Source organism: Dendrobates tinctorius, unplaced genomic scaffold (genome assembly GCF_039654945.1).
Source record: "Dendrobates tinctorius isolate UK_male_01 unplaced genomic scaffold, ASM3965494v1 ptg000418l, whole genome shotgun sequence".
In the NCBI taxonomy this organism is placed as follows: Eukaryota; Metazoa; Chordata; class Amphibia; order Anura; family Dendrobatidae; genus Dendrobates; species Dendrobates tinctorius.
Genome location: NW_027362082.1, coordinates 38,452 through 182,630, shown reverse-complemented (window position 1 = coordinate 182,630; position 144,179 = coordinate 38,452). Strand labels below are relative to the sequence as shown.

The 144,179-nt window shown below is 45.2% G+C and overlaps 1 protein-coding gene and 3 pseudogenes across 1 annotated transcript; 2 read left to right on the top strand and 2 right to left on the bottom strand.

The window, feature by feature from the left end:
* Positions 1 to 29,386: 29,386 nt before the first annotated feature.
* Positions 29,387 to 135,441, bottom strand: LOC141076498 (uncharacterized; annotated as a pseudogene).
* Positions 82,406 to 110,182, top strand: LOC141076497 (uncharacterized; annotated as a pseudogene).
* Positions 89,564 to 89,658, top strand: LOC141076501 (small nucleolar RNA U3; annotated as a pseudogene).
* A 5,356-nt stretch (positions 135,442 to 140,797) lies between the features above and the next one.
* Positions 140,798 to 141,295, bottom strand: LOC141076487 (oocyte zinc finger protein XlCOF29-like). The gene is made up of 2 exons (XM_073563971.1): positions 141,152 to 141,295; positions 140,798 to 141,022 (listed from the first exon to the last, which is right to left on the bottom strand). Exons 1-2 carry the CDS (start codon positions 141,227 to 141,229, stop codon positions 140,798 to 140,800), a joined length of 303 nt encoding a protein of 100 aa, XP_073420072.1. The 5' UTR covers positions 141,230 to 141,295.
* Positions 141,296 to 144,179: the final 2,884 nt, after the last annotated feature.

Genomic DNA, 144,179 nt, shown 5'->3' with positions numbered 1-144,179 from the left:
CTCTTGCATGCCCTTCTGAAAGATGGTGGTGACCCCTGCCTATGTCATCACGTTGCCCACAGTGTCCGTGGATCCTGATTGGCTGTAAAAGAGCGCAAAACAAACTTTTGAAACGCGACTTTGGCGCGTAAGTCGCCGACCTCGTGGCCGACCTCATCCTAGGGTTGGGTTTCGTTTCATGAAACCCGACTTTGCCAAAAGTCGGCGACTTTTGAAATTTTTCGACCTGTTTCGCTCAACTCTAGTCCTCATCATGAAGGAGTTATTTCTCATGTCGCGTGTAATGAATCTCTCCTGCAGTATTGCTAATGCCGATTCCAGTGTCGGTAATGAGACGAGAATTAGCGTTATGGAAGATGAGTCTATGAGGAACGTGTTCAGCTGCCGACTCCGAGGAGGAAACTGCTTGTTGTCTGTGGCCTAAATATATAGGTTTTATTAGTAGATGTCAGGGAAGAAAACTAAACCCTGTAAGATAATAAATCTCATATGTTTCCCTTATTATCTCGAGTAATTGTATTATTACACAGGATTCTTATGATGTTACATCGGATCATCTTCTTCTCATTCAGGTCTCTACAATATCGGATCCTCTCAGTGAAGATCTTCTACAGAAGACAATTTTCCTGATTTACCCATCAAGGATGGATATGGACAGAGACAAGATGGCGGAGAGGATGTTACACCTCACCCTAGAGATCCTCTTCCGTCCACATCACATTTGAAGCCACTTTGAGGGGTCTATATGATGGAAAATACCCAAAAGTGACACCATTCTAAAAACTGCACCCCTCAAGGTGCTCAAAACCACATTCAAGAAGTTTATTAACCCTTCAGGTGTTTCACAGGAATTTATTGAATATTTTTTAAAAAAAAAAGAACATTTAACTTTTTTTCACAAAAAAATTACTTCAGGTCCATTTTTTTTATTTTACCAAGGGTAACAGGAGAAATTGGACTGCAAAAGTTATTGTGCAATTTGTCCTGAGTACGCTGATACCTGATATGTGGGGGGTACCACTGTTTCGGCGCATGGCAGAACTCAGAAGGGAAGGAGCGCTGTTTGACTTTTTCAATGCAAAATTGGCTGGAATTCAGATCGGACGCCATGTCACGTTTGGAGAGCCCCTGATGTACCTAAACAGTGGAAACCCCACTATTCTAACTTCATCCCTAACCCCAACACACCCCTAACCATAACCCTAGCCCTAATGGGAAAATGGAAATATTTTTTTTTTATTTTATTATTTTTCCCTAAGTAAGGGGGTGATAACGGGGGGTTTGATTTACTATTTATGGCGGTTTTTATGTTTGGCGGCTGTCAGACGCTAAAAGACCCTTTTTATTGTAAAAATAGTTTTTGCATCACCACATATTGAGAGCTATAATTTTTCCATATTTTGACCCACTGAGTCATGTGAGGTCTTATGTTTTGCGGGACGAGTTGACGTTTTTATTGGTACCATTTTCGGTCACGTGACTTTTTTGATCGCTTTTTATTCCGATTATTGGGACGCAGAATGAACAAAAACCAGCGTTTCCTGAATTTCTTTTGGGGGTGCGTTTGCACCGTTCCGCATGCGGTAAAATTGATGAAGCAGTTTTATTCTTCGGGTCAGTACAGTTACAGCGATACCTCATTTATCTCTTTTTTTATGTTTTGGCGCTTTTATGCACTGAAAACAATTTTATATAAAAAATAATTATTCTGTGAGCTATAACTTTTATAACTTTTATATTTTTTTGCTGATGATGCTGTATGGCGGCTCGTTTTTTGCGGGACAAGATGACGTTTTCAGCGGTACCATGGTTATTTATATCCGTCTTTTTGATCGCGCGTTATTGCACTTTTTGTTCGGCGGTATGATGATAAAGCATTATTTTTTGCTTCGTTTTTTATTTTTATTTTTTAAGAGGTTCAACAAAGGGGTTAATTAGTGGGACAGTTTTATAGGGCGGGTAGTTACGGATGCAGAGATACCAAATATGTGTACTTTTATTTATTTTTTTTTCAAAAAATGAATTTATTAGGGAATATATATATATATATTTTTTTTTTTTAAATTTATTTAGTGATTTTTTTATAAATTATTTTTAAACTTTTTTTTTTTTTTTTTTTTTAACTTTATTACATTGTCCCAGGGGGGACATAAATGTCATGTGACAGATCGCTGATCTGTCACATCACAGATCGTTGTGAGAGATCAGCGATCTGTCACAGACAGTGCTGCAGTCTTCCTCATGCTGGCGCTTTGCAGGCATGAGGAAGCCGCCTCCCTGCAGGCCCCGAAGGTCCCCGCCGCCATTTTGGATTCGGGGACCTTCAGGGAAGGAGGCCCCCGCAGCAGGCAGTGATGCACATCGCGCTGCTGTGGGGGTCTCAGGGAAGCACGGAGGGAGCCCCCTCCTTGCCGATGCATCCCTAAACCCCAGATACACTGCGAACGTGTTTGATCGCAGTGTGCCAGGAGTTAACGTGTCGGGGCAGTTCGTGACCGCCCCTGACACATACTGTCGGGTGTCAGCTGTGATAATCAGCTGACACCCGGCCGTGATCAGCTGCGTTCCCCCCCGTGAGTGCAGCTGATCGCGCTAGACGTACTATCCCGTCCTTGGGACTTAGGTCCCAGGTCACATGGACGGAATAGTAAGTCTAATGTAGGAAAGGTGTTAATATCGGCTTTTTCTGGAGTTTTTCTTGTAATATAGGAAAGCCTAAGGCCAGAAATAAACCCCATAAATCACTGTACATGGAGACTTTGGGATCAGATCATTTCTGTCCGTTGTGTTTGTGGAAACAAAAAATCTTTTCTAAAAGCCTCAAACTTCTGTGTGTGACTCAGAGCTGAGATCTAACGGGATAGAAGATTCCAGTGCGGGGAAGACGGGAAACCTTCATATAGACGGCCGGTGGGGATGGAGGCAGTGACCGACTCTGGCCACATCTGTCTCTAGAGCCGCAGTAGAAGATGAAGATGTCGTCCTCATCATGAAGGAGTTATTTCTCATGTCGCGTGTAATGAATATCTCCTGCAGTATTGCTAATGCCGATTCCAGTGTCGGTAATGAGACGAGAATTAGCGTTATGGAAGATGAGTCTATGAGGAACATGTTCAGCTGCCGACTCCGAGGAGGAAACTGCTTGTTGTCTGTGGCCTAAATATATAGGTTTTATTAGTAGATGTCAGGGAAGAAAACTAAACCCTGTAAGATAATAAATCTCCTCATATGTTTCCCTTATTATCTCCAGTAATTGTATTATTACACAGGATTCTTATGATGTTACATCGGATCATCTTCTCATTCAGGTCTCTACAATATCGGATCCTCTCAGTGAAGATCTTCTACAGAAGAGAATTTTCCTGATTTCCCCATCAAGGATTGATATGGACAGAGACAAGATGGCGGAGAGGATGTTACACCTCACCCTAGAGATCCTCTTCCGTCTCACTGGAGAGGTGAGAGATTCTGATGACGTCACATTACATCATTCTTATCTATGGGAATAACAGATGGACAGAACTGGAGAGGTGAGGACTCTGGAAATGTCTGTAGTGAGATTTATTAATGTGTCTCTCCATAACCAGGATTACACAGTGGTGAAGAAGACCTCTAGTGATCGCTGTCAGGACCCTGTGTCTGAGGGATGGGGAAGACCCCTGAGCCCAATCACGGGTCTCCACCTCACCCCCTGATCCATGAGGACATCAATGACCAGAAGATCCTAGAACTCATCTACAAGATGATTGAGCTGCTGACTGGAGAGGAGACACTGCTGGGAATGCTGGGACATTATACACTAACACTATAAAGGGATCGGGGGGATGACTGTATCATTGTATGTGTCAGGTTCCTATAAGGTGTCAGGATGTCGCTGTCTATTTCTCCATGGAGGAGTGGGAGTATTTAGAAGGACACAGAGATCTGTACAATGACGTCATAATGGAGGTTCCCCAGCCCCTCACATCACCAGGTAACAGACACGACTAAATACACACGGCCTATAATTATCTGTATGTAGAGAATTAATTTAGTCCCTGTATGCGTTTCCTCCAGATCTATCCAGTAAGAGGACAACACCAGAGAGATGTCCCCGTCCTCTTCTTCCACAGGACTGTAACCAAGAAGATCCCAGTGCTCCTCAGGATCATCAGGTAGATGGAGAGAAGGTGTCAGGAGATCTCCCCTATGATGTGTAGACGGCTGTGAAGGTCTTGTGCTCAGTCTTGTTTTATCCACCAGTATTATATGTTTTATACTTGTGTAATGAGAACGGTGGAGATGGCAGGATTAGAGCTGATCATAGATGGGACTTCTCCATCTGTCGGTGACTTTTACAATATTTGTTTCAGGGTGAAGATCTGACCCATATTAATACTACAGAGACATATGTGAGAGATGATGAGTGGTGTAAAGAGGAGATTCCCACATATGACTACCCAGGTGAGTAGTAACCACTGAATGCAGAGAAGTCACAGATTCCTCTCAGTCACCGGCTGTGGCTGCTTTATCGGTGGTGTAGTCCTGCCGTATTACCATGATCACCATTTTGCCTCTAGACCACAACATTCTCCTCCACCCAAAACTGTTCAAATGACTTTGGGCATTGAAAGCCCTTTTCTATAGAACTTATAACCAATTACATTGTTTTTGGTCCTAAGGAATTCAGATTACTGCACAATCTCTCCTGAAATGGGGAGCAATATTATTTTCTCTAATCTTCTGCTCAGGATCCATAGTAGCTCCAATGGTCCACCATAAATGAGGGCAACTCTGGTTTACTGTTGTGTAATCTGTATTTGTAGTTTTCCTGTTAATGAGATTCTCATTCTCTGGGGCGGGGCTATGGGTGGGGCTGTGGGCGGGGCTTTATGTGGTGCTCTGATTACATATTCATCTGTATTGGCTTATGACAGGTCGCTGACCCCTCACTGACCTGCCCCCATTATTACATAATGCATATAATAGCATTGATATTATTGGTGATAATGCCTATAATATTGTGGCTATTGTGAGGCTTAGAAAAAAATTACATCCAGCAAAATGTCACCGGCGATGGCGGCGCCTGCGCAGTAGCATCTATATCAACTATATCAATTTTTTTTGTTAGGAAGTTATAAGGGTTAAAAGTTAAACAGCGATTTCTCATTTTTACAACAAAATTTACAAAACCATTTTTTAGGGACCACCTCACATTTGATGTGAGTTTGGGGGGTCAATATGACAGAAAATACCTAAAAGTGGCACCATTCTAAAGAGTGCACCCCTCAAGGGGCTCAAAACCACATTCAAGAAGTTTATTAACCCTTCAGGTGCTTCACAGGAATGAATGGAATGTGGAAGGAAAAAATAAACATTTACTTTTCTTTCACACAAATTTTCCTTTACACCTAATTTTTTTTACTTTCACAAGGGTAACAGGAGAAAATGGACTATACATTTTGTTTTGCAATTTCTCCTGAGCATGCCGATACCCCATATGTGGGGGAAATCTACTGTTTGGGTGCACGGCAGGGCTCAGAATGGAAGGAGCGCCATTTCACTTTTTGAATGTAAAATATGCTGGAATAATTAGCGGTTGCCATGTCGCTTTTGGAGAGCCCCTGATGTGCCTAAACAGTGGAAACTCCCAAAAAGGGACCCCATTTTTTAAACTAGACCCCTTAGGGAACTTATCCAGTTGTGTATTGAGCACCTTGAACCCACAGGTGCTTCACAGACGTTTATAACATGGCGCCATGCAAATAAAAAAAAAAAAAAGAAGATTTTTCACAAATCTTTTTGGCTCCATATTTTGCATTTTCATAAGGGTAACACGAGAAATTGCTCCATACAGTTTGTTGTGCAATTTCTCCTGAGCACGCCGATACCCCATATGTGGGGGTAAACCACTGCTTGGGCGCATGGCAGAGCTTGGAAGGGAAGGAGCGCCATATTGGAGAGCAGATTTTGCTGGAATTGTTTGTGGGTGACATGTCACATTGTCAGAGCCCCTGAGGTGCCAGAACAGCATAAGCCCTAAAAGTGACTGCATTTTACCAAATACTTCCCTGAATGAATTCTTCTCGTGGTGCAGTGAGCATACTGACACCACAGCTGTTCCATAGAAAATTATACCATTGGGCAGTGAAGAAGAAATAATTACATTTTTACCACTAAAATGTTGTTTTAACCCCAGATTTTACATTGGAAAATAGGTAGATAGGTAAAGGGTCACTATATCCATAGATGAATTCCCCCCTGAAGTGACCCCATTTTGGAAATGACACCCCTCTGGGAATTCATCTATGGATATAGTGACCATTTTCACTACATGGATGATTTCCAGAAACTCGTAGAAGTTTCAGAGCAAAAATTGCCAAAATGTCATTGTAGTGCCCAATATATTGTGCCCAGCTTGTGTCTCTGGAGACCTCCCCCCACCTACCCCCGGAAATTGTTACGTCAGCTCTACTCAAATGTGTCTGTCACTAAATAAACCAAATGCTTGAATGTCAAAACAGTTCAAAAACGTGGTTCTGTGTGGAAGATTGTAAAGCCGTCATGGAGGCATAAGGCTGGCAGTGATGGGCATTGTGGGTAATAATAGCGGGGATCATGCCTCATTCCTCTCTAGGAACATACACGACATCTTCTCTGGGGGTTCTTTCTTGTTTCAGTTACTGGGATGAGTGCAATAAAATGTCGCTCAGTGAGTCTTCTGACATCTTCACATTCTAAAGGATTGGCGGGGACAAAATTTTCAAAAACAAGATTTTCAGTGACCTTTTCCTGATAATCAAGGAAAGTATCTGCATTTCCGGCTTTTTTGTATAACACAAAAGAATTATATGTGGCCACCTGAAACAAATACATGACTAACTTTTTATACCAGATCTATGATTTTCATGATACCTGGTATGGCTGTAGAACCTGATCTGCAAGGTCCACACCCCATATATTTGTTGTAGTCAATGACAGACACAGGTTTTGGAGTAGTGGATCCCTGTTGGTCTGCAGTGGCCCTTGTGGCATCTGTGTGGATCGAGCTCAGGATAAAAATATCTTTATCCTTATACTTAAGGACAAGCAGCTCTCCATTGTGTAAAGCCCCTGACTGCCCCTTTCAGAACTTTTTGCTGACCAATGATTGTGGAAACTCCTGAAGGTTTTTGCGAATGGTCCCACAAGCCCCTATGTTATGTTCAACCAGACTTTTAAATAGGGGTATGCTGGTGTAGTAGTTGTCAATATACAGATTGTAGCCTTTTTGTAAAAATGGAGTTATCAGCTCCCAAACCATTTTTCCCGATGTCCCCAGATAAGTAGGGCGTCCTGGTGGGTTTAGTTCGCTGTCTTTCCCCTCATAAATGTGAAAAGCTGATGTGTATCTGGTTTATCTCTCGCACATTTTATAGAGCTTTATTCCGAACCTTGCCCTCTTAGAAGGAATAAATTGCTTGAGGTGCAGTCTTCCTTTGAATTTTACAAGTGACTCATCAATGGAAATGTTTTCTGTTGGGGTGTAGAGCCTTAAGAACTTTTCTGTCAAGTCTTCGATGATAGGTCTGATTTTGAATAGTCTGTCATGTTCTGGGACATCTCTGGGCAGGCATTGACTATTGTCGTTAAAATGCCAAAATCTCATGAGCATTTCATAATGGGTCCTAGGAAGAACGGCAGGAAACATAGGGGTGGCTTGAACAGGGCGGTTGGACCAATAGGACCGAATGCTCGTTTTTTTAACAAGCCTCATAATGAATGTAAGTCCTAAAAATTTTTTCATTTCTAGGACATTAGTTTGTCCATAAATTTGACCTAGCATAATAGGATCGTGGATTCTGGCTGATGAATTGGGACACATATAAATTTGTAAGACAATATGCTCTAGCAAGCTATCTGTCAGAAACAAATTTAAAAAAATAATTGGTCCAAAATTTTCCACCTCCACATTTATACCAGGAATGGCATTAAAATTAGGGATGAATGGAGTAGCCGAATCCGAAGCCTCCCATCTGGGAAATGCTACATCAAGAGGCAAAGCCCCTTGGACATTGGTGTGCGCCAATTCACGAGCACTAGGGACAGCGCTAGTACTGGGCATTGTTCCCTGAGTTGGAGACATTTCTCCAGAAGCGCTATTTGTCCTTCTTGTTGTACTGGTCCTTGTGTGTGAGGATGGACCAGAATCACTGCTCATTTCTGAGCTATCACTGTCGCTGCTACTAAAGCCCTCGATATCCACATCCCCATCTGACACTGCACTTTCTTCACTGTCAGAACATAAAAGTGCATAAGCCTCCTCTGCACTATAATACTGACCGGCCATTTTATTCGTTTTTATTTTATTTTTTCCGGAAATAGAAAACTCTGACGTAACCAAATTATTGGGGAGACAATTGAGAAAAGCCTAATTCTTTACCCTACCCATAACTTTAGAATAAACCTTATCTTTAGCCTAACAGTAACCCTAACTATAGCATTAACTCTAATCTGCCTTATCTGTTTTTCCATTGACAGATGATGGACCTGAGTGGGGTCTTGTTTTTTGTGAGATGAGAATTGGTATTATTTTTGCTTACATAAGGCTGGTTTCACATTAGCTTATTTTCCATGCAGCACTCGGTGCCGCTAAGCCCCGCCCGCTGCCGGCTCCCTGCCCGCCCCATCCGGTCATCGCCACCTACTATCACACACGGCTGCATGCGATCTGCGCACCCTATCTTTAGCATAGGGTGCGCAGGCCGTGCGCTAGTAGAATTTTAACGTGCACTGCGCACTTTTGAAGGTGCGCCGAGCGCAGCAAAATGCAACATGGTGCATTCGGCGCACACCGGCACATCTTCAAAAGTGCGGAGCGCACGCTAAAATCCTACTAGCGCACGGCCAGCACACGGTCTGCGCACCCTATGCTAAAGATAGGGTGCGCAGATCGCATGCAGCCGTGTGCGATAGTAGGCGGCGATGACCGGATGGGGCGGGCAGGGAGCCGGCAGGGGGTGGGGCTTAGCGTCACCGAGCGCTGCGTGGAAAATAAGCTAGTGTGAAACTAGCCTAACATTGATTGGTTTCTTTTTATTGGATATTTGGGAGGCAGAATGAACAAACAGTTGAACACCGCACACTACTGGTTCATCCAACAAGGTTTTCTATTAGATGGTGAACTGTCATTGTCTTGGTAAATAATTAAAGTTTTTTTACATAGCTTGCTATTTTTATGGACAGTTTAAGTAGAAATGTTGAAAAATATAAAACTCAAGAATATTTTATTAACCCCTTAACGACCACCGATACGCCTTTTAACGGCTTTAATTAAGGGTACTCATACCTCCCAACTTTTGAAGAAGGCAAAGAGGAATAAAGGTGGCGGCGCTAAATTTTAGGCCACGCCCCTAGCCACACCCATTTTAAGCCACACCCATTTACACACACCTTTTCCTCACTCCTCTGTCCACCCCAGACTCTTGTGTCCCCTCTGTACTCCTCTGTCCACCCCAAACTCCTCTGTTCTCCTCTGTCCACCCGACTCCTGTGTCCCCTCTGTACTCCTCTGTCCACCCCAAACTCCTGTGTCTACCCCAGACTCCTCTGTTTTCCTCTGTCCACCCCAGACTTCTGTGTCCCCTCTGTACTCCTCTGTCCACCCCAGACTCCTGTGTCCCCTCTGTACTCTTCTGTCCACCCCAAACGCCTCTGTTCTCCTCAGTCCACCCCAGACTCCTGTGTCTACCCCAGACTCCTCTGTCCACCCCAGACTCCTGTGCCTCCTCTGTCCACCCCAGCCGCCTCTCCCTTCTGTCCACCCCAGACTCCTCTGTCCCCTCTAGTCTCCTTTCTCTCCCTCAGACTCCTCAGTCCCCTCTGGACTCATCTGACCCCTCTAGTCCTCTGTCCCTTCTGTTCCCTCTGGACTTCTCTCTCTCCCCCAGACTCCACTGTCCCCTCCGGACTCCTATCTCCCTCAGACTCCACTGTCCCCTCCAGACTTCTCTGTCCCCTCCGGACTCCTCTCTGTCCCCTCCAGACCTCTCTGTCCCCGAGACTCCACTGTCCCCCCCAGACTCAGCGTGTTCCGTGTACCTGAGCGCCTGACCGCGTCCTCACAGCACCACACGCTCTCTGGGCACTTGCTGCAGGATGGGGCGCCTCTCCTTGGTGATATATGGTAGCTCTAGTTCCGGGTTCTTGCTTCCTGGGGCTGGAGGTGAGCTCTGTGCACCCTGTGGATGTGACGCGGCGAGCCCCGCACTGTGTGCGGCCTCTGCTGTATTTTGCGGTCATACACCGTGATCGCAGGATAGAAAGCTTCCCGGCTGAGACGGCGGGATAAGGACCAGAAATCGGGTCTGTCCCGCGGGAATCGGGAGGGTTGGGACCTATGGGTACTGAAACCACAGCACCGTGAATTCACGGCGCTGTGGAGTAAGTAAATAGCACCCCCAGTGTCGTATTTTCTCCGAGGTCTTGGCTGCAGGGGGTAGCCGAGACCCCAGAGAACATGAATCGGGTTGGTTTTTGCCAACCCCGCTTTTGCAATCGCCGTTATTAACCCTATAACGGCGACCGCAAAAAAAAAGCCGCGATTTTGCATTTAATTTCTCTTTCCTCTGATGTGATCGCATATCAGAGGCGAGAGAAATAGGGTCCCCTATCCCCCCCAGTACCTCTCCGTGGTCTAGGGTCCCCTTCCGGTGGTTTTGCGTCCCGCCGGCCGGCGTCCTCCAGTGGGAGCCGCCATCTTGGATCCTGAGAAAATGGCGGGAGCAGGCACAGTGTGCCCGCCGTAAATCTGCAGGCTCCGGCTGGCAGATTCCATTCATTCATTTTGATCACTATGATAAACTATCATAGTGATCAAAATAAAAAAAAATAGTAAATAACCCCCTTAGTTAGGCAAACATAATGAAATAAAGAAAATATTTTTTTTTTTTCATTTTTCCGCTAGGTCTAGGGTTAGAGTTAGGGTTAGGGCGAATTATAATTAGGGTTAGGGTTGGGATTAGGGTTAGGGGGTGTTGGGGTTAGGGTTGGAGCAAGAATTGAGGGGTTTCCACTATTTACTATTTTGGGGGTCTAAAAATTGGGGGCTAAAAAAAAAATCACTTTTGTGGAAATAAAAAAACTTTTTATTTTCACCGCTCTGCGTTATAAACTTCTGTGAAGCACTTGGGGGTTCAATGTGCTCAACACACATCTAGATAAGCTCCTTGTGGGGTCTAGTTTCCAAGATGGGGTCACTTGTGGGGGGTTTCCACTGTTTAGGTACATCAGGGGCTCTGCAAATGCAACATGACGCCCGCAGACCATTCCATCAAAGTCTGCATTCCAAAATGGCACTCCTTCCCTTCCAAGCTCTCCCACATATGGGGTATCAGCGTACTCAGGACAAATTGCACAAAAACTTTTCTGTTCCAATTTCTCCTGTTACCCTTAGGAAAATAAAACATAGAAGGCGAAAAAATCATTTTTGAGGAAAAAAAAATGATTTTTAATTTTCTCGGCTCTACGTTATAAACTTCTGTGAAGCACTTGAAGATTCAAAGTCTAGATAAGTTCCTTAAGGGGTCTAGTTTCCAAAATGGGGTCACTTGTGGGGGTTTCCACTGTTTAGGCACACAGGGGCTCTCCAAATGCAACATGGCATCCGATCTCAATTCCAGCCAATTCTGCGTTGAAAAAGTCAAGCAGTGCTCCTTCCCTTGCGAGTTCTGCCGTGCGCTGAAAAAGTGGTTTACCCCCACATATGGGGTATCGGCGTATTCAGGAGAAATTGCACAACAAATTTTGTGGTTCATTTTCTCTTTTAACACTTGTGAAAATAAAAATAATTGGTTCTGAAATAAATTTTTTGCAAAAAAAGTTAAATGTTAATTTTTTTCCTTCCATATTGCTTTAGTTCCTGTGAAGCACGTAAAGGGTTAATAAACTTCTTGAATGTGGTTTTGAGCAGCGCCTTGAGGGGTCTAGTTTTTAGAACGGTGTCACTTTTGGGTATTTTCTGTCATGTACACCCTTCAAAATGACTTTAAATATGATGTGGTCCCTAAAAAAATGGTTTTGTAAATTTTGTTGTAAAAATGAGAAATCGCTGGTCAACTTTTAACCCTTATAAGTTCCTAACAAACAAAAATTTTGCTTCCAAAATTGTGCTGATGTAAAGTAGACATGTGGGAAATGTTATTTATTAAGATATTTGTCTGACACATCTCTCTTATTTAAGGGCATAAAAATTTAAAGTTTTAAAATTGCAAAATTTTTTGCCATATTTCTGTTATTTTCATAAATAAACACAAGACATATTGAAGAAATGTTACCACTAACATGAAGTACAATATGTCATGAAAAAACATTCTCAGGATCAGTGGGATCCATTAAAGCGTTCCAGAGTTATAACCTCATAAAATGACAGTGGTCAGAATTGTAAAAATTGGCCTGGTCATTAAGCTGCAAACTAGCTCTGTCACTAAGGGGTTAAAAAAATTGTTTTTTATCTTAGTAGATGACTGTACCAGGATATCTGAGAGACAGCTGACATCTTCAATTTTTAAATCTGATGATCTTGAGATCCTACAAGATACAACTGAAGTGAATGCTATTACTCCAGATATACCATCATCCATTCACAGCAAAGATCTGTCATCTGATCCTATGAAACAGGTCCCATCTTCTGATTCATTACCGATTACTAAGGAAAATCAAAGTCACAAAAGAGGCAATAAAAAACAAACTGCTCCTAAAGCAAAGAAGTCATTTTCATGTTCAGAATGTGGGAAATGTTCTAAAAAGAAATCTCATTTTGTTACACACCAGAGAACTCACACAGGGGAGAAGCCTTTTTCATGTTCAGAATGTGGGAAATGTTTTAACCTGAAAGGAAATCTTGTTAAGCACCAAAGAACTCACACAGGAGAGAAGCCTTTTTCATGTTCAGAATGTGGGAAATGTTTTGCAAATAAATCACTGCTTGTTGCTCACTATAGAACTCACACAGGAGAGAAGCCTTTTTCATGTTCAGAATGTGGGAAATGTTTTAACCAGAAAGGGAATCTTGTTAAGCACCAAATAACTCACACAGGAGAGAAACCTTTTTCATGTTCACAATGTGGCAAATGTTTTGCACATAAATTACAAATTGTTAACCACCAGAGAGCTCACACAGGAGAGAAGCCTTTTTCATGTTCAGAATGTGGGAAATGTTTTACACGTAAATCACTGCTTGTTACTCACCATAGAACTCACACAGGGGAGAAGCCTTTTTCATGTTCAGAATGTGGGAAATGCTTTGCACTTAAATCACAATTTGTTAACCACCAGAGAACTCACAAAGGAGAGAAGCCTTTTTCATGTTCAGAATGTGGGAAATATTTTACCAAGAAACAGAATCTTGATGAACACCAAAGAACTCACTCAGGAGAGAAGCCTTTTTGATGTTCAGAATGTGGGAAATGTTTTACTCAGAATTCAAATCTTGTTACATATGAGAGAATTCACACAGCAGAGAAGCCATATTCATGTTCAGAATGTGGGAAATGTTTTAAATGGGAAAATAAACCTTGATTGCCATCAAAGAACCCACACAGAGGAGAAGCCTTTTTCCTGTTCATAATGTGGGAAATATTTTAACCGGAAAGCGCTTCTTATTAGACATCAGAGCAGTCACACAGAGGAGAAGATTTTTTCATTTTCTTAATGTGGGAAATATTTTACTTGGAAATCAGATGTTAATAAACATCAGAGATGTCACATAGGGGAGAAGCCTTTTTTATGTCCATAGTGTTGGAATAGTTTTAACCAAAATTGAATTCTCTTAAATGGGTTGTATCTTGTCATTCCTCATGTTTGCTGACAAAAGGATAAAATTAAACCTTATTCATTCCAAATGTAAAACTATACCCATAATTCACCCCCTGAAGGTTAGTCAGTAGGTGACTAATAGAAAAACATGTGCCCCACATCTCAGTATATAGGTAGAGGTGACGTATACACACTCACTCTCCAAGCCTCTCATTTCTCCGGGCTTCATCATCCTCACCAAAGGCGACTCATCAGGAGACTATTTAATATTGAACTATATTCAAGTGAGGCTAGACAAAAAAAAACTAAAATCATATTATCCGAAACAGTCAGAAAACTAGCCACATATTGGCAGATCCCAGACCTCAGACTATATACTGTGTAAGTTTATAAGCCCCTCCAGTGTCAGGAATAGATAGTATGTGACAATACAGTATAATTCTTGTGTTTTTCCCCTATAGGGACTGCCCTAGTTTGGTAATGTAACTGCTGTTAATTAGAAGTGCAGACAAATTGTCCTAGACTAAACTCAGTCTTCAGACGGCCCAATATGTACCACTCAGGGAAAACTTACCTGCTCCAAAGATCATTAGCAGCTTCTAACTAATGGCCATGCTGCGGTCTGTCAGGGAATGAGTGCAATATCGGTATAGAGACTAGGGATATGTGCAATCATAATGTCTGGGAGATCTGTGCCATTATTTAGTATGAATATGGAAATTATCTCTGAAAGGTAAGTGTTCCCTGAGCGGTATATTCGGTATTTTCACATACTATCTATTCCTGACACTGGAGGGGCTTATAAACTTACACAGTATATAGTTTAGATATATATATTGGGGGCGCTAGTACTACAAGAGGAATATCCGCTGCACGACAAACAACACACCACCAAGTTGTTGATTAAAGTGCAAATAAAATTAAAAATGTCTGCGCTGAATAATCCTCACAAATCCAGAAAATACCCTAATTTTAGGGCTATAGAACGACAAAATATAAGAATAGCTTGCAAATAAGTGAGAAAATAATCAATAAATGAGATAAGAAACACAAAAAAAAACAAAAAACCCCTTTTTTGTGTTTCTTATCTCATTTATTGATTATTTTCTCACTTATTTGCAAGCTATTCTTATATTTTGTCGTTCTATAGCCCTAAAATAAGGCCAGGGTCACACTACCCGACGCTAAATACGGTCCGTAGTTTACAGGCATAATACGGATGAATGACCCCTAAATAGTGCTCCGTATGTCATCCGTAAGCAAGGTGTGGTCGCGTATTTTGAGCATGTCAGAATCCGTATGGAATCTGTATGCTGAGATTTTCTCGCAGCCTTGCAAAATGGACATTTAACGGTTTTGAGGCCTGCTAACTATTTAAATCATTAGCCTGCACTCTATTTATTGGCTCAGGAACAGGTGGCAGCCTTCATTCTGTCCATTTGTCACCTTGCCTTCACTAGGTGTGTTGGTGTTGTATGTGCAACATGGCAGACAGTCTGACTTTCTACACAACTGAGCAGGTTCTCTTCAATTGGCTTTTGTCACGCTGCTTTGGTCAACCATACTCTGTGATAGTGGATCCGCGGAGGAGGAGACGCATGTGGGTACATCCCCTTTTGAGGCAACGACTCACAAGAGGTCATTTTCACCGCCTCTATTCTTCTCTGCGGGAGCATCCTATCAAATTCTACCAATACTGTCGCATGAGCCTTGCAACATTTGATCGACTCTTGGAGACAGTGCGCCCTGGGATAACCTTTCAGGACACAAGGATGCGCAAAGCTATATCTGCAGAGGAGCGACTTCTACTCACATTACGGTATGTACTACACAACCATATTCTCTAGGTTCATAATGTGTTGGGCAAAGTTTGAATTTTTGCCTTCTTGTAGTAAGTTTTAGGCCCTCATCTTAGTCCACATATGTTTCAACTTACAGACCTGAATGTTATGTGGAATATGTACTGAATATCACTTACTCATTGTGCAAAGCAAGATGTGTGTTATTTGCTCTGAAATCTTAACAAGTTTGGTATGTATGGACCTGTTTGTTTTGTAAATATGTGCATTCGACAATCATCCTTTTCTGTTGTTCTTCAGCTTCCTAGCCACTGGCCTATCTTATGCTGTCCTCCACCATGAGTTTATGATTGGAAGATCAACCATATCTGGCATAGTCAGGTCAACATGTAGTGAAATATGGACAAGACTATATCAAGTCGTCATGCCCAAGGCCAGGATGGAAGACTGGTTGAGGATATCAAGGGACTTTGAGGAGGAATGCCAGTTTCCAAATTGTATTGGGGCCCTTGATGGCAAACATATCCGGGTGCGTAAGCCGCCGAACTCTGGCTCCCAATTCTTCAATTCTAAACAATACTTTTCTGTTGTATTGTTGGCTGTGGCTGACCCTCAATACAAGTTTATAATTGTTGACATTGGGGCCTATGGAAGGACGGGAGACTCTAGAGTCTTCAATACTTCCATTATGGCTCGGCGGCTACGCAACAACCAGTTGGATCTGCCAGCTACCAGGCTCCACTCAAGAATGTGTCCCTTATGTCCTTGTGGCAGATGAGGCATTTCAGTTAACACGCAATGTCATGAGGCCATATCCTCGGCGCAACCTTCACCACAGGCGCAGGATATTTAACTTGCGCCTATCACGTGCTCGGCAACTGGTGGAGTGTTCCTTTGGCATTCTTTGTGCCAAATGGCGGGTACTCCAGTCTGCCATTCAGCTGAGAGAACAAAATGTTAATGAAGTAGTGAAAGCCTGTGTGGTTCTTCATAACTTCACCAGGATACATGATTGTTCCTCCTCTGCTGGTGTGCGTAGGCCGGACAATGTGTGTAGGGTGAGACCACCTATCAACCATCAACGTAGACCGATCTCTGGCCTCAAAGTGCGTGATATTTTCACTAATTACTTTATGGCACTTCAGGGGGAACCTTCTTGGCAAGAGCATGCTGTATCTATGTTGGCAATGTTGGTTTGATGTGTGTCAAAATATATATATTTCTACCCCTTCTGAATCTATGACTGTTGAATTGATTTGGTAAGAGTATTTTGATAGGGGTTTGGACAATTAAGACAGAGACGTAAAGTGTAGTTGCAAAATTTTTACTTTTGCCTTTTTTTTGTTTTTTTAGTTTGTAAGGCAAACATATTCTTGCCCTATGAAAAACTTGGGCAATGGCCCAAATTGGGCTTTTGGCATAATTCAACATTGTTGTTAAAACAAAATTACAAACATATCCAACAACATACATAGTGCAATAACAACATTGCAACATTACACATTTGTAATCCAAAGTAAAAAAGAGGAGTTATCCATCATCAAAATGAGCTACAAAAGATACTAACATTTATTATGAAGGTTTTCAAATTATATTAATAAGCCACCATGACAGGCAAGGCTACCTTACGCGTATCTGACACATATTACATGTCTGTAATAAACACAATATTTCACCGCACTATACTGGGAAAGTCAAAGGATCAAATTAGAAGACTGACTTGATAATACATAGATCGTGATGTTCTTGAGGCTGTTTGCCTTGATTTTGGAATATAGTTAGCTGGCCTAAATTTTACTAAGTGAATATGGACAGCACGCCTTTTCTAGGCATTATCAAGTGAGTAGTCTATTTTGATCCTTTGACTTTGCCAGTATAGCGCTGTGAAATATTGTCTTTTTTACAGACATGTAATATGTCTTAGAAACGCATAAGGTAGCCTTGCCTGTCATGGTGTCTTAATCATATGATTTGAAAACCGTCATAAGAAATGTTAGTATTATCTGTTTTAGCTCATTTTGATGATGTAGAGCACCTCTTTTTTACTTTGGATTGGGATTTTGAGCACCAGTTCAAACACACTGGACATCTCCTCCCATCAGACCGCTTAAGAACACTCATGTACTGTATGGGTTTACAATTTCCATGTTTTTAGCCACTTATATATTGTGGAATGTTGGGGAAGGAGAAGGCGGAGACGCAGCCTGTGGTTGCTGCTGACTACTTTGAGCAACATCGCCCTGTATGCGTGCATACGGTTGCCCATGGTGTTGGTACTGACCTTCCTCCTGTGCTTGTTGGGGGTAGTGGCCATAGTAATACTGCTGAGGGGCATCTTGTTGGGGCGGGTAGGCCCATGTCTCATACCCACCAATATAGCCATGTCATTCCCAACCAGGTTGGGACCAGCCTCCAACACTGGGTGGGAAAAAGTGGCCATATTGGTGGGGTTGGCTAGAGCCAGAAATCTGTTGCTGCTGTTGGGAAGGTTGGGTAGGGGGAGGAAGGGGGTGAGGTGTAGGCCCACGTATTTGAGGATGTTCAGACCCTGCTTGACCAAGCATCTGTGTGGGTGGTCTCATGCGCATTAGATTTCTGGGGGAAAGCTGCCACCTCTCCAGATATTCAAAAAGCTCATATGGGGTATTGGGGGGGGTGCTTGCATCAAGCAGGATCTGAAAACATCCCCGAATACGGAGCCTGACCTCACGGGAAAGGGCACGGAGATAAAGGGCCAGGCTACATGAGTAGGTCTCCTCCCCATCATCTGTAGTGACTCGAGATAAATAATTTAGGACCCCTGTGTCCACATTGGTCCTGCTCTCTTGAACAGCGACCTGGCGCCTTCTTCGGCCTCGCCGGGATGTAACAGCAGCCTGTGGGGAGCCCCGGATCAGGCCATTCTGGCTGCTGCTCAAGTTGCCCTGCTCCTCCAGGATGGGTGATGGGGCAGCAGCAGACGGTCCTGGTGGTGTGGTTTGTTGGGCAGCCAATGGGTTCTCCTGTGATGACTCATCTTCACCCATGCTTCTTGTAGGGGGAGAAGATGGGCCAGCCACCTCATCCCCTACAGGATCAATTATGGGCTATGTCTCTGAGCCCGTTCCTCAATCCGTAAGGTTGGATTGAGTTCTGTTAGGCTCCTTTCACACATCAGGTTTTCGGCGTCAGGCGCGTTCCGGCGTCGTGCCGGAGCGCCGGATCTGGCAAATGTTTAGTAAAACCGGATGTGACGGATCTGGTTTTCTGCCGGATCCGTGTTGCTCTTGACAGCCAAAACCGGATCCGTCTCATCCGGTTCATCCGGTTTTCGATCCGTTTTTCGACGGATTACGCCGAATCCGGTTTTTAATATCGCCCCTTGTGGCCTTCCGAAAGGGATTGGCTACTGAAAAACTATAAATAGCGTGTTCCTACAGCCCTTCTTTGACAGGTTGTAAAGGAGAAAGTGCAGGTTGGAGAGAAGAGCAAGTTACTGGCGAAGATGGATGTTGTGATTGGAAATATTTTGAAGAATTTGGCGGATTTTACAGCGGAGGCGAATCGTTTGAGGGTGATTGTTCTGGAGAAGGAGAGAGCGAGACAGCAGCGCATCAGGCATCGTAGACGACGTTTGTGGATCCACCCCATCACAGCCAAGAGAATGACGCGTGGGGTCTATTCTACACTCTGCATGGACCTTAGATGAAACCCGGATAAATTTTTTGGATATGTTCGGATGAAAATGGAGAATTTTGATAACTTGGTGGAGCGCATTGCACACCTCATAAGAAAATCGGACACCTATTGCCGCTTCTCTGTTTCACCCGCAGAGCGTCTGATGGTGACTTTAAGGTAAGCCACATTTATTGTATATGCCTCGCATCAGAGCACACTTTCACTGCAATCTTGTTGGTGGTAGTTTGTATCTCCAAATGTTATAGCTGACTTTTGGTATGTAATGCTGTGATTTTAAACTAATTGATTGTTTTTTAATTCCCCACAGATTTCTTGCAACTGGAGAATCCCTTTCGTCACTGCATTTCCAGTACAGACTCAGGATTTCCACCATATCTGGAATAGTGAAGTACACATGCCGTGCACTGTGGGACTCCTTAGCTGAAGAGTTTTTACCAGAGCCCACAACAGAGAGGTGGATAGAAATTTCAGAAAAGTTTCAACAGATATGTCAGTTTCCGAACTGCTTGGGCGCTGTGGACGGGAAACATATCCGCATTGTAAAGCCAGCCGGATCGGGATCGGAATATTTCAATTACAAGAAATATTTTTCAATTGTCCTCATGGCCATCGCTGACGCGGAATACAAATTTATTGCTTTTGATATTGGGGCCTATGGCCGCTCCAATGACTCTCAAGTTTTCAAACTGTCTGCCATGGGGCGTAAACTGTATGGAAACACCTTCCAGTTCCCACCACCTAGACCGCTGCCGCAAACATCTGGTCCACCTATGCCATTTGTCTGTGTAGGGGATGAAGCCTTCCAGCTGTCAGAACACCTTTTGAAACCATACGGTAGCAGAGGATTGTCAAGAACAAAATGCATTTTTAATTACCGCCTCACAAGAGCAAGAAGAATGGTTGAATGTACCTTTGGTATTCTGACAGCCAAATGGTGGGTCCTATTGACTGCGATCAACCTCAAGACAGAAACTGTGGACGAGGTGATCAAAGCTTGCGTGGTACTCCACAATTTTGTTATCTGCAAGGAACCCATTTCCATTGAGGACACCTCTGAAGAAACCACCTTGCAAGATTACCATGACATTACCACTAGAAGTTCTGTGATGGTTTCAGTAATGAGGGACAATTTTGCACTATACTTTATGTCACCTCAAGGCAGAGTACACTGGCAGGATGACAGAGTGTGAAAGATTTGTGCCCTTAACCAAACTTGTGTACCTTCTGTACCAACAGTATATACCTTTGCCAACCAAAGTTGGCTATCTTGTCCTGGTCTTACTATTTTTACCTTTAGGCCACAGGTGTGTACCTGGTTGTGTTTTATGCAAAGTATTTCACCTTTTAACAAAAGTTGTGTACATTGTTAGGAAATCACCAACAATAAACACAACTTTTTAGGTGAAATACTTTGCTTCAAACACAACCAGGAACACAACTGTGGCAAAAAGCTAAAATTTACCCACAGTTATATACCTGGTTTTGAATACCTTTTTACCTTTTAAATACCCTGTATTTAACCTTTTTTTAAACATATTTCACCGCCGAAAGAAATGACAGACAACCATTGTGAAACGATAATTTAACTTTTATTTAAAATATTTTTTTTTTGTAAAATGTTTTTAAAGTGCAAAAAACTTTTTTAATAAAGGTTTTAAACCAAATGACCATTTTTATTAAAAAACACATTATAAATCTGTGTAGTGTGGGATGGAAATACTGCTGGAGGGGCTGCGGGACACTTCGACACTGGGAGTGTGGAGAGAGGACTGGGATCGTGGTGGGGAAGGAACAGTTAGAGGTGAAGGTGTGGAAAAAGCTACAGAATGGGTGGACATGTGGGAGGCAGAAGAGGTGGTGGGCGGTGGAGTGGAGGGTTGGGCAGGGACTGTAGGAGCAGATGATGTTGATGGAAAGTTGTATGGGGAAGGAGTTTGGTACGGGGAAGGAGTTTGGTACGGGGCAGGTTGCTGGAAGTGGGGAGATGTCTGGTACTGGGGAGGTTGCTGGTACTGGGGAGGTTGCTGGTACTGGGGAGGTTGCTAGTACTGGGGAGGTGGCTGGTATGTAATAGGAGGGGGAGGATGGAAAGTGGCTGGAGGGGGTGCAGGTGGAGGAACTACTGGGGTGGGAGGAGGAGGTTGGGAGGTAACGTGCTGGAGAGCACCGTGGCATGAATGCATTACATGCATCTGCTGGGTAGGAGAGAGCGTTTCCATGCGCTCCACAACAGACCTGAAAAAGGTGTGGTTTGACGAAGATCTTGCTTCTGAATGCATGGTTTGCAGAAGTGTCTTCACCTCCAGAATGCTGGAGTTGATCTGCTGAAAGCCTGCGGAGATTTGCTCTGACAAGACTTTTAGACAGTTCTGGAAAGATGCATTCAGATGCAAGAACTCTGGCGCATAAGTCTTTTCCTGACCCCTCTGCCGCTGCCGCCCAGTACCCGCAGGTGTACTAGAGGTGGCAGGGGCAGAAGGGTGGGGTAAAGGGAAAGCGATCTCCTCACCAGCAGCTTCATGTAATGTAGGCGGCCACGATGCTCCTGTGCTGGTGGATGGGACAGATGGGTCGAATGTGTGGGAAGGCTGGGAAGGTGCAGATGTACCGGGGCGGTCGAAGTGTCCCTCGGTGCCGGTCTCCTCAGGGATTGCCTCAGAAGGGTCCAATCGTGCAGGCTCCCGAGTGCTGCTCACCGTGCTGTGGAATAAAGAGAAAAAAAAACAATTAATATAGTGACATGGTATGGCCCTGGCTGAAAAAAAATTGTTACATCTAAACATTTTTTTTTCACATGTGGTGTGTAATATTTACCTTCTGGTGACCATTGTATCCCGGAGGAACGACAGGGCTTGTGCGTACTTGTACTTGCTCCTGCGTCCTCCAGATCCACTCGGGGCCCGCATCTCTTTATTGAACTCCTTCTTGAAACGATCCCTCACAGACCGCCACCGCTTCACAATTCTGTCCCCTGAAACGAGAAAGGACAAAGTGGTTAGTATACAACATCAGTGTTTCCCAAACTCCAGTCCTCATGGTCCCCAGGGGTCATGTTTTCAGGATTTCCATAGTAAATAGAAATCCTGAACACATGATCCGTGGGGACCACGAGGACTGGAGTTCGGGAAACACTGGTTTACATCAAGCAACCGGTACTGTATATACTTCCGCTCTTTAATCTGGACCCGAGCATCGAGGTCCTCCCAGCGGGCCACAAGGAGCGAACAGATTTCCTCCCAGAGTCGTCGGGTAACGATCAGGTCAGCATGGCGGCGGTCAGCCATATTCCATAGCGGCTCCCTTTCTCTGACGAGATCGATGAGGTTGTCAACATCAATTCCTCCATCCTCACCGTCTGAGTCGGGAGCACGCTGTGAAGGCTGTTAAAGTAAAAGAGAAAAATAGCAAAATTAGTCACGACACTTAAGACATGAAATAAAAAGTGTACCAAAATTTCACTTAAATATTATACTTACACGCTGATGACCGCCGCGTTGCTGTCGCCGACGACCCTGGGAGGCACTGTGAGGACCTCTTGGCCGAGCACCAGATTGGGAAGACTAGAGAAGAAAAGAAAAAAATTTATGTGTTTGGATGTTGGCATTTGTTTGCTGTGTGTGGTCTGCAGAACATTGTTTTCTATGTGTTGTGTGTAGTGTGATGTTGTGTTTCTGCGTTTGATGCAAAAAACTTACCAATTGTGAGCCCACTACAGGTGTCTGTCCACCCCTTCCTTCTTCTTCTGAGAGCTCCTCTTCAGCTTGTGATTCCTGTTTTGAAATAAAAGGCAATGAATAGACATATATTACAGAGATGATTGATTTTGGAAATAAAAACTTACCGTCAAACGCTGACGATGCGAGGGAGGGCTCCCAGAAGAAGATGTGCTGTCCTCTTGTTGGCCAGACTCCATGGCTGTGGGTGGTGCTGTTGCTGCTGCCAGTGCTGCCACTGCTGCTGCTGCATCTCTTGGGCGGCTGTTGAATAAAGAAAAACAAAGGGCCAATGAATATCTTGATATTCCATGGCCCTAGTTTTGAGGAATGGGGAATTTGATAATTACCGTCTCTCATCTGCTGCTGGACTCCCCTCCCGCTGTTCAGCATGTTCCCTTTGCTGCTCCATTTGGGGTGGTGGTGGTGCTGATGGTGCTGCAGTGGTCTCCTGCCATCTCCTGCGCCTGGTTGCTGTCTTGGGTGGCATGTTGGGTGTGGCTGAGGGTCCCACTGTCATGCTTTTATATATGTGTCTTGTGGGCAGAGCTACTGAGCATGCTCAGACCCAAAAAACCGGATCCGGCGCATTGCGGCGCTCATAGGCTTTCATTGTGTGAAAAAGACAAGAAACGTTACAGTAGCCGTTTTTTACAGACGCCGGATTGCGACACATTGCCGGATCCAGCGAAAACCGGATGAAACGCATGGCCATCCGGCCCGATCCGGCGCTAATGCAAGTCAATGGGGGGGAAAACCGGACCCGGCATTGCAGTCAGAAGTAAAATTCCACAGTGCACTTATAATATCTGAGTGCTTACTTTATGATTCATAGCTGTTCATCTGTTCCCCCAACAAATGATTTCAGTGATAAAAACTGACATCCTGCCAAGTTTGAACAAGGTCTACTACTTCCCGGATGCCTCTTCTGCACAGTACAAACATAAGAAAACTTTATAAATGCCTGCCATCACAAGAAAGATTTTGGAGTGGAAGCTGAATTGCCCTTTTTTGCCACAGGTCATGACAAATGTGTATGTGATGATTCAGGATGCCCCGTGAAACGTTTTGTAGCTCGGGCTAGCCACCAGAGGTCATATTCAGACCAAATCTTATCTCCCTTGCAGCTTATCAACTGGAGGGAGAAAATTATTCCTAACATCCAGATCATGTAGTGTACAAACCAGGACTATGAAGAAGAGGAGAGTTTGTTAAAAGATTGATTTCTGTAAGCAGAGCCCATCAGAGAGACCCAGCAATACTGGACTGTCATCCCAGGTAAGTGAAAAAGAAAAAATAACAATGAATTTATCATTCAACAGTGACGTCCATGAAGGGATTGAAGGTGGCTGTCACGGCCCCGGGTTCCACTTACCTTGTTGCACGCGCTTCCTGACATGTCCCCACGCCCGGCCTCCGGCTCCCTCGGCGTCGGGCGCCTGCGCACTGCCTCCCTCCTGGTGCGCAGCCCCCTGGGTAGTATGACACGCTGGCCCCGCCTCCAACATGGCGGCACCCAGTGCTACTTATGGCCGGCGTCTGGACAGGTAAGACGCCTGTTCTACTAATGCGGTGACGCTGTCTCATAGCAGCGTTCTCTGTGTTACAGGCCCCTTCTACCCTGCCTCTGTCTGTGCAGTGTCCCTGGTCTTAAGTACCTCTATTCTTGCCTCTGCCTTCGCTGTGTGCTGTATCTTCAGTTCCCTCTCCCTTTGCCTCCACCTGCGCTGCCTCCGACAGCTCTCCCTCTGCACTCTTGCTATACGGTACCCTCTGTTGGTCCTTACTCCTTCCCTGTCCTGCTCCTTCCATCCTCCCGTTTTGTGTTTTATCAGTACTTCTGCTTTTGCAGCCTCCAGCTATTGCCACCCGCTGCGCTCCGGTCCTGCGCTCTGCCTGTTCTCCACGGCCTCTGTGTTCCCCTGGGCTCCCTGTACGGATTTGCCTGTGCCTCCTCTCCTGTCTAAGCCCAGTCGTCCCTTTGGTTCCGGCTGTCGCGGTTCTATCCCCTGGGGGTCTACCCCTAACACTCCCTGTATAGGGGGTGGTTCTCACCTGGACGCTCGCCCTTAGGGGCTCTGTAGCCGTGACCCAGAGGGTCCACTTCCGGGTTGTCTCTGCATTCCTCTTGCTACAGCAACCGTAACAGGTTGCTGATCCCGCTGGAGCCACGGCTGCCCAAAAAGATTTGGTTTTCCTTCAGGAAAACCAGATGCGTTGATGTCCTTTATGAAAACTATGGACTCGCGTCTTTCCGCTCTCCAATCCTCTGACCATGGTAACGCTGCCCAGTTGGCTGGCTTACAGCAAGAATTGGCGCAGCAGCGTGATACCCAGTCACATATCCTCAGCTATATGGCTTCAGTAGATGGTCGGTTGCTTGCCTTGCAGTCGGCCGCCTCTGCTCCTCCTGCTGCGGGTTCCCATCCTCCTCCGCAGTTGGCCAAACCACCCCGGTATAGCGGTGACGCCAAATTATGCCGGGGTTTTCTAAATCAGTGCAGTCTTCATTTTGAATTACTGCCCCAGCAGTACCCCACAGACCGAGCCAAAGTGGCCTTCATCATCTCTCACCTAGAGGGGGACGCTCTGGCTTGGGTCAATCCCCTCTGGGAGCGTGATGACCCTGTGGTTTCCCAGTTATCTGTATTTATGGACACTTTCCGTCGGGTTTTTGACGAACTGGGTCGATTAGCCTCCACCACTGAGGCTTTGTTTAGCCTCTGCCAAGGTTCCCTAACCGTGGGCCAGTACGCCATACAGTTCAGGACCCTGTCCGCCGACTTAGGTTGGAATAGCGAGGCGTTGGTGGACGCTTTCTGGCGAGGTCTCTCGAGTCATATTAAAGATGAGCTCGCTGGTCGTGATACCCCTACAGCTCTGGAGGATTTGATTTCCCTGGCCACACGGATAGATCTCCAGTTTCAGGAACGGGCCAGGGAGAGAAGGGTTTCTTGTCCTTTATCTTCTCTTTGCAGACCACCCAGTTCCCGACCCAGGATCCTCTTCTCTGCCTCTGCTCCCTAACCTATGCAGGTGGACTGCCTGAAGCTCTCTGACCAGCGTTGTAGGGAGAGAACCCTCCAGGGTCTTTGTTTCTACTGCGGTAGCGGTTCCCATTTGCTCCAAACTTGTCCTGACCGTCCAGAAAACTCCTCCGCCTAGGCCAGGTGAGAGAGGCCTTCCTGGGTGTTTGTGATACCTCTCTACCCCTCACTTTGTCTGTCCTCTTGCATGTTGATGGGAAGCGGGCTTCTCTGGTGGCCTATGTGGACTCGGGTGCCGCCGGAAATTTTATTAGGCTTGAGGAGGTCAACAAATTTTCTGTTCCTGTGAGGCCCTTAAAGAACCCTCAAAGTCTCACTTCCGTAGATGGTCGACCCCTGCTAGAGACAGTTACCCATGTCACTCATGAGGTAGAGTTGCAGGTAGGAGCCCTGCACAAGGAGAAAATTATGTTTTATGTCTTGGCAGGTCTTTCCCATCCAATCCTACTCGGTCTCCCTTGGCTGGGCTCCACGAGCCCACCTTAGATTGGCATAGCGGCAACGTCTTGCGCTGGGGGGGTCTTTTCAGGCTCGGTGCCTGCTGCCGCTGCATCCCGTGGGTACCCCTCTTCCTTCTCCTGTTCTCTTCGGATTACCGTCGGCTTATAGTGCCTTTGTGGATGTTTTTGATAAGAAACATCTAGTCAGTATAGTCTAGATTATAGTCTAGAGATTATACAGTCTAGTGTGCATGGGGAGTGTGTCATCACAGACACTTGGATGAGTAAGCATGGCCAAGGGGGTTACATCTCGCTGACTGGGCACTGGGTGACTCTACTGGCTGTGGGGACAGGTACTGCTCCACAAGTCTTGGAATCCCCAAGGCTTGCAGGACAAACCTCTACATTTAACACTTCCTCCACTGCTTTTGCCTCCTCTATCACTTTTAGGGCCTCCACCTGTGCCCTCAACCTCTGCCTTAATGAGACACGCGTTCCAAGTGCGGAGCAGATCCCCACCACCTCCGTACTGCACAGCCAGGGCTCTCTGCAATCAGGCAGTCTTAAAATTGATATGTCTTGGAGATTGCAGTCATACAGCTGAAGAGTTGTGGACAGTTCTCCAGGCTCAGTTTGATCAATGGCTGTCTCCGCTGAACCTGCATGCAGGGAAGGTGATAAGGGTGCAAACTTGGTGGCGGCCCTACGGCAAGGCAAGCCCACACACGTGCCTTGCATGGCTCATGTCCTCAACTTGGTGGTATAGCGTATTCTCCACCACTATTCTGGCCTGGGTGAACTGCTCAAGAAGGCACATAAGCTGTGTTCTCATTTCTGCCATTCACACCCCTCTCCTCATCGACTTGCAGTGGAATTCCACTCTGCACGATGGAGCGACTGTGGCAGCAGCAACAAGTCCTGACGCAGTATGTCATGTCATATAGCCTGGGCCAACGCCGTATGGACCTGGCGCATGTCACATTTACAGAGTGCGCACAGATTAAGTACTTCTGCACCCTTCTGCACAGTTTAAAAATGGCTACTGAGATAGTTATCACTGATGCCTCCATCATCAGCATCACTATTCTGGTCATCTATATGCTGGAGAAGACATTGAATAGCCTGCGGGAAGAGATGGTGGTCCCAGAAGAAGAGGAGGAAGCAGAGGAGGATGCAGAAGGGATAATACTGTCTCTAAGTTCAAGACTGTCGCAACACAAGTGGGTGCCAAGGGAGGGTGGATTACTGTGATCGAGGGGGGGGTGATAACAGACAAGCTGTTATGGAAGGTGCAAGATCCGAGGAACAAATGGAGGAGAAAGAGGTGATGGGCGAGTAACTGTCAGATGAAGAGGATAATACTCCCCTCTCTGTTATTCGTGGTTGGTGGGATGGGACGGAGGAAACGAGCCTCATTGTTACCCAGTCACCAACACAGCATGGGCTTGGACCTCATGGTAGAGCCCTACATATGAGAGCCTTCTTGCTGCACTATATGCAACATGATGCCTGTATAGTTATGATTAGGAATAATGCTGACTACTGGGTTGCCACTTTATTAGATCCACGTTATAAAACCAAATTTTGCCACATGATCCCTGCCCTAGAAAGGGAACAGCGAATGCTGGAGTATTGAAACACGCTTTTACACAACCTTAAGAGAGCTTTTCCCTAAGACAGCAGTGAAGCACACAGTTCGAATCGCGGTTGTTGACTTCCAACCTCCGGACCATCAATTCTTCAACGCCAAAATATTAGCAGCAGCAGCAGTGGTGGAAGTAGAAGAAGCAATTTTTGTGAGTCCTTTGACACTTTTTTAGGCCAACGCATGACGTGGGTTACTTGCTTACATATTTTGGCCAAAATATTAACTAATACCTCTCATATTTTTTATATGTGTTTTTTGCACTTTATTTTTCAGGGTGCAGTTGGGCCCATTCAGTCTTGTAAACTGTGGTGTCTGTTCACATGGGATGCATTTGGATGGCGCTAGGCAGCCCGCCTGATCTAATAGTATGGGCGTAACTAATAGGCTGTTAACCTGGATGCTGTGCATTCCCATTGTGTGAACAGCGGAGCATACAAGTCTTCATTGTGCATTAATATACCAAGCAACCGCCCCTCCATACATTGGTAGGTTGTGAGCGGTTGTCTCATCGGTATTCTTGCACCTGTGTTGCCGCCATCTTAACTATATGGGCCCACTCACCCTGATAGTGCATTTGTTTGGAGGTCTGGGCAGGTCGGCATCTCTGCTTTTTGCTGTTTTTGAACATTTGACATTTGCCTGAATTTTTATATCTACACATGATTTACACAAATTATATTTTCTTGTGGTAACTCTATACTATTTAACATTAGAATCTGTGTATTTCTGTAATTATTTGTATGTATACATGATTGATTACCACTTCTGTCTCTGTAAAAACAATCCCCTTTAACCCCTTTCTGACATCGGGTGTAACTGTATGCTGATGTCGGACTCCCTCCTTTTGATGCGGGATCTGGCGCTGAGCCCACATCTTTTCTCGCACATGATGGGCCAGAAATCCCGCACATCGGTGACCCTGTCACGTGATCACGAGTCACCGATAGGTTGGCATGACAACCAGAGGTCTCCAGCAGACCTCTATGGTTGTCACTGCCGGATCCTATGAGCTCTGCCCAGTGGTTGGCGCTCATAGCAAGTGAGCAACTCTGCTACATGCAGGTGATCTGATCATTGCCTGCATGTAGCAGAGCTGATCGGGTTATAGCAGCTTCTAGCCTCCCATTGAGACTATTGAAGCATGCCTGTGGAGACATGGGGTGGTCAGCGCGCACCCCGGTCCGCTGGCCGAAACAACATGGATCAGGGATCATCCCACCGAACGCAGGCTCTCCCTTTAACATGGGCATAACGCTACTCAGACAACACACACACAGTGAGGGTAATGCAGTGTGGCAATGCTTTATTGTACCACAAAACAGGCAGATAACACATAGAACAGTCCCAGCAAAATACCCAACAGAGTGCACATTGCAGAGTCTCATCCTTCCGCTGATTTGCTCCAGGGGTTGCTACCCCACCTGTGGCACGCACAAAGAGGAGGTAACAACAAGTGTAGGAAGATGACAATCCATTCAGTCCATACAAGCTAAAAAAAAGGCCAGTTGATCCGAGGATCACAACCTGGCTTCTCCAAACGTATCCATGGTTCAGCGATGGTCAGTGGAGCAGCTCTGTATTCTTCCAACCAAGGCTGAAAACCCCTAGGTTGTTTCCTGTAGAATGATAGATCCATGTCCCTCGTGATGTAAAAACTATACGAAGTATAAAGTTTGAAGTCTGGGATCTGCCGATATGTGGCTAGTTTTCTGTTTCAGATAACATGATTTTAATTTTTTTTTGTCCAGTCGCGCTTGAATATAGATCAATATTAAATAGTCACCTGATGACGCCTTTGGTGAGGACAATGAAACCCATAGAAATAAGAGGCTTGGAGAGTGAGTGTGTATACATCACCTCACCCTATATACTGAGATGTTGGGTATATGTTTTTTTCTATTAGTCACCTTCTGACTAACCTGCAGGGGGTGAATTATGGGTATAGTTTTACATTTGGAATTAATAAAGTTTAGTTTTATCCTATTTTCAGCATACAGGAGGAATGACAAGAGACAACCCATTTAAGAAAGTTCAATTTTGGTTAAAACTATTCCAACATTATGAACATAAAAAAGGCTTCTCCCCTATGTGACATCTCTGATGTTTATTAACAGCTGATTTCCAAGTAAAATATTGACTATATTAAGAAAATCAAAAAGGCTTCTCCCCTGTGTAACTGCTCTGATGTCTAACAAGAAGCGCTTTCCGGTTAAAATATTTCTCACATTCTGAACAGGATAAAGGCTTCTCCCCTGTGTAAGTTCTCTGTTGAGGTGGCTCAGTCGCTAGCACTGCAGCCTTGTAGTGCTGTAGTCCTGGGTTCAACTCCCATCTAGGACAACATCTGCAAGGAGTTTGTATGTTCTCCCCGTGTTTGCGTGGGTTTCCTCCCACATTCAAAAGACATACTGATAGGGAATTTACATTGTGAGCCCCATTGGGGCCAGTGATGATAATGTGTGCAAACTGTAAAAGGCTGCGGAATAGGTTAGTGCTATATAAAAAGAAAGATTATTATTAGTAGTAAGATTCCATTTCTGTTAAAACATTTCCCACATTATGAACAGGAAAAATGGCTTCTCTGATGTGATCAAGATTTATTTTCAATTAAACAAGAAAGAAGTTTCTCCCCTGTGTGAGTTATTTGGTGTGGAACAAGACTCCCTTTCTGGTTAAAAATTATTCCACATCCTGAACATGAAAAAGGCTTCTCCCCTGGTGAGTTCTCTGGTGCCTAACACAATCTGATTTATTGCAAAAACATTTCCCACATTCTGAACATGAAAAAGGCTTCTCCCCTGTGTGAGTTCTCTGGTGGGTAACAAAATTTGATTTGTACGGAAAATATTTCCCGCATTCTGAACATGAAAAAGGTTTCTCCCCTGTGTGTGTTCTCTGGTGATTAACAAAATGTGATTTATGTGCAAAATATTTCCCACATTCTGAACAGGAAAAAGGCTTCTCCCCTGTGTGAGTTTTATGGTGATTAACCAAATCTGATTTCTGGTTAAAACATTTCCCACATTCTGAACAGGAAAAAGGCTTCTCCCCTGTGTGAGTTCTCTGGTGAGTAACAAAATGTGACTTATGTGCAAAACATTTCCCACATTCTGAACAGGAAAAAGACTTCTCCCCTGTGTGAGTTTTATGGTGATTAACCAATTCTGATTTATGGTTAAAACATTTCCCACATTCTGAACAGGAAAAAGGATTCTCCCCTGTGTGAGTTCTATGGTGATAAACCAATTGTGATTTCCAGTTAAAACATTTCCCACATTCTGAACAGGAAAAAGGCTTCTCCCCTGTGTGAGTTCTTTGGTGTCTAACAAATTGTGATTTAAGTGCAAAACATTTCCCACATTCTGAACAGGAAAAAGGCTTTTCCCCTGTGTGAGTTCTATGGTGATTAACCAAATCTGATTTCTGGTTAAAACATTTCCCACATTCTGAACAGGAAAAAGGCTTCTCCCCTGTGTGAGCTCTACGGTGATTAACCAAATCTGATTTCTGGTTAAAACATTTCCCACATTCAGAACAGGAAAAAGGCTTCTCCTCTGTGTGAGTTCTATGGTGATTAACCAAATTTGATTTCCGGTTAAAACATTTCCCACATTCAGAACAGGAAAAAGGCTTCTCCCCTGTGTGAGTTCTCTGGTGAGTAACAAAATGTGATTTCTGTATAAAACATTTCCCACATTCTGAACAGGAAAAAGGCTTCTCCCCTGTGTGAGTTCTATGGTGATTAACAAAATTTGATTTCCGGTTAAAACATTTCCCACATTCTGAACAGGAAAAAGGCTTCTCTCCTGTGTGAGTTCTCTGGTGAGTAACAAAATGTGATCTCTGTATAAAACATTTCCCACATTCTGAACAGGAAAAAGGCTTCTCCCCTGTGTGAGTTCTATGGTGATTAACCAAATCTGATTTCTGTATAAAACATTTCCCACATTCTGAACAGGAAAAAGGCTTCTCCCCTGTGTGAGTTCTATGGTGATAAACCAAATCTGATTTCCATGTAAAACACTTCCCACATTCTGAACATGAGAATGACTTCTCTGCTTTAGTAGCAGTTTGTTTTTTATTGCCTTTTTTGTGACATTGCTTTCCCTTATTACTCAGTAATGAATCAGAAGATGGGACCTGTTTCATAAGATCAGATGACAAATCTTTGCTATGAATGGATGATGATATATCTGGAGTAATAGCAATCACTTCAGTTGTATCTTGTAGGATCTCAAGATCATCAGATTTAAAAATTGAAGATGTCAACTGTCCCTCTGATCTCCTGGTACAGTCATCTGCTAAGATAAAAAAACAATCATTATTTATTACTAAAATATCCTTTAGTTTTATATTTTTGAACATTTCTACTTAAATTGTCCATAAAAATGGCAAGCTATGTAAAAGCTTTAATTATTTACCAAGACAATGACAGTTCACAGTGTAATAGAAAACCTTGTTGGATGAGCCAGTAGTGTGCGGTGTTCAACTGTTTGTTCATTCTGCCTCCCAAATATCGAATACAAAGAAACCAATCAATGTTATGTAGGCGAAAATAATACCAATTCTCATCTCACAAAAAACAAGTCCCCACTCAGGTCCATCATCTGTCATTGGAAAAACAGAGGTTCCCACACTAATAGTGGCTCAAAGGCTGTTGAAAAGCAACAGAGTTTCTATAAACCAATCCAGCAAAATCCGCTCTCACTTCGGAGTCTTGCAGTGTGCGCAAACAACGTTTAGGATCCCTGTACTTAGCAATATTATAGTGAGAAGAATCCACTTAATTTGCGGTGTCTCCTGGAGCACAATCTGGGCACTATGTGCTGGGTAATAAAATGGCAAATGTGTAATTTTCACTCCAACATCCACTGGATGTTAATTTCCGGAAAGTTGCTGTGGAGTCAAATTATTCACTCCTCCTACACACATGGTCAAAATTGTTGGTACCCGTTGTTTAATGAAACCCACAATGGTCACAGAAATAACTTTAATCTTACAAAAGTAATAATAATTAAAAAATCTATGAAAATGAACAACTGAAAGTCAGACATTGCTTTTCAGCCATGCTTCCACAAAATTAAAAAAAAAATAAAACTCATGAAATAGGCCTGGACAGAAATGATTGTACCCTTAACTAAAATATTTTATTGCACAACCTTTGGAGGCAATTGTTGAAATAAAATGATTCCTGTAGCTGTCAATGAGACTTCTGCTCCTCTCGACAGGTATTTTGGCCCACTCTTCAAGAGCAACTACTTCAGTTGTCTCATGTTTGAAGGTTGCCTTTTCCAGACGGCATGTTTCAGCTCTTTCCAAAGATGCTCATTAGGATTTAGGTCAGGGCTCATAGAAGGCCACTTCAGAATAGTCCAATATTTTCCTCTCAGCCATTCTTGCCTGTTTTTAGCTGTGTATTGTGTGTCATTATCCTGTTGCAAGACCCATGACCTGCGACTGAGACCAAGCTTTCTGACATTGGGCAGCACATTTCTCTCTAGAATCCCTTGATAGTCTTGAGATTTCATTGTACGATGGAGATTCTAGACACCCTGTGCCAGATGCAGCAAAGCAGCCCCAGAACGTAACAGAGTCTTCTCCATGTTTCACAGTAGGGACAGTGTTCTTTTTGTGATATGCCTCATTTTTCCATCTGAGAACATAGAGCTGACGTGCCTTGCCAGAAAGTTCCATTTTTGTCTCATCTGTCCATAGGACATTCTCCCAGAGGCTTTGCAGCTTGTCAACATGTAGTTTAGCAAATTCCAGTCTGATTTTTTTTCAACAATGGTGTCCTCCTTGGTCGTCTCCCATGAAGTCCACTTTGGCTCATAGAACGACGGATGGTGTGATCTGACACTGATGTTCCTTGAGCTTCAAGTTCACCTTTAATCTGCTTACAAGTTTTTCTGGGCTCTTTTGTTACTATTCATATTATCCGTCTCTTTGATTTGTCATCAATTTTCCTCCTGCGGCCACGTCCAGGGAGGTTGGGTACAGTCCTATGGATATTAAATTTCTGAATAATATGTGCAACTTTAGTCACAAGAACATGAAGCTGCTTGGAGATGGTCTTATAACTTTTACCTGTAACATGTTTGTCTATAATTTTCTTTCTAATCTCCTGAGACAACTCTTTCCTTCGCTTCCTCTGGTCCATGTTGAGTGTGATACACACCATGTCACCACACAGCACAGTGAGTATCTGTAGCCTCTATACAGGCCACTCACTGATTCCAGGATTGTAGACACCTGTGATGCTAATTAGTGGACACACCGCGATTTACACATTCTGTGGAAGCCTGGTTGAAAAGCAATGTCTGACTTTCATTTGTTCATTTTCATAGATTTTTTATTTATTATTACTTTTGTGAGATTCAAGTTATTTCTGTGACCATTGTGGATTTTTCTGTCATTAAACGAGGGGTACCAACAATTTTGACCCCGTGTGTATAGATTACAACCCTCAGGGAATTAATTTATAAAATGGAATCACTTTATGGGGATTTCGACTATTCTGGTTTTCTGTCATTTAGTTATATTAGGGCTTCTGCATATGGTGTGTCCAATCTCATCTGGGATCTGTTCCTGCTGTCCAGCTGGAGTAATCTGCTTCCTACTTCAGCCAATTGGATAGTACCACACCCTACTAAAGCGCAAAGCACATGGCCGGAATCTGCCAGATACAGCGCTGTTCTCCTCTGGTTCAGTCCTCTGTGCTCAGCTTGCGGATTGTGTATTTATCCCCTGTTGTGACCGTGGCCCGTTTACTGACTACTCTTGTGTCTTCTGGTTCTGTATTCTGTCCTTCTGGTTCTGACCCAGCTACCTGACTATTCTTCTTGCCATCTAACACTACAGAATAGCAAGTCCAAGCCTAGGGGTCCCAGTGTAAGTCCAGATCCATGTAAGGGTGTTAAAGGGCGATGAGCAAGGCAATCCCTGGGATATGGAAAGCAGAGAAGATAGAGCCAAGAAAGCTCAAAAGATGTCCACCATGAACAGCCAGGTGACCATGAACAGTGCTCCCAATACATTGTGTCTGCAAACTATTCCAGCTAGATCTGCATTCAAATAGCTAAATGGCGCTCCTTCCCTTCTGAACATTGCCATGTGCCCAGACAGTAGAGTATAATCGTATATAGAGTATAGTGCGAAGCTGGAAAATAATTTGTAAGATCCATCTGTTTTCTATTATCCTTTGTGAAGAATTCCAAACTTACCACCACATAAAGTGACACACGTCAGATATTAATAATGGGGCCTGATTAAGAACACAAAACTGGCTGCGGGAAGAGGTTAAATCAGAGGATTTTGGACACTACTGTAATCAAACACTGTGACTATAGACAATAACATCTACTGAAATGATCAAACTCCTCAGTCTCCATCAGTAATAAATGAGTAGCTAGTGGTGAAACCTCTCTGGGGTAATTAGAGTATGGGGCTCGGTGACGTCACAATCTAAACCATTGTAAGCTCCAATATTTTCTGTCAGATGAGTTTCATGAAGAAATATTACACATTTAAAGAGAACTGTGTATAATAGTACAGAGCTGAGATGTCTTAAAGGGAACCTGTCAGCAGGATTGTGCTCAGTAACCTACAGACACTGTCAGGTCAGCGCCGTTATACTGATTACAATGATACCTGGTGATGAAATCCGTCTTGTGGTTGTTGTGTAATCTGTATTTGTAGTTTTCAGTTAATGATATTCTCGTGCTCGGGGGCGGGGCTGTGGGCGGGGCTTTGTTGTGCTCTGATTACATATTCATCTGTATTAGCTTATGACAGGTCGCTGACCCCTCACTGTGAAAATGAGGGGCAATACCCCGAAACAGCTGTCTGTGGATGGATACCATGTTTTGGCATAGGTGGTTTCCTTCATTGGAGACTGCCCTTCCCGTGGTTGTTCCTTCCGGGGAAAGACCTGGCTGGTCATTGCTGACCCCTCACTGACCTGCCCCGCATTATTACATAATGCATATAATAGCATTGATATTATTGTTGATAATGCCTATAATATTGTGGCTATTGTGAGGCTTAGAAAAATTACATCCAGCAAAATGACACCAGTGGCGCCTGCGCAGTAGCCTCTATCTCTTACGTATAGATACTACTGCGCAGGCGCCGACATCGCCAGTGACATTTTGCTAGATGTAATACAGATGAATATGTAATTAGAGCACCACATAAAGCACATATTTTTCTACAAGTGATTTTCTATCTTGTCAGCACATTCTATGTATGCTGTCAGTTGGCTTTATAGTTACAGATCTGGGCAGGTAACGGTTAGCGTCTCCTAATGTGAAGGAGAGAATGGCTACTGAAATCAATTATTAAACCTTATATAAGTCAGTTCGGATATGGTGTACCAAGATGGCGTCTGTGTCTTTCAGACAACACCCTGGAAGGAATCCTTGGAATGCAGAAGCTGAGATACTGGATACCATATATGGAAGTGAAGCTGAAATGGACCTATCATAGACTGACACTGGCTACTCAGAAGATTGTGTGACACCCATCGCCTGTCTCTTTGTCTTGAGAATAAACTTCAGTTGTGTGCAAGCCTTTGCTGAGAAAGGAGTAGACATCTAACTCTGCGTTCGGTATGACTCTTTAAGCGTGCACTCGGCCTATGTTGGGTCAGTACAAGCAATCATATTGATCATGCCTTAAGGGATCACCCTCACACTAATCCCAGGGGGGGTGGATCCTCCAGGTCGTAAGTTCTATAGAAAAGGGCTTTCAATGCCCAAAGTCATTTGAACAGTTTTGGGTGGATGATAATGTTGTGGTCTAGACGCAAAATGGTGATCATGGTAATACGGCCGGACTACACCACCGATAAAGCAGCCACAGCCGGTGACTGAGAGGAATCTGTGACTTCTCTGCATTCGGTGGTTACTACTCACCTGGGTAGTCATATGTGGGAATCTCCTCTTTACACCACTCATCATCTCTCACATATGTCTCTGTAGTATTAATATGGGTCAGATCTTCACCCTGAAACAAATATTGTAAAAGTCACCGACAGATGGAGAAGTCCCATCTATGACCAGCTCTAATCCTGCCATCTCCACCGCTCTCATTACACAAGTATTAAACATATAATACTGGTGGATAAAACAAGACTGAGCACAAGACCTTCACAGCCGTCTACACATCATAGGGGAGATCTCCTGACACCTTCTCTCCATCTACCTGATGATCCTGAGGAGCACTGGGATCTTCTTGGTTATAGTCCTGTGGAAGAAGAGGACGGGGACATCTCTCTGGTGTTGTCCTCTTACTGGATAGATCTGGAGGAAACACCTACAGGGACTGAATTCATTCTCTACATAGATAATTATAGGCCGTGTGTATTTAGTCCTGTCTATTACCTGGAGATGTGAGGTGCTGGGGAACCTCCATTATGACGTCCTTGTACAGATCTCTGTGTCCTTCTAAATACTCCCACTCTTCCATGGAGAAATAGACAGCGACATCCTGACACCTTATAGGAACCTGACACATACAATGATACCGTCATCCCCCCGATCCCTTCATAGCGTTATTGTATAATGTCCCAGCATTCCCAGCAGTGTCACCTCTCCAGCCAGCAGCTCAATCATCTTGTAGATGAGTTCTAGGATCTTCTGGTCATTGATGTCCTCATGGATCAGGGGGTGAGGTGGAGACCCCGTGATTGGGCTCAGGGGTCTTCCACATCCCTCAGACACAGGGTCCTGACAGCGATCACTAGAGGTCTTCTTCACCACTGTATAATCCTGGTAATGGAGAGACACATTAATAAATCTCACTACAGACATTTTCAGAGTCCTCACCTCTCCAGTTCTGTCCATCTGTTATTCCCATAGATAAGAATGATGTAATGTGACGTCATCAGACTCTCTCACCTCTCCAGTGAGATGGAAGAGGATCTCTAGGGTGAGGTGTAACATCCTCCCCGCCATCTTTTCTCTGTCCATATCCATCCTTGATGGGTAAATCAGGAAAATTCTCTTCTGTAGAAGATCTTCACTGAGAGGATCCGATATTGTAGAGACCTGAATGAGAAGAAGATGATCCGATGTAACATCATAAGAATCCTGTGTAATAATACACTTACTGGAGATAATAAGGGAAACATATGAGGAGATTTATTATCTTACAGGGTTTAGTTTTCTTCCCTGACATCTACTAATAAAACCTATATATTTAGGCCACAGACAACAAGCAGTTTCCTCCTCGGAGTCGGCAGCTGAACACGTTCCTCATAGACTCATCTTCCATAACGCTAATTCTCGTCTCATTACCGACACTGGAATCGGCATTAGCAATACTGCAGGAGATATTCATTACACGTGACATGAGAAATAACTCCTTCATGATGAGGACGACATCTTCATCTTCTACTGCGGCTCTAGAGACAGATGTGGCCAGAGTCGGTCACTGCCTCCATCCCCGCCGGCCGTCTATATGAATGTTTCCCGTCTTCCCCGCACTGGAATCTTCTCGTTAGATCTCAGCTCTGAGTCACACACAGAAGTTTGAGGCTTTTAGAAAAGATTTTTTGTTTCCAAAATCACAACGGACAGAAATGATCTGATCCCAAAGTCTCCATGTACAGTGATTTATGGGGATTATTTCTGGCCTTAGGCTTTCCTATATTACAAGAAAAACTCCAGAAAAAGCCGACATTAAAATGTTTCTAAAGAAAAAGTGGCTCCAACAATTCTTGTAAGAAGAAAAAAATATGCAAAAAGCAGAAGACACATTTTATAATTTTTAACATGTTAAACATTTATTAAAAAGAAATGAATCTTTTTGGTCCCCAGAACATAGATGTACACCGCAGGGACGGCACAGAGGAGGCTGCAACAAATCCCTGACAGTTTAACCACTTGCTGCTGTGAAAAGCAAACATGGCATCTAAGAAGGTGTGACAGAGTTTGGCTGAATGCCCCCCGCCCCCAAGTACTCGATAGTATGGGGCGGCCTAGTTACTGCGATACTTACATGCCTAATAATGGGGTCTGGGCTGCAATGTATGAAGGTCTATTAGGCCGGGCCAGAGGCAGCGTCCAATAAGTTACCTTATAACGCCCCCATACACATTACACTAAAGTTCCATGAAAGCACTGATTTCGGGGGGTTTGGCCGACCATATAATGTATTTGGGGGCCTCCCGACAGATGATGTCAGGGCAGAGAAGGATCTGGCATCCTGAATTTCAGAGGATAATCCGTTTGTTCTTCCTGTAGATAATCCTCCGCTAGAGGAGTCTGGAGGCGACTCTCTCATACAGACCACAGGAAAGCTGGAATATTTGTGTATATGGGGGAGTCGGGAGAGATCGCCGTCTGCCAAATGACCGTTCAGCCAACTCTGATCTCATGTGTATGGGGCCGTTAGTATTAAACTGATGGGCAGTGATGATACACGGCACTACAGTAGTACAGGGCATCACCGGAGCCATCAGAGGCTTGTATGTTGTGTGATCGCACTGATCAGAGGTGTTTAAAAAAGGTTTAAAGTAGAAAAAAATATCACAGTTTCAGCAACAAGAAATATCCATCACTATATGGAAAGCAGAGTCACTGCACAATGTTAGTTACGTCACGTCCATAACTACTTTATTACACTCTATTATCCTGTACACAGTGGAGTAGATAGAAATCACAGATCACACAGCAATAGCTGGAATTGGACCATCCAACGTAAAGAAAAAAAAATCTATCTATATACACGGTTCAAAAAAATAAAGGGAACACTTAAACAACAGAATATAACTCCAAGTAAATCAAACTTCTGTGAAATCAAACTGTCCACTTAGGAAGCAACACTGACTGACAATCAATTTCACATGCTGTTGTGCAAATGCAATAGACAACAGATGGAAATTATTGGCAATTATCAAGACACCCTCAATAAAGGAGTGGTTCTGCAGGTGTGGACCACAGACCACATCTCAGTACCAATGCTTTCTGGCTGATGTTTTGGTCACTTTTGAATGTTGGTTGTGCTTTCACACTTGTAGTAACATGAGACGGACTCTACAACTGACACAAGTGGCTCAGGTAGTGCAGCTCATCCAGGATGGCACATCGATGCGAGCTGTGGCAAGAAGGTTTGCTGTGTCAGTCAGCGTAGTGTCCAGAGGCTGGAGGTGCTACCAGGAGACAGGCCAGTACACTAGGAGATGTGGAGGGGGCCGTATGAGGGCAACAACCCAGCAGCAGGACCGCTACCTCCACCTTTATGCAAGGAGGAACAGGAGGAGCACTGCCAGAGCCCTGCAAAATGATCTTCAGCAGGCCACAAATGTTCATGTGTCTGCACAAACGGTTACAAAACAACTCCATGAGGATGGTCTGAGGGCCCGACGTCCACAGATGGGGGTTGTGCTCACAGCCCAATACCGTACAGGATGCTTGGCATTTCCCACAGAACACCAGGATAGGCAAATTCGCCACTGGCGCCCTGTGTTCTTCACAGATGGAAGCAGGTTCACACTGAGCACATGTGACAGCCGTGACAGAGTCTGGAGACGCCGTGGAGAGCGATCTGCTGCCTGCAACATCCTTCAGCATGACCGGTTTGGCAGAGGTCAGTAATGGTGCGGGGTGGCATTTCTTTGGAGGCCACACGATGTTGGGCTGTGAGCACAACCCCCATGGAGACACAATTGTGCCTTTACCTGGAGATAAATTCCCAGTGGGGGCAATTTCCAAAATGCAATAACTTAAGTGGGGAATTCAGCTCTTTTCACACTTAAGGGATCTGTATATGGAGTCTACAAACTACAGTGGGGGAATAAGGATTTGTTACGCTGCCAATTTTGGGGCTAAAGTCACATTTTTGTGAGGAAAAAAAGTACAATTGTCATTTTTTCCTTCCACATTGCTTAAATGCCTGTCACACTGTCCGAATTCAGATATTGTCCTGTCAGAAAGGAGAATACAGGGAGCGAAAGGGTTAATAGGACTCACAGGAGGAACCTGCCCAGAAAGCAGAAGATCCAGGAGTGTCTGCCACATATATGACTGCTCTGTGCTCACAGGACCTGTGATGAGGTCACAGGAGGGGAGGAGTCAGGGGTCACATGATCAGGGGCCTCAGTGTGTGCAGGACTCAGTGTGCTGGAGCGCTCCCGATAATCAGCTGTGTGTGTCACGCTGTGTGATAGTCACAGCACCTGCATGGAGAGCGACACATGCAGCTGATTATCGGGAGCGCTCCAGGGATCCGGGCCTTCACTAGACCCCTGTACAGCTGTATAATGAGGCCCAGGCTTTATAGTGAAGGGATAGGAGTGAGGGCCTGTTCCCAGGAGCTACAGTCTGAGGAAAGGGCTAAAAAGCCTTCACTAGACCCCTGTACAGCTGTATAATGAGGCCCAGGCTTTATAGTGAAGGGAAAGGAGTGAGGATCTGTTCCCAGGAGCTACAGACTGAGGAAAGAGCTAAAAAACCTTCACTAGACCCCTGTACAGCTGTATAGTGAGGCCCAGGCTTTATAGTGAAGGGACAGGAGTGAGGGCCCGTTCCCAGGAGCTACAGACTGAGGAAAGAGCTAAAAAGCCTTCACTAGACCCCTGTACAGCTGTATAATGAGGCCCAGGCTTTATAGTGAAGGGACAGGAGTGAGGGCCTGTTCCCAGGAGCTACGGACTGAGGAAAGGGCTAAAAAGCCTTCACTAGACCCCTGTACAGCTGTATAATGAGGACCAGGCTTTATAGTGAAGGGACAGGAGTGAGGGCCTGTTCCCAGGAGCTACAGTCTGAGGAAAGGGCTAAAAAGCCTTCACTAGACCCCTGTACAGCTGTATAATCAGGACCAGGCTTTATAGTGAAGGGACAGGAGTGAGGGCCTGTGCCCAGAAGCTACAGTCTGAGGAAAGGGCTAAAAAGCCTTCACTAGACCCCTGTACAGCTGTATAATGAGGCCCAGGCTTTATAGTGAAGGGAAGGAGTGAGGACCTGTTCCCAGGAGCTACAGACTGAGGAAAGAGCTAAAAAAACCTTCACTAGACCTCTGTACAGCTGTATAGTGAGGCCCAGGCTTTATAGTGAAGGGACAGGAGTGAGGGCCTGATCCCAGGAGCTACAGATTGAGGAAAGAGCTAAAAAACCTTCACTAGACCCCTGTACAGCTGTATAATGAGGCCCAGGCTTTATAGTGAAGGGACAGGAGTGAGGACCTGTTCCCAGGAGCTACAGACTGAGGAAAGGGCTAAAAAGCCTTCACTAGACCCCTGTACAGCTGTATAACGAGGCCCAGGCTTTATAGTGAAGGGACAGGAGTGAGGACCTGTTCCCAGGAGCTACAGTCTGAGGAAAGGGCTAAAAAGCCTTCACTAGACCACTGTACAGCTGTATAATGAGGCCCAGGATTTATAGTGAAGGGACAGGAGTGAGGGCCTGTGCCCAGGAGCTACAGTCTGAGGAAAGAGCTAAAAAGCCTTCACTAGACCCCTGTACAGCTGTATAATGAGGCAAAGGTTTTATAGTGAAGGGACAGGAGTGAGGGCCTGTGCCCAGGAGCTACAGTCTGAGGAAAGGGCTAAAAAGCCTTCACTAGACCCCTGTACAGCTGTATAATGAGGCAAAGGCTTTATAGTGAAGGGACAGGAGTGAGGGCCTGTTCCCAGGAGCTACTGTCTGAGGAAAGGGCTAAAAAGCCTTCACTAGACTCCTGTACAGCTGCATAATGAGGCCCAGGCTTTATAGTGAAGGGACAGGAGTGAGGGCCTGTGCCCAGGAGCTACAGACCGAGGAAAGGGCTAAAAAGCCTTCACTAGACCCCTGTACAGCTGTAAAATGAGGCCCAGGCTTTATAGTGAAGGGACAGGAGTGAGGGCCTGTGCCCAGGAGCTACAGTCTGAGGAAAGGGCTAAAAAGCCTTCACTAGACCCCTGTACAACTGTATAATGAGGCCCAGGCTTTATAGTGAAGGGACAGGAGTGAGGGCCTGTGCCCAGGAGCTACAGTCTGAGGAAAGAGCTAAAAAGCCTTCACTAGACCCCTGTACAGCTGTATAATGAGGCCCATGCCTTATAGTGAAGGGACAGGAGTGAGGGCCTGTTCCCAGGAGCTACGGACTGAGGAAAGGGCTAAAAAGCCTTCACTAGACCCCTGTACAGCTGTATAATGAGGACCAGGCTTTATAGTGAAGGGACAGGAGTGAGGATCTGTTCCCAGGAGCTACAGTCTGAGGAAAGGGCTAAAAAGCCTTCACTAGACCCCTGTACAGCTGTATAATGAGGACCAGGCTTTATAGTGAAGGGACAGGAGTGAGGGCCTGTGCCCAGGAGCTACAGTCTGAGGAAAGGGCTAAAAAGCCTTCACTAGACCCCTGTACAGCTGTATAATGAGGCCCAGGCTTTATAGTGAAGGGACAGGAGTGAGGACCTGTTCCCAGGAGCTACAGTCTGAGGAATGGGCTAAAAAGCCTTCACTAGACCCCTGTACAGCTGTATAACGAGGCCCAGGCTTTATAGTGAAGGGACAGGAGTGAGGGCCTGTTCCCAGGAGCTACAGACTGAGGAAAGAGCTAAAAAACCTTCACTAGACCCCTGTACAGCTGTATAATGAGGCTCAGGCTTTATAGTGAAGGGACAGGAGTGAGGACCTGTTCCCAGGAGCTACAGTCTGAGGAATGGGCTAAAAAGCCTTCACTAGACCCCTGTACAGCTGTATAACGAGGCCCAGGCTTTATAGTGAAGGGACAGGAGTGAAGACCTGTTCCCAGGAGCTACAGTCTGAGGAAAGGGCTAAAAAGCCTTCACTAGACCCCTGTACAGCTGTATAATGAGGCCCAGGATTTATAGTGAAGGGACAGGAGTGAGGGCCTGTGCCCAGGAGCTACAGTCTGAGGAAAGAGCTAAAAAGCCTTCACTAGACCCCTGTACAGCTGTATAATGGGGCAAAGGCTTTATAGTGAAGGGACAGGAGTGAGGGCCTGTGCCCAGGAGCTACAGTCTGAGGAAAGGGCTAAAATGCCTTCACTAGACCCCTGTACAGCTGTATAATGAGGCAAAGGCTTTATAGTAAAGGGACAGGAGTGAGGGCCTGTTCCCAGGAGCTACTGTCTGAGGAAAGGGCTAAAAAGCCTTCACTAGACCCCTGTACAGCTGTATAATGAGGCCCAGGCTTTATAGTGAAGGGACAGGAGTGAGGGCCTGTGCCCAGGAGCTACAGTCTGAGGAAAGGGCTAAAAAGCCTTAACTAGACCCCAGTACAGCTGTATAATGAGGCCCAGGCTCTATAGTGAGGGGACAGGAGTGAGGGCCTGTTCCCAGGAGCTACAGTCTGAGGAAAGGGCTAAAAAGCCTTCACTAGACCCCTGTACAGCTGTATAATGAGGCCCAAGCTTTATAGTGAAGGGACAAGAGTGAGGGCCTGTTCCCAGGAGCTACAGTCTGAGGAAAGGGCTAAAAAGCCTTCACTAGACCCCTGTACAGCTGTATAATGAGGCCCAGGCTTTATAGTGAAGGGACAGGAGTGAGGGCCTGTGCCCAGGAGCTCCAGTCTGAGGAAAGGGCTAAAAAGCCTTCAGTAGACCCCTGTACAGCTGTATAATGAGGCCCAAGCTTTATAGTGAAGGGACAGGAGTGAGGGCCTGTGCCCAGGAGCTACAGTCTGAGGAAAGGGCTAAAAAGCCTTCACTAGACCCCTGTACAGCTGTATAATGAGGCCCAGGCTTTATAGTGAAGGGATAGGAGTGAGGGCCTGATCCCAGAAGCTACAGTCTGAGGAAAGGGCTAAAAAGCTTTCACTAGACCCCTGTACAGCTGTATAATGAGGCCCAGGCTTTATAGTTAAGGGACAGGAGTGAGGGCCTGTGCCCAGGAGCTACAGTCTGAGGAAAGGGCTAAAAAGCCTTCACTAGACCCCTGTACAGCTGTATAACGAGGCCCAGGCTTTATAGTGAAGGGACAGGAGTGAGGACCTGTTCCCAGGAGCTACAGTCTGAGGAAAGGGCTAAAAAGCCTTCACTAGACCCCTGTACAGTTGTATAATGAGGCCCAGGATTTATAGTGAAGGGACAGGAGTGAGGGCCTGTGCCCAGGAGCTACAGTCTGAGGAAAGAGCTAAAAAGCCTTCACTAGACCCCTGCACAGCTGTATAATGAGGCAAAGGCTTTATAGTGAAGGGACAGGAGTGAGGGCCTGTTCCCAGGAGCTACAGTCTGAGGAAAGGGCTAAAAAGCCTTCACTAGACCCCTGTACAGCTGTATAATGAGGCAAAGGCTTTATAGTGAAGGGACAGGAGTGAGGGCCTGTTCCCAGGAGCTACTGTCTGAGGAAAGGGCTAAAAAGCCTTCACTAGACTCCTGTACAGCTGCATAATGAGGCCCAGGCTTTATAGTGAAGGGACAGGAGTGAGGGCCTGTGCCCAGGAGCTACAGACCGAGGAAAGAGCTAAAAAGCCTTCACTAGACCCCTGTACAGCTGTATAATGAGGCAAAGGCTTTATAGTGAAGGGACAGGAGTGAGGGCCTGTTCCCAGGAGCTACAGTCTGAGGAAAGGGCTAAAAAGCCTTCACTAGACCCCTGTACAGCTGTATAATGAGGCAAAGGCTTTATAGTGAAGGGACAGGAGTGAGGGCCTGTTCCCAGGAGCTACAGTCTGAGGAAAGGGCTAAAAAGCCTTCACTAGACTCCTGTACAGCTGCATAATGAGGCCCAGGCTTTATAGTGAAAGGACAGGAGTGAGGGCCTGTGCCCAGGAGCTACAGTCTGAGGAAAGGGCTAAAAAGCCTTCACTAGACCCCTGTACAGCTGTATAATGAGGCCCAGGCTTTATAGTGAAGGGACAGGAGTGAGGGCCTGTGCCCAGGAGCTACAGTCTGAGGAAAGGGCTAAAAAGCCTTCACTAGACCCCTGTACAGCTGTATAATGAGGCCCAGGCTTTATAGTGAAGGGACAGGAGGGAGGGCCTGTTCTCAGGAGCTACAGTCTGAGGAAAGGGCTAAAAAGCCTTCACTAGACCCCTGTACAGCTGTATAATGAGGCCCAGGCTCTATAGTGAGGGGACAGGAGTGAGGGCCTGTTCCCAGGAGCTACAGACTGAGGAAAGGGCTAAAAAGCCTTCACTAGACCCCTGTACAGCTGTATAATGAGGCCCAAGCTTTATAGTGAAGGGACAAGAGTGAGGGCCTGTTCCCAGGAGCTACAGTCTGAGGAAAGGGCTAAAAAGCCTTCACTACACCCCTGTACAGCTGTATAATGAGGCCCAAGCTTTATAGTGAAGGGACAAGAGTGAGGGCCTGTTCCCAGGAGCTACAGTCTGAGGAAAGGGCTAAAAAGTAGAGTTGAGCGAAACGGGTCGAAAAAATTCAAAAGTCGCCTACTTTTGGCAAAGTCGGGTTTCATGAAACGAAACCCGACCCTAGGATGAGGTCGGCCACGAGGTCTGCGACTTACGCGCCAAAGTCGCGTTTCAAAAGTTTGTTTTGCGCTCTTTTTCAGCCAATCAGGATCCACGGACACTGTGGGCAACGTGATGACATAGGCACGGGTCACCACCATCTTTCAGAAGGGCATGCAAGTGATTGGCTTGCTTTGGTGGGCGTCACAGGGGGTATAAAAGGGCGTGCACGCCGACCGCCATCTTACTTCTGCCGATCTCAGTATAGGGAGAGGTTGCTGCTGATTCTGTAGGGAGAGCGTTAGGCAGGTAAGAAGACCAAAAAGCTGCTTCTGCTGCTAGCGATTTGGCCTGCACAACACACCAGTCACTGTGTGTGCAGTGCAAGGGGAGGCTATATAGTGGTGTATCAGTGGTGTTGGTTGTTGGGCTGCCTTCTAAGGCTTCCTGACAGGCTGGCATTGCTGTTTACCCACTGCTCCGCAAACTGCTTTTTTAAAAGCAATCCAATCTCCCTTATCCTCTAGTCACTTTGGTCACAGCTGTGCCATCGAGCCTGTCACATAGCGCTCAGATATTCATTGGGCCTCAAACTGCTTTTTTAAAAGCAATCCCAATTTTTTTTTTTTGTCCTGCCGAGAAGAAAAAAAAAACTGCTTCTGCTGCTGATAGCTATTTGGCCTGCACAACACACCAGTCACTGTGTGCAGTGCAAGGGGAGGCTATATAGTGGTGTATCAGTGGTGTTGGTTGTTGGGCTGCCTTTTAAGGCTTCCTGACAGGCTGGCATTGCTGTTTACCCACTGCTCCGCAAACTGCTTTTTTAAAAGCAATCCAATCTCCCTTATCCTCTAGTCACTTAGGTCACAGCTGTGCCATCGAGCTTGTCACATAGCGCTCAGATATTCATTGGGCCTCACACAATCCAAAAGTGTCCAGTGTCCAAAAGTGTGTGCAGAGATTCAAACTCTCACTTATCCTCTAGTCACTTAGGTCACAGCTGTGCCATCGAGCTTGTCACATAGCGCTCAGATATTCATTGGGCCTCACACAATCCAAAAGTGTCCAGTGTCCAAAAGTGTGTGCAGAGATTCAAAATCTCACTTATTCTCTAGTCACTTAGGTCACAGCTGTGCCATCGAGCTTGTCACATAGCGCTCAGATATTCATTGGGCCTCACACAATCCAAAAGTGTCCAGTGTCCAAAAGTGTGTGCAGAGATTCAAACTCTCACTTATCCTCTAGTCACTTAGGTCACAGCTGTGCCATCGAGCTTGTCACATAGCGCTCAGATATTCATTGGGCCTCACACAATCCAAAAGTGTCCAGTGTCCAAAAGTGTGTGCAGAGATTCAAACTCTCACTTATCCTCTAGTCACTTAGGTCACAGCTGTGCCATCGAGCTTGTCACATAGCGCTCAGATATTCATTGGGCCTCACACAATCCAAAAGTGTCCAGTGTCCAAAAGTGTGTGCAGAGATTCAAACTCTCACTTATCCTCTAGTCACTTAGGTCACAGCTGTGCCATCGAGCTTGTCACATAGCGCTCAGATATTCATTGGGCCTCACACAATCCAAAAGTGTCCAGTGTCCAAAAGTGTGTGCAGAGATTCAAACTCTCACTTATCCTCTAGTCACTTAGGTCACAGCTGTGCCATCGAGCTTGTCACATAGCGCTCAGATATTCATTGGGCCTCACACAATCCAAAAGTGTCCAGTGTCCAAAAGTGTGTGCAGAGATTCAAACTCTCACTTATCCTCTAGTCACTTAGGTCACAGCTGTGCCATCGAGCTTGTCACATAGCGCTCAGATATTCATTGGGCCTCACACAATCCAAAAGTGTCCAGTGTCCAAAAGTGTGTGCAGAGATTCAAACTCTCACTTATCCTCTAGTCACTTAGGTCACAGCTGTGCCATCGAGCTTGTCACATAGCGCTCAGATATTCATTGGGCCTCACACAATCCAAAAGTGTCCAGTGTCCAAAAGTGTGTGCAGAGATTCAAAATGTCACTTATTCTCTAGTCACTTAGGTCACAGCTGTGCCATCGAGCCTGTCACATAGCACTCAGATATCAGTGGGCCTCACACAATCCAAAAGTGTCCAGTGTCCAAAAGTGTGTGCAGAGATTCAAAATCTCACTTATTCTCTAGTCACTTAGGTCACAGCTGTGCCATCGAGCCTGTCACATAGCGCTCAGATATCAATGGGCCTCACACAATCCAAAAGTGTCCAGTGTCCAAAAGTGTGTGCAGAAATTCAAAATCTCCCCTGTCCTATAGACACCTTGTTTTACATACTATATAGTTTGCTGGATTTTGTCTACATTTCTACCAAAAATGAGGAAGGCTGGTGGAAGAGGCCGTGGAATTGGGCGGGGGTTGGCAGCTGGTAATGATGGTGTTGGTGGTGGATCTGATGGTAGTGGCAAGAGCAAAATAGGACCGAATGCAGGAGGTGTTGAGCCTGCGTCATCGTCTGGCTACATAAGGCCTCGAACGCTTAGTTTTCTAGGAGTTGGCAAACCGCTTTTAAAGCCAGAGCATCAGGAAAAAGTTTTGTCTTACATTGCTGACTCAGCCTCCAGCTCTATCGCCTCCTCTTCTTCAGTTGTAAAAAGTAAAAGCACTGAGTCGTCATTGGAGGCTCATGTTCATGAACCACACCTTTCCTTGTGTCCTTCACCCCAACCAAGATTGAAGGATGACTCAGGCCATACTACTGATTACTCCATGGAGCTGTTTTCACATACCATGCCTGGATTATCAAGTGAAATGGTGAATTACCCAGGCCAAGATGAATCTGACATGGAGTGCACTGATGCACAGCCGCTGATGGATGATTCTGCTGGTACATTCACTCAGAGCACTACATTGTCCTCGCAGTGTACAGAGCCAGATTCTGACCCTGATGAGACTCAGGTGTCCCTTCCCGCACACTATACCACCATACACGGTGACACAGAGGAAGGTGCACATGACATAGAAGAGGAGGTGATGGATGACCCAGTTGTTGACCCAGATTGGCATCCATTGGGGGAAGAGGGTGCTGCTTCCAATAGCTCAGATGAGGAGCATCCACAGCAGACATCGACATCGCAACAGCTGTTATCTGGCAGGCCCGGAGCACTCCAAAGACAGGTTCCAAATATCAAAAGAGTTGCTGGACAGCTTGTCCAGAGGGTCAAAAGATCACAGCGTGCTAGGCCGCAAAATGTCTGCCAAAGTAGGAAGAGTGCAGTGTGGCACTTTTTTGAACAAAATCCTCATGATCAGGCCAAGGTTATCTGTAAGAAGTGCGCAAAGACCTTTAGCCGAGGGAAAAATCTGAAAAATTTGAATACCAGTTGCATGCTTAGACATTTAACCAGCATGCACTTGCAAGCGTGGACACAACACCAAACCTCAAGTGCCACATGTGCAACTGATCACAACGAAGGTAGTCAGCAACGCTACATTGTTTCCCCCACTGTAAGCCCACCGGTTAGCACAGCAGCAAATGTTGAGGTGTCGTTGCAAGGCCACAGCAGTCAGGGAATCCCACTGTTATATCAACAAAAGACTGATTCTAGGCCATCAGAAAGAACACCAACTCCATCACCATCATCAACCCTCTCTCAGTCCGCCCTGTCCACCGCTACTTCCACCATATGCAGCTCTCAAGTCCAGCTCACCCTCCCAGACACTATGAGTAGGTCAAGAAAGTACTCAGTCTCTCATCCGCGTACACTGGGTTTGAACGCCCACATTGCCAAACTAATCTCGTTTGAGATGATGCCCTTTCGGTTGGTGGAAAGCACAGCTTTCCGCGAACTCATGGCCTATGCAGTACCACGCTATGACCTACCCAGTCGCCACTTCTTCTCTCGCAAAGCCATCCCAGCCCTCCACCATCATGTGAAAGACCGCATTGTCCATGCACTCAAGCAGTCAGTGAGCGGAAAGGTGCACCTCACAACTGATGCATGGTCCAGCCGGCATGGCCAGGGCCGTTACATGTCCATCACTGCGCACTGGGTTAATGTGGTGGATGCAGGGTCCACAGGGGACAGCGGTGGTGGGACAGTGCTGCCTAGCCCACGGTATAGGAAACAGTTGGCTGTAGGCGATCGACCCTCCTCCTCCTCCACCTCCTCCAGAAGCGAAAGCTCGTCCACAGAGCGCAGTCGTACGAGCACTCCATCTGCAGCTGCCACTGTTGCACACGATGTGTCCCCCTATCGAGCAGCTAGTGGAAAGCGTCAGCAGGCTGTGTTGCAGATGATGTGTTTGGGCGACAGACACACCGCCGAGGTGCTGGCCGAGTACTTGAAGCGACAAACTGAGTCATGGCTGGGCAGTGTACATCTTGAGGCAGGCAAGGTAGTTAGTGATAACGGCCGTAATTTTGTGGCAGCCATAGCCCTTTCAAAACTCAGCCACATACCTTGCTTGGCTCACACCTTGAACCTGGTGGTGCAGTGCTTCCTCAAAAATTATCCGGAGTTAACAGCCCTGCTCCAGAAGGTGCGAAGACTGTGCGCGCACATCCGCCGGTCGCCTGTACACTCCGTTCGTATGCAGAAGCTGCAGCGATTGCTCCACCTTCCCAACCACCGCCTCATTATCGACATTGCAACAAGGTGGAACTCCACCCTGCACATGGTGGAGCGGCTGTGCGAGCAGAGGCAGGCCATAATGCATTTGTGGGAGGATACACGGCCAGGCACTTTGAGAGCAGACATGGAGTTGACAGGTGTGCAGTGGTCGAAGCTGAAAGACCTTTGTAAAGTCCTTCAGTGTTTTGAGGAATGCACACGGCTGGTAAGCGCAGACGACGCCATCCTAAGCATGAGCATCCCACTTATGCGTCTGCTCATGCAAACTTTGACGCACCTTAAAGAGCAGGCGTCTGCAGCCAATGTTGATGAGGAGGAAGAGGAGGAGGGAATCCTTGATGACATTCAGCCATTGTCTGCTCAGGGACCTCTCCTGGATGAGGTGGAGGAAGAAGAGGAGGAGGATGATGGGGATGATTACTTAGGGGAGGAGGATGCATCTCGTGGGGCAAGTGAAAATGTTGGCGTGGCAAGGTCTGGTACAGGGTTTGTGCGTGACTGGAGGGATGTGGATTTGCCAGAAAGTGCTCCTCCACCCAGCACTCGCAGTGCATCATTGACACCGGGAAAATTGGCCCACATGTCAGATTATGCCTTGCAGATCCTAAAAAGGGACCCCCGCATTGCCAAAATGATGAATGATGACGACTACTGGTTGGCCAGCATCCTGGATCCACGCTATAAAGGCAAATTACAAAACATCATGCCACAGGAGAACCTTGACCTAATATTGGCTAATAAACAAGCAACTCTGGTAAATCGGTTGCTTGAGGCATTCCCAGCACACAGCAGCGGTGATGGTTCTCACATGAGCCGTACGGGCCGGGGGCAGCTTGGCAGAGGTGTTCGTGGTGCACACAGCAGAAGTGGCGTTGGAGACAGGGGTTTCATGACAATGTTGTGGACTGATTTTTCAAATACTGCTCACACAACTGGTAATATTGCATCGATGGAAAGTGACAGGAGACAGCAGTTGTCAACTATGGTAACAAACTACTTTTCCTCCCATATCGATGTTCTCCCACACAGGTCATTCCCCTTTGACTATTGGGCCGCTAAACTGGACACCTGGCCTGAATTGGCCCAATATGCCTTACAGGAGCTCGCTTGCCCAGCTGCAAGTGTGCTATCGGAAAGAGTCTTCAGTGCAGCTGGATCAATCCTGACAGAAAAAAGGACCCGTCTGTCAACCCAAAATGTGGATGATCTAACCTTCATTAAAATGAACCACGCATGGGTTTCCAAGGATTTTGTCCCACCTTCCCCTGATGACACATAGGGTGACAGAAAAATGGCTTGCTTTGGTCCACCTCTTCCTGGTACTTCACCTATTTCGCCTTTTGCATCAGCTGAATGTCCAACATCAACATATGCCACTTTTTTGAATGTGTACGCTATCCATACATGTTATCCAGGGATACGGTACCCTTTCTAACCTTTGTGCAATCACGTGCAATCCATACTGGGCCTAACACCGTCTGAGCCTGCCTCCTGAGACATATATTTTGAATGTGTACGCTATCCATACATGTTATCCAGGGATACGGTACCCTTTCTAACCTTTGTGCAATCACGTGCTATCCATACTGGGCCTAACACCGTCTGAGCCTGCCTCCTGAGACATATATTTTGAATGTGTACGCTATCCATACATGTTATCCAGGGATACGGTACCCTTTCTAACCTTTGTGCAATCACGTGCAATCCATACTGGGCCTAACACCGTCTGAGCCTGCCTCATGCTGTATAGACATATATTTTGAATGTGTACGCTATCCATACATGTTATCCAGGGATACGGTACCCTTTCTAACCTTTGTGCAATCACGTGCAATCCATACTGGGCCTAACACCGTCTGAGCCTGCCTACTGAGACATATATTTTGAATGTGTACGCTATCCATACATGTTATCCAGGGATACGGTACCCTTTCTAACCTTTGTGCAATCACGTGCAATCCATACTGGGCCTAACACCGTCTGAGCCTGCCTCCTGAGACATATATTTTGAATGTGTACGCTATCCATACATGTTATCCAGGGATACGGTACCCTTTCTAACCTTTGTGCAATCACGTGCAATCCATACTGGGCCTAACACCGTCTGAGCCTGCCTCATGCTGTATAGACATATATTTTGAATGTGTACGCTATCCATACATGTTATCCAGGGATACGGTACCCTTTCTAACCTTTGTGCAATCACGTGCAATCCATACTGGGCCTAACACCGTCTGAGCCTGCCTACTGAGACATATATTTTGAATGTGTACGCTATCCATACATGTTATCCAGGGATACGGTACCCTTTCTAACCTTTGTGCAATCACGTGCAATCCATACTGGGCCTAACACCGTCTGAGCCTGCCTCCTGAGACATATATTTTGAATGTGTACGCTATCCATACATGTTATCCAGGGATACGGTACCCTTTCTAACCTTTGTGCAATCACGTGCAATCCATACTGGGCCTAACACCGTCTGAGCCTGCCTCATGCTGTATAGACATATATTTTGAATGTGTACGCTATCCATACATGTTATCCAGGGATACGGTACCCTTTCTAACCTTTGTGCAATCACGTGCAATCCATACTGGGTCTAACACCGTCTGAGCCTGCCTTCTGAGACATATATTTTGAATGTGTACGCTATCCATACATGTTATCCAGGGATACGGTACCCTTTCTAACCTTTGTGCAATCACGTGCAATCCATACTGGGCCTAACACCATCTGAGCCTGCCTCCTGAGACATATATTTTGAATGTGTACGCTATCCATACTTGTTATCCAGGGATACGGTACCCTTTCTAACCTTTGTGCAATCACGTGCGATCCATACTGGGCCTAACACCGTCTGAGCCTGCCTCCTGAGACATATATTTTGAATGTGTACGCTATCCATACATGTTATCCAGGGATACGGTACCCTTTCTAACCTTTGTGCAATCACGTGCAATCCATACTGGGCCTAACACCGTCTGAGCCTGCCTCATGCTGTATAGACATATATTTTGAATGTGTACGCTATCCATACATGTTATTCAGGGATACGGTACCCTTTCTAACCTTTGTGCAATCACGTGCAATCCATACTGGGCCTAACACCGTCTGAGCCTGCCTCATGCTGTATAGACATATATTTTGAATGTGTACGCTATCCATACATGTTATCCGGGGATACGGTACCCTTTCTAACTTTTGTGCAATCACGTGCAATCCATACTGGGCCTAACACCGTCTGAGCCTGCCTCCTGAGACATATATTTTGAATGTGTACGCTATCCATACATGTTATCCAGGGATACGGTACCCTTTCTAACCTTTGTGCAATCACGTGCAATCCATACTGGGCCTAACACCGTCTGAGCCTGCCTCATGCTGTATAGACATATATTTTGAATGTGTACGCTATCCATACATGTTATCCGGGGATACGGTACCCTTTCTAACCTTTGTGCAATCACGTGCAATCCATACTGGGCCTAACACCGTCTGAGCCTGCCTCCTGAGACATATATTTTGAATGTGTACGCTATCCATACATGTTATCCAGTGATACGGTACCCTTTCTAACCTTTGTGCAATCACGTGCAATCCATACTGGGCCTAACACCGTCTGAGCCTGCCTCATGCTGTATAGACATATATTTTGAATGTGTACGCTATCCATACATGTTATCCGGGGATACGGTACCCTTTCTAACCTTTGTGCAATCACGTGCAATCCATACTGGGCCTAACACCGTCTGAGCCTGCCTCATGCTGTATAGACATATATTTTGAATGTGTACGCTATCCATACATGTTATCCGGGGATACGGTACCCTTTCTAACCTTTGTGCAATCACGTGCAATCCATACTGGGCCTAACACCGTCTGAGCCTGCCTCATGCTGTATAGACATATATTTTGAATGTGTACGCTATCCATACATGTTATCCGGGGATACGGTACCCTTTCTAACCTTTGTGCAATCACGTGCAATCCATACTGGGCCTAACACCGTCTGAGCCTGCCTCCTGAGACATATATTTTGAATGTGTACGCTATCCATACATGTTATCCAGTGATACGGTACCCTTTCTAACCTTTGTGCAATCACGTGCAATCCATACTGGGCCTAACACTGTCTGAGCCTGCCTCATGCTGTATAGACATATATTTTGAATGTGTACGCTATCCATACATGTTATCCAGGGATACGGTACCCTTTCTAACCTTTGTGCAATCACGTGCAATCCATACTGGGCCTAACACCGTCTGAGCCTGCCTCATGCTGTATAGACATATATTTTGAATGTGTACGCTATCCATACATGTTATCCGGGGATACGGTACCCTTTCTAACCTTTGTGCAATCACGTGCAATCCATACTGGGCCTAACACCGTCTGAGCCTGCCTCCTGAGACATATATTTTGAATGTGTACGCTATCCATACATGTTATCTGGGGATATGGTACCCTTTCTCACCTTTGTGCAATCACGTGTAATCCATACTGGGCGTGAGAACGGCTGGTGAGCTGTTAAGCAAGCTACAGCACCTGTCCAGACAAGTACAGGGATTCCCTAGCGAGGAGACTTATTTGATTGTTTTCAATGTTGGGACAGCAATTTTTGGGGAGCACTATACTCTGGAGAATGATAGATGGGGCCCACCATACACTGGAACATTCCAAAGGTGGACATCAGACACTGGAGCAGCATTTACAGGGCCCATTATACACTAGAGCATTAGAAATGGGGCCCATTATGTTTGGAGCATTATTTGGGCCCATAAGACAGTGGAGCTTCATCCATGGGGACCAACATATACTGTAGCATTATGTGGAGCTCATCATATACTGTTTCAAACATTATATGGGACCAATGATTCTGTATGGAGAAATAGATGGGCCTCGTCATGAGATGTAAAAAGTGAGGTATTTTTCATTGTACTATACCGCTATTTCTCTGCCGTATCGGAGCATGATGAGATGTGGTATGTGTTAAAGGGGCGCTCTTTCGCCCAGGGCACATGAAAACCTGGAGCCAGCCCTACCCCCCACAACTTTAGCCAAATAACCCCCATTTTTCAGTGCATAACTTGTATTATGAAGTTAATTAAGGTTGACAAGCTTAAGTAAGAAGAATTGATGCTTTTGGCATTCAAATGGGCACTGTAGGTGTGTTTCCTGTCCTCCTCTCACTGCCGACTTTTATTACCCATTGACTTACATTGGGTTTCGTGTTTCGGGACGACCCCGACTTTTCCCTATAATCGGACGATCTTGCTCGACCCGACTTTTGGAAAAGTCGGGTTTCACGAAACGAAACGCGACCCTAAAAAACCAAAAGTCGCTCAACTCTACTAAAAAGCCTTCACTAGACCCCTGTACAGCTGTATAATGAGGCCCAGGCTTTATAGTGAAGGGACAGGAGGGAGAAAAGTGGGGAAAGGAGCCGGACTGCCCATCACTAACCTGCAGAGCCGCACTCCACATATATGGCTGCTCAGTGCACAGGACCTGTGATGAGGTCACAGGAGGGGAGGAGTCAGGGGTCACATGATCAGGGGCCTCATAGTGTGTCGGATGAGGGGAAGTTTATGTGTGGGGTCAGGAGGGGTTTACAGGGTGGATGTAGCAGAGCCCTGTGTGTACGAGGTGTACGGAGCGGAGCCGTGTGTACGAGGTAAATGGAGCGGAGCCATGTGTGTACGAGGTGTACGGAGCGGAGCCGTGTGTGCGAGGTGTATGGAGCGGAGACGTGTGTGTACGAGGTGTACGGAGCGGAGCCGTGTGTACGAGGTGTACGGAGGGGAGCCGCGTGTGTACGAGGTGTACGGAGCGGAGCCATGTGTGTGTACGAGGTGTACGGAGCGGAGCCGTGTGTGTACGAGGTGTACGGAGCGGAGCCGCGTGTGTACGAGGTGTACGGAGCGGAGCCGTGTGTGTACGAGGTGTATGGAGCGGAGCCGTGTGTGTACGATGTGTACGGAGCGGAGCCCTGTGTGTACGAGCTGTACGGAGCGGAGCCGCGTGTGTACGAGGTGTACAGAGCGGAGCCATGTGTACGAGGTGTACAGAGCAGAGCCGTGTGTGTACGAGGTGTACGGAGCGGAGCCGTGTGTGTACGAGGTGTACGGAGCGGAGCCGTGTGTGTACGAGGTGTACGGAGCGGAGACGTGTGTGTATGAGGTGTACGGAGCGGAGCCGTGTGTGTACGAGGTGTACGGAGCGGAGCCGTGTGTGTACGAGGTGTACGGAGGGGAGCCGTGTGTGTACGAGGTGTACGGAGCGGAGCCGTGTGTGTACGAGGTGTACGGAGCGGAGCCGTGTGTGTACGAGGTGTACGGAGCGGAGCCGCGTGTGTACGAGGTGTACGGAGCGGAGCCCTGTGTGTACGAGGTGTACGGAGCGGAGCCGTGTGTGTACGAGGTGTACGGAGCGGAGCCGCGTGTGTACGAGGTGTACGGAGCGGAGCCGCGTGTGTACGAGGTGTACGGAGCGGAGCCGCGTGTGTACGAGGTGTACGGAGCGGAGCCGTGTGTGTACGAGGTGTACGGAGCGGAGCCCTGTGTGTACGAGGTGTACGGAGCGGAGCCGTGTGTGTACGAGGTGTACGGAGCGGAGCCGCGTGTGTACGAGGTGTACGGAGCGGAGCCGCGTGTGTACGAGGTGTACGGAGCGGAGCCGCGTGTGTACGAGGTGTACGGAGCGGAGCCGCGTGTGTACGAGGTGTACGGAGCGGAGCCGCGTGTGTACGAGGTGTACGGAGCGGAGCCGTGTGTGTACGAGGTGTACGGAGCGGAGCCCTGTGTGTACGAGGTGTACGGAGCGGAGCCGTGTGTGTACGAGGTGTACGGAGCGGAGCCGCGTGTGTACGAGGTGTACGGAGCGGAGCCGTGTGTGTACGAGGTGTACGGAGCGGAGCCGTGTGTGTACGAGGTGAAATGTTTTAGACTCAAATTTTTCTATTTCACAGAGAGTAAAATGGAGCCACAATTTACACAGAAATTTCTCCCAAACCTGAGGTCAGGAATGACTGCACACGGCCGGGCTCCAATGGGGAGAGTCACTGTTTTGCTTTTTGGAGCACTAATTTGGCAGTCCTCGCTTGTGGGGGCCAGTTGTAAAGCCCCCGATGTTCGTGGACAACGTACGACCCCCTAAAGTTACCCCATTTCAGACTCTGTACCCATCAGGGAAGTCATCTATGGGTGTAATGGGCATTTTTATCTTACAGGTGTCACTGATTTCTTTACTACTTGCTGTGAAGATAATATTACATGTGTTCCGAGGTGCAGCAAGTGGTTCAGCTCAAGGACATCTGAGTGGGCTCCTAACCAGATGTTATGATGGTGCCTCACATGCCTTGTCAGTGCCTCTCTTCTCACTATGGTCACTGCAGCTTCTCAGTGGGTCGACCTCCCAGGGCTGTGGGGTACTTGGTACCGGGCCCTATGAGCTTCAATGGGAGATGTCACGGCAGCTGAGACCCTTCCCGTGGCCGTGGGTGCCCATTGTAAAAGGAGTTGTTGCAGTGTGCTTAGAGTGATGAAAGTTTATGAGTGATTCGTGACGCCACCTGTGGTGTTCGGCAATAGAGATGTAAGCCGACGCTGCAGACAGATCCTCTGGGACAGATGGTGTGGTGCAGCAGTGATGTTATAGCCCTCCACAGGCAGGGCTGTAGTCCCAGGGCAGTGTAGAGACGCGTTGCAGGAATGGTGCAGTGTAGGCACAGGGATGCAGCGGTGCCAGGTGTGTGTGACGCGGGAATGAGTGGAGGACACCAGGGCATGTAGTTCCAAAGCTTTACTCACAGTCTGTTGTACAAACAGGTGCCTGCCTCCATGCCGTGTCCTCCGGGTCAGGGACTCAGTCAACCTCCAGGCCAGATGGAATACTCCTTTCCAACACTCCGCCCACCTGTACCTTTCTGAACGTCTCCTCTTATAGCGCCTTTAAATGAAGTACTCCTAGTACTGAGTTACACTGGAGTTCCTCCTGTCCGATGTTCTTATGAACTCTACTTGTACGGCAGACAGCTGTAGCCTGCTTCGGGGACTCCTTGCTACTAAGTCCTGGCTCACTATCCAGTTGCTGTTGTGCCCCCAAGTCTTGTGTGGGAATAAAGCAGTCACTCCTTCTATTCCTCCGGTGTCTGCTGCAGGACCATTAGTGTTGTGAGTTCATTCTCCCCTTCACCTTTGATGTCTGATGAACTCCCTCTGCTGGTGAAGAGAGGTAATGAAATTGATTGGGATGGGAAGAACCTGTCATCTGAACAGGCGGAGTGTGATTGGATATCTGGAATTTCTGAGTGGATATAAGGCAGCCGACGCCCTGCAGGGTTGCTGGTGATCCTTTCTGCTCTGAGCTCTTGCATCCAGTTTTAGTTCCTGTCTACTAAAAGCTAAGTTTTTGCCCTGCTTTTATTCCATGAGATTTTGTCTGGTTTCCTTAGTGTTTATATTCAGCCAGTCCTGGTTGGGACTGGCTGAATTATATTTTTGTCTCTGAACAGTTTATCTCTTTGATCTGTTTTCAGAATATACCTGAGTGCTGATATAGTGGTTTTGAAGTCTAGCGACTTCAGGGCCTTTTTCCCTGTCAGACGGTTGGGACATTTTTGGTAGGGTTTTTTGCGGATTGCAGCCAGCATCTTTTCTGTCCTGTCCTATCTAGTTAGTTGGGCCCCATCATTTGCTCAGCCTGTCTTTCTGTCTGTGTTTGTGTTTTCATCTGTATTTCACCGACAATACATGTTGGGGCCTGTCTATTGCTTTGGGGTCTGCTCTGGGGCAGTTTAGATTTCCCCTTTCCTTCTTTAGGCTTATGTAGTTCTCCGGCTGTGACGAGGGGTCTAGGGCACCGTAGGAACCCCCCACGGCTACTGTTAGTTGTGGTGTATAGGATCGGGGTCTGCAATCCGATAGCTATCAACCTCCCCGGTTTTCTGGACTTAGCTTGTATTTTTGTTTTCTCCTCCTCCGGTGACTCATTCATAATAGAATCACCAGCCATACCGCAGATTCTAGGGTACTCAATAGCAGGAAAGAATTGTAAAAAAAAAAAAAAAGTGTCAGAATTTTTTTTGTGTATATTTTTTCCTCTATTTCTCTGAGGCCGTAGGGGGAATTTTTTCTCAATGGAGATTAAGCAATTGTCTGATCGTGTGGAGCAGCTTACTGCTGAAGTGCGGGGAATTTCCACCTATCTTGCTCATTCACATGCTGCTGAACCAAAGATCCCTACTCCTGATGTGTTTTTTGGGGATCGGTCTAAATTTCTGAATTGTAAGAATAATTGTAAATTATTTTTTGCCTTGAAGCCTAACTCATCGGGGAACTCCGCGCAGCAGGTTAAAATTGTCATCTCTTTGCTGCGCGGCGATCCCCAGGATTGGGCGTTTTCTTTGAAACCTGATCATCCTATTCTGACTGATGTGAACACATTTTTTCAGGCCTTGGGGTTGTTGTATGATGAACCTAATGCTATTGATCAGGCTGAAAAGGCCCTGTTGGCATTAAGCCAGGGTCAGGATTCTGCAGAGTTGTACTGTCAAAAATTCCGAAAGTGGGCGGTCCTCACTACCTGGAATGATGGTGCCTTGGCAGCTCTCTTTCGAAAGGGTTTGTCAGAAACCGTAAAAGATACTATGGTGGGATTTCCTGTTCCTTCTGGTCTTGACGATTCTATGTCATTAGCCATTCAGGTTGATCGGCGTTTGCGTGAACGCAAAACTGCACAAGAGGTGTTGCCACCTGTTGAACAAATGTCTGAACCTATGCAATGTGATAGAGTTTTGTCTAGGGCGCAATGTCAGGAGTTCAGAAGGCGTAATAAGCTGTGTTTTTTCTGTGGAGATGCCTCTCATATTATTTCTGTCTGCCCTAAATGAGAGAAACGTTTTGCACACACATTTGCTGTGGGTGGTGTTCAACCTAAGTTTCTTCTGGCAATTACTCTGATTTGCTCCCTGTCCACATTTTCCGCTAAGGCTTTTGTGGATTCGGGAGCAGCTCTGAACCTGATGGACTTGGATTTTGCTAAACATTGTGGGTTTCCTATGACACCTCTGTGGACGCCTATCCCTTTGAGGGGGATTGATGCTACTCCTTTGGCGAAGAATAAACCTCAGTTTTGGTCCCAGGTCGTAATGCGGGTCGCCCCAGACCATCAAGAAAATTGCAGATTTTTGGTGTTGCATAATTTGCATGATACCCTCATTCTGGGGTTTCCCTGGTTGCAAATCCATAATCCAGTTTTGGATTGGAAATCTTTATCTCTGGTGAGTTGGGGTTGTAGGTGTGCCCTTAGTGACACTCCTGTTTTCTCCACCTCTCCCCAGCCGCATAATGTTCCTGACTATTTGGCTGATTTTTATGATGTATTTAGTGAGAATGAGTCTGCGTCTTTGCCTCCTCATAGGAGTTATGACTGTGCAATTGAGCTGAGCCCTGGGTGTAAATTTCCCAAGGGTCGACTTTTCAATTTATCAGTACCCGAGCACGAGGCTATGCGATCCTATATTAAGGAGTCGTTGGAGAAGGGTCATATTAGACCATCCTCTTCACCCTTAGGTGCTGGGTTTTTTTTTGTGGCCAAGAAAGATGGTTCATTAAGGCCTTGTATTGACTATCGTTCCCTCAACAAAATTACTGTTAAATATCAGTATCCGTTACCCCTGATTTCTGATCTATTCGCCAGAGTTAAAGGTGCTTGCTGGTTTACCAAGCTTGACCTCAGGGGGGCGTATAATCTTATTCGCATTAAGCAGGGGGATGAATGGAAGATGGCATTTAATACTCCGGAGGGACATTTTGAGTACCTGGTGATGCCTTTTGGGCTCACTAATGCCCCTTCTGTCTTCCAGTGCTTCATGAATGATATTTTCCGAGACTTTGTGGATAAATTTTTGATCATCTATCTGGATGATATTTTGATCTTTTCCAAGGATTGGGACTCTCATGTGGAACATGTTCGGACTGTGTTCCGGATTTTGAGGGAGAATTCCCTTTATGTCAAGGGATCGAAATGCCTTTTTGGTGTACAGAGGATTTCATTTTTGGGATTTATTTTGTCTCCGTCAACTATTGAAATGGACCCGGCCAAGGTACAGGCCATTTATGATTGGGTTCAGCCCACTTCTTTGAAGGCCCTCCAGAAGTTTTTGGGTTTTGCTAATTTTTATCGTAAATTTATAGCTAATTTTTCTGGTATTGCCAAACCATTGACTGATTTGACTAAGAAGGGGGCTGATGTGCTGAATTGGTCTCCGGAGGCTGTTTCTTCTTTTCAGGAGCTGAAGCGAAGGTTCACTTCTGCTCCGGTTTTGCGGCAACCTGATGTCTCACTCCCGTTTCAGGTAGAGGTGGACGCTTCTGAGATTGGTGCAGGAGCTGTTTTGTCCCAAAAAGATCCTGTAACATCTAAAATGAATCCCTGTGCTTTCTTTTCCCAAAAGTTCTCCCCATCCGAACGTAACTATGATGTGGGGAATCGGGAACTGTTAGCCATGAAATGGGCATTTGGGGAGTGGAGACATTGGTTGGAGGGAGCTAAACATCAAGTCGTGGTCCTTACTGACCACAAGAATTTGATTTACCTGGAGTCGGCCAAACGCTTGAATCCTAGACAGGCTAGGTGGGCCTTGTTTTTCACACGTTTTGATTTTGTGGTCTCTTTTCTTCCGGGCACTAAGAATGTCAAGGCAGACGCTCTCTCTAGGAGTTTCTTTGCTGATTCTCCTATTGTGACCAAGCCTGCTACCATCTTAGGTGAGGGGGTAGTTCTTTCTGCCATCTCGCCCGATTTGAGACGTGTTCTGGAAGAGTTTCAGGAGGACAAACCTGAGCGTTGTCCCATTGGAAAATTGTATGTTTCTGACCAGTGGAGAAAGAGAGTGATGTCTGAGGTTCATTGCTCCGCATTGGCTGGTCATTCAGGTATTTTTGGTACTAGAAATTTGGTGAGTCGGTCTTTTTGGTGGCCCGCCTTGTCTCGTGATGTCAGGAATTTTGTGTAGTCCTGTGGGACTTGCTCCCGGTCTAAACCTTGTTCTCGCTCTAGTGGGTTGTTGATGCCTTTGCCGGTGCCCCGGAGGCCATGGACCCATATTTCAATGGATTTTATCTCTGATATGCCTGTTTCTCAGAGAATGACTGTTATTTGGGTGATTTGTGATAGATTCTCTAAGATGGTCCATCTTGTACCACTCCTTAAGTTGCCATCTTCTTCAGAGTTGGTGCCCTTGTTTTTGCAACAGGTGGTTCGCTTGCACGGGATTCCTGAGAACATTGTATCTGACAGAGGAGTTCAGTTTGTTTCTAGATTTTGGAGGACTTTCTGTTCCAAGCTGGGAATTCAGTTGTCCTTCTCCTCTGTGTTTCACCCTCAGACCAATGGGCAGACAGAGAGAACAAACCAGACTTTGGAGTCGTATTTGAGATGTTTTATTTCTGCTGATCAGGATGATTGGGTTTCATTTTTGACCTTGGCCGAATTTGCTTTAAATAATAGAGCTAGTTCTGCCACTTTGATGTCACCTTTTTTTTGTAACTTTGGGTTTCATCCTCGATTCTCTTCAGGGTAGGTGGAGTCTTCTGCCTACCCAGGTGTTGACACTGTGGTGGAGAGAATGCACCAGATCTGGGACCAAGTGGTGGATAAGTTGTCTCTCTCCCAGAAAAAGGCCCAGCGGTTTTCCAACCGGCATAGGACCATTGGTCCCCGGTTTAAGGTGGGTGATATGGTTTGGTTGTCATCAAAGAATATCTCTATGAAGGTGGCTTCTCCAAAATTTAAACCTAGATTTATTGGACCTTACAAGATTTTGGAGATTCTTAATCCGGTCTCTTTTCGATTGGCTCTTCCTGTTACATTTAAGATCCATAACGTGATTCATAAGTCTCTGTTAAAGAGGTTTGTTGAGCCAGTAGTTCCTGTGGTGGCACCTCCTGACCCTGTATTGGTTGAAGGTAATGTGGAATATGAGGCTGAGAAGATACTGGATTCTCGTCTGGCTAGACGGACACTCCAGTATTTGGTTAAATGGAAGGGTTATGGCCAGGAGGATAATTCTTGGGTCCCTGCATCTGATATTCATCCTGGTTGGGACTGGCTGAATTCCATTTTTGTCTCTGATCAGTTTATCTCTTTGCTCTGTTTTCAGAATATACCTGAGTGCTGATATAGTGATTTTGAAGTCTAGCGACTTCAGGGCCTTTTTCCCTATCAGACGGTTGGGACATTTTTGGTAGGGTTTTTTGCGGATTGCAGCCAGCATCTTTTCTGTCCTGTCCTATCTAGTTAGTTGGGCCCCATCGTTTGCTCAGCCTGTCTTTCTGTCTGTGTTTGTGTTTTCATCTGTATTTCACCGACAATACATGTTGGGGGCTGTCTATTGCTTTGGGGTCTGCTCTGGGGCAGTTTAGATTTCCCCTTTAATTCTTTAGGCTTATGTAGTTCTCCGGCTGTGACGAGGGGTCTAGGGCACCGTAGGAACCCCCCACGGCTACTGTTAGTTGTGTGGATAGGATTAAGGGTCTGCAATCCGATAGCTACCAACCTCTCCGGTTTTCTGGACTTAGCTTGTATTTTTGTTTTCTCCTCCGGTGACTCATTCATAACACATTAGTATCCATACAACCTCGGGGATCGGGCTCCAGCCTTGCGCTTAGAACTTCTAGGAAGGGTTCTCTTCTAATCCACGTCCTCTGTTCTCGTTTACTGCTCACGTTCCGTACTCATCTTTCTTTCTATGGAAAATCAGGCTTTCAGTCTATGTTGCTCTCTCTCTCTTCCTTTCCTGTGCCAGCAGACCCAGGTCACTGGGATCTGCCGCAGCACTTCCATCCATCTATCCCTCTCTCCGGGGATCTTCTTCTCTCTCCTTACTCAACAACTGACTCCTCTCCCAAACTCTCCGCGCTCTCTTTAATGTAAACTAAACTCCACCCACCACCCAGCACATTTCGTGTTCCAAGCAGGGAGCCACCAATGGGTGCTTTGCTACACTCCAAGCAGGGAGCCGCCGAAGGTGCTTTTCTACACTACATTGTGGTGTGGGGTGCAGGTGTTGGAGTGTGGTCAGGAGCCTCCAAGTTACCTGAATGGTGGGGTACACACCTCAGTAGGAGGTGCAGTACCTCTGTGGCAGCTGAGCCTCAGGGGTGCCACATACCCCCCCGTTAAACACAGCACGTCCGCGGGCTGCAAAGGAAACAAAGTTGACAATACAGGAACATACAAATTTTTATATTGCATAATGAACATGTCTTATACTAAACTTCCCAATGTGGGAGGCACTGTTTCTTGAACGTTACAGTTTAACTGTCTATCAATATTTAAAGTTATGCTACCTAATTTAAGGTGCCATGGAAGCAAATAGTAACACATTTTCTAGCAATACATTGCCTTTCTGTCATTCTTCACATTTTCTACTTTTCTTCTTCTTACCCTTAATTGACAACTGCTGGTGTCTGGTTCATCATCTGCATATTTTTGTTCAATTCTCCCACCATCTACTAACCTCCCTAAATCGGACATTTCCCTTTCCGTGGGTGGTACCACAATAACACCCCAGCAGCAGGCACGCTGTCTAGGCATTATGTTTGACACCAATCTCTCCTTCACATCCCATATACAATCTCTTGCCCACTCTTGCCGCTTACACCTAAAGAACATCTCTAGAATCCACCCTTTTCTCACCATGGAAACAACAATAACCCTCACTGTAGCATTGTTCCACTCCCGCTTGGATTACTGCAACGCTCAATTAATTGGCCTCCCTGTCACTCGACCATCCCCTCTCCAGTCCATACTTAATGCAGCAGCCAGGGTTGTCCATCTGGCTAATCGGTACTCGGACGTGTCCTCTCTTCATCAGTCATTACACTGGCTGCCCATTCATTATAGGATCCAATTCAAAGTACTTGTTCTCACCCACAAAGCTCTCCACGGTGCGTGCCCCCCCTACATCTTTTCCTTCATTTCTGTCTATCGGCCTAGCCAATCGCTGCGCTCTGCAAATGACTTTCGACTAACCTCTGCACTAATCCGTACCTCCCACTCCCGACTCCAAGACTTCTCCCGTGCTGCTCCTATCCTCTGGAATGCTCTACCCCAATAAATTAGGACTAACCTCAATTTGCATAGTTTTAGGCGCTCCCTCAAAACACATTTGTTCAGAGTGGCTTATCACGTTCACTAATCAAAGTCATTCTATGTGTAAGTGTGCGTGTGTAGCCCATTCACTATCTCCATCCATCCTTCACTCCCTCAAGATGGCTGGACCTTCATTGTAAATATACAATTGTAAATACACACCTGTACTTTGTATCTCCCTCACCTCATTGTAGATTGTAAGCTCTCACGAGCAGGGTCGTCTTATTTCGTCTTATTTTGCTTTAATTATTGCATTGTTAACGTTGTTACTTATGGCTTGTGCTTTGAAACTGTTAAACTGTAAAGCGCTGCGGAATATGTTGGCACTATATAAATAAAGATTATTATTATTATTATTAATAATTCTCACATCTTTATTCAAACATTGTAAAACATTCACTATATTTCTTTCTCAATTAAACCCTATGAAATATGTCATTAATACTTTCACTACACACTATCACTTTCTAGTTTCTTGTTCAAAAATACTAAGCATTATTACTAAGTGCAAAGAGTAGACATTGGACCGGCCATCATGTCTGGAAATGTCCTTATAACGAGGTAGTCCTTGTTCCAAGGGAAGGTTCCTATGTAAAACCAAGAGAGAGCACCTAAAGAGGTGCAAACTATTTACATTAGCAGTTCTGGATCACTCAACGTCCATGATCTCCACAGTTCAAGTGTAACGGCTACCAATCAAACTGGGCAACAACTGGATCCAATGGGAAAAAACAAGAAAACAAAAACATGATAACCAAAATAGAAAAACAAGCACTAAGGTGGAAATACCCTCCTGGGTAACAAAAGTTAGTTTAAATCAACATTATGGCTGGTTATCCCCTCCTGGGGTTCTGAAAGCTGGTTGCTTGGGCTTCTTCCAGGGGAGATGCTCTGGGTATCCAGATTCTGGAGACAGCTGCTGCCTGAGGTACAGCAGGGGTAGGCATATCAGCTGTTGCTGGTGATGTCTCTGCCACCAGTAAGTCGATAGGAGTGGCAGCTGGTATCAATGGATAAGGTTCTTCATCCTCTGGGGGTACTGCTGCTCTGGTCCTTGGTCTAATATCTAGGGATGCCGTGGCCTGTTGACGTAGGTAGGAGGCTACACGGGGGTTTTGCAGCTGCGGCCAAGAGAGCCCATGATGCGTTTCAATGTCCCGAAGCGGCCTAGACTCGTCCAAGCCCTGAAGGTGTCGTATGGTGCGGCCTATTCCAACCGCACCCTCCTCAGCAGGGATTTCTTCCACCTTCCCATCTCCGTCAGCCTAATGCCCCTGGACGACTCATCCAATACCCCCATTTCAAGCTCCAGCAGGCCAGCCTCCGACAATGAGAATTCGGGGGGTAGCCCGTTAGGAGGGCCAGCATCTATACCTAGTGCCTCCCGAAGGTGCAGTCTCGGCTCCGGTGCAGGCACGGTGCGGGTCCTGGTGGCAACAGTGGTAGTCAGGGCTGCCCGGGTAGATATGAGTGACGGCGGTGGAACAGATGGCGGCTCCTGGTCCGCGGGGGCCTCCGGTGGGACCTGCGCGGCCGCGTCAGGTCCAGACGGGAGCTCCTCTTCCTCCGCTTCAACTCCCAAAGCCTCACACAGTGGCGATGGTAATGGAGAGATTGCAAAGGATGCTGCAGGTGGTGTTGCAGCGGTCGCAGGCTCTACAGGATTTGCCTGGGGGAGATCCGGTGCAGCGATGGCGGGTACCGGTGACTGGGGTACCGCGGGTGTAGGCCCCTCCTGGACACGCTGCAGATTCAAGGTCCATAAGGCTTCGTGTCTCAGTTGTAAACGGTGCGCCAGCTGGGCAATCTCGTCTTCCAGCTGCTGGCGGTTCATCCTGGAAGCCGGGTCAGAGCCTTCAGCCATTGCGCCGGGGAGATTCAGCTCAACCTCCTCGTGCTCCACAGGCCTCCTACCTTCTCCTTCCAATATGGTGTTCTTGCATTCTTCCTGCCTGGGCTCTTTTCCCGCCACTGGCTCTCGCCCCTCCTTCTGAGGGCGGCGTCTTCTTCCTACTTCTCCATACCAAGCCAGTATACGAACCCCTCGGGGGGGGCCATGTTGCTGTCGCATAGAAGTTCAGACAGGGGAGGCCCGGGACTGTCCGCGCTCTTTTCTTAGGATCACCCATATTGTCACGCCCTTCTTCACCACACCGGCGGCCATTTTTAGGCTGTGTTCACACACAGCATTTTTTTAGCGGTTTTCACTATAAAACCGCTATAAAACTGCTGAAAATAAGGTGCACAGTCATTTCTATGCATTTTGCATTTTTTACCGCGAAAAAACCACATCGCGGTAAAAACCGCAGCATGCACATTAATTTTGCGTTTTTTTCCGCGGTTTAGGCTTCTCCCATGCTTTTAGAAACCGCTGCGGTAAAAAACGCATCAAAAACGCATCAAAACCGCGCAAAAAACGCGCAAAAACCGCCGCGGAAAAATAGGTGCGGTTTCTGGGAAGGGATTCAGGTTTTTGTGCAGAAATTTTCTGCAACGTGTGCACTTAGCCTTAGCGTTCATTTTACAGTCTATTAAATTGGGTCTTCTGCACATTTCAAAAGATTTGAGTCTTAGGCACACAGAACCCGATGGCATCGGATTTCATCATCCTGTTCGTGACACCAAAGTTGGGTCGCCCTCTCAGGGCTGTGGGGTACTCGGTACCGGGCCCGATGAGCTTCAATGGGAGATGTCACGGCAGCTGGGACCCAGCCCATGGCCCTGGGCGCCCATTGTAAAAGGAGTTGTTGCAGTGTGCTTAGAGTGATGAAAGTTTATGAGTGATTCGTGACGCCACCTGTGGCGTTCGGCAATAGAGATGTAAGCCGACACTGCAGACAGATCCTCTGGGACAGATGGTGTGGTGCAGCAGTGATGTTATAGCCCTCCACAGGCAGGGCTGTAGTCCCAGGGCAGTGTAGAGACGCGTTGCAGGAATGGTGCAGTGTAGGCACAGGGATGCAGCGGTGCCAGGTGTGTGTGATGCGGGAATGAGTAGAGGACACCAGGGCATGTAGTTCCAAAGCTTTACTCACAGTCTGTGGTACAAACAGGTGCCTGCCTCTGTGCCGTGTCCTCCAGGCCAGATGGAATACTCCTTTCCAACACTCCGCCAACATGTGCCTTTCTAAACGTCTCCTCTTATAGCGCCTTTAAATGAAGTACTCCTAGTACTGAGTTACACTGGAGTTCCTCCTGTCCGATGTTCTTATGAACTCTACTGGTACAGCAGGCAGCTGTAGCCTGCTTCGGGGACTCCTTGCTACTAAGTCCCGGCTCACTATCCAGTTGCTGTTGTGCCCCCAAGTCTTGTGTGGGAATAAAGCAGTCACTCCTTCTATTCCTCCGGTGTCTGCTGCAGGACCATTAGTATCCATGCAACCTCGGGGACCGGGCCCCGGCCTTGCGCTTAGAACTTCTAGGAAGGGTTCTCTTCTAACCCACGTCCTCTGTTCTCTTTTACTCCTCACGTTCCGTACTAATCTTTCTTTCTATGGAAAATCAGGCTTTCAGTCTATGTTGCTCTCTGTCTCTTCCTTTCCCGTGCCAGCAGACCCAGGTCACTGGGATATGCTGCAGCACTTCCATCCATCTATCCCTCTCTCCGGGGATCTTCTTCTCTTTCCTTACTCAACAACTGACTCCTCTCCCAAACTCTCCCCGCTCTCTCTAATGTAAACTAAACTCCACCCAGCACGTTTCGTGTTCCAAGCAGGGAGCCACCAATGGGTGCTTTGCTACACTCCAAGCAGGGAGCCGCCGAAGGTGCTTTGCTAAACTACTTTGTGGTGTGGGGTGCAGGTGTTGGAGTGTGGTCAGGAGTTTCCACCTTACCTGAATGGTGGGGTACCACACCTCAGGAGGAGGTGCAGTACCTCTGTGGCGGCTGAGCCTCAGGAGTGCCACATCAGCATGTTCTTTCCTTTTAGCCTTAGGGAGATTGGCCAGTCTGTACAGGAATTTAACCCTGCTGTGTCCTTCACAGATTAGGTTCCCCAGCCTATCCCATGCTGGCAGGTCCTATATTAGGCAGCTCCACCATCCGCCCTCTGCTTGATGTTGATTCCTAGGCAGTTCACTTTGCCTGTTGTACCTCACACTCGAGTCTCTGACCCACCAATCAGCTGAGGTAGTCTTGGGGACTACCCTGGAGTAGTTCCTGGTGTCTACCGGCTGTCCAGCCTATCCTCTGCACCAGTAGCTCTAGTGAAGTCCTGGTGGACACCTAGTTAGACCTCTTTAGAGTAAGCCTGGCCGATGGTGCAGTGGGTCCACATCCACCAATGTTACACCAAGTAACTGTGCACACCTCACAACTTTTGAAGCACAGAAAGAGGCACAGATCATGCGACGCGCATAGCAGCAAATTTTGGCATCACCCTAATCCACGGCCATTTACCACTGCTTTCTCCCCCGGCAGGAGGAGTTATCAGAGGGACACTGGTAGTGAGGAAAATTCAGCAGACGCCTGAGACTGCAGGGTGTAGACCCAAATCCGGGACTGACCGCTGTATCCGGGACAGTTGGGACTAGAGATGAGCAGATGGATTCATGGCTCTCTGGTCCAGCGTGCGTGGGACCTGGGGATTATTTTTTGTGCCGTCATTCACAGTCGGAGCCTCCAGAACGTTCTCCTCTTTATGTAGCGTCACTATACGACACCCGGCTTATTTGTGTCTGTAAGGCCGTGTTCACACATTGCAGAAATACGGTGTTTTTTGTTTTCTGCAGGATCCGCACCATCTACAATAACAATCTTCTCCCCCTTATTTGATGCGTTCTTGGTGCAGAGGTGAAGCCGCGGTTTTAATGCGCTTTTTAGAGGACAGAAAAGCTTTGATTCTGCACTTAATAAAGTTTCTGCAGTTTTTTACCTGCGATTTTAGACACATAGAAGAGAAGAAAAAGGCCCAAATCGGCACAGATCAGCCGCGTCCTTGGGCGCACAGCGGGCGCCTTTTATGGTAAAGTAGTTTTTATTAAGGATTTATTTACATAAATGGGGTAAAGAAAAAGGGGGCGACAGATTATAAATACCCAGTAATACAGACAAGAACCAAACAACAGCAAAAAGAGAAATGTAAAGTCATGAAAGAGAGAGGCAGAATAAAGGGGAGAAAGGGTTAAGGAGGAGATTGGGGAAGGAAAAATAGGGTTTGTTAACCCCTTAGAGACCTTGCCCTTTTTCGTTTTTGCGTTTCTGTTTTTCGCCCCCCTTCTTCCCACAGCCATAACTTTTTTATGTTTCCGTCAGTATGGCCATGTGAGGGCTTGTTTGTTGCTAGACAAGTTGTGCTTTGGAACAACATCATTGGTTTTACCATATCGTGTACTCAAAAATGGGAAAAAAATTCCAAGGGCGGTGAAATTGCAAACAAAGTGTAATGCCACAACTTTTTTTGGATTTTCTTTTTACCATATTCACCAAATGCTAAGACTGCCCTGCCATTAGATTCTCCAAGTCATTACAAGGTCATAGACACCAAACAGGTCTCAGTTCTTTTGTATTTAAGTGGTAAAAAAATCCATAAATTGTTGGAAAAAAATTGCTCCATTTTCATGATCTTGGGTTGGGTGAGGGCTTATTGCTTGCGCGCCCAGCTGATGTTTTTATTGATCCCATTTTGGTGCAGATACGATCTTTTCATCATCCATTATTGCATTTTAATTCAATGTCGCGGTGACCAAAAAACCTTAATTCTGGCATTCTGACTTTTTTTTCTCACTACACCGTCTAGTGATCGGGTTGTTCCTTTCTTTATGGATAGATCGGGCGATTCTGAACGTGGCGATACCAAACTTGTGTATGTTTTATTTTTCTTTTGTTTTATTTTGAATGGTGCGAAAGGGGGGGGGGATTTGAACTGTTATATTTTTTTATTTTTTTAATATTTTTAAAAACATTTTTTTACTTTTGGCCTGCTTCAATAGTTTCCATAACTCTGCAAAGGAATACATGGATTTCATCCGCGCTGCCCAAATGATGAACTTCCAGAATGTTAATAACGTTTGAGAGTTGTTTATTCTACGCGTTTCAAGGTTTTTTGAACCTCTTCTTCAGGAAATACCACATGACGCATACACAGGTGGTGCATTAAGTACACACAGATTTAAAAAAATGAGCTCCAGTCAGATGACAGATGTCAAAGTTCATAGTTAGCAGAAAGTATAAATATTCATAGTAAGAGTTAGAAGCTGTTCTTATATTCACATGTCTATTATAATTTCACAGGTTGTTGAACAAAAGGAAAAAAATAAGGAAAAATAAAAAACACATATATACTGAGCAAGAAAAGCAAATCTCGGACACGAACTCCTAGAGATCTGCCTCAGCTTCCTCCAGCTCTGCCGCCCGACAATCAGACCACTCGGCTATACTAACAAGCTCCTGCAAGCGGATCCGATGTGGAAGAGACATAGGATGAAATAAACCATTAGATAAACATTAAATTAGAATCATAGAATCGTAGAGTTGGAAGGGACCTCCTGGGCCATCTGGTCCAACCCCCTGCTCAAAGCAGGATTCGCTAAATCATCCCAGTCAGATGTCTGTCCAGCCTCTGTTTGAAGACTTCCATTGAAGGAGAACTCACCACTTCTCGTGGCAGCCTGTTCCACTCATTGATCACTCTAACTGTCAAAAAGTGTTTTCTAATATCTAATCTGTGTCTCCTCCCATTCAGCTTCATCCCATTGCTTCTAGTCTTTCCTTGTGCAAATGAGAATAAAGTTGATCCTTCTACAATGTGACAGCCCTTTAGATATTTGTAGACAGCTATTAAGTCTCCTCTCAGTCTTCTCTTTTGCAAACTAAACATTCCCAAATCCTGCAACCTTTCCTCATAAGACAGGGTTTGCAGACCGGTCACCATTCTGGTCGCTCTTTTCTGAACTTGCTCCAGTTTGTTGATGTCTTTTTTAAAATGTGGTGCCCAAAATTGGACACAATATTCCAGATGAGGTCTGACCAAAGAGGAGTAGAGGGAAATAATTACTTCACGTGATCTAGACTGTATGCTTCTGTTAATACATCCTAGAATTGCATTTGCCTTTTTTGCTGCTGCATCACACTGTTGACTCATATTCAGTCTGTGATCTATTAGTATACCCAAGTCTTTTTCACATGTGCTGTCACTTAGCCCTATTCCTCCCATTCTATATATGCTTTTTTCATTTTTATTGCCCAGATGTAGTACTTTGCATTTCTCCCTGTTAAAAACCATTCTGTTAGTTGCTGCCCACTTCTCCAGTTTATTTAAATCTTTTTGAATCCTCTCTCTCTCTTCTCTAGTATTAGCTATCCCTCCTAGCTTTGTGTCATCAGCAAATTTAATCAGTTTACCCTCAATTCCTTCATCTAAATCGTTGATAAAGATGTTGAACAATACAGGGCCCAGGACAGAGCCCTGTGGTACCCCACTTGAGACATTCTTCCAACTGGATGTGCAGCCATTTACGACCACTCTTTGGGTCCGATCACTAAGCCAGTTATGAATCCACCTAACAGTTGCCTTGTCCATTCCATACTTAGTCATTTTTTCAATAAGGATTGTATGAGAGACTTTGTCAAATGCTTTGCTGAAGTCAAGATATACTATATCTACAGCATTTCCTTGATCCACCCAATCAGTAATACCATCATAGAAGGAAATTAAATTAGTCTGACATGACTTATTAGTTACAAACCCATGCTGACTCTGTTTAATCACTTCATTCTTATCCAGGTATTGACATACATGTTGTTTAATAATTTGTTCAAAGATCTTTCCTGGTATAGAAGTCAGACTCACCGGCCTATAGTTGCCTGGGTCCACCTTCTTCCCCTTTTTGAAGATAGGAACAACATTTGCTCTTCTCCAGTCTTCTGGGACTTCTCCTGTTCGCCAAGAATTTTCAAAGATTATGGAGAGGGGTTCAAAAATTTCTTCTGCTATCTCCTTCAGTACTCTGGGGTGTAATTCATCTGGACCTGGAGACTTGAATACATTTAGGTTAGCTAAGTGTTTCCTCACTATCTTTCTGTTTATAGATATCCTGGATTCTTCTATTCCCTTAATAGGACAGTGAATAACAGTTGATGTTACATTTCCTTTCTGAGAGAAAACAGATGCAAAATAGGAATTTAAAAGTTCAGCCTTCTCAACATCCTGTCTTACCATTTCATCATTTTCATAATGTAAAAATCCTATAGCATCTTTGACTTTTCTTTTACTTTTGACATATCCCCAAAATCCTTTATTATTGCTTTTGACATCTCTTGCAAGCCTCAATTCATTTTCAGCTTTAGATAATCTGATTTGTGCCTTGCAGGTTCTGCAGACAGCATTATATTCTTCTTTAGATATGCCTCCTTCTTTCCATTTTATAAACATTTTTTGCTTCCTTTTTAGCATGTGCTTAAGTTCTGTGTTCATCCATCCTGGTTTCCTTAAATGCTTCCTATTCTTCCCTCTTTTCGGAATTGTTAACAACTGTGCTTTGAGAATTTCATTTTTCAAGATTTCCCATCCTTCCTGGACATTTTTGTCTTTAAGGATATCCAGCCATTGGATCCCTCCAATTCTCTTTCTGAATCCCTTAAAATCTGCCTTTCTGAAATCTAACCTTGACGTCTGAGTCTTCACAGGTCTTCCGCCTCTAGTTATCCAAAATTCTAAAATAGCATGGTCGCTACCTCCTAGGGTCCCAGCCACTTTTACCTCCTCAACCATTTCCTCCCTGTTTATAAGGATTAGATCCAAGGTAGCAGTTCCCCTTGTTTTCTCCTTTACCTTTTGGAAGATAAAGTTGTCAGCAAGAGAGGATAAGAATTTCCTTGACCTGTTAGTTTTGCCTGAGAGAGATTCCCAACAAATGTCTGGATAGTTGAAATCTCCCATGACAACTATGTCATATTTTTTGGAGAACTTGGCCATTTGATGCATAAAGAGTTCATCCATATCTTCAGCTTGCACAGGCGGCCTGTAGTAAATGCCTACAATGGTGTCCTTTCCATTGTTCTGTCCTTGTATTCTTACCCAAACAGTTTCCACAGAACTCCCAGTCTCTGAAGCTTCAATCTCTGTGCAGATATACGCATTTCTAACATACAATGCGACACCCCCTCCTCGTTTATCAAGTCTGTTTCTTGCAAATAAGTTGTATCCTTCTAGTCTTGTATTCCAATCATGTGTATCGTCCCACCAAGTTTCAGTGATTCCAATGACATCATATTTCTTTTCCTGTGTTAGTAGTTCCAATTCTCCTTGTTTGTTGCCCATGCTTTGTGCATTAGTATAGAAACATTTTAGTTTGTGATTGGTTTCTCTTTCTCCAAATTGTAAGGATCTAAATTTTAATCAATTAAAAAAAAAATGTTTTATTAATAAAAAAATAATATACATTTTTTTTAAATCTCAGGTTCGGCTTATTATAAAAAAAAAAGGAATCGCTCATCTGTAAAAGCTCAGTGGCAAAGTGGGAAGGACGATGTGCTCCACACCCGCAATATTGTGCACACGCTCAGGATCGCACCGCAGGAGGAGCACACGGCGCTTCTCCCAATACCACACGGCTGTTACATCTCCCGCACAGAGTCAGATTATACAGCGACCGGTGTCAGTGTAAGTCACATCCCAAAGTTTAAAAACTCACTCCTTCAGCAGTGATATTAACACCTCCTGAGGATAGCAAATCATGTCAGGGGATGATTTCTTTAGGACAAAGGAATGATTGGTTCTATATAAATATTTCTGAGAGGAATATTAACAAACTTAGAAAAATATATATATATACCAGTAATCATTTATATAATTGTACTGGGGTCCACAGACAGTCTGGAAAGAGGAGAGGGTTAATGCTCTGTAGAACTACTATTTCTCTGAGTGGAGATAGAGTACGAAAAATTGATAAAACAGTGTTTCGGGCTTTCCCTTACCCGCTCTGCGGGAAAAAGAGAGAGTGAAGCTCTATATGTAATTATGGTGTAAAATGTATCAGGAAGGACCAAGAACACCTAACAAGGGGGACAAATACTTGGCGTTACTCATCCCATTTTCTTTTTCAAACCAATTTTATTAAGGGGTTTTACAATAGTGAGGAAAAAGGGGTCTCAGGGAGGGGATGGGAGGGTGAGGAGGGAAGGGAAAAAAGGGGGGGAAGGACCAAATGGTCCGAACAAGTTTTTATTTTCAAGACATTAGCGGTGTAGTATAATTAACTGGGTTATTTTATAACCAGAACAATACTATAACTATATGTTTAACAGTCGCCAGATTATCTCTGGAACAGAGAAAAGAACAAACAACAAAGTATCAGTGCAGCAATTGCTGTAGAGTTAGCTTGAGGGAAATAATGCAATCCATCTGAACCATTTGCGGGAGAAATGGCCAATATTATTGTTAATAGTGGCTAGTTTTAGTTCAAAAGATTTATGTAGGGAGATTTTGTCTCTTATATCTTCAATGGTTGGAATGTCCGGTCGTTTCCAATGAAAAGCTAAGGGACTTTTGGTAATAAGAAGGATATGAAATATTAAAGGGGGAAGAGTTTGATTTAGTTCTTGTGGGGTGATAGATAGCAAGGCCAGTTGAGGTGAGAGGGTGATGGGTTTTTGGAGAAGGGAGTTTATTAGGAGAGAGATAGCTCTCCAAAGAGATTTGATCACCGGACAAAACCACAATATATGAAGAAGGTTCCCGTGTTGTCCGCATCCTCTCCAGCATAATGGGGAGATCTCTGGATATATCCTGGCTAGTCTGGCTGGGGTATAGTACCAACGGGAGATGATTTTCTGATGGGTTTCCAGAAGAGACATAGATAACGTGGTGGACATAGAGGAGGAACAAGCCTGCTCCCAGTCTGCTGCCCCTGGGCTTATCCCAAGTTCCGTCTCCCACTTAATTATATTATTTGTTTTGATGAATTCATGGCTCTTATTGAACCACATATAAATGTACGAAACCCTCCAGAAAAGGCAATGGTTTATGTTGTTAGTGAGATTAAAGAAAGGTTCAGAGGGTTTAGCGTCTTTCTTCCTAAGTGTAGTTGCTAATTCTTTTAGTTGAATATAGTCATAAAATGCTGATGATGGGATACTGAACTTGTGTTTCATATCGCTAAAGGAAGAGATGTGATTGTGTCCACAAAGATCCTTTAATTTTTTGACACCATGGTCGGACCAGATGGAGGGCAGTTCTAGCTGAAAAAGAGACGCAATTACGTTAAGGGATAGAGGTCCTAACGGGTCAGTATTAGTGAGGCCTTTTTGTTGTTTAGCTAAGAGACCCCAAGCTTCTAGTGTTGCGCGGAAGATTGGATGCGTGATGGAATGTACCTTTTTGAGAAGGATAGACTCCAAGACGAGAAGGGAAGGAGACCTATTGTTGTTTAACGCCTTTTCAATGTTGACCCATGCCGGAGGGTCCTCGGTTGACCACCAAGGGAGGCTGTTTTTGACAAGGAGTGAGGAATAGTAAGCTGAGATATTCGGAAGGCCAGCTCCACCAAATCTCCTGTTGCCATATAAAATATTTTTTGCAACTCTGGCTTTTTTCCCGTTCCAAACAAAGTTGTTTGTCATGGATTGAAGGTTGGTAAGGGCGGGGGTGGAAATGGGTAAAGGGAGTGATCTAAAAAGATATACTATTTTGGGGAGGATATAGGCTTTAAATGTTATAATTTTACCCCACCAAGAGAGGTTTTTCTCCCCATATATTTTTAGGTCTTTTGAGATGGTCTCTGTAAGGGATTTTAGGTTCAGAGGCATGAGGGAAGGGATATTATTGGTAAATTTAAGTCCCAAATATGTAATGTAGTCTGAAGTCCAGCTCCAAGGACAAGAGCGGCTGATGAAGTTAATTTGGTCGCTGTCTAAATGAAGGGATAGCATCTTGGATTTTGAAACGTTGACTTTGAAACAGGAAATGTCCGAAAACTTCAGCAGAAGTTCTTGGACTTTAACAATTGATTTGATTGGATCTGACAGGGTGAGAATGCCATCTGCGAAGAGGCATATTTTATATTCTTTATCACCTGCTTTAATGCCATGAATATCCGGGTTATCTCTGATAGACTGAGCTAGGGGTTCAATTGCCAGGGCAAACAGTAGAGGGGAAAGCGGGCAACCCTGCCTTGTACCATTGGATATTTGGAGGACTTTTGAAAGGTGATTGTTAACGTAAACTTTGGCCGATGGTGCAGTGTATAATGCTCTAATGCTAGTGATTAGTTCATGATGAAAGCCAAATTTGGCTAGAGTGGCGAACAAGTAGTCCCAATTTAATCTGTCGAAGGCCTTTTCGGTGTCAAGAGAAACTATAATGGATTTGGTTTTATGTGTATTAATGAGTTTCATAAGGTTGATCAATCTTCTGGTGCCGTCTGTAGATTGTCTATTGATTATAAACCCGATTTGATCTTTGTTGATTAGCTTAGGGAGTATGGAGTTCAGTCTGTTTGATAATAATTTAGCATATAGTTTGATGTCTGTATTTATTAACGAAATTGGCCGAAAGTTTTTCATGAGGGTTGTGTCCGAATTGGGTTTGGGGATAAGAATAAGGGTGGCCTCGAGCATTTCCTTGGGGAAATAGCCCAAAGTAGAAGCTGTGTTAAAAATTTTCGTCAAGTGGGGTGCAAGGATTTCGGCAAAAGTTTTATAGTAATTATTCGTAAACCCGTCAGGGCCGGGAGCTTTGAAGGTTTTAAGGTGCTTTATTGCATCTAGAGTTTCTTTTTCAGTGAAAGGAGATGATAGGGTAGATTTGTCAACTTCATCTAGTTTCGGGAGATTAATTTTGGTTAGAAAAGAAGTGATATCTGAATGACTTGGAGAGGGGAGGGAGGAATTTTGATTGATGTTGTAGAGATTCTCATAGAATGTAGCGAAGGAGTTAGCTATGTCCTGTGGGTGGGACAAGGGGGTATTTTTGGTGGAGAGAATGGTGTCAATCCTGTTTTTCCATCTAGAATTTTTCAAGATGTTAGTCATATAGCGGGATGGCCAATTTAGATTCTGGTATTGTTTAAAGCGGTGGTTTTTAACTGCTGAGTCATGAAACGAGAAAATCAAGGCCCTAAGCTCCTGTCTTAACCTGGAGAGTTCTGAGCGTACGTCAATATCTGAATTGGGATTGTCGGTTATCATGGTTTCTTTGATTTTGATTTGATTCTGCAGATCTGTTATTTTTTCCCTGTTTGCCCTTTTATGTCTCGAGGATATCCTGATTAGGATTCCTCGCAGAACGGCCTTATGAGCATTCCAATAGGTGAAAGGGCTGGAAAGTTCAGTATCATTTTCTTTGAAGTAATTTCGTAAGGCTGTAGTAATCTCTGCATTATAGTGTGGAATATTGAGTAATGAGGAGTTGCATTTCCATAGGAACTGTTGGTTGGTGGCCGGGCCAACAGTGAATGTAGCTACTACTGGAGCGTGGTCAGAGACCGTTTTAGGGTGGATAGAGATGGAAGTAAATTTGGGAAGTGAGAAAATATCTGTTAAAATTAGGTCAATACGAGAAGCAGTGTGATGGACATCCGAATAATGACTATACTCGATTGAGGTCGTGTTTAGACAACGAAAAGTGTCAAAGAATTTGTTGTAATAAATCCAGTTGTTTAACGTTTCTGTTTTATGTCTATTGGGGGCGGAGGAATCCAATTTTCCATTTGGGACCATGTTAAAATCTCCTGCGAATATTAAGGAACCCTTCTTTATTAGGTTGATTTTCTTTAGAAGCTTATTTAAGAATCTAATTTGACCCGTGTTGGGGACGTAGACGTTTCCAATAGTAAAAATTGAGTTATTGATGCTACAAACTAGGATGTGATAATGGCCTTTCTCATCTCTTAGTTCTTCAATGAATTTAAAGTTGATGGAGTTTTTTATCATAGTAAGGACTCCTGCCTTTTTCTTTAATCCCGATGATTCATATATGTGGGGGAAGTTTTTGTGGGAAAAGTTAGGGTGAGCGCCTCTTTTAAATTTCGTTTCCTGAAGACACACAACATCAGAACCCAGCCTGTTGGTCTCATGATATATTACATGACGCTTTCTAGGGCTGTTCAGGCCCCTGACATTGTACGTGGCCAGGTTTATTTTCATTGTCAGTGTGGTGTTTTGTGGCTGAGAAGATACCTGTGATGCTGCTGTTCTTGGTGAGGTTGTGGCTGATGGAGAAGTTTAGGTTCAGATGGATAAGGTCAAGGGTGTATTGGCTGCAACTGAAACACACAATAAAGGAAAAAACAAGATAAATTAGCAACAAGTTTAGTCAGAATAAACTTATAGGGACCAACAGGAGCAGAATTCTAAGGCGAACTCTGCTCAGTTCGGGGGAAAGTTCGTGTGAGGATTTCCCGGCGACATCTTCTGAAGGGAGAAATACGCTCATCCAAGAATAGTCGAGGGAAGTAAAAGGTGGACGAACCTAGAGTCCAACTGATAACTAAACAATATATAAGGTAAACATTTTCGATGTGTTACTAAAGTATAGGCCTGTTGAAAGATAGTATTCCAAAGGATCGAGCCTGGAGGAAGAGTTATCATAACTATAATTATAATAATAATATATAAAGTGTTATTGTGTTGAATTTCCTTGGGCCTAAACAAGACCCATGAGTCCCTGAAGATCAAGTAGAAGATTTGGAGTCCGGAGACGCCGCAGGCTTGCTTCTAGGTTTAATGTTCATAGATTTGAGAAACTTGTGGCCTTCTTCTGCAGATAGTATAGCAGTAGTTTTACTACTGTGGTGGACCAACAATTTAAGGGGAAATCCCCACTTGTATGGTATGTTATTATCCCTCAAGGGAATGGTAATATCTTGGAAGGATTTCCTACCTTCGATTGTAGCTTTGGATAAATCTGTAAATATCTTGAGATGGGAAAATGGTTCTGGGAAGCCGCCATTGTCCCTGATGGTATTTTGAATCCTCTCTTTTATATGAAAGAAGTGGATCCTAAGAATGGTATCCCTCGGGGTATCCTTGGGTAGGTGGGCCGGCTTTGGTAATCTGTGGATTCTATCGATAATTGTCTCTTGGGGAATAAGTGACGGATCAATTTTCTTGAAGACTTTTTGAACATATTCCTCAAGCTTGGCAGGGGTGACAGATTCCGGGATGCCCCTGATTTTCACGTTATTCCTTCTACTTCTGTCTTCTAAATCTGCTAGTTTTCTTTCCAGCCTTATGAGTTCAGACTTCAGTTGCTGATTTTCGTCTGTAGACATCTCTGTTTGTTTTTCTAACGACACCATTCTGGATTCATGATTTTCCAGTTTTTGATTAAACGTTTCAAACGTAGACTTAAAGATTTTCATTTGTGACTCTAATGTGGATTCTAGAGTGAGCTTCAGGTTATTATTAATTTTGTCGGCCAGTGAGGCCATATAAGCCTCGATGGTGTCATGGCTCGTTTCAACATGAGAGTCCAGTTTTGGTCTGGATTTGTCTGGGCTGGTATTTGGTGTTGAAGCCCAAGAATCATTGTCCATGTCGTTTTTGGGGTCATTTAGAAAAGAAAGTTTCTCACTCCAAGCCCCCGGATTCCGTCTTTTTGAGGAAGCTGATGTATCCATGGAGTCAGTAATTTTGTGGGGCGTCCTGGATCTAGTAGGACTGATGGTATTCCCCAAATCGGAGGAAGGGTGAGATGATTGTCTCTTGTCTCTATCCAATTTGGCGGACATAGTAGTTGTGGAGGGAGTTTTTGGTTGTTTGAGGCTGTTTGATCTGTTTTGACTCATTTTATCGGTATGAATAGAACTAGGCTGCAGAGACAATGAGGGTGAGTTGGGAAGTGGTGGCAGCGACTTTCGTCACCCCTTTTTTTTTTATTATTATTATTTTGTTTATTTATTTGTTTGTTTATTTGTTTATTATTTTAATTCTCTTTTGTTTTAGTTTGATTTCATGTATGGCAAAAACCGTCTGGGCAGTCCACCAGTGATTTACGTTATGTGGGGAGTTGAAGCCAGCAGCACTATGGAGCTGGATTAGAAGGCTGCTCCTTTGACGTAAGATATGCCGGATTTTACGCAAATCGCGTATGTGGAGTGCGCAGCTGTGAATCAGGAAGCCGCTCTGAGAGAGGAGAGAGCGGCTCCCGATAAGCCCTGAGGGGGCTAAGAACGCAATTGAAGGAGGATATCCTGGTGGTGGTGGGGGTGGTGAGGACCCCAGGAGCTATTTGCAGTGGGTACGGTGAGTGGCAATGCCTTCCCGTGCCGCTGTAGCTACGGCAGTCGGGTTTATCAGCCGGGGGGAGGTGCTCCTGCGCGAGGCGCTTGAAAATATGGCTCTAAACCGCTGCCACAGATTCGCTCCTCAGGATTTTCCAGGCAAGTCCCGGACAATTGTTCTGACCGCGGGAGGTTAGGTAGCGGAAGCAGGAGGGAAGGAAAGGCGTACCGTAATGAAGATGCAGCCGCGGGCGGCCGAAGTCTGAATTTCAGGCGCGCGCTATTGCCTCAAGCCGCTCGGCGGTGTCAGCCGCGGCCAGGGAATGTCGCGCCTGCGCAGTGGGTTTTTTTTTTTTCTCTTTCTTCTATAAAAGCACCTGAGTGCCCGTCAGCAAAAATTAATAGTCAATTGAAGAAATAAATCTTTCTGTGAACTATTATATGAGCGTCTTTGTCTCCGGTTACCTCAGAAATAGGCGGTAATCTTCTTTAGGAGCTCCTATGAGAGCCATGGCCCAGATGGGGGGTCGAATCAGGGCTGAGGGAGGGAGCCTGAGGTCCGGGATCCTCTATCCCTAGAGGGGGCTATAATAAGCCTGATATAAGCTTCTTTACGTGCCGAAGATGGTTCGGATGATTGCTGAGGGGGATTCTACCCCAATTCTTCAGGTGGGATCTGAGCCCAAGTAATACAGTCCGGGTATGGCCAGTAGGCCTCAACAGGCCCCGCAGTAAGTGTTAGGCCTCGCACGTACCAGACCTCAAAAGTCCGTAGGAACTGGCAAATAGGGCTCCAAAGGCCTGGGGTGTCACTCCTGAGTGACTCTGAGAAGATTTCTGAGAGGATTTAGCCTGGATGGGCTATGATTTCAGTTGATTTAGGGTGGATGTGCCGGGAGATCTTAGACTGCACGTCCTACTCCATGACAGTCTAGGCCACGCCCCCACTCATCCCATTTTCTAACCGCAGCACCATCGGTTTAATCCTATTACTGTGGAGCGCTTATACTTAAAAAGTCTCTAAATTTAAAGGGCCTACTAGACATAAAGGAGTATGATGGAAATAATTATATTAAAAACACATTAAAAATACTTCCCTTATAAAACATGAATAAGATCTTTTATAACAATTAAATAATCATCAGGTATTTCATGGTGAAATTCCGTATAAACTCCCATAGGAAAATAAATATTAAAGGACCTCCATAAATATCAAAAAAATATAAATAAATACATATAACAACCTCTATTAATAAATTAAATAAAAACCTCTGTGATCTCATGAAGACCCTGTGGTTTGAGGCTTCTTAATTTATAGATCCAATACACCTGTTTCCTGTTTAATTTCAGAATCCTATTTGGAATATGAGTAGGGATATGATCAATAGGAATAATTTGTAACTTATTAAAATCTTTATTATTAACTAAGGTATAATGTCTCGTAAGACCATGGGTAAGAAGTAGAGATGAGCGACTTTGCCTTTTTTCGGGTCGAGTCGGGTTTCACGAAACCCGACTTTCGCAAAAGTCGGGTCGAACGAAATCGGCCGATTATTGTGAAAAATCGAAGGCCGACTGAAACACGAAACCCAATGTAAGTCAATGGGGAAGAAAAGTCGGCAGGGAGTGGAGGACAGGAAACACACCTACAGTGCCCATTTTAATGCCAAAAACATCAATTCTTATTTCTTAAGCTTGTCAACCTTAATTTACTTTATAATAATAGTTAGGCATTGAAAACTGGGGGTTATTTGGCTAAAGTTGTGGGGGTGTAGGGCTGGCTCCAGATTTTCATGGGCCCAGGGCCAAAGAGTGTCACTGGGCTCCTTTAACACATGACACAATTCATGATCCTTTGACACGGCAGAGAAATAGCGGTATAGTACAATGAAAAATACTTCACTTCTTACATCACATGACTGATATCCATTTTAAATTCTCCAATAGCTCCAAAAACGGACAGTATATTCCTCCATACAGTATTATGGCCACCGCATAGTCCCTCATACAGAGTAATGAGGCCCATATATTTCTCCATACAGAACCATTGGTCCCATATAATGTTAGATACAGTATATGATGAGCTCCACATAATGCTACAGTATATGTTGTTCACCATGGATGAAGATCCAGTGTCTTATGGGCCCAAATAATGCTCCATATATAAGGGGCCCCATTTCTAATGCTTCAGTGTATAATGGGCCCTGTAAATGCTGCTCCAGTGACTGATGTCCACCTTTGGAATGCTCCAGTGTATGGTGGGCCCCAGATATCATTCTCCAGAGTATCGTGCTCTCCAAAAATTGCTCCCAACCTTTAACCCCTTCATGACCAAGCCTATTTTGACCTTAATGACCTGGCCATTTTTTGCAATTCTGACCAGTGTCCCTTTATGAGGTAATAACTCAGGAACGCTTCAACGCATCCTAGCGATTCTGAGATTGTTTTTTCGTGACATATTGAGCTTCATGTTAGTGGTAAATTTAGGTTGATAATTTTTGCGTTTATTTGTCAAAAAATCAGAAATTTGGTGAAAATTTAGAAAATTTTGCAATTTTCAAATTTTTAATTTTTATTCTGTTAAACCAGAGAGTTATGTGACACAAAATAGTTAATAAATAACATTTCCCATATGTCTACTTTACATCAGCACAATTTTGGAAACAAAATATTTTTTTGTTAGGAAGTTATAAGGGTTAAAAGTTGACCAGCGATTTCTCATTTTTACAATAAAATTTACAAAACCATTTTTTTTAGGGACCACCTCACATTTGAAGTCACTTTGAGGGGTCTATATGGCAGAAAATACCCAAAAGTGACACCATTCTAAAAACTGCACCCCTCAAGCTACTCAAAACTACATTCAAGAAGATTATTAACCCTTCAGGTGTTTCACAGGAACTAAAGCAATGTGGAAAGAAAAAATGGACATTTTAATTTTTCCAACAAAAATTTTCTTTTAGCATCAATTTTTTCATTTTCACATGGGAAACAGGATAAAATGGATCCTAAAATTTGTTGGGCAATTTCTCCTGAGTACAACGATACCCCATATGTGGTCATAAACCACTGTTTGGGCGCACGGCACGGCTCAGAAGGGAAGGAGCGCCATTTGACTTTTTGAATGGAAAATATGCTGGAATATTTAGCGGTTGCCATGTCGTGTTTGGAGAGCCCCTGTGTGCATAAACATTGGAGCTCCTCCACAAGTGACCCCATTTTGAAAACTAGACCCCCCAAGGAACTTATCTAGATGCATAGTGATCACTTTGAACCCCCAGGTACTTCACAAATTGATCTGTAAAAAAAAAAAATACTTTTTTTTCACAAAAATTTTCTTTTAGCCTCAGTTTTTTCATTTTCACATGGGCAACAGGATAAAATGGATCCTAAAATTTGTTGAGCAATTTCTCCTGAGTACACCGATACCTCATATGTGGTCATAAACCACTGTTTGGGTGCACGGCATGGCCCGGAAGGCAAGGAGCACCATTTGACTTTTTGAATGGAAAATTAGCTCCAATCGTTATCGGACACCATGTCGCATTTGGAGAGCCCCTGTGCACCTAAACATTGGAGCTCCCCCACAAGTGACCCCATTTTGGAAACTAGACCCCCTAAGGAACTTATCTAGACGTGTAGGGAGCACTTTGAACCCCCAAGTGCTTCACAAAAGTTTATAACACAGAGCAGTGAAAATAAAAAATATTTTTTTTTCCTCAAAAATGATTTTTAGCACACTATTTTTAATTTTCACAAGGCTAACAGGAGAAATTGGACCAAAAAAGTTGTTGTCCAGTTTGTCCTGAGTAGGCTGGTACCCCATATGTGGGGGGGAACCACTGTTTGGGCACACGGCAGGGCTCAGAAGGGAAGGAGCGCCATTTGACTTTTTGAAATACAAATTACTTCCAATCGTTAGCGGACACCATGTTGTGTTTGGAGAGCCCCTGTGTGCCTAAACATTGGAGCTCCCCCTCAAATGACCCCATTTTGGAAACTAGACCCCCTAAGGAACTTATCTAGATGTGTAGTGAGCACCTTGAACCCTCAAGTGCTTCACAAAAGTTTATGACGCAGAGCCGTGAAAAATTATTTTTTAGTGCGCAATTTTTTATTTTCACAAGGGTACCAGGATAAATTAGACCCCAAAATTTGTTGTCCAGTTTGTCCTGAGTACACTGCTACCCCATATGTGGGTGGGGACCACTGTTTGGGTACACATTGGGGCTCGGAAGGGAAGTAGTGACATTTTGAAATGCTGACTTTGATGGAATGGTCTGCGGGTGTCATGTTACATTTGCAGAGCCCCTGATGTACCTAAACTGTGGAACCCCCCACAAGTGACCCCATTTTGGAGACTATACCCCCTAAGGAACTTATCTAGATGTGTAGGGAGCACTTTGAACCCCCAAGTGCTTCACAAAAGTTTATAACACAGAGCAGTGAAAATAAAAAATATTTTTTTTTCCACAAAAAAAAAAAGATTTTTAGCCAGCAATTTTTTTTTCACAGGGGTAGCAGGATAAATTGGCCCCAAAAGTTGTTGTCCAGTTTGTCCTGAGTACGCTGATACCTCATATGTGGGTGGGGACCACTGTTTGGGTACACGTCGGGGCTCGGAAGGGAAGTAGTGACATTATGAAATGCTGACTTTGATGGAATGGTCTGCGGGCATCATGTTACATTTGCAGAACCCCTGATGTACCTAAACTGTGGAACCCCCCCACAAGTGACCCCATTTTGGAAACTAGACCCCCCCAAGGAACTTATCTAGATGTGTGGTGAGCACCTTGAACCCCCAAGTGCTTCACAGAAGTTTATAACGCAGAGCCGTGAAAATAAAAAATATTTTTTTTTCCTCAAAAAAAATGATTTTTAGCTAGCAATTTTTTTTTTCACAAGGGTAGCAGGATAAATTGGACCCCAAAAGTTGTTGTCCAGTTTGTCCTGAGTACGCTGATACCCCATATGTGGGGGATGACCACTGTTTGGGTACACGTCGGGGCTCGGAAGGGAAGTAGTGACATTATGAAATGCTGACTTTGATGGAATGGTCTGCGGGCATCATGTTACATTTGCAGAACCCCTGATGTACCTAAACTGTGGAACCCCCCCACAAGTGACCCCATTTTGGAAACTAGACCCCCTAAGGAACTTATCTAGATGTGTGGTGAGCACCTTGAACCCCCAAGTGCTTCACAGAAGTTTATAACGCAGAGACGTGAAAATAAAAAATATTTTTTTTTCCTCAAAAAAAATGATTTTTAGCCCGCAATTTTTTTTTTCACAAGGGTAGCAGGATAAATTGGACCCCAAAAGTTGTTGTACAGTTTGTCCTGAGTACGCTGGTGCCCCATATATGGGGGGAACTATTGTTTGGGCACACGTAAGGGCTTGGAATGGAAGTAGTGGCGTTTTGAAATGCAGACTTTGATGGAATGGTCTACGGTCGTCATTACGTTTGCAGAGCCCCTGATGTGCCTAAACAATAGAAACCCCCCACAAGTGACCACATTTTGGAAACTAGACCTCCCAAGTAACTTATCTAGATGCCTGGTGAGCACTTTGGACCCCCAAGTGCTTCACAGAAGTTTATAACGCAGAGACGTGAAAATTAAAAAAAAAAAATTTTCCACAAAAATATTTTTTTAGCCCCCAATTTTTTATTTTCCCAAGGGTACCAGGAGAAATTAGACCCCCAAAGTTGTTGTGCAATTTTTCCTGAGTACGCTGATACCCCATATGTTGGGGTAAACCACTGTTTGGGCACACGTCGGGGCTTGGAAGGGAGGAAGCACCGTTTAACTTTTTGAACGCAAAATTGGCTGGAATCAATGGTTGCACCATGTCGCGTTTGGTGACCCCCTGATGTGCCTAAACAGTGGAAACCCCTCAATTCTAACTCCAGCCCTAACCCCAACACACCCCTAACCACAGCCCTAACCCCAACACATCCCTAACCCTAATTCCAACCCTAACCATAACCCTAACCCCAACAGACCCCGAACCCTAGTCCCAACCCTAACCATAACCTTAACCACAAGCCTAACCCTAATTCCAACCCTAACCCTAATTCCAACCCTAACCCTAATTCCAACCCTAACCCTCTTTCCAACCCTAACCCTTTCCAACCCTAACCCTCTTTCCAACCCTAACCCTCTTTCCAATCCTAACCCTAACCTCTTTCCAACTCTAACCCTCTTTTCAACCCTAACCCTCTTTTCAACCCTAACCCTAACCCTCTTTTTAACCCTAACCCTCTTTTCAACCCTAACCCTAACCCTAACCCTCTTTTCAACCCTAACCCTAACCCTAATGGAAAAATAAAAATAAAAATATTTTCTTTATTTTATTAGTTCTGCCTACCTATGGGGGTGATAATCGGGGGGTTTATTTACTTTTTCTTTCATTTTGATCACTGTGAGAGTGATCAAAATGAAAGAATGGAATCTGCAGCCGGCAGATTCGGGCGGGCGCACTGCGCATGCGCCCGCCATTTTCAAAGATGGCGGCGCCCATCATCTGGACCCGAGGGACACCGGGAGGGACGGGGGGACTCAGGAGGTACCGGGGGGGTGAGGGGGGGATCGGAGGCTGTCGGGGAGCAGAGGGAATGGGAGGGGGGCAGATGATGACAGCGGCGGCAGATCGCCGCTGTCATTCAGTTGCGGGGGGGCCATCGCCGGTGGGGGGGGTGGAATCGGTGTCTCCAGCCATGTCCGATGCTACAGCAGCGTCGGACATGGCTGGATTGTAATATTTCATCAATTTTCATTGGCTGTTTCACTTTTAACAGCCAATCAGAGCGATCGTAGCCACGTGGGGGCGAAGCCACGCCCCCTGTGGTGAATTACAAAGCCCCCTGTATCTGCGGGTCGGGTGACCTTTCAGTGACCCCGGTCACCCGACCCGCAGGGGGGCTTTGAAGTCATGACGCCACATAGGCGTCACTGGTCAGATTTGAACCAGGTTTTATGACGCCTATGTGGCGTCATTGGTCGTGAAGGGGTTAAAACAAAAATTCTTAATAAATATAATTCTGGATTAATTATTCAACGGCTCATATACAAAAAAATCAATCCTTAAAAGATACTTTATTAACCAATCATTAAAAAGTTTTCAAAACTTCAAAAAACAGGCAAACAAAAATAGGCTTATTGCTGATTTTCAAAATCCAGCCACAAACTATGACTATACTTTCAGGGATCATTTCTATAGTGTATGACTTGAGTTTTGTCCCCGGCCATCTGTTGTACTCCAAGCTGATGTCATTTAGATAGGAGTCAACAGGGTGATTAGGGAGAGCCGCCGAGGAGTGGGGGCGCCATTTGCGTATCAAGAGGGTGCCAACCTCCGCTGTCAGGTAGGAGAGAGATATAGGGCCCTATAGGGACAAATAGGTTTGTGACCCTCTACCTGACATTGGAACGACTCTCTAGTGTTTGTGGCTGGATTTTGAAAATCAGCAATAAGCCTATTTTTGTTTGCCTGTTTTTTGAAGTTTTGAAAACTTTTTAATGATTGGTTAATAAAGTATCTTTTAAGGATTGATTTTTTTGTATATCAACCTTTAAAACAATTAAATAAGTCTCCTCGCTAGGGAATCCCTGTACTCTGGACTCCTCGTCGTCCCCTTCATCCATCTTTCTGCACTTGCACTGTTTAGGCAGAGGGCGTACAGACGTGATGTCATCGCGCTCTTTGACCAGAATGTCACTGTCAGGAATAGTGTTTGGTTTCCGGGGGCAATATGGTTGCAAAGCTGAGCCTTAAAGGAATGTCCAGAAGGGCACCACCAGGAGTGGAGCCTGCGGCTTAATTGGACTCAACATGGGCAACTTCAACCATGCCATCCACAAAAAAGCTGCACAGATTGCAAGCTTAATTCCGTTAACGAACGAGACTCAGGCATGCCCCCCGCGGTCCGCGTCCAGCTTACTAGAGGGACACGCAAGGCTCTGGCACGCGAGATCGGCCAATAACAGGTCTGTCAAGCCCTTACATGTCCGGGGCTGCACGCGTGCTACAATGAAAGGACCAGCGTGTATCGCTTACAGGTGCGGATAACACGCTGAACCCCGTTAGTGATGTGGATCTGGGATTACAATTCTTCCCCACGAACAAGCATTTCCCAGTAAGTGCAGGTCAACCGTAATTCCGGAATTAGGCCTAAACGGCATTCCAGAAAGAATGTGAAAAAATTAAGTGCCCAAACCACAGGTGCTGTAGCTTGCTTAACAGCTGGGCTCCTCTGCTGAGTAGCACACAGTTCTTACATAAACAGGCGGCATAGCTTGGTTCACGGGTGGCCAACTCTGCTGAGTAGCATACACAGTTACTAGGCCCTAAGTATTAAGTGGTGTAAATGCAGTCAAAAACTGGTTCTTTCATAAACAGGCGGCATAGCTCGGTTCACGGGTGGGCTCCTCTTCTGAGTAGCAGACACAGTTACTAGGCCCAAAGGGATTTTCAGGACAATATTAAAAAATTATTAGAAACACACACAGTGTAGCTCCTTCACAGGTGTAGTACACCGCTGACTACCAGACACCGCTACTATGCCCTAAAACTGTCTATTATCATTGAAAACCATTATTAATATGAAAAAAAGATACGCTTTTGTTTAACGAAACGTTCTCGAATGGAAACTCGAACAGCCGAATTTTAATCAAAGTGTTGTAGTTCGATGAACGGATCTAACACCGCCCAAAACAGCTAGAATTTGAACTTGGCCAACAGTTCCACTCAAACACCACTCATCTGTAATCAGGAGGCAGACTCAGACGGTCTCAGGCACAGTATGGATTCGACAAGATTGCAGAAAGTTGAGAAAGGGTACAGTATCTCCGGATAACAGGTATATATAGCAGAGTTTAAACATTTAAAATCTCCGTGTTTATTTCCGGAGTACGACAAAGACACTCACAGCCTCAGTATGGATTAGACAACAATCTAAAAAGTAGAAAAAAGGAAATGTTTTTGAAGCGTACACCAGTATACACTGTTGGGGTATTTTTAAATCTTCATATATATTTCTGTCTCAGTAAGACAGTCCAGACTCTCCGCAAGAGGAAACAAGATGGATAAAAGTACAGACATAAAGTCGAGTGATTGCAGAAATTTAGGAATTACTAATCACGGGAAAAACTCCCAGGAGAATTCTCAGAGGTGATGCTGACCCTCAATTACTTTGTGTGTGGAGACAGCGAAAACAGTTCTTTGTGAAGAAAGTGTTGCTGTATCGCAGTACCATTGATCCCATCACCGTTACTCATCGCCATCAAATTTTGATCACAAGAAGAGATGTAGACATGGTCCTCACTGCCTATCATGATCTGTCAGGTGACTTTGGAGTGCAAAAGACACAAGCCACAGGCTGTAGGCGATTCTATTGGATTGGCATGAGAGGGCACATTTAAAAATGTGGGCAGGAATGTCACACGTCTGTGAGTAGGAAAACTGTGAAAGCTGATGAAAAACCGGCACTGCATCTCATTGTGAGTCGACGTCCACAACAAATGGAAGCCATTGATCATCTGAAGATAGAGCCCAGCAGGACAGGGCATAGCTATGTCTTAACCATCATCTATCAGTTCACCAAATTTGTAGTGGCAGTCCCAGTGAAGGATTTAACAGCCTAGACTACACAGCGGTTGAGCAGGGAGAGGTAAGTATTGCAAGTGCTGGGGCCCTGAGCCAGCAGGGGGGGCCCACTCGTGGGCGGCGGTACTGGCACAGGGCCCCTCATAGTATGCTGGTGTGTCTGACGGCGGGTGTGCACCCCCACCATCAGAAACACTTGATTGTACTATGAGGGACCCTGTGCCAGTGCCATCGCCCAAGAGTGTGCCCACCCACCTGTCCAGGGCAACGGCACTCGCACGGGTGCGTGCGCCAGGTGGTGACTCCGGCCCTGTGGGGGGAGGCAGCCCAGTTAGGGAGGTGGAAAAAATGGCATATGTTGATGTTAGACATTCAGCAGCTGCAAATGGAGGAATTGGAGAAGTCCGAGGAAGAGGAAGACAAAAGCGAGCCATTTTTCTGGCAAACTATGGGTCAGCAGGGGAAAGTGGGACAAAATCCTTTGAAACCCATGCATGGTTCATTTTAATGAAGGTTAGATCATCAACATTTTGGGTCGACAGACGGGTCCTTTTTTCTGTCAGGATTGATCCAGCAGCACTGAAGACTCTTTCGGATAGCACACTAGCAGCAGGGCAAGCGAGCCCTCCTCCTCTTCTTCCTCCACCTCGTCCAGGAGAGGTCCCTGAGCAGACAATGGCTGAATGTCATCAAGGATTCCCTCCTCCTCTTCCTCCTCATCAACATTGGCTGCAGACGCCTGCTCCTTAAGGTGCGTCAAAGTTTGCATGAGCAAACGCATAAGTGGGATGCTCATGCTTAGGATGGCGTCGTCTGCGCTTACCAGCCGTGTGCATTCCTCAAAACACTGAAGGACTTTACAGAGGTCTTTCAGCTTCGACCACTGCACACCTGTCAACTCCATGTCTGCTCTCAAAGTGCCTGGCCGTGTATCCTCCCACAAATGCATTATGGCCTGCCTCTGCTCGCACAGCCGTTCCACCATGTGCAGGGTGGAGTTCCACCTTGTTGCAATGTCGATAATGAGGCGGTGGTTGGGAAGGTGGAGCAATCGCTGCAGCTTCTGCATACGAACGGAGTGTACAGGCAACCGGCGGATGTGCGCGCACAGTCTTCGCACCTTCTGGAGCAGGGCTGTTAACTCCGGATAATTTTTGAGGAAGCACTGCACCACCAGGTTCAAGGTGTGAGCCAAGCAAGGTATGTGGCTGAGTTTTGAAAGGGCTATGGCTGCCACAAAATTACGGCCGTTATCACTAACTACCTTGCCTGCCTCAAGATGTACACTGCCCAGCCATGACTCAGTTTGTCGCTTCAAGTACTCGGCCAGCACCTCGGCGGTGTGTCTGTTGCCCAAACACATCATCTGCAACACAGCCTGCTGACGCTTTCCACTAGCTGCTCGATGGGGGGACACATCGTGTGCAACAGTGGCAGCTGCAGATGGAGTGCTCGTACGACTGCGCTCTGTGGACGAGCTTTCGCTTCTGGAGGAGGTGGAGGAGGAGGGTGGAACGCCTACAGCCAACTGTTTCCTATACCGTGGGCTAGGCAGCACTGTCTCACCACCGCTGTCCCCTGTGGACCCTGCATCCACCACATTAACCCAGTGCGCAGTGATGGACACGTAACGGCCCTGGCCATGCCGACTGGACCATGCATCAGTAGTGAGTTTCACCTTTCCGCTCACTGACTGCTTGAGTGCATGGACAATGCGGTCTTTCACATGATGGTGGAGGGCTGGGATGGCTTTGCGAGAGAAGAAGTGGCGACTGCGTAGGTCATAGCGGGGTACTGCATAGGCCATGAGTTCGCGGAAAGCTGTGCTTTCCACCAACCGAAACGGCATCAACTCAAACGAGATTAGTTTGGCAATGTGGGCATTCAAACCCAGTGTACGCGGATGAGAGACTGAGTACTTTCTTGACCTACTCATAGTGTCTGGGAGGGTGAGCTGGACTTGAGAGCTGCATATGGTGGAAGTAGCGGTGGACAGGGCGGACTGAGAGAGGGTTGATGATGGTGATGGAGTTGGTGTTCTTTCTGATGGCCTAGAATCAGTCTTTCGTTGATATAACAGTGGGATTCCCTGACTGCTGTGGCCTTGCAACGACACCTCAACATTTGCTGCTGTGCTAACCGGTGGGCTTACAGTGGGGGAAACAATGTAGCGTTGCTGACTACCTTCGTTATGATCAGTTGCACATGTGGCACTTGAGGTTTGGTGTTGTGTCCACGCTTGCAAGTGCATGCTGGTTAAATGTCTAAGCATGCAACTGGTATTCAAATTTTTCAGATTTTTCCCTCGGCTAAAGGTCTTTGCGCACTTCTTACAGATAACCTTGGCCTGATCATGAGGATTTTGTTCAAAAAAGTGCCACACTGCACTCTTCCTACTTTGGCAGACATTTTGCGGCCTAGCACGCTGTGATCTTTTGACCCTCTGGACAAGCTGTCCAGCAACTCTTTTGATGTTTGGAACCTGTCTTTGGAGTGCTCCGGGCCTGCCAGATAACAGCTGTTGCGATGTCGATGTCTGCTGTGGATGCTCCTCATCTGAGCTATTGGAAGCAGCACCCTCTTCCCCCAATGGATGCCAATCTGGGTCAACAACTGGGTCATCCATCACCTCCTCTTCTATGTCATGTGCACCTTCCTCTGTGTCACCGTGTATGGTGGTATAGTGTGCGGGAAGGGGCACCTGAGTCTCATCAGGGTCAGAATCTGGCTCTGTACACTGCGAGGACAATGTAGTGCTCTGAGTGAATGTACCAGCAGAATCATCCATCAGCGGCTGTGCATCAGTGCACTCCATGTCAGATTCATCTTGGCCTGGGTAATTCACCATTTCACTTGATAATCCAGGCATGGTATGTGAAAACAGCTCCATGGAGTAATCAGTAGTATGGCCTGCGTCATCCTTCAATCTTGGTTGGGGTGAAGGACACAAGGAAAGGTGTGGTTCATGAACATGAGCCTCCAATGACGACTCAGTGCTTTTACTTTTTACAACTGAAGAAGAGGAGGCGATAGAGCTGGAGGCTGAGTCAGCAATGTAAGACAAAACCTTTTCCTGATGCTCTGGCTTTAAAAGCGGTTTGCCAACTCCTAGAAAACTAAGCGTTCGAGGCCTTATGTAGCCAGACGATGACGCAGGCTCAACACCTCCTGCATTCGGTCCTATTTTGCTCTTGCCACTACCATCAGATCCACCACCAACACCATCATTACCAGCTGCCAACCCCCGCCCAATTCCACGGCCTCTTCCACCAGCCTTCCTCATTTTTGGTAGAAATGTAGACAAAATCCAACAAACTATATAGTATGTAAAACAAGGTACAAGGTGTCTATAGGACAGGGGAGATTTTGAATTTCTGCACACACTTTTGGACACTGGACACTTTTGGATTGTGTGAGGCCCAATGAATATCTGAGCGCTATGTGACAGGCTCGATGGCACAGCTGTGACCTAAGTGACTAGAGGATAAGGGAGATTTTGAATCTCTGCACACACTTTTGGACACTGGACACTTTTGGATTGTGTGAGGCCCAATGAATATCTGAGCACTATGAGACAGGCTCGATGGCACAGCTGTGACCTAAGTGACTAGAGGATAAGTGAGATTTTGAATCTCTGCACACACTTTTGGACACTGGACACTTTTGGATTGTGTGAGGCCCAATGAATATCTGAGCGCTATGTGACAGGCTCGATGGCACAGCTGTGACCTAAGTGACTAGAGGATAAGTGAGATTTTGAATCTCTGCACACACTTTTGGACACTGGACACTTTTGGATTGTGTGAGGCCCACTGATATCTGAGCGCTATGTGACAGGCTCGATGGCACAGCTGTGACCTAAGTGACTAGAGGTTAAGTGAGATTTTGAATCTCTGCACACACTTTTGGAACACTGGACACTTTTGGATTGTGTGAGGCCCACTGATATCTGAGCGCTATGTGACAGGCTCGATGGCACAGCTGTGACCTAAGTGACTAGAGGATAAGTGAGATTTTGAATCTCTGCACACACTTTTGGACACTGGACACTTTTGGATTGTGTGAGGCCCACTGATATCTGAGCGCTATGTGACAGGCTCGATGGCACAGCTGTGACCTAAGTGACTAGAGGATAAGTGAGATTTTGAATCTCTGCACACACTTTTGGACACTGGACACTTTTAGATTGTGTGAGGCCCACTGATATCTGAGCGCTATGTGACAGGCTCGATGGCACAGCTGTGACCTAAGTGACTAGAGGATAAGTGAGATTTTGAATCTCTGCACACACTTTTGGACACTGGACACTTTTGGATTGTGTGAGGCCCACTGATATCTGAGCACTATGTGACAGGCTCGATGGCACAGCTGTGACCTAAGTGACTAGAGGATAAGTGAGATTTTGAATCTCTGCACACACTTTTGGACACTGGACACTTTTGGATTGTGTGAGGCCCACTGATATCTGAGCGCTATGTGACAGGCTCGATGGCACAGCTGTGACCTAAGTAACTAGAGGATAAGTGAGATTTTGAATCTCTGCACACACTTTTGGACACTGGACACTTTTGGATTGTGTGAGGCCCAATGAATATCTGAGCGCCATGTGACAGGCTCGATGGCACAGCTGTGACCTAAGTGACTAGAGGATAAGTGAGATTTTGAATCTCTGCACACACTTTTGGACACTGGACACTTTTGGATTGTGTGAGGCCCAATGAATATCTGAACGCTATGTGACAGGCTCGATGGCACAGCTGTGACCTAAGTGACTAGAGGATAAGGGAGATTTTGAATCTCTGCACACACATTTGGACACTGGACACTTTTGGATTGTGTGAGGCCCAATGAATATCTGAGCACTATGAGACAGGCTCGATGGCACAGCTGTGACCTAAGTGACTAGAGGATAAGTGAGATTTTGAATCTCTGCACACACTTTTGGACACTGGACACTTTTGGATTGTGTGAGGCCCAATGAATATCTGAGCGCTATGTGACAGGCTCGATGGCACAGCTGTGACCTAAGTGACTAGAGGATAAGGGAGATTTTGAATCTCTGCACACACTTTTGGACACTGGACACTTTTGGATTGTGTGAGGCCCAATGAATATCTGAGCGCTATGTGACAGGCTCGATGGCACAGCTGTGACCAAAGTGACTAGAGGATAAGGGAGATTGGATTGCTTTTAAAAAAGCAGTTTGCGGAGCAGTGGGTAAACAGCAATGCCAGCCTGTCAGGAAGCCTTAAAAGGCAGCCCAACAACCAACACCACTGATACACCACAATATAGCCTCCCCTTGCACTGCACACACAGTGACTGGTGTGTTGTGCAGGCCAAATTGCTATCAGCAGCAGAAGCAGTTTTTTTTTCTTCTCAGCAGGACAAAAAAAAAAAATTGGGATTGCTTTTAAAAAAGCAGTTTGAGGCCCAATGAATATCTGAGCGCTATGTGACAGGCTCGATGGCACAGCTGTGACCAAAGTGACTAGAGGATAAGGGAGATTGGATTGCTTTTAAAAAAGCAGTTTGCGGAGCAGTGGGTAAACAGCAATGCCAGCCTGTCAGGAAGCCTTAGAAGGCAGCCCAACAACCAACACCACTGATACACCACTATATAGCCTCCCCTTGCACTGCACACACAGTGACTGGTGTGTTGTTCAGGCCAAATCGCTAGCAGCAGAAGCAGTTTTTCTGTCTTCTTCCCTGCCTAACGCTCTCCCTACAGAATCAGCAGCAACCTCTCCCTATGCTAAGATCGGCAGAAGTAAGATGGCGGTTGGCGTGCACGCCCTTTTATACCCCCTGTGACGCCCACCAAAGCAAGCCAATCACTTGCATGCCCTTCTGAAAGATGGTGGTGACCCGTGCCTATGTCATCACGTTGCCCACAGTGTCCGTGGATCCTGATTGGCTGAAAAAGAGCGCAAAACAAACTTTTGAAACGCGACTTTGGCGCGTAAGTCGCTGACCTCGTGGCCGACCTCATCCTAGGGTCGGGTTTCGTTTCATGAAACCCGACTTTGTTAAAAGTCGGCGACTTTTGAATTTTTTCGACCCGTTTCGCTCAACTCTAGTCAGGAGATCTCCCCTATGATGTGTAGACGGCTGTGAAGGTCTTGTGCTCAGTCTTGTTTTATCTCACCATCCTGGTAGCTCTTCTCTGAACTTGCTCTCGCTTGTCAATGTTTTTTTTTAACTTTGATGCCCAGAACTGGACATAGTGTTCCAGAAGAGATCTGATCAAGAAGGAGAAGATGAGAATAATTATTTGACGTGATGTAGACTCTATACTTCTCTTAATACATCACAGAACTTGTGTTGGCAGCGGATTACTCACGATTCTCTCCAAGCGTGTGACAACAGAACTTGCTTATTCAGGAACAATCAGGAAAAATATATGATAAGCTTAATAGATCAGGAATAAATCATTTGTTTGTCTCTATCTGTACAGCATCTACAGCAGGCTGCTTCTCTCATTCACAGACTCAACAGGAAATACAGTCACATGCTCTCCCTGTGTGAGCCTCTGAGAGTTTTTTTTAAAACTTTATAAACAGCATACAAAACTAGCAACTAAACACTCATACACCCCCACTCAACAACTACTTATCCTGTTTTTCCCATTGCGGTTCTGAATTCCACAAACTTGGCTCTTGATAATGGCTTTGTCATGCCATCAGCTATCATCTTGTCAGACTCGCAATAAACAAACTGGAGTACACCACGTTCTACTAAGTCACGTAAGTGGTGATGTTTTACATCAAATTGCTTAGTCCTTGCACTAATCTTCTTACTGCTGGCAAGGTAGCTGTTGGTTGAGCTAATGGCTTGCCGAAATCTTCCAAAAGTTGTTTCAACCAAATTACATAAGCAGCAGACATATATTCTGCTTCTGTAGAAGATAATGCAACTGACACTTGTTTTCTGCTGGACTAAGAAATTGAATTTTCTCCTAACTTGAACAAGTAACCACTTGTTGATTTTCGATCACTTGAATCTCCAATTTGCATCCACATAACCTTTGAGTGTGAGATCTCCTGATGCAGATATCTTAACATTAACCTTTGAGTTTCTTTAAGATATTGAAGCATTCTCTTAATTGCATTCCAGTCACTCTGGCGTGGCTTGCTTACACGTCGACAGAGAATTCCGACTGTGGCCGTGATATCCAGACAAGTTGTGGTTGCTAAGTACAGAAGCTCCTCCACTGCTTGTCTGTAACTCTCAGCCTTTAGCTTCTAATATTCCAAACTGGTTTAGGATTGTGGAAATTTTAGAGCTTTGGTTGAGAAGAAAACTCCCATCTTCCTATCTATGGATTTGGATTCCCAAATAATATGTCATATTTCCAAGGTTCTTAGTCTCAAAGTGCTGGTTGGGAATTTCTCCTAGCTTTGCAATTTATTTTTCATCTTAATAAGACATGATTACATCGTCTACATATAGGAGAACATACATCCACTCCTTTGCTACATTTTTCATATACAAACATGGATCAGCTTGAGATCTTTTAGATCTTTCATCCATCAAGACTTTGTTCATTTTTGAGTTCCAAGCTCTTGCCGACTGCTTAAGTCCATAGAAAGACTTTTGCATTTTACAAACAAGGTGCTCTTAAACAAAGTAACATAGTTAGCAAGGCCGAAAAAAGCCATGTGTCCATCCAGTTCAGCCTATATTCCATCAGAATAAATCTCCAGATCTACGTCCTTCTAAAGAACCTAATAACTGTAAGACACAATATTGTTACGCTCCAGGAAGACATCCAGGCCTCTCTTGAACCCCTCGACTGAGATCGCCATCACCACCTCCTCAGGCAAGGAATTCATCACCCTTTTTAATATACCCCTTGGGTTGGCTCATGTACAACTCTTCTTCAATGTCACCATGTATTTTTTAGGGAAAAAATGGTATGTGGTCAGTTTGAGGAGCACTATGGCAATAGAGCACACTGCAATAAGTAGATAGTGAACAGCCTTTTATTAGACCTCTATGCGTTTCGGCAGCGGATCGCTGCCTTCCTCAGGTGGATTTATCATTGTCACCATGTAGGAAGGCTGTTTTGATGTCAAAATGTCTCACTGTCATCTGTTGAACTGCAGCTACTGACATTAAAGTTCTGAATGTGGCTTGCTTCACAACTGGAGAAAATGTAGCATCATAATCTTCACCATACTTTTGCGAGTACCCTTTTGCGACCAATCTTGCCTTAAACCGGTGAACGCTACCTTCTGAGTCATATTTCTTTTTGAAGACCCACTTACATCCGATAGCTCTTTTTCCTTGTGGTAGCTCAGTAAGCTCCCATGTCTGGAGTTAGTGAAGGGACTCCATCATTAGCAGCATTTATCCACTTCTGCTTCTTGTGGACTGGCAGTTTTTGCATCTCTTGCCATGACTGTGGCTCTGGTTCAGGAAGAGTTCTGACCATATAAGAAAGTCATCTAGCTGGGATACCTTTGTTTGGCCTTTCTGATCTCCTGACTGGAGCTTGACTTGGTTTTTCTGTGTCTTCCTTGGTGGCTTCAGAGCTTATCTACACTTCAGTGTTTTCCATTACGGCATGTGGGTTTGGTGATTAAGATTCTTGTTCTTGCTTCTTAGGTTCAACAACTGGTGTAACATCATGGAATTTGAGCGATAGAGTTTTCATCAATCACTACATCTCTGCTGATTGTTGCTGTGTTGGTCTCTGGGTGTAGGATTCTGTATCCCTTTTGAGTTTCCCTATAGCCCACCAGGACTCCTTGCTTTGCGTGTGTTTCCCACTTGGAACGTTTTTCTTTGGAAACATACACAAATGTTTTGCTTCCAAATATCCTGAGGTGCTTCAGGTTAGGCTTCTCACAGTTCCACAGCTCATATGGAGTTTTATTTGTGGCTTTACCTGGCACTCTGTTTTAAAGATAGCAAGCTGTCATGATGGCTTTTACACAATACATTGTAGGTAGACTCGCATCAAACAACATACTTCTTCCACTTTCACAGAGAGTATGGTTCTTTCTCTCTGCAATTATTATTATTATTATTATTATTATTATTATACATTTTTATAGCGCCATTTATTCCATGGCACTTTACATGTGAAAAGGGGTAAATATAGACAAGTACAATAAACATGAGCAAAACAAGGTGCACACAAGTACAGAAGGAGAGAGGATCCTGCCCGCAAGGATCCTGCTTACATGCTGCGTTTTTATCTTGAATTCATCCAAAAGTGTGCCTTTAACATACTCTAGTGTCAGCTCATCATCTGGCCGTGCATCTAGTGCAGTCACAAGTCTGTCATAACTCTCTGGAAGACCACTTAATAGAAATGCAGCAGCATGAAAATCTTTAATTTCTTCTCCAAAACTCCTGAGACGCTCCACAATCTATAGGGTTTTTCTTATATAGTCCTGCATATTACGTCCATCACTTAGCTTAAACTGATATAGCTTTCTCATGAGATAAAACTTATTGCTGAGATTTAATCTTTCATGCACTTTATGTAACTCATCCCACATCTCTTTTGCAGTTGCACATTTGCGTATATGCACAATCTGATTATCATCTACACTGAGGGAGATCGTGCTTTGTGCTCTCTGATCCTTCTCTAGCCAATCATCTGATAATGGATGAGGCACTTGATCCTTAAGGTACTGTCACACTAAGCGATGTACCAGCGATCCCGACCAGCGATATGACGCGGTCAGGATCGCTGGTACATCGCTAAGTGGTCGCTAGTGAGCTGCCACACAGGCAGATCTCACCAGCGACATTGCTGGGGACGGGGATCGCTACTTACCTGTCACACCAGGCGATCCTGCGTCCTCCCGCCCGGCTCCACGCGTCGCTGGTCTCTCCACAGGAAGCACCGCAGGAAGCTGACGACGAGAAACAGTCCTGGACGTTCTCGCGCGACCAGCGATAACCAGCGGGGGAGCCGGTCGTAGGTAAGTATCAGACACAGCGATATCGCTAGCAATATCGCTATAACGTCACAAGTTATAGCGATATTGCTAGCGATATCGCTTAGTGTAACATGCCCTTTAGTGTATTTCTACCTATCTTCTCTTATTAACAGCATCTTTCCCTTGAATTTCCAGGACTGGTATATCTGGTTTTTGAGGCTTGGCACTGAGAACTTGACAGGATTGCTGCTAGTGGACATCTTCTCTATTGCTCTGTGCTGCTTTTGCTTTGGGCTATAGTTGCTGTGCTACTCTGGGCCCATAACCTGTTGGCGGATTACTCACGATTCTCTCCAAGCATGTGACAACAGAACTTGTTTTTTCAGGAACAATCAAGAGCAATATACAGTTAGGTCCATATATATTTGGACAGAGACAATATTTTTCTAATTTTGGTTCTAGACATTACCACAATGAATTTTAAACAAAACAATTCAGATGCAGTTGAAGTTCAGACTTTCAGCTTTCATTTGAGGGTATCCACATTAACATTGGATGAAGGGTTTAGGAGTTTCAGCTCCTTAACATGGGCCACCCTGTTTTTAAAGGGACCAAAAGTAATTGGACAATTGACTCCAAGGCTATTTCATGGACAGGTGTGGGCAATCCCTTCATTATGTCATTCTCAAATAAGCAGATAAAGAGTTGATTTGAGGTGTGGTGCTTGCATTTGGAAGCTGAAACTCCTAAACCCTTCATCCAGTTTTAATGTGGATACACTCAAATGAAAGCTGAAAGTCTGAACTTCTACTGCATCTGAATTGTTTTGTTTAAAATTCATTGTGGTAATGTCTAGAACCAAAATTAGAAAAATGTTGTCTCTGTCCAAATATGTATGGACCTAACTGTATGATAAGCTTAATAGATCATATATATTATACAAAGAATGGTTGCACTCTATCATGTTAAGGCATGTCAATGTGGAATATATGTAATTAGAATAGCAATACAGCTTTAGAATTATAGAAAAAATATATGAGACTCTTAGCATAAAATTTGGCCAAATATTATCTGCCCACCAGCCAACGTCAAGGCGGCCTCAAATCTGATGGCTGGTGGGCAGATATTTGGCCAAATTTTATGCTAAGAGTCTCATATATTTTTTCTATAATTCTAAAGCTGTATTGCAATTCTAATTACATATATTCCACATTGACATGCCTTAGCATGATAGAGTGCAACCATTCTTTGTATATTGTATATGGGGGTAGCTCCTCTTGGTATGCACCTATTCACATTAGTCTGGATGTGCCAGTCAGTTTTTTTGTCTCTTGTAAGCTTAATAGATCAGGAATAAATCATTTGTGTGTCTCTATCTGTGCAGTATCTACAGCAGGCTGCTTCTCTCATACACAGACACAGCAGGAAAACAGGAAATACAGTCACACGCTCTTCCTGTTTGAGCCTCTGGGAGTTTTTTTTAAGCTTTATAAATAGTTTACAAATTTAGCAACTAAACGCTCATAGACAGGAATGAGTTTTTGTACCAAACATATTTCAACAACTTGTTTAATGAGAACGGTGGAGATGGCAGGATTAGAGCTGATCATAGATGGGACTTCTCCATCTGTCGGTGACTTTTACAATATTTGTTTCAGGGTGAAGATCTGACCCATATTAATACTACAGAGACATATGTGAGAGATGATGAGTGGTGTAAAGAGGAGATTCCCACATATGACTACCCAGGTGAGTAGTAACCACTGAATGCAGAGAAGTCACAGATTCCTCTCAGTCACCGGCTGTGGCTGCTTTATCGGTGGTGTAGTCCGGCCGTATTACCATGATCACCATTTTGCCTCTAGACCACAACATTCTCCTCCACCCAAAACTGTTCAAATGACTTTGGGCATTGAAAGCCCTTTTCTATAGAACTTACAACCTGGAGGATCCATCTACTTTAAAATGCTGATGTTACCTGCCCAGATCTGTAAACTATAAAGCCAAATGACAGCGTACGTAGAATGTGCTGGCAAGTTAGAAGATCACTTGAAGAAAAATATTATGATGGGCCTGTAAGAGAAAGCGGAGGGTAATGATGCTAATGGCTTCCTAGAGTCCTGAGATCTAATTTCAGGGCTGAAATTTCATATCCTGAGATCTTGATACCGAAATCGCCATCAGCGCATGCGCCGCCCCCCGGCAGCCATGTTTACAGAGTCCACCGCACAGGACATGCGGGGGCTCTGGCATTTCACAAAATGTTGACAGAGTCCCCCCACAGCGGCGGACACCCCAGGCAGCAGCAACGGTGGCAACCCCGGGCAGCGGCAGCAGCAGCACCCCACTACTGCCTCCTCCAGCAGCGACACTATGACCCCACTTCACCACAGCAATAAGACGCATGGATTAAAAGAAGCGCCACCATGTTATTAAAAAAAAAATTCCTATTTTTCTCCTCAAAATTTGGGGTGCGTCTTATAATCAGGAAAGTCTTATAGTCCAAAAAACGGTAACATGTTTTTTATTCTAGTTCTTTTTGTACAGGTTCATTTTGTATGGTAGAGTGATGATTGTGGGATCGGCCTGCCTCACTTATGTGAGTCTGCCACTACCTGGTAGCCTTTAAAATTATATCTCCAGTACCTCTGCCAAATGCCTGAGATCTAAATTTAAGACACATCAGCTCTGCACTATTATAAAAATGCTCTCTGAATGTCTAATATTTCTTCTTGAAACTCATCTGATGGAAAATATTGGCACTTACGATAGTTTAGATTGCCAAGAGCCACTGAGCCTCATACTCTAATTACCCAGAGAGTGTTCACCAGGATAATAGGAAACAAATGGACCTTACAAATTATTTCCCAATGTCTCTTGAATCCAACAATCCCCTATATATGGTTGTACACTACTTTCTGGGCACATGGTAGGGTAAGAAAGGAAGGAGCGCCATTTAGCTATTCGTACACAGACCTTGATGGAATAGTTTGCAGACACGATGTATTGGGAGCACTGTTAGTGATCACCTGGCAGATCAAAAGATGGCCACCACAAGAAGGCTTGGCTCTATCTACTCTATTTTCCAGATCCCAGTGACTGCCATGCTCATCTAACACCATTACATGGATCTGGGCCATTGTGTTACCTGCTATTCTGTGGAGTGAGATGGCAAGAAGAATAGTCAGGTAGTTGGCCATAACCAGGAGAGCAGAGAAAGTAGAAAATCAGAAGACACAAGTGTAATAATAATAATAATAATTTTTATTTATATAGCGCCAACATATTCCGCAGCACTTTACAATTAAGCGGGGACATGTACAGACAATAAATTCAATACAAGTTAAGACAATTCAAACAGTGACATTAGGAGTGAGGTCCCTGCTCGCAAGCTTACAATCTACAAGGAAATGGGGGGACACAGCAGGTGGAAAGTGCTTGTTAATTCAGGTCTGGCAATTATAATAGGGATTTTCATATAAAGCTGCATGATCCGGTCATCAGCCCGTGTGTTTAAGTGCAATAGACAAGTATCAAGTGCAGTTATCATGTGCATGAAGGGTGTGGAGACAGATGAATAGTAGGGTGCAGATTCAGAATAATATTTGGAAGGAGGGAACAGGGCAAAGTTAGCTTGCTGGGTAGTTGATGTGGTAGGCTTGTTTGAAGAGATGGGTTTTCAAAGCGCGCTTGAATAGGTCAGGGCTAGGTATCAGTCTGATCGCCTGGGGAAGTGCATTCCAGAGAGCTGGAGCAGCACGAGAGAAGTCTTGGAGGCGGAGGTGCGAGGTTCGGATTACGGGGGATGTTAGTCTTAGGTCATTTGTAGAACGGAGGGCACGTGTAGGGCGATAGACAGAGATGAGAGAGGAGATATAAGGCGGTGCAGAACAGTGGAGAGCTTTGTGGGTGAGAGAGATGAGTTTATACTGGACCCTGTAGCGAATAGGTAGCCAGTGTAATGACTGGCACAAGATGGAGGCATCGGTGAAGCGGCTGGACAGAAATATGACCCTGGCTGCCGCATTCAAGATGGATTGGAAAGGAGAAAGTTTGGTAAGAGGGAGACCGATCAGAAGAGAGTTGCAGTAGTCCAGGCGAGAATGAATAAGAGCGACAGTAAGAGTCTTAGCAGTTTCAAAGGTGAGAAAAGGTCGGATTCTGGAGATGTTTTTAAGATGCAGGTGACAAGAGCGACTGAGTGATCGGATGTACGGAGTAAAGGAAAGTTCAGTGTCGAATATGACCCCAAGACAGCGGGCATGCTGCTTGGGAGTTATGGTTGAACCCTCCAGGGTTATTTCGATGTTAGGTAGAGTGAGGTTAGTAGAGGGGAGAAACACAAGAAGTTCAGTTTTAGAGAGATTTAGTTTCAGATAGAGGGAGGACATGATGCTAGAGACAGCAGACAGACAATCCTTGGTATTTTGAATTAGGGTAGGGGTGATGTCAGGGGAAGAAGTGTATAATTGGGTGTCATCAGCATAGAGATGATACTGGAACCCAAATCTGCTGATTGTTTGTCCAATAGGGGCAGTGTATAAAGAGAAGAGGAGGGGGCCTAGGACTGAGCCCTGCGGGACCCCGATAGTAAGGGGACGAGAAGAGGAAGAGGAGCCGGAAAAAGATACAGTGAAGGAGCGGTCAGAGAGGTAGGAGGAGAACCAGGAGAGGGCCGTGTCCTTGAGGCCTATAGAGCGGAGCATAGTGAGGAGGAGCTGGTGATCCACAGTGTCAAATGCGGCAGAGAGATCCAGGAGAATCAGCAGGGAGCAATGACCTTTCGATTTAGCTGTTATTAAATCATTAGAGACTTTAGTGAGGGCAGTTTCAGTAGAGTGTAAAGAGCGGAAACCAGATTGTAAGGGGTCGAGAAGAGAGTTATCCGAGAGATAGCGGATTAGACGGGAGTGGACCAGGCGTTCCAGGAGTTTAGAGATGAAGGGAAGGTTAGAGACAGGTCTGTAGTTAGCAGTGCAGTTCTGGTCCAGGGATGGCTTTTTAAGTAAAGGGGTTATGATGGCATGTTTAAATGAGGAGGGAAATATACCTGAAGAAAGAGAGAGGTTAAATATTTTAGTCAGGTGAGTGGTGACCACTGGTGAGAGAGACTGCAGGAGCTGTGAAGGAATAGGGTCACTGTTGCAGGTTGTAGGCCGAGCAGAAGCGAGGAGCTTGGAAACTTCTTCTTCTGAAACAGGCTCAAAGATGTCTAGTGAGCTTGAGGTGCGGCAGGGAAGGGGATCCAGGCACTGAGGAGATAGGGCTGAGATATCCTGATGGATGTGGTTGATTTTTTCTAGGAAATAAGTGGCCAGATCCTCACCGCTGAGGTTGGTGATGGGGGCCTGTACTTTAGGTTTCAGGAGGGAGTTTAAGGTTTCAAAAAGTCGTCTTGGGTTGTTGGATAGTGAGGTGATGAGGGTGGTGAAGTAGGATTGTTTGGCCAGATGAAGGGCAGAGTTATAGGTTTTGAGCATGAACTTATAGTGGATGAAGTCTTCTGCTAAGAGAGATTTTCTCCACTGCCGCTCTGCACACCTCGAGCAGCGCTGAAGAAAGCGTGTTTGCGTTGTGTGCAGTCAGTGTGTAAGTGTGTAAGTGTAAGTAAGTGTAGTCAGTAAGCGGGCTGGGATTATACCAGGAAACAAATACACCAGCTGAGCACAGAGGACTGAACCAGAGGAGAACAAGGCTGTATCTGGCAGATTCCGGGAATAGGCTTCAAGCTTTAGTAGGGTTTGGTGCTTTCTAATTGGCTTAAGCAGGTAGCAGATTGCTACCAGATTGCTGGACAGCACACAAACCCATACTGCCAGGCTGGATGAAACTACTGGTCTCAGGCACCCTAATCTTAGTGGCTGGACAGAGCCAGCGCCACCCAGAGCTTCTGGTTTCGACGTCTCTTCTATTACCAGCAACGCCTGCACAATAAATAAGGCGCTGCTTGGTGATAGAATCAAACATCGCAGGAGCAGATTCCAGTGGAGAGGGGACACACCATCTGCAGATGCCCTAATATAACAAAATTACAGGAAACTAAAGCAGTAGAAATCCCCATAAAGTGACTCCATTATGGAAATTATAACCCTCAGTGAATTATCCTATGGGAGTAGTGACACTTTACGGAAATTAGCTCGCACTGGATGTTGCAACATGAAAATTGCACATTTGCCATTTTATTATCCAACACATAATGCCCAGATTGTGCTCCAGGAAACACACACCGTAAATTAAGTGGGTTCTTCTCACTATAGTAATGCCACATATATGGATGCTAAATATGGTTTGGGCGCACTACAAGGCTCAGAAGAGAGTGGATATTTGACTTTGGGAGAGCGGATGTTGCTGGATTGGTTTATGGAAGCCATGTTGCTTTTCAAGAGCTTTTGAGCCACAAATATTGTGGAAACCTTTTGGTTTTCCTCTGACAGATGATGGATCTTAGTGGTTTCTTGTGTTTCCGTGAGATGAGTAGAAGTTTTATTGGTATAATTTTCACCTATATAACATTGTTTGTTGGCTTTTTGTTCCATGTTTGGGAGGCAGAATGAACAAACCATTGAACACCATGATGCACTGGTTCATGCTATGAGGCTTTCGATTAGACTGTGAACTCTCATTGTCTTGGTGAATACTTCAATATTTCTTAAAAAGCTTGTATTTTTTATGGACAGCTTAAGTAGAAATGTTCAAAAGTATAAAATTTGAGGATATTTTATTCAAAATTATTAATTGGTTTTATTTTTAGCAGATGATTGCACCAGGAGATCAGAGGGAACGCTGACATCTTCAATTTTTAAATCTGATGATCTTGAGCTCTCACAGGATACAACTGAAGTTAATGCTGTTACTCCAGATATACCATCATCCCTTCATAGCAAAGATCTGTCATCTGATCCTATGAAACCGGTCCCATCTTTTGGTTCATTACCAACTACTAAGGAAAATCAAAGTCACGATATAAGCATTAAAAAAATAATTGATTCTAAAGGAAAGGAGCCATTTTCATATTCAGAATATGGAAATAATTTTCTTGAAAAGACTTTTCTTAAACATGAAAAAATTGACATAACAGAGAATAGATTTTCCTGTTCAGAATGTGGGAAATGTTTTACTCAGAATTCACATCTTGTTACACATGAGAGAATTCACACAGCAATGAAGCCATATTCATGTTCAGAATGTCAGAAATGTTTTACTCAGAATTCACATCTTGTTGCACATGAGAGAATTCACACAGGAGAGAAGCCATATTCATGTTCAGAATGTGGGAAATGTTTTAGCCAGAAATCAGATTTGGTTAAGCACCATAGAACTCACACAGGGGAGAAGCCTTTTTCCTGCACAGAATGTGGGAAATGTTTTAGCAATAAATCAGATTGTGTTAAGCACCATAGAACTCACACAGGGGAGAAGCTTTTTTCCTGTTCAGAATGTGGGAAATGTTTTACAAAGAAATCAGATTTGGTTAAGCACCAAACAACTCACACAGGGGAGAAGCCTTTTTCCTGTTCAGAATGTGGGAAATGTTTTACCCAGAAATCAAATTTGATTAAGCACCAAAGAACTCACACAGGGGAGAAGCCTTTTTCCTGTTCAGAATGTGGGAAATGTTTTGTGAAGAAATCATCTTTCTTAGTCACCAAAAAATTCACACAGGGGATAAACCTTTTTCATGTTCTTAATGTGAGAAATGTTTTCTACCTAAAACACCACGAGAAAACTGAAAGTGAGAATTTCAGAGCATATAACCGATATAATCTCTCTTGGCAGTTCTAAATCGGACATGTCCTTTTCCTCTAAACATTTTATTTCTCAACATCAAAGGAATATTTCTTCACTTCAAGCGGTCGGATTTGAGAAAGTATGTGTTCCATCAAGAGATGGGGATTTTAAAAGACGTCTAGTGACCAGAGAAGCTTTCTGGATGTTCCAGCTGAAAACCTGTGTTCCAAATGGACTGAATGCACGAAAGGAAATTATGTTCCATAATTGATGTGCATATTTTTTACATTGGAATCCTCTATATATCTATATTCGTTTATATTTAATTGGTATATTTTATACTGATTTGTTTTTAATATTTTTCTGTTTTTGTATGACTGATTTTATTGCTATTATGCACCATGTGTGTTTAAACTGTGATTGGTGGGAGGTGGTATATATTCAGCATGGTGTTCACTTGAAAGTAGCTTGGAAAAAGAACTTATTGTTCGAAACGCGTTGCTATTGCTACTCCGCTATGATGGGGCTTGTCCGTGTATCTCTGTTCTTATGCCTTCAATAAATTTTTTGCATGTTTCGAAGCTGGATATTTTTTTCTTTTGGACCGTTTTCACGTGTGTTTACACGGAATCCGAGCCTCCTTGCATCGCCATTAGCCAGGACAGGTGAGCTGGTCTTTTTCACTCGCTGTGTATAATGGCAGACAGTTCCAAGGAGAGGGAATGAACGTCTGAAGTGTGAAGCAGCTAAAAGGTAACCCAGACAGGGAAGATTAACTGAGAGACTGTATAGCCTGATGGCTAGATAAAGCATAGCCTGTGTGACCACAGGGCTAAAGGTGCAGAGCTCCACTATGAAGATTCATTGTTGTCTGCTGTAAGAATGTTCTGTTTTCCTCATGCTGCCACGGTTTATGCTGATTAAACAACAGAATATAACTCCAAGTAAATCAAACTTCTGTGACATCAACCTGTCCACTTAGAAAGCAACACTGATGACAATCAATTTCACATGCTCTTGTGCAAATGGAATAGACAACAGATGGAAATTATTGGCAATTATCAAGACACCCTCAATAAAGGAGTGGTTCTGCAGGTGGGGACCACAGATCACATCTCAGTACCAATGCTTTCTGGCTGATGTTTTGGTCACTTTTGAATGTTGGTTGCGCTTTCACACTCATGGTAGCATGAGATGGACTCTACAACCCGCACAAGTTACTCAGGTAGTGCAGCTCATCCAGGATGGCACATCAATGCGAGCTGTGGCAAGAAGGTTTGCTGTGTCTGTCAGCGTAGTATCCAGAGGATGGAGGCGCTATCAGGAGACAGGCCAGTATACCAGGAGACATGGAGGGGGCCGTAGCAGGGCAACAACCCAGCTGCAGGACCGCTACCTCTGCCTTTGTGCAAGGAGGAACAGGAGGAGCACTGCCAGAGCCCTGCAAAATGACCTCCAGCAGGCCACAAATGTGCATGTGTCTGCACAAATGGTTAGAAATCGACTCCATGAGGATGGTCTGAGTGCCCAACGTCCACAGATGGGGTTGTGCTCACAGTCCAACAACATGCAGGATGCTTGGCATTTGCCACAGAACACCAGGATTGGCAAATTCGCCTCTGGCACCCTGTGCTCTTCACAGATGAAAGCAGGTTCACACTGAGCACATGTGACAGACGTGACAGAGACTGGAGACGCCATGGAGAGCGATCTGCTGCCTGCAACATCCTTCAGCATGACCGGTTTGGCAGTGGGTCAGAAATGGTTTGAAGTGGCTTTTCTTTGGAGAGCTGCACAGCCCTCCATGTGCTCACCAGAGGTAGCCTGACTGCCATTAGGTACCGAGATGAGACCTCAGACCCCTTATGAGACCATATGCTGGTGCGGTTGGCCCTGGGTTCCTAATGTGGCACAATGCCAGACCTCATGTGGCTGGAGTGTGTCAGCAGTTCCTGCAAGATAAAGGCATTGAAGCTAGGTACTGGCCTGCACGTTCCTCAGACCTGAATCCAATTGAGCGCATCTGGGACATCATGTCTCGCTCCATCCACCATCACGTTGCACCACAGACTGTCCAGGAGTTGGAGGATGCTTTAGTCCAAGCCTGGGAGGAGATCCCTCAGGAGACCATCTGCCGCCTCATCAGGAGCATGCCCAGGCATTGTATGGAGGTCATACAGGCACGTGGAGGCCACACACACTACTGAACATCTTTTCCTTATCATGATACATTTCCACTAAAGTTGGATCAGCCTGTAATTTTATTTTCCACTTTGATTTTGAGTATCATTCCAAATCCAGACATCCATGGGATATTCATTTTGATTTACATTGATAATTGATATGTTTTATTGTTCTGAACACATTCCACTATGCAATGAATAAAAATTTGCAACTGGAATATTTCATTCAGAGATATATATAGGATGTGGTATTTTAGCGTTCCATTTATTTTTTTGAGCAGTGTATAAGCCCATATATATCGGGAACTAGAGTATATCAGGTTCTGGGATTTAATTATATTTTTAATAACAACTTCATTCACGATTATTTACTTCATTCATTGTTCATTACATTTTCTTAATAAATTATCATATCTCTTTGTTACACATCCTAATACTGATTTACTTACCGTATTTATATTTCTATATTTTAATGAAAACCTTTTTTATGAGTGTATACACTTCACAACAAACACTTTTCCATATATTTTATTATCCATCACTGTTTTTTAAGCTGCTTTTATCTTTATATTTATGACGAAGTCAGCTTACTCTGAGTCGTTTTCTTTAGAGTGGACCCTCTGGGTCGTGGCACCTAGGGCGAGCTGACCTTGTGAGGAACCACCCCCTATACAGGGAGTGTCAGGGGCAAGACCAAGGGGGTGAGCCACCATGACTGCTGGAACCAGACGGCCGGCTCAGGTAGACACTAAGTGAGAGTGTCTGATGACAAAGGATGTGCAGGAAACAAGGCAAGACATGAATTCAAGGTATCTTAAGGCGAACTCAGGGTAACATCAGGTGCAAAACGTGATAACAGGAAAAACACAGCAAGGTGCGTGCATGGGCACGCCAAGGTCCATGGCATGGTACGTGCCAGGTGGCACGCCTGGGTACAGGCAAGGGCTCGATGGCATCGGACTCCAGACAGCTGGCAACGATCAACAGGATCAGGGCATCAGGCTGCGGACATCATCTCTGGACATCAGGCCGCTGTCGTCAGGCTTACGCTCTCTGGCAGGTACCGGGCATCCGGCAGGCAAAGCAGGGTTCAGGCAAGGAGGCACGACAGAGGTCGAGACAGGGTGCGTGTTAGGGAACACACCAAGGTCCAAGGCAAGGTTCCAGGCAGGGTGTGTGCTAGGGGCACACCAGGGGCAAGGTGCAAGTGTAGGGGACACGCCAAGGTACAAAGTTCAAAGTACAAGACACGGTGCGTGTGTAGGGAACACGCCAGGGTTCAAAGTCTGAGATCCTGCATGTGCAGAAGGGCACGCCAGGGTTCAGGCTAAGGCAAGGGCCTGCAAGTGCTAGGAGGCACGCCAGGGTTCAGGCTAAGGCAAGGGACTGCGCGTGCTAGGAGACATGCCAGGGTTCGGGCTAGGGCCTGTGCGTGCAAGAGGGCATGACAGGGTTCACGCTAGGGCCTATACCTGCAAGAGGGCACGACATGGTTCAGGCTAGAGCCTGTACGTGCAAGAGGGCACGATAGGGTACATGTCAAGACCTGTGCGTACTTTTAGAGTAGCACGGGGAGGTATGCCAAGGAGCAGGCTATGGCCTGCGCGTGCTAAGAAGGCACGCAATGCCCAGTGCAGACAGCGTGGGTGCAAGGAAGCACAGAGAGCATAGCTGAGGCACTGGCTAGCTGATCGGACTGAGGCACAGACAGCTGGGCAAGACTGAGGCGAACCAGGCAGAGGCATAACAGGCGACACAGCTGTCACTGGCTGACGAGCACGGCTGATGCACAAGCAGGCGGGCACGGCTGAGGCACAGACAGGAGGCTAGAAAGGCCAGGCGTGTGCAAAGGGCACTCGAAGAAACAAAGCAAAGCAAGAAGCAAGGCAAGGCACAGAACAAGGAGCGGAACATAGGCAGAAGCACAGAGCCGGTCAGAGAGAGTATAGGACTAGCAGCGGAGCGTAGGCCGAAGCCCAGAGCGGGTCAAGGCAGAGCCTTGAGACTAGCCTGGAAATGTGCAAGAGAGCACCATAGGGCAGAGTAAGGAAAACCAGGCAGAGACAGAGAACGTGGAGGTACTACAAGGCTCAGAATAGCAAAGGCCAGACATGGCGAAACAGGCAAAGGCAGAGAACATACGAAGTACTACATGTCCAAGAATAGCAAGGACAAGACATGGCAAAAAACAGGCAAAAGCAGAGAACATAGGAAGGACTATAAGGCAAAGCATAGCAAGAACAAAACATGACGCAAAAGACAACACTAGACAAGGCATGGGACAAGAGGCAGAGAACAAGCACAGAGCGTGTGCAGAGACACACAACAGGGCAGAGTGCAGGGGCACAGAATACAGGGAGCGACCGAGCAGACCATGCAGCCATGTAGGGAAGCAACATGATACTCAGGCCCCGACCATAGGAAGGGGCGGTCTGATATAGCACTTCCGGGTCAGGACCGGGGAGGACTTCCGGTTCAGATCCTCCAGGATCATAAAGAGGATCACATGGTCGAGTCCTCCAAGACCATAGAGAGGACCACATGGTAGAGTCCTCCAGGACCATAGAGAGGATAGCTGGGTCAGACTGTGCTGGACCATAGAGAAGGTCACATGGTCAGAGTCTCCAGGAACAGAGAGGATTGCTGGATCAGACTGTGCTGGACCATAGGAAAGGTCACATGGTCAGGGTCTCCAGGATCACAGAGGACAGCTGCAGGCAGAGCAGAGACGGATGGCCACACAGCAACGACGTGCAGCCACGAGGTAAAGCACACATGCGCACTGGCAATGGCAGGCAGCCATGAGATGAGGCGCGCGTGCACACTGCTCCAGGAATCTTGCAGCACAACAGTCATGAGGTGCGTGTGCACGCTGCTCCAGGGATCTTGCAGCATAAGACATAACGGGCATGATAGTTTGGTGCACGTGCACACTGCTCCAGGAGTCATGCGGCATACCAGACATGGCGGGCATGACAGTTCGGTGCGCGTGCACAACAGTTCGGTGCGCGTGCACACTGCTCCAGGGGTCATGCGGCATAACAGCCATGGCGGGCATGACAATATCTTTACCATATCTCTTTTTATTCTCTTTTCTTATCCGTTGCACAGTTGCACTTTCACTGGTCACTTGGTGATGTCACATTTGGCACTTTTCACATGCATTGTTTTGTTTCCGGACTCACCTCACTATCACTTTACCTGATTGATCGCTACCAGATGGCTCTATGCAGCATTATTCATCTTGGACTTACCAACAGGCATTCATCCTGAAAATCCTGCTTCACTGGGGATGCTAAATGCTCTCCATGGCAACGAGTCCATCCAGCATCATTCCGGTCACTCTCCCTTGGTGACTCCATCCAATCGGAGGTGCCTGGAGGCGGAGTTACCCGGGATAGCGTGTAACGCTGTTTCCTGGATCCTGCACATGACACACCACCCGGGGGCGTCACAGATACAATTACCCACGTGGGGTATACTCGCTCCCTGTGACCTCTGATTGGCATTTGCCCCAGGTCGTTCGGTTTACACCAATAAGCCATCAGGGGTATGTCCCCACCACTATTAGGTGTCACGCCAATAACATGAACCTGGACAGGAAATGGCTGGTATAAGCAATAACCACCGATGTGATTGGCTTACACTCACGCCAACGCTCACATGCTGACACACGCTCACACTCACAAGCTGACACTCACTCTCACATACTATCTATTCCTAACACTGGAGTGGCTTATAAACTTATGAAGTATATAGTTTGAGGTCTGGGATCTGCCAATATGTGGCTAGTTTTCTGTTTCGGATAACATGACACATAATTTTAGTTTTTTTTTGTCTAGTTTCTCTTGAATGTAGATCAATATTAACGTCTCCTGATGAGTCGCCTTTGGTGAGGACAATGAAACCCTTAAAAATGAGAGGCTTGAAGAGTGGGTGTGTATACATCACCTCACCCTATATACTGAACTGTGGGGTTCATGTTTTTTCTATTAGTCACCTACTGACTAACCTTCAGGGGGAGAATTATAGGTATAGTTTTACATTTGGAATTAATAGTTTAGTTTTATCCTTTTGTCAGCAAATGATAAGAGACAACCCATTTAAGAAAATTCAAATTTGGTTAAAACTATTCCAACATTATGAACATAAAAAAGGCTTCTCCACTATGTGACGTCTCTGATGTTTATTAACAGCTGATTTCCAAGTAAAATATTTCCCATATTAAGAAAATGAAAAAGGCTTCTCCTCTTTGTGACTGCTCTGATGTTTAACAAGAAGCGCTTTCTGGTTAAAACATTTCCCACATTCTGAACATGAAAAAGGCTTCTCCCCTGTGTGAGTTCTTTGGTGTTCATCAAGATTCCATTTCTGGCTGAAACATTTCGCACATTCTGAACAGGAAAATGGCTTCTCCCGTGTGGGTTCTTTGATGGCTATCAAGATCTATTTTCCGTTTAAAACATTTCCCACATTCTGAACATGAATGAATGCAGGGATTGAAGCTTGAGGAAGATAATTTGCATATTCCAGGTGCCTTCTAGGAAAAGCAAAGTCTCCATAAGCAAGAAGATCGATGGGTACAGTCGGGACCAGCTGCTTGGAAAGCATCGCCAAACCAGGGATTGAAGCTTGAGGAAGATAATTTGCATATTCCAGGTGCCTTCTGGGAAAAGCGAAGAGTCTCCCTAAGCAAGAAGATCGTTGGGTACAGTCGGGACCAGCTGCTTGGACAGCATCGCCAAACCAAGGATGGAAGCTTGAGGAAGATAATTTGCATATTCCAGGTGCCTTCTGGGAAAAGCGAAGAGTCTTCCTAAGCAAGAAGATTGTTGGGTACAGTCGGGACCAGCTGCTTGGAAAGCATCGCCAAACCAGGGATTGAAGCTTGAGGAAGATAATTTGCATATTCCAGGTGCCTTCTGGGAAAAGCGAAGAGTCTCCCTAAGCAAGAAGATCGTTGGGTACAGTCGGGACCAGTTGCTTGGAAAGAATCGCCAATTTTTGCCTCTAGGACATTACTGCAAGACAGCTTGGCTGATTGAGTAGATTACACAAGAAGGTTACACACAATAGATTGCACAAGAAGGAAGGCACACAGCAAGTCAGCAGGATCTAGGAGCAACATGGCAGATGTGAAAACCTACATGGTGAACTGCAACATGTGCTACATGTTCACAGATCAACCAGAAGAAGAATCCAACTTCACCTGCCAGAAATGTAGACTAGTGGCCCTTTTAGAAGAAAAGGTGCGCAGTCTGGAAAAAAGAATTGCAACTTTGAAACTCAAAGAAAATGAAGACTTCCTAGACAGAACAGAAGCATCTCTACGGGTCACAGAAGGTGAAGAAAGTGTCAGAGAACCTCCAAAAGCAGACGAATGGGAGGATGTGATGAAAAGAAGCAAGAAGACCATAGAGACATCACCAACCACTCAACTGACAATCCGATACCAAGGCCTTGTGGAGGACGAAGATGGCACACCTAAGGATGAGGCACCACCAGCAAGCAAAGAAAAGGGCACACAGCAACACCCAGAAGTGACAACAAAAAGTACAGCGAAGAAGAGTGGTAGTGGTGGGAGACTCATTACTGAGAGGCACAGAGGCAGCCATCTGCAGACCGAACATAACTGCAAGAGAAGTATGCTGGCTCCCAGGTGCGAAGATCAAGGATGTGACTGATAGGATACCAAAGCTCATCAGTTCCAGGGGCGTCCACCCATTTCTTCTGATACATGTTGGCACCAATAAATTCATGGACTTCTGTGCGCTGCCAGATAAATTCACCAATCCAGTTTGTGAGAAAGATTAACCGTTTATTTCCCAACGCGTTTCAAAGTGTATACCACTTCTTCTTCAGGGGATGACATATATGATCAGATAGAACTGTCACAGATTATATACAACCAGGATTCAAAAATTGGTGCCAATGATCACGTCATCTAGTACAAATGTCAAAGATGACATGTGATCATTGGCGCCAATTTTTGAATCCTGGTTGTATATAATCTGTGACAGTTCTATCTGATCATGTATGTCATCCCCTGAAGAAGTGGTATACACTTTGAAACGCATTGGGAAATAAACGGTTAATCTTTCTCACAAACTGGATTAGTGAATTTATCTGGCAGCGCACAGAAGTCCATGAATTTATTCCATAATCTGAAGCTTTAAGCAGTCGCAGAGCTGACCTTTGGACGTGCAGCAAGCAGACTACTGATCCTACATGCCTGAACCTCTCCTGAAAAGGGTGAGTAAATTCTAATTTTTTCTTCTGGATATAACTCGGATAAGACCCTATTGCGCTATTTTGTTCCTTTAGTTTGATCACAATGTTGGCACCAATGACACGGCAAGGAAGGACCTACCGACAATCTGCAGGGACTTTGAAAAGTTGGGGAAGTAAGTAAAGGAACTGGATGCACAGGTAGTTTTTTCTTCTATCCTTCCAGTAGACTGGCATGGCACCAGATGGAACAGGATCCTTGATGCGAACTGGCTAAGACGATGGTGAAGACAACAAGGATTCGGATTCCTGGACCACGGAGTGAATTACCTGTACGACGGACTCCTCACCAGAGACGGACTACACCTCAACAAACTTGGGAAACACACATTCGCCAGAAGACTCACTACACTCACGTTAAACTAGAAGAAGAGGGGACGGGAAGAAAAACGTTAGACACAAACATGAAGCCAGAAATGATACTGATGAATGATGTGAGGTGCGGCAAAGATCCAAGACAACATACTTGGAAGGAAGGTAAGAAAATTTCTAAAACAATCCACAGGGAGGAGATGGAAGAACTAGAAGTAGAAATATCTACAAGTAACTATGACATAGTGGGAATAACCGAGACATGGTTAGATGAAAGCTATGACCGGGCAGGTACCTTACAGGGTTACAGTCTGTTTAGAAAGGTTCATAAAAATCGGAGAGGAGGAGGAAGGGTTTGTCTTTATGTAAAGTCTAAATTCGACTTTGAGGGAGGATATTCGCGAAGGGAATGAGGATGTCGAGTCCATATGGGTCGAAATACATGGAGGGAAAAATAGTAACAAAATTCTCATTGGGGTCTGTTACAAACCCCCAAATATAACAGAAATCATGGAAAGTTTACTACTAAGGCAGATAGATGAAGCTGCAACCCATAAAGAGGTCCTTGTTATGGGGGACTTTACCCGGATATTAACTGGGAAACTGAGACCTGCGAAACCCATAAAGGCGACAGGTTTCTGCTAATAGCCAAGAATAATTATCTTTCACAATTGGTTCAGAATCCAACCAGAGGAGAAGCACTTTACACCTAATACTATCTAACAGACCTGACAGAATAACAAATCTGCAGGTTGTTGGGCATCTAGGAAATAGCGACCACAATATTGTACAGTGTCACTTGTCTTTCGCTAGGGGGACATGTCAGGGAGTCACAAAAACACTGAACTTTAGGAAGGCAAAGTCTGACCAGCTTAGAGATGCCCTTAATCTGGTGACTGGGACAATGTCCTCAGAAATAAGAATACACAAAATAAATGGGAAATGTTTAAGAATATCCTAAATAGGCACTGTAAGGCCTTTCACACTTCAGTTATTTGCATCAGTTACAATCCGCCAAAAAGGCGGAAAAGCGGATCTGTTCTCAACTGATGTGAACGGATGGCACAGGATCCGTTTTGAGACGGATCCTGAAAAACGCTGGCTGGGGAGAGAGAGAGAGAGAGAATTTTTTTTTTTGTCCGGCACCTAGACAGAATTTCGGGTTAAATAAGTGTCTGGAGGATCCGCTGGGAAAAAAAACGTTACAAGCCCCATTTCGAAATCTTTGAGAATGGAAACGGACAGCAACATTATGGCGGATCCTCACAAAAACGGATGCAACGGACAGCAATCCGTCAGGATCCGCCACTAATGATATTCAATGGGGAAAAAAACGGATCCTCAAAAGAAAATTGCGGATCCGTTTTTTTCAAAACCTGGCGGATTGTGACTGATTGTAAAAAACTGAAGTGTGAAACAGGCTTAAGCGGTTTATACCTTGTGGGAATAAAAGGACAAGAAATAGGAAAAACCCAGTGTGGCTAAACAAAGAAGAGGAGCAATTACCAGTAAAAAGAAAGCATTTAAACTACTAAAGCAGGATGGCACAGTTGAAGCTCTAAAACACTATAGGGCGAAAAATACTTTATCTAAAAAACTAATTAAAGCTGCCAAAAAGGAAACAGAGAAGCACATTGCTAAGGAGAGTAAAACTAATCCCAATCTGTATCAACTACATCAATAGTAAAAAAATCAAAAGTGAAAGTGTAGGCCCATTAAAAAATTGTGAGGAAAGAATGGTTGTAGATGACGAGGAAAAAGGTAATATATTAAACATCTTCTTCTCCACGGTATTCAAGGTGGAAAATGAAATGCTAGGTAAAATGCCAAGAGACAAAGAAAACCCTATATTAAGGGTCACTAATCTAACCCAGAAGAGGTGCGAAACCGGCTAAATAAGATTAAAATAGGGTCCGGATGGCATACACCCACGAGTACTAAGAGAACTAAGTAATGTAATAGATAAACTATTATTTCTTATATTTAAGGACTCTATAGCGACGGGGTTTTTCCACAGGACTGGCGGATAGCAAATGTGGTACCAATATTCAAAAAGGGCTCTAAAAGTAAACCTGGAAATTAAAGGCCAGTGAGTCTAACCTCTATTGTTGGTAAAATATTTGAAGGGTTTCTGAGGGATGTTATTCTGGATTATCTCAATGAGAATAACTGTTTAACTCCATATCAACATGGGTTTATGAGGAATCGCTAATGTCAAACCAATCAGTTTTTATGAAGAGGTAAGCTATAGGCTGGACGTGGTATATCTTGATTTTCCAAAGCATTTGATACCGTGCCACACAAGAGGTTGGTACACAGAATGAGAATGCCTTAGTGATAGAAAGCAGAGGGGGGTTATAAATGGTATATTCTCTAACTGGGTTGCTGTGACCAGTGGGGTACCGCAGGGGTCGGTTTTGGGACCTATTCCAATCAACATATTTAGCAACGATCTGGTAGGTTTACACAGTAAAATATCGATATTTGCAGATGATACAAAACTATGTAAAGCCGTCAATACAAGAGAAGATAGTATTCTGCTACAGATGGATCTGGATAAGTTGGAAACTTGGGCTGAAAGGTGGCAGATGCGGTTTAACAATGATAAATGTAAGGTTATACACATGGGAAGAAGGAATCAATATCACCATTACACACTGAACGGTAAACCACTGGGTAAATCTGACATGGAGAAGGACTTGGGGATCCTAGTTAACGATAAACTTACCTGGAGCAGCCAGTGCCAGGCAGCGGCTGCCAAGGCAAACAGGATCATGGGGTGCATTAAAAGAGGTCTGGATACACATGATGAGAGCATTATACTGCCTCTGTACAAATCCCTGGTTAGACCGCACATGGAGTACTGTGTACAGTTTTGGGCACCAGTGCTCAGGAAGGATATAATGGAACTAGAGCGAGTACAAAGGAGGGCAACAAAATTAATAAATGGGATGGGGGAACTACAATACCCAGAGAGATTAGCAAAATTAGGATTATTTAGTCTAGAAAAAAGACGACTGAGGGGTGATCTAATAACAATGTATAAATATATAAGGGGACAATACAAATATCTCGCCAAGGATCTGTTTATACCAAGGAAGGTGACAGTCACAAGGGGGCATTCTCTGCGTCTGGAGGAGAGAAGGTTTTTCCACCAACATAGAAGAGGATTCTTTACTGTTAGGGCAGTGAGAATCTGGAATTCCCTGCCTGAGGAGGTAGTGATGGCGAACTCAGTCGAGGGGTTCAAGAGAGGCTTGGATGTCTTCCTGGAGCGTAACAATATTGTATCTTACAGTTATTAGGTTCTTTAGAAGGACGTAGATCTGGGGATTTATTATGACAGAATTCTATAGACTGAACTGGATGGACTAATGTCTTTTTTCGGCCTTACTAACTATGTTACTACGTAATATGGTTTCTCTCCTATGTGAGTTCGCTGGTGGCCAACAAAATGTGATTTACGTGCAAAACATTTCCCACATTCTGAACATGAAAAAGGTTTCTCCCCTGTGTGAGTTCTCTGGTGACTAATAAGATTCCCTTTGTGGTTAAAACATTTCCCACATTCTGAACAGGAAAACGGCTTCTCCCCTGTGTGAGTTCTCTGGTGGTTAACAAAATGTGATTTATATGCAAAATATCTCCCACATTCTGAACAGGAAAATGGCTTCTTTGATTCAGGAGCAGCTTGTTTTTCATTGCCTCTTTTGTGACTTTGATTTTTCTTAGTAGTCGGTAATGAATCAGAAGATGGGACCTGTTTCATAGGATCAGATGAGAGATCTTTGCTGTGAATGGATGATGATATATCTGGAGTAACAGCAATCACTTCAGTTTTATCTTGTAGGATCTTAATATCATCAGATTTAAAAGTTGAAGATGTCAGCTGTCCCTCTGATCTCCTGGTGCAGTCATCTGTTAAGATGAAAAACATTTTTTTTTAATAAAATATCCTTGAGTTTTATATTTTTGAACATTTCTACTTAAACTGTCCATAAAAATGGCAAGCTATGTAAAAAAGTCTTTATTTATTTACCAAGACAATGACAGTTCACAGTCTAATAGAAAACCTTGTTGGATGAGCCAGTAGTGTGCGGTGTTCAACTGTTTGTACATTCTGCCTCCCAAATATCCAATAAAAAGAAACCAATCAATGTTATGTAGGTGAAAATAATACCAATTCTCATCTCACAAAAAACAAGTCCCCACTCAGGTCCATCATCTGTCAATGGAAAAACAGAGGTTCCCACACTATTAGTGGCTCAAAGGCTGTTGAAAAGCAACAAGGTTTCTATAAACCAATCCAGCAAAATCCGCTCTCACTTCGGAGTCTTGCAGTGTGCGCAAACAACATTTAGGATCCCTGTATTTAGCAATATTATAGTGAGAAGAATCCACTTAATTTGTGGTGTCTCCTGGAGCACAATCTGGGCACTATGTGCTGGGTAAGAAAATGGCAAATGTGTAATTCACTCTCCAACATCCACTGCGTGTTAATTTCCGGAAAATGGCTGTGGAGTCAAAATATTCACTCCTCCTACACACATGGTCAATGTTGTTGGTACCCTTCATTTGATGACAGAAAAACCCACAATGGTCACAGAAATAACTTGAATCAGACAAAGTAACAATAAATAAAAAATCTATGAAAATTAACAAATGAAAGTCAGACATTGCTTTTCAGCCAGGCTTCCACAGAATTTAAAAAAATAAATAAAACTCATGAAATTGCCTTTACAGAAATTATGGTGCCCTTAACTTAACCACTTCATGACTGCCAACGATAGATAAATGTTGGCGCTTGCGCCGTTTGTCTACTGTTGGCAGTTTTATGCTCATCAGGACCCCCACGTATCTTATAACGATTCCGGCTCACATCGCTTCCTGTGACCCCCGCCCTCATCGACATCTGATTGGTTCAGGTCCTTATGACGTCAGCGTCACACCAGCCAATGAGACAAATCACTAGGAAAGTTTGTTGTAGCAGTGAACTTTCCCGGGTGATCTGCCTCATAAAAACGCTGTTTCTCCTCAGATCTCCTGTCAGTGAGAGATTAGAGGAGAAACAGTGTTACAAGAGCTGCTGGGAACAGCTGTGTCAGTCAGCGATTGTGCTATAAAGTAAAAAACAGATAAGGCAGGTTAGGATTAGTGCTATAGTTAGGGTTACTATTAGGCTAAAGTTAGGGGTAGAGTAAAGAATTAGGCTTTTCTCAATTGTCTCCCCAATAATTTGGTCACATCAGTCATGTCAGAGTTTTCTATTTCCGGGAAAAAAAATGAAAATGAATAAAATGGCCGGTCACTATTATAGTGCAGAGGAGGCTTATGCACTTTCCTGTTCTGACAGTGAAGAAAGTGCAGTGTCAGATGGCGATGTGGATTTCGAGGGATTTAGCAGCAGCGACAGTGATAGCTCAGAAATGAGCAGTGATTCTGGTCCATCCTCACACACAAGGACCAGTACAACCAGAAGGACAAATAGCGCTTCTGGAGAAATGTCTCCAACTCAGGGAACAATGCCCAGTACTAGCGCTGTCCCTAGTGCTCGTGAATTGGTGCACACCAATGTCCAAGGGGCTTTGCCTCTTGATGTAGCATTTCCCAGATGGGAGGCTTCGGATTCGGCTACTCCATTCATCCCTAATTTTAATGCCATTCCTGATATAAATGTGGAGGTGGAAAATTTTGGACTAATTATATTTATTAGTTGTGACAGATACAGTTGTGGCCAAAAGTATTGACACCCCTGCAATTCTGTCAGATAATACTCAGTTTCTTCCTGAAAATGATTGCAAACACAAATTCTTTGGTATTATCATCTTCATTTAATTTGTCTTAAATGAAAAAACACAAAAAGAATTGTCCTAAAGCCAAATTGGATATACTTCCACACCTAACATAAAAAAGAGGGTGGACAAAAGTATTGGCACTGTTCAAAAAATCATGTGATGCTTCTCTAATTTGTGTAATTAACAGCACCTGTAACTTACCTGTGGCACCTAACAGGTGTTGGCAATAACTAAATCACACTTGCAGCCAGTTGACATGGATTAAAGTTGGCTCAACCTCTGTCCTGTGTCCTTGTGTGTACCACATTGAGCATGGAGAAAAGAAAGAAGACCAAAGAACTGTCTGAGGACTTGAGAAACCAAATTGTGAGGAAGCATGAGCAATCTCACGGCTACAAGTCCATCTCCATAGACCTGAATGTTCCTGTGTCTACCGTGCGCAGTGTCATCAAGAAGTTTAAAGCCCATGGCACTGTGGCTAACCTCCCTAGATGTGGACGGAAAAGAAAAATTGACAAGAGATTTCAACGCAAGATTGTGCGGATGTTGGATAAAGAACCTCGACTAACATCCAAACAAGTTCAAGCTGCCCTGCAGTCCAAGGGTACAACAGTGTCAACCTGTACTATCCGTCGGCGTCTGAATGAAAAGGGACTGTGTTGTGAGTTCATTTTCCCCTTCACTACTGAGGCCCGATGAACTCCCTCTTCTGGTAAGGAAAGGTAGTGAGCCTGATTATCAGCCACCTGAGCCTAATGATGATGACTGGCTGAGTGGAGTTACGGACTGGATATAAGGCTGCCGACGCCCTTCTGCCCTGCGGGTGATTTCTCTGTGGGATCCTTGGAGACCAGTCTGAATTCCTGCTCTTCTAAAGCTAAGTTTTTCTGCTCTGCTTTTTGCATTTGTGCTTTGACTTTGTTTGCTTTGTTTTTCTGGACTTCTGCCATTCCCTGCTGGGGTGAGCTGAATTCCTTTAGCTCTGTCTTCTGAAAATACCTGAGTGCTCATATAGTTTTTGAAGCCTAGCTGCTTCAGGGTCTTTTTCCATATCAGCTGTTGGCTTATGTCTTTGATAGGATTTTGGCAGATTGCAGACAGCAACCTTCCTTTCCTGTCCTGTTTACTTCAGCTTGGGCCCCATCGTTTGCTCAGCCTATCTTTCTATCTGTGTGAGTGTTTTTTCATCTTGCTTCACCATCATTATATGTTGGGGGCTGCCTTTTACTTTGGGGTCTGCTCTGGGGCAGTTTAGATTTCCTTTTCTGTCTTTAGGCTATTTAGCTCTCCGGCTGTGATAGAGGGGTCTAGGGCACTGTAGGAACCCCCCACGGCTACTGCTAGTTGTGTTGATAGGTTCAGGGGTCTGCAATCTGATAGTTGCCAACTTCTCTGGTTTTCTGGACGTAGCTTCTATTTTTGTGTCTGCTTCCTACGGTGACTCATTCATAACAGGACTGTATGGTAGGAGACCCAGGAAGACCCCACTTCTTACCCCGAGACATAAAAAAGCCAGGCTGGAGTTTGCCAAAACTTACCTGAAAAAGGCTAAAACATTTTGGAAGAATGTTCTCTGGTCAGATGAGACAAAAGTAGAGCTTTTTGGGCAAAGGTATCAACATAGAGTTTACAGGAGAAAAAAGAGGCATTCAAAGAAAAAACACGGTCCCTACAGTCAAACATGACGGAGGTTCCCTGATGTTTTGGGGTTGCTTTGCTGCCTCTGGCACTGGGCTGCTTGACTGTGTGCATGGCATTATGAAGTCTGAAGACTACCAACAAATTTTGCAGCATAATGTAGGGCCCAGTGTGAGAAAGCTGGGTCTCCCTCAGAGGTCATGGGTCTGCCAGCAGGACAATGACCCAAAACACACTTCAAAAAGCACTAGAAAATGGTTTGAGAGAAAGCACTGGAGACTTCTAAGGTGGCCAGCAATGAGTCCAGACCTGAATCCCATAGAACACCCGTGGAGAGATCTAAACATGGCAGTTTGGAGAAGGCACCCTTCAAATATCAGGGACCTGGAGCAGTTTGCCAAAGAAGAATGGTCTAAAATTCCAGCAGAGCATTGTAAGAAACTCATTGATGGTTACCGGAAGCGGTTGGTCGCAGTTATTTGGCTAAAGGTTGTGCAACCAAGTATAATGCTGAGGGTGCCAATACTTTTGTCTGGCCCATTTTTGGAATTGTGTGTGAAATGATCAAAGTTTTGCTTTTTGCTTCATTCTCTTTTGTGTTTTTTCATTTAAGACAAATTAAATGAAGATAATAATACCAAAGAATTTGTGTTTGCAATCATTTTCAGGAAGAAACTGAGTATTATCTGGCAGAATTGCAGGGGTGTCAATACTTTTGGCCACAACTGTAGCTTGCTAGAGCATATTGTCCTACAAACAATTTTATATGCGTCCCAATTCATCAGCCAGAATCCACGATCCTATTATGCTAGGTCAAATTTATGGACACAAACTAATGTCCTAGAAAAGAAACAGCTTTTCACATTTATGAGGGGAAACACAGCCAACTAAACCCACCAGGATGCCCTACTTATCTGGGGACATCGGGAAAAATGGTTTTGAGCCTTTTTTTTTTTTTTTTTTATAAAAAGGCTACAATCTATATGTTGACAACTACTACACCAGCATACCTCTATTTAAAAGTCTGGTTGAACATAACATAGGGGCTTGTGGGACCATTCGCAAAAACCGTCAGGGGTTTCCACAATCATTGGTCAGCAAAAAGTTCCGAAAGGGGCAGTCAGGGGCTTTACACAATGGAGAGCTGCTTGCCCTTAATATTAAGGATAAATAAAATATTTTTATCCTGAGCTCGATCCACACAGATGCCACAAGGGCCACTGCAGACCAACAGGGATCCACTACTCCAAAACCTGTGTCTGTCATTGACTACAACAAATATATGGGGGTGTGGACCTTGCAGATCAGGTTCTACAGTCATACCAGGTGTCAAGAAAATCATATATCTGGTATAAAAAGTTAGTCATGTATTTGTTTCAGGTGGCTACATATAATTCTTTTGTGTTATACAAAAAAGCCAGAAATGCAGATACTTTCCTTGATTATCAGGAAAAGGTCACTGAAAATCTTGTTTTTGACAATGTTGTCTGCCTCCTACGGTGACTCATTCATAACAGAATCACCCGCCACACCGCTGATCCTAGGGTACTCAATAGCAGGAAAGAATTGCAGAAAAAAAAAAAAAAAGTGTGTATATTTTTTCCTCTATATCTCTGAGGCCGTAGGGGGAATTTTCTTTTTCTCTCAATGGAGATAAAGCAATTGTCTGATCGTGTGGAGCAGCTCGCTGCGGAAGTGCGGGGAATTTCCGCCTACCTTGCTCATTCACATGCTGCTGAACCAAAGATTCCTACACCTGATGTATTTTTTGGGGATCGGTCTAAATTTTTGAATTTCAAAAATAATTGTAAATTATTTTTTGCCTTGAAGCCTAACTCGTCAGGGAGCTCCGCGCAGCAGGTTAAAATTGTCATCTCTTTGCTGCGTGGCGATCCCCAGGATTGGGCGTTTTCTTTGAAACCAGATGATCCTATTCTGACTAATGTGAATGCATTTTTTCAAGCCTTGGGGTTGTCGGTGTGCCTTTAGTGAGGCTCCGGTGTTTTCCACCTCTCCTCAGTCGCATGATGTTCCTGATTATTTGGCGGACTTTTATGATGTATTTAGTGACAATGAGTCTGCGTCTCTGCCTCCACATAGGAGTTATGACTGTGCAATTGAACTGAGCCCGGGGGTGTAAATTTCCCAAGGGTCGGCTCTTCAATTTATCTGTACCCGAGCACGAGGCTATGCGATCCTATATTAAGGAGGCATTGGAGAAGGGTCATATTAGACCATCCTCGTCACCCTTAGGTGCCGGGTTTTTTTTTGTAGCCAAAAAGGATGGATCATTAAGACCTTGTATTAATTATCGTGCCCTCAACAAAATTACTGTTAAATATCAGTATCCGTTACCCCTGATTTCGGATCTATTCTCTAGAGTTAAAGGTGATGGTGGTTTACCAAGCTTGACCTCAGGGGGGCATATAATCTTATTCGCATTAAGCATGGGGATGAATGGAAGACGGCGTTTAATACTCCGGAGGGACATTTTGAGTACCTGGTGATGCCTTTTGGGCTCACTAATGCCCCTTCTGTCTTCCAGTGCTTCATGAACGATATTTTCCGAGATTTTGTCGATAAATTTTTGATTATCTATCTGGATGATATTTTGATCTTCTCCAAGGATTGGGATTCTCATGTGGAACATATTCGGACTGTGTTCCGGATCTTGAGGGAGAATTCCCTGTATGTCAAAGGATCTAAATGCCTTTTTGGAGTACAGAGGATTTCTTTTTTGGGATTTATTTTGTCCCCGTCAACTATTGAAATGGACCCGGCCAAGGTACAGGCCATTTACAATTGGGTTCAGCCCACTTCTTTGAAGGCCCTCCAGAAGTTTTTGGGTTTTGCTAATTTTTATCGGAAATTTATAGCAAAATTTTCTAGTATTGCCAAGCCATTGACTGATTTGACTAAGAAGGGTGCTGATGTGTTAAATTGGTCTCCGGAGGCTGTTTCTTCCTTTCAGGAGCTTAAGCGAATATTCACCTCAGCCCCGGTTTTGCGGCAACCTGATGTCTCACTTCCGTTCCAGGTAGAGGTGGATGCTTCTGAGATTGGTGCAGGAGCTGTTTTGTCCCAAAAGGATCCTGTAACATCTAAAATGAATCCCTGTGCTTTCTTTTCCCGAAAGTTCTCTCCATCTGAACGTAACTATGATGTGGAGAATCGGGAACTGTTGGCCATGAAATGGGCATTTGAGGAGTGGAGACATTGGTTGGAGGGAGCTAAGCATCAAGTCGTGGTCCTCACTGACCACAAGAATTTAATTTACGTAGAGTCGGCTAAGCGCTTGAACCCTAGACAGGCTAGGTGGGCCTTGTTTTTTACACGTTTTGATTTTGTGGTTTCTTTTCTTCCTGGAACTAAGAATGTCAAGGCTGACGCCCTCTCTAGGAGCTTCTTTGCTGATTCTCCTGTGGTGACCAAGCCTGCTACCATCTTAGGCGAAGGGGTAGTTCTTTCTGCCATCTCGCCCGATTTGAGACATGCTCTGGAAGAGTTCCAGGAGGACAAACCTGAGCATTGTCCCAGTGGAAAGTTGTATGTTCCTGACCAGTGGAAGAAGAGAGTGATGTCTGAAGTTCATTGCTCTGCTTTGGCTGGTCATCCAGGTATTTTTGGTACTAGAGATCTGGTGAGTCGGTCCTTTTGGTGGCCCTCCTTGTCTCGTGATGTCAGGAATTTTGTGCAGTCCTGTGGGACGTGCTCCCGGTCTAAATCGTGTTCTCGCTCTAGTGGGTTGTTGATGCCTTTGCCTGTCCCCAAGAGGCCATGGACCCATATTTCAGTGGATTTCATCTCTGATATGCCTGTCTCTCAAAGGATGACTGTTATTTGGGTGATTTGTGATAGGTTCTCTAAGATGGTTCATCTTGTACCACTCCCTAAGTTGCCGTCTTCCTCTGAGTTGGTGCCCCTGTTTTTTCAACAGGTGGTTCGCTTGCACGGGATTCCTGAGAACATTGTATCTGACAGAGGAGTTCAGTTTGTGTCTAGATTTTGGAGAACTTTCTGTTCCAAGCTGGGAATTCAGTTGTCCTTCTCCTCTGCTTTTCACCCTCAGACCAATGGGCAGACAGAGAGAACAAACCAGACCTTGGAGTCATATTTGAGATGCTTTATTTCCGCTGATCAGGATGATTGGGTTTCATTTTTGCCCTTGGCCGAATTTGCTTTAAATAATAGAGCTAGTTCTGCCACTTTGATGTCACCTTTTTTTTGTAACTTTGGGTTTCATCCTCGATTCTCTTCAGGGCAGGTGGAGCCCTCTGCCTGCCCAGGTGTTGACACTGTGGTGGAGAGAATGCACCAGATCTGGGACCAAGTGGTAGATAAGTTATCTCTCTCCCAGGAAAAGGCCCAGCGGTTTTCCAACCGACATAGGACCATTGGTCCCCAGTTTAAGGTTGGTGATATGGTGTGGTTATCATCAAAAAATATTGCTATGAAGGTGGCTTCTCCTAAGTTTAAGCCTAGATTTATTGGACCTTACAAGATTTTGGAGATTATTAATCCGGTCTCTTTTTGTTTGGCTCTTCCTGTCACATTTAAAATCCATAATGTGTTTCATAAGTCCTTGTTGAAGAGGTTTGTTCAACCTGTTGTTCCGGGGGTGGCACCTCCAGACCCTGTATTGGTTGAAGGTAACATGGAATATGAGGTAGAGAAAGTACTGGATTCCCGTCTGGCTAGACGGAGACTCCAGTATTTGGTTAAGTGGAAGGGTTATGGTCAGGAGGATAATTCCTGGGTCTCTGCCTCTGATATTCATGCCAAAAGATTGGTGCGTGCCTTTCATCGGGCTCACCCTGATCGCCCTGGTGGCGTGGTTGAGGGTTCGGTGACCCCTCCTCAAGGGGGAGGTACTGTTGTGAGTTCATTTTCCCCTTCACTACTGAGGCCCGATGAACTCCCTCTTCTGGTAAGGAAAGGTAGTGAGCCTGATTATCAGCCACCTGAGCCTAATGATGATGACTGGCTGAGTGGAGTTACGGACTGGATATAAGGCTGCCGACGCCCTTCTGCCCTGCGGGTGATTTCTCTGTGGGATCCTTGGAGACCAGTCTGAATTCCTGCTCTTCTAAAGCTAAATTTTTCTGCTCTGCTTTTTGCATTTGTGCTTTGACTTTGTTTGCTTTGTTTTTCTGGACTTCTGCCATTCCCTGCTGGGGTGAGCTGAATTCCTTTAGCTCTGTCTTCTGAAAATACCTGAGTGCTCATATAGTTTTTGAAGCCTAGCTGCTTCAGGGTCTTTTTCCATATCAGCTGTTGGCTTATGTCTTTGATAGGGTTTTGGCAGATTGCAGACAGCAACCTTCCTTTCCTGTCCTGTTTAGTTTAGCTTGGGCCCCATCGTTTGCTCAGCCTATCTTTCTATCTGTGTGAGTGTTTTTTCATCTTGCTTCACCGTAATTATATGTTGGGGGCTGCCTTTTACTTTGGGGTCTGCTCTGGGGCAGTTTAGATTTCCTTTTCTGTCTTTAGGCTATTTAGCTCTCCGGCTGTGATCAAGGGGTCTAGGGCACCGTAGGAACCCCCCACGGCTACTGCTAGTTGTGTTGATAGGTTCAGAGGTCTGCAATCTGATAGTTGCCAACTTCTCTGGTTTTCTGGACGTAGCTTCTATTTTTGTGTCTGCCTCCTACGGTGACTCATTCATAACAGGACTGTATGGTAGGAGACCAAGGAAGACCCCACTTCTTACCCCGAGACATAAAAAAGCCAGGCTGGAGTTTGCCAAAACTTACCCGAAAAAGGCTAAAACATTTTGGAAGAATGTTCTCTGGTCAGATGAGACAAAAGTAGAGCTTTTTGGGCAAAGGTATCAACATAGAGTTTACAGGAGAAAAAAGAGGCATTCAAAGAAAAAAACACGGTCCCTACAGTCAAACATGGCAGAGGTTCCCTGATGTTTTGGGGGTTGCTTTGCTGCCTCTGGCACTGGGCTGCTTGACTGTGTGCATGGCATTATGAAGTCTGAAGACTACCAACAAATTTTGCAGCATAATGTAGGGCCCAGTGTGAGAAAGCTGGGTCTCCCTCAGAAGTCATGGGTCTGCCAGCAGGACAATGACCCAAAACACACTTCAAAAAGCACTAGAAAATGGTTTGAGAGAAAGCACTGGAGACTTCTAAGGTGGCCAGCAATGAGTCCAGACCTGAATCCCATAGAACACCTGTGGAGAGATCTAAAAATGGCAGTTTGGAGAAGGCACCCTTCAAATATCAGGGACCTGGAGCAGTTTGCCAAAGAAGAATGGTCTAAAATTCCAGCAGAGTATTGTAAGAAACTCATTGATGGTTACCGGAAGCGGTTGGTCGCAGTTATTTTGGCTAAAGGTTGTGCAACCAAGTATAATGCTGAGGGTGCCAATACTTTTGTCTGGCCCATTTTTGGAGTTGTGTGTGAAATGATCAAAGTTTTGCTTTTTGCTTCATTCTCTTTTGTGTTTTTTCATTTAAGACAAATTAAATGAAGATAATAATACCAAAGAATTTGTGTTTGCAATCATTTTCAGGAAGAAACTGAGTATTATCTGACAGAATTGCAGGGGTGTCAATACTTTTGGCCACAACTGTAGCTTGCTAGAGCATATTGTCCTACAAACAATTTTATATGCGTCCCAATTTATCAGCCAGAATCCACGATCCTATTATGCTAGGTCAAATTTATGGACACAAACTAATGTCCTAGAAAAGAAACAGCTTTTCACATTTATGAGGGGAAACACAGTCAACTAAACCCACCAGGATGCCCTACTTATCTGGGGACATCTGGAAAAATGGTTTTGAGCCTTTTTTTTTTTTTTACAAAAAGGCAACAATCTGTATGTTGACAACTACTACACCAGCATACCTCTATTTAAAAGTCTGGTTGAACATAACATAGGGGCTTGTGGGACCATTCACAAAAACCGTCAGGGGTTTCCACAATCATTGGTCAAAGAACATTTCCGAATGGGGCAGTCAGAGGCTTTACACAATGGAGAGCTGCTTGCCCTTAATATTAAGGATAAATAAAATATTTTTATCCTGAGCTCGATCCACACAGATGCCACAAGGGCCACTGCAGACCAACAGGGATCCACTACTCCAAAACCTGTGTCTGTCATTGACTACAACAAATATATGGGGTGTGGACCTTGCAGATCAGGTTCTACAGCCATACCAGGGATCAAGAAAATCATATACCTGGTATAAAAAGTTAGTCATGTATTTGTTTCAGGTGGCCACATATAATTCTTTTGTGTTATACAGAAAAGCCGGAAATGCAGATACTTTCCTTGATTATCAGGAAAAGGTCACTGAAAAGCTTGTTTTTGACAATGTTGTCCGCGCCAATCCTTTAGAATGTGAAGATGTGAGAAGACTCACTGAGCGACATTTTATTGCACTCATCCCAGTAACTGAGACAAGAAAGAACCCCCAGAGAAGATGTCGTGTATGTTCCTAGAGAGGAATGAGGCATGATCCCCGCTATTATTACCCACAATGCCCATCACTGCCAGCCTTATGCCTCCATGACGGCTTTACAATCTTCCACACAGAACCACGTTTTTGAACTGTTTTGACATTCAAGCATTTGGATTATTTAGTGACAGACACATTTGAGTAGAGCTGACGTAACAATTTCCGGGGGTAGGTGGGGGAGGTCTCCAGAGACACAAGCTGGGCACAATATATTGGGCACTACAATGACATTTTTGCAATTTTTGCTCTGAAACTACAAGTTTCTGGAAATCATCCATGTAGTGAAACTGGTCACTATATCCATAGATGAATTCCCAGAGGGGTGTCACTTCCAAAATGGGGTCACTTCAGGGGGGATTCTGTTGTTCTGGCACTTAGCAGCTCTCCAAAGTGCCACAACAGCAGAATTCCCCCTGAAGTGACCCATTTTGGAAATGACACCCCTCTGCGAATTCATCTCTGGGTGTAGTGACCATTTACCTATCTACCTACTTTCCAATGTAAAATCTGGGGTTAAAACAACATTTTAGTCGTAAAAATAAACCATATTTTTCGGACTATAAGACGCACTTTTTCCCAAGAAATTTTGGGGGGAAATGGGGGTGCGTCTTATAGTCGGAATATACTTACAAATGCTGCTGCGGCGGTGGTGCTATGTGGAGGGCTCCGCCAGCATTTTGTCAAAGCCCGGAGACCCCCGCAGTTCCATTGCTGTGATGCAGTGGTCTCCACAAAAATGGCCGCTGTGGGCGGCGCATGCTCAGATTCAGATCTTGGCCACGTGGTGGTGTATAGGAATGCAATATAGCGAATTATAGGGAGAGAATAGCTAATTTCTGGATATAAAGTACTGTACCATTAAATGGCCTTGGCACCCCGAAGTGCGTTTCATGTTTAGCTTTTTCCAAGGGGCTCTCCAAATGTGACATGGCAACCGCTAATTATTCCAGTATATTTTACATTCAAAAAGTCAAATGGCACGCCTTCCTTCCGAACCCTGCCGTGTGCCTAAACAGTATATTTCCCCGACATACGGGGTATCGGCATGCTCAGGAGAAATTGGAAAACAAAATGTATCATCCATTTTCTCCTGTTACGCTTGCAAAAGTAAAAAAAAAAATAGGTGTAAAGGAAAATTTTTATTATAGAAAAGAAAATGTTTATTTTTTCCTTCCACATTCCATTCATTCCTGTGAAGCAACTGAAGGGTTAATAAACTTCTTGAATGTGGTTTTGAGCTCCTTGAGGGGTGCAGTTTTTACAATGGTGTCACTTTTGGGTATTTTCGGTCATATTGACCCCCAAACTCACTTCAAATGTGAGGTGGTCCCTAAAAAAATGGTTTTGTAAATTTCGTTGTAAAAATGAGAAATCGCTGTTTAACTTTTAACCCTTATAACTTCCTAACAAAAAAAATTGATACAGATGCTACTGTGCAGGCGCCGCCATCGCCGATGATATTTTGCTGGATGTAATTTCTTTCTAAGCCTCACAATAGCCACAATATTATAGGCATTATCACCAATAATATCAATGCTATTATATGCATTATGTAATAATGGGGGCAGGTCAGTGAGGGGTCAGCGACCTGTCATAAGCCAATACAGATGAATATGTAATCAGAGCACCACATAAAGCCCCGCCCACAACCCCACCCACAGCCCCACCCCAGAGCACGAGAATCTCATTAACTGAAAACTACTAATACAGATTACACAACAGTAAACCAGAGTTGCCCTCATTTATGGTGGACCATTGGAGCTACTATGGATCCTGAGCAGAAGATTAGAGGAAATAATATTGCTCCCCATTTCAGGAGAGATTGTGCAGTAATCTGAATTCCTTAGGATCGAAAACAATGTAATTGGTTGTAAGTTCTATAGAAAAGGGCTTTCAATGCCCAAAGTCATTTGAACAGTTTTGGGTGGAGGAGAATGTTGTGGTCTAGAGGCAAAATGGTGATCATGGTAATACGGCCGGACTACACCACCGATAAAGCAGCCACAGCCGGTGACTGAGAAGAATCTGTGACTTCTCTGCATTCAGTGGTTACTACTCACCTGGGTAGTCATATGTGGGAATCTCCTCTTTACACCACTCATCACCCCTCACATATGTCTCTGTAGTATTAATATGGGTCAGATCTTCACCCTGAAACAAATATTGTAAAAGTCACCGACAGATGGAGAAGTCCCATCTATGATCAGCTCTAATCCTGCCATCTCCACCGCTCTCATTACACAAGTATAAAACATATAATACTGGTGGATAAAACAAGACTGAGCACAAGACCTTCACAGCCGTCTACACATCATAGGGGAGATCTCCTGACACCTTCTCTCCATCTACCTGATGATCCTGAGGAGCACTGGGATCTTCTTGGTTACAGTCCTGTGGAAGAAGAGGACGGGGACATCTCTCTGGTGTTGTCCTCTTACTGGATAGATCTGGAGGAAACACATACAGGGACTGAATTCATTCTCTACATACAGATAATTATAGGCCGTGTGTATTTAGTCCTGTCTATTACCTGGTGATGTGAGGGGCTGGGGAACCTCCATTATGACGTTCTTGTACAGATCTCTGTGTCCTGCTAAATACTCCCACTCCTCCATGGAGAAATAGACAGCGACATCCTGACACCTTATAGGAACCTGACACATACAATGATACCGTCATCCCCCGATCCCTTCATAGTGTTACTGTATAATGTCCCAGCATTCCCAGCAGTGTCACCTCTCCAGCCAGCAGCTCAATCATCTTGTAGATGAGTTCTAGGATCTTCTGGTCATTGATGTCCTCATGGATCAGGGGGTGAGGTGGAGGCCCTGTGATTGGGCTCAGGGGTCTTCCCCATCCCTCAGACACAGGGTCCTGACAGCGATCACTAGAGGTCTTCTTCACCACTGTGTAATCCTGGTTATGGAGAGACACATTAATAAATCTCACTACAGACATTTCCAGAGTCCTCACCTCTCCAGTTCTGTCCATCTGTTATTCCCATAGATAAGAATGATGTAATGTGACGTCATCAGAATCTCTCACCTCTCCAGTGAGACGGAAGAGGATCTCTAGGGTGAGGTGTAACATCCTCTCCGCCATCTTGTCTCTGTCCATATCCATCCTTGATGGGTAAATCAGGAAAATTCTCTTCTGTAGAAGATCTTCACTGAGAGGATCCGATATTGTAGAGACCTGAATGAGAAGAAGATGATCCGATGTAACATCATAAGAATCCTGTGTAATAATACAATTACTGGAGACAATAAGGGAAACATATGAGGAGATTTATTATTTTACATATATGTCTCTGTAGTATTAATATGGGTCAGATCTTCACCCTGAAACAAATATTGTAAAAGTCACAGACAGATGGAGAAGTCCCATCTATGATCAGCTCTAATCCTGCCATCTCCACCGTTCTCATTACACAAGTATAAAACACTAGCTGAAGAGCCCAGCGCTGCCCGGACATAGTAACTAAGTACAGTTAGTTATAACAAATTATAACGACTATATCTATCTCTACATATAAAGCTGAGTGTATAGCCCCGCCCACTCCGCATAGCCACATTCACGTTAATATCCCACATCATCCCATAATCCAGAGCCACCGGACTACTATCCCACATCATCCCATCAGCCAGAGCCACCGGACTACTATCCCTAATATCCCACATCATCCCATCAGCCAGAGCCACCGGACTACTACCCCTAATATCCCACATCATCCTGTCAGCCAGAGCCACCGGACTACTACCCCTAATATCCCACATCATCCCGTCAGCCAGAGCCACCGGACTACTACCCCTAATATCCCACATCATCCCGTCAGCCAGAGCCACCGGACTACTACCCCTAATATCCCACATCGTCCCATCAGCCAGAGCCACCGGACTACTACCCCTAATATCCCACATCGTCCCATCAGCCAGAGCCACCGGACTACTACCCCTAATATCCCACATCATCCCGTCAGCCAGAGCCACCGGACTACTACCCCTAATATCCCACATCATCTCGTCAGCCAGAGCCACCGGACTACTACCCCTAATATCCCACATCATCCCGTCAGCCAGAGCCACCGGACTACTACCCCTAATATCCCACATCATCCCATCAGCCAGAGCCACCGGACTACTACCCCTAATATCCCACATCATCTCGTCAGCCAGAGCCACCGGACTACTACCCCTAATATCCCACATCATCCCGTCAGCCAGAGCCACCGGACTACTACCCCTAATATCCCACATCATCCCGTCAGCCAGAGCCACCGGACTACTACCCCTAATATCCCACATCGTCCCATCAGCCAGAGCCACCGGACTACTACCCCTAATATCCCACATCGTCCCATCAGCCAGAGCCACCGGACTACTACCCCTAATATCCCACATCATCCCATCAGCCAGAGCCACCGGACTACTACCCCTAATATCCCACATCATCCCGTCAGCCAGAGCCACCGGACTACTACCCCTAATATCCCACATCATCCCGTCAGCCAGAGCCACCGGACTACTACCCCTAATATCCCACATCGTCCCATCAGCCAGAGCCACCGGACTACTACCCCTAATATCCCACATCGTCCCATCAGCCAGAGCCACCGGACTACTACCCCTAATATCCCACATCATCCCATCAGCCAGAGCCACCGGACTACTACCACTAATATCCCACATCATCCCGTCAGCCAGAGCCACCGGACTACTACCCCTAATATCCCACATCGTCCCATCAGCCAGAGCCACCGGACTACTACCCCTAATATCCCACATCATCCCGTCAGCCAGAGCCACCGGACTACTACCACTAATATCCCACATCATCCCGTCAGCCAGAGCCACCGGACTACTACCCCTAATATCCCACATCATCCCGTCAGCCATAGCCACTGGACTACTACCCCTAATATCCCACATCATCCCGTCAGCCAGAGCCACCGGACTACTACCACTAATATCCCACATCATCCCGTCAGCCAGAGCCACCGGACTACTACCCCTAATATCCCACATCATCCCGTCAGCCAGAGCCACCGGACTACTACCCCTAATATCCCACATCATCCCGTCAGCCAGAGCCACCGGACTACTACCCCTAATATCCCACATCGTCTCATCAGCCAGAGCCACCGGACTACTACCACTAATATCCCACATCATCGCATCACCCAGAGCCACCGGACTACTACCCCTAATATCCCACATCATCCCGTCAGCCAGAGCCACCGGACTACTACCCCTAATATCCCACATCGTCTCATCAGCCAGAGCCACCGGACTACTACCCCTAATATCCCACATCATCCCGTCAGCCAGAGCCACCGGACTACTACCCCTAATATCCCACATCGTCTCATCAGCCAGAGCCACCGGACTACTACCCCTAATATCCCACATCGTCCCATCAGCCAGAGCCACCGGACTACTACCACTAATATCCCACATCATCCCGTCAGCCAGAGCCACCGGACTACTACCCCTAATATCCCACATCATCCCGTCAGCCAGAGCCACCGGACTACTACCCCTAATATCCCACATCATCCCATCAGCCAGAGCCACCGGACTACCACCCCTAATATCCCACATCATCCCGTCAGCCAGAGCCACCGGACTACTACCCCTAATATCCCACATCATCCAGTCAGCCAGAGCCACCGGACTACTACCCTAATATCCCACATCATCCCATCAGCCAGAGCCACCGGACTACTACCCCTAATATCCCACATCATCTCGTCAGCCAGAGCCACTGGACTACTCCCCCTAATATCCCACATCATCCCATCAGCCAGAGCCACCGGACTACTACCACTAATATCCCACATCATCCCGTCAGCCAGAGCCACCGGACTACTACCCCTAATATCCCACATCATCCCGTCAGCCAGAGCCACCGGACTACTACCCCTAATATCCCACATCATCTCGTCAGCCAGAGCCACTGGACTACTCCCCCTAATATCCCACATCATCCCATCAGCCAGAGCCATCGGACTACTACCCCTAATATCCCACATCATCCAGTCAGCCAGAGCCACCGGACTACTACCCCTAATATCCCACATCATCCCGTCAGCCAGAGCCACCGGACTACTACCCCTAATATCCCACATCATCCAGTCAGCCAGAGCCACCGGACTACTACCCTAATATCCCACATCATCCCATCATCCTGGCGTCAGAACCAAAGCGCAGAGTGGATTTTCCCTGACTTCCATACCAATGATCCCTTTAATAGAACCCTGTGTCAGAATGAGAGCGCTGAGGGATTTGCCCTAACTCCCATACAGGAGATCCCTTTAAGAGAAGACTGGGGTCAGAACCAAAGCGCTGCATGGATTTGCCATGACTTCCATACCGGGGATCCCTTTAAGAGAGGCCTGGGGTCAGTATCAAAGCGCAGAGTGGATTTTCCCTGACTTCCATACCGGGGATCCCTTTAATAGAACCCTGAGGTCAGAATCAGAGTGCTGAGGGATTTGCCCTGACTTCCATACAGGAGATCTCTTTAAGAGAGCCTGGGGTCAGTACCAGAGCATTTGAAGGCAATTGCCCTGACGTCCATACCGGAGATCCCTTTAAGAGAGGCCTGGGTTCAAAACTGAAGCGCTGGATGGATTTGCCCTAACTTCCATACCAATGATCCCTTTAAGAGGCAAGATGTGCCTATGGGACGGAGGATGTGTGATGGGTATATGGGCAGGGAGGGGGGGATTCATTTCTGTCATGCTCTCTGCTCCTTTCTGGGGGGGCAGACAATGGCTGGGAGCTTATGTTCCCGGGGATGCTAGATTTCTCCCACCATGTCAGTGTCTGCTGAGGTGTTGTCAAGTGGGAAAACTTGCTCATAGCAACCAATCACAGCTCAGCTGCTTTTAACCAGCTCTGGTGAAATGAGAGATGCTTAGTGATTGGTTGCAAGGAAAACTGCTGCTGCTCATAGCAGCCAATCACAGCTCAAATTCTTTTGAACAGCTCTGGTGAAATGAGAGATGCTTAGTGATTGGTTGGTGACACACACACACACATTCAGTTTTATATATAGAGATATAATACTGGTGGATAAAACAAGACTGAGCACAAGACCTTCACAGCCGTCTACACATCATAGGGGAGATCTCCTGACACCTTCTCTCCATCTACCTGATGATCCTGAGGAGCACTGGGATCTTCTTGGTTACAGTCCTGTGGAAGAAGAGGACGGGGACTTCTCTCTGGTGTTGTCCTCTTACTGGATAGATCTGGAGGAAACACATACAGGGACGGAATTCATTCTCTACATACAGATAATTATAGGCCGTGTGTATTTAGTCCTGTCTATTACCTGGTGATGTGAGGGGCTGGGGAACCTCCATTATGACGTTCTTGTACAGATCTCTGTGTCCTTCTAAATACTCCCACTCCTCCATGGAGAAATAGACAGCGACATCCTGACACCTTATAGGAACCTGACACATACAATGATACCGTCATCCCCCGATCTATTCATAGTGTTACTGTATAATGTCCCAGCATTCCCAGCAGTGTCACCTCTCCAGTCAGCAGCTCAATCATCTTGTAGATGAGTTCTAGGATCTTCTGGTCATTGATGTCCTCATGGATCAGGGGGTGAGGTGGAGGCCCCGTGATTGGGCTCAGGGGTATTCCCCATCCCTCAGACACAGGGTCCTGACAGCGATCACTAGAGGTCTTCTTCACCACTGTGTAATCCTGGTTATGGAGAGACACATTAATAAATCTCACTACAGACATTTCCAGAGTCCTCACCTCTCCAGTTCTGTCCATCTGTTATTCCCATAGATAAGAATGATGTAATGTGACGTCATCAGAATCTCTCACCTCTCCAGTGAGACGGAAGAGGATCTCTAGGGTGAGGTGTAACATCCTCTCCGCCATCTTGTCTCTGTCCATATCCATCCTTGATGGGTAAATCAGGAAAATTCTCTTCTGTAGAAGATCTTCACTGAGAGGATCCGATATTGTAGAGACCTGAATGAGAAGAAGATGATCCGATGTAACATCATAAGAATCCTGTGTAATAATACAATTACTGGAGATAATAAGGGAAACATATGAGGAGATTTATTATCTTACAGGGTTTAGTTTTCTCCCCTGACATCTACTAATAAAACCTATATATTTAGGCCCCAGACAACAAGCAGTTTCCTCCTCGGAGTCGGCAGCTGAACACGTTCCTCATAGACTCATCTTCCATAACGCTAATTCTCGTCTCATTACCGACACTGGAATCGGCATTAGCAATACTGCAGGAGATATTCATTACACGCGACATGAGAAATAACTCCTTCATGATGAGGACGACATCTTCATCTTCTACTGCGGCTCTAGAGACAGATGTGGCCAGAGTCGGTCACTGCCTCCATCCCCACCGGCCGTCTATATGAAGGTTTCCCGTCTTCCCCGCACTGGAATCTTCTCTCCCGTTAGATCTCAGCTCTGAGTCACACACAGAAGTTTGAGGCTTTTCTGGAAGAACAGGACAGGAGAGATCTGAGGCCGATGTCTCCATGTACAGGGTTTCCCCTCGGGATAAGAGGCTTTTCTATCCCTTTCCCCCAATTAGAGGGGACACCTGTGGATATCGGGGTCTTTACCGGCTGCAGTCCTGGGGGGATTTACTCGGTAACGTGGACGCTGGACAAACGTCACCATCAATTCCCATCAGAGTGAAGGAACATCGCTCCTCTATTCAGCTCTATGGATCCGGGATGAAATCCACTGCGGCCCCTGCAAGAAAAGAGCGAAGTCTGGTGAGACCCCCGAGGCCGGAGATTTCTACAGCTGCTCTGTGTAAAGTATGAAAAACCAGAGAGTTTTTTTAATCCTATTACAAGAAAAAAGTCCAAATGACTCTAATCCAAGACAATTTACAGGTGGACATCCATTGTCTTTATTACAGACGGACATAGATGTGAATACACATAGAAGATTAGAGCTTATAATAATAGATATCCACAGGAGCAGGCGGCAGCGGATCACCTGGAGAGCACCGGAGGGGATCAAACATGAGACAAACGAGATCATCTCAATCACTACATAGTAAAGTGCAGATGCTAAAAATGAGGAAAAAGGAGGGGCAGAATGATGGGTTAAATACCCATATTATATGGAATAAATAGCACTAAAAGGGCCACACATCAAGTATAAAATCATGTGACCAGCAAAAATAATAATGGCAGCAATCATGAGCCAAGAGGCCCTGTACTCAAATGACACTTCATAACCTACCCATATCCAGAGCACAGAAGCCCCGAACCTGCAGAGCCGCACTCCACATATATGACTGCTCTGTGCACAGGACCTGTGATGAGGTCACAGGAGGGGAGGAGTCAGGGGTCACATGATCAGAGGCCTCAGTGTGTGCAGGACTCAGCTGTGCAGGTTCAAATAAGGATGAGGAACAGCATCTGGTCTGGGTGAAAAATTGTATCAAAAATGTATTCTGCCAGTACAAAATACAACGTTTCGGCCATATTGTGGCCTTTTTCAAGTATAACATAACAGCACAAATGGTGGCCTTTTATAGTGTGGCACAGCCAATCACCATTTAGGTAACACCCATCATGCGCGGTGCTATGCAAGGGATCAGCCACACGAACCGCCCACCGGGGAGGACCACGCACGCGCAGAGGCCTAGAGCACGCGATCACATACCGCACTCCCTCACAAACCCGCGCATGCGCTGATTAACAAAAACAAGTGTAATACCACACTTGAATAAATGAGTCCACACAGATAGGCCAAAATGCTCCCAAACAACGCAGCATATAAGAGACATGTGGCTGATCCCTTGCATAGCACCGCGCATGCGCGGTGCTCTGTGACGGAGACGTCACGTGACCGGACCTGCGGGGATGGGCGGCGCGCACCGTGACCTGGTGGTGCGCGTCATTAGACTGCGCTCCTGATACAACCTGGCTCTGGCTGATGTTGTCATATGGGGAGAGGGAACTCTGCCGATATAGGGATTTGTGAGTCCTCATATGATTGGTCCATTGGGGTTGGCGCCACTATTATGTGATTAGGGATTGGCGGTTTATATATGGATATGTATTACTGCAAGTGATTGGTGCGTTATTTCTATGGATACCTTTGATGCATCACGATCATTGGTGGCTGATTTGGGGATCGTTGTTTATATATGAAATGCTTTTGCAATATTTCTAATATGAATATGACCATTATTGTTAACGACTAGATAAACTGTGCTATTGAATATATATGTATCTGATGGATGTATTTATATGTATTTTATGTATGGATTTTCTGTGATGGGTGTTACCTAAATGGTGATTGGCTGTGCCACACTATAAAAGGCCACCATTTGTGCTGTTATGTTATACTTGAAAAAGGCCACAATATGGCCGAAACGTTGTATTTTGTACTGGCAGAATAAATTTTTGATACAATTTTTCACCCAGACCGGATGCTGTTCCTCTTCCTTATTTGGACTATTGTTCATTTGGGTCCATGAACCTTTGAACTGGCATCCAATCCTCCGCTGTGCTGTCAGCTGCTCTTTGCTGTCCGCTGTGCTGGTTGTCATGGTGGTGGATGAGGGGAAGTTTATGTGTGGGGTCAGGAGGGGTTTACAGGGTGGATGTAGCAGAGCCGCGTGTGTACGAGGTGTACGGAGCGGAGCCCTGTGTGTACGAGGTGTACGGAGCGGAGCCGTGTGTGTACGAGGTGTACGGAGCGGAGCCGTGTGTGTACGAGGTGTACGGAGCGGAGCCGTGTGTGTACGAGGTGTACGGAGCGGAGCCGTGTGTGTACGAGGTGTACGGAGCGGAGCCGTGTGTGTACGAGGTGTACGGAGCAGAGCCGTGTGTGTACGAGGTGTACGGAG

What these genes read in the sequence shown, in the direction of transcription:
- LOC141076487 (XM_073563971.1), bottom strand. Translation starts at nt 141,229, where the DNA reads ATGGATATGGACAGAGACAAGATGGCGGAGAGGATGTTACACCTCACC. An exon ending in TCTTCCGTCTCACTGGAGAG is followed by an intron (nt 141,023 to 141,151) that starts GTGAGAGATTCT and finishes CTCCATAACCAG; the next exon opens with GATTACACAGTGGTGAAGAA.